The sequence below is a fragment of the Triturus cristatus genome, chromosome 2_1 (assembly GCF_964204655.1).
Source record: "Triturus cristatus chromosome 2_1, aTriCri1.1, whole genome shotgun sequence".
Classification (NCBI taxonomy): domain Eukaryota; kingdom Metazoa; phylum Chordata; class Amphibia; order Caudata; family Salamandridae; genus Triturus; species Triturus cristatus.
In genome coordinates, this window is record NC_140581.1 from 27,668,072 (window position 1) to 27,812,250 (window position 144,179).

The window sequence follows — 144,179 nt, forward strand, 5'->3', positions numbered from 1 at the left end:
GTCCTTACAAAGTGGGGTTTGAGGCGGTTCACGTGGAGAACCCGGAGGGGGTTCCGCGGGGACTGCACATCGACGAGATAGGTGACTTGGCTCTTCCGCTCGACCACCTTGAATGGTCCAGTCCATTTATCTTGGAGGGCGCAGGGTTTCACCGGGGCCATGACCCAGACTTGTTGGCCCGGCTGAAACTCGACCAGCGTAGCATTCTGGTCATACCAGCGCTTCATCTCTTCTTGGCTAGCCTCGAGGTTCGCCTCTGCGAGTTCTCGGAATTTCCGGGTCTGGTTGCGGAGCGCCAAGATGTATCGGAACACATCCGGAGGGGTCCCCCGGGGAGTCGTTTCCCAACCCTCCTTGACCAGGCTCAGGGGTCCCCGGACGGGGTGTCCATATAGCAGTTCGAATGGGCTGAACCCCAGGGATTTTTGTGGAACCTCCCGGTAGGCGAACAGGAGGCATGGGAGGAGGACGTCCCACCTCCGGCGTAGGGGTTCCTCGAGGCCCATGATCATTCCCTTCAGTGTTTTGTTAAAGCGCTCGACTAGGCCGTTCCCTTGGGGGTGGTACGGGGTGGTGAACTTGTACGATACTCCGCACTGCTGCCAGAGGGACCTCATGTATCTGGAGATAAAGTTCGTACCCCGGTCACTCACGACTTCGCGGGGGAACCCCACGCGGGAGAAAATCCCCATTAAGGCCCGGCCTACCACGGGGGCCGTCACGGTGCGGAGAGGGATGGCTTCGGGGTAACGGGTGGCATGATCCACCAGGACGAGGATGAACCGATGGCCCTGGGCAGTCTTGGGGTCCAGTGGTCCCACGATGTCGATTCCTACCCGCTCAAAAGGGGTACTGACGACTGGGAAGGGTTGTAGCGGAGCCTTGCGCTTCCCCCCACTCTTTCCGCTGGCCTGGCACGTGGGGCAAGACTTGCAGTGGGCCTCCACATTTGCTCGCATCTTGGGCCAATAGAAGTGGGTGACGAGTCGTTGGTAGGTCTTATCTTGGCCTAAGTGTCCGGCCAGGGGTACATCATGGGCCAGGCCCAGGAGGAGACTTCGGAAGCGCAGGGGTACCACTAGTACTCGGGCCGATCCCAACTCGGCCGACTTCTGTTCGCTGTACAGGAGGCCGTTTTCCCAGTATACCCAGTGGGTGCCGGTCTGGTCGCCTGCTGCTTGGGCCTCGGCCTGTTGTCGGGGTCCAATGAGGGACGGGCAGGTGGATTGTTCTTGGCAGAATTCTTCAAGGGAGGGGCCTCCTTCGCAGTGCCACTGGGCCATTTCTGGCAGGTCCCCGAGTTCGGTCAGGGGTTCGGGGTCGGAAGGCACGGACCCCTCGTCGGGAATGGTCGTTTCGTCCGGAAGGTTGTCGTTGGCCCCTGGTGGCGCATTCTGGACCTCGGGGATGGTGGCGGTGTTTAGCGGCATGGCTTCTCCACCCTCGGAGGAAGGCGCTCTGAGAGTCATCGAGCGTGTGGTGGCGCATACCCATTCGGGTAGGCCCATCATCTCGAGATGGGCTCTTCGTTCCACTTGTCCCCACGGGGAATTCTCAAGGTCGTTGCCCAGGAGGCAGTCCACGGGCTGGGAGGTTCGGACCGCCACCTTTAACTTGCCGGTGACTCCCCCCCATTCGAAGGGGACTAGGGCCATCCGGCAGAGGCTCTCGGAATTGTCTGATGATATGACGGGACAAAAGGCGCCGGGCAGGATCTGATCTTCGGAGACCAGGTGACAATGAACCGTCGTGACACTCGCCCCCGTGTCCCGGAGGCCCTCGACGTGTCGTACTTTGATATTCGGAACCGCGTAGGGGACAGGGCCCTACCTCTGTCTATCTTGGTATTAGCGAACCGCAAATGGTAAATGCGGCACGTACGAGTGCTTTATGTGCCGTTCTAGCTATGAATGCACTGTGTACACGTATTCTGCTCAACTACGCGGGTTCCATTTTGGAAGCAGTGGCCATCTTGTCATTGCCCTCACATAGGCTATGATGGAGTTAATACGGGCCTCACAGTACATGGGTTTTCCCTCTGACTTCTCTGTGACCTGGGCAGCTGGCTCTGCTGCCCCGGGTCAAACCGGTCTCACGAGCTCCCCTTCCTCTGTCCACCTGTGATTCGTATCAGGGCTTGACCCGTCATAAAACCCTTTCATTCTACACAATCCCCCGGCTAATCTCTTCCACACCTGCTTGTTCTTGCTTTATGACTTGTTTCCCAAAACAGGAGATGCTCATGTTTATTGGGGGGTCTATTTACTTCAAACATGGGATCTGAACCTTCCTGTGTAAATCATTGTGGGCTGGCCGAACTGGAATGTGGGATGGTCATCATGACTCTGCTTTTTCGTTTGTAATGTATGCCTTTATATGACCATATCGTAAACCAAGGAATGTGTGCCTGGAGCATGATATTTTGTACTTAAGGAGAAGTCCGTTCCTATGATTTTCAGCAGTCTCCTGAGAACATACACGCTGTTGTACTTCTAGGATACCTGTCATTGGTCTGCAGCCAATAAACGATTCTTTGACTTCACCCAGAAGACTCTGTGTTTCTGTAGGTCCGGAACAGGGTGAAACCCAGAAGTCATAGGGTGTGTGCCCCTGCACCGCTGGGTCTAAAATACCCAGTACTTCAGTTTGGCGCCCAACTCGGGCCGATTTCAGCGGTACCAGTCCAAGCCAGAGGTTCGTGAGGAGCTTCGTGTGGAAATTCCGGAGGAAGGCCGCCACTTCATCGACCCCTGCATGTCGACGTGGTCCGAAAGTCTTTTCTGCGAGGTTCTCCGCGTCCCGACGGCTACGAAGGACTGCTGCCCTGATTAATCGACCTGTTTTGGACCCTTGACGAGTTTGAGAGAGCGAAACAATCGAGAGAGTCTTCTGGTGACGTCATCGATCAGCAATATTCAGTTAAGTATAAGTGGAGCGTCTCCCATTTGTTTTGGTATCCCTCGGGATCGTTTGGTTTGATTTGGTAATTGGTGATTTGGTGTTTGCAAACCCCAATGCCAGAGGACTCGTGTATTCACGAGAATATCGTAATCGATAATCCTTTGACGTTTGGATCTAGACTAGTGAGCAAAGATGCCTGGTTCTGGACTATTTGGTAGATTATTCTGTTTGGGTTGTGGAAAAGATTTCCAGCTAGAGGAATCATGTCCGGTTCCTCCGGTTGGAACTCCAACTTATGAGCTCTATGTGAAACATGGCGTAGGCCCCATTGCATATAACGAAGTGTGGATCCACTACACCAGGAAAGACGGTGTTTTAAAATGGCCCCAAAATGGTAGTTTTGATACCGATATTTTAGATAATCTGGAAATTAAATTGTTTAAGAAGAAAGCCCGGCCGGCGATGTTTGACTCTTTCCGCTTATGGCGAAAGGAAGCCAAACAGAAGGAAATTAAGCTAGCGAAAAAGAATAAGAGAGAGAGAGGTATGTCAGTAATGCAAGCAGCTGTACAATTTAAAGACAATGAAGAGGAGCAAATGAATGAGCAATTGCACAGGCAGCGTAAGTTAGGGATTGATAAATGTTACCCAGCTTTGCCATATTCTAAGCAGGATGAGTCAGAAGAAAAGGAGAAAGATCCCCTGATGTCACATTTGTTGAGTTCGCCACCCCCGTATGCTCAAACTGCCACGGCGCCTCCCCAGCTTGTAAATATGCCACCTCCAGTGCATATACTGCAAGCCTTGCCGCAACCGCCAGTTGCTTTGCAACCAGTTCCTATTCCTGTAGCGCAGTCTTCTCAAGCGCCTCCAGTAGTGCTTCCAACTACCCCCGCACTTCCTGCGACTTTGCTTAATCCAGTAACTGCCTCCCCTAACACTCTTCCTTCCACCACTCCAGTACCTGTCTCTACATCCTCTTTTCTTCCCTCTGTTTTTCCCCCTGTTCTCGCCTCAGCTTCTCCTTCAGCGCGACAGCGTTTAGCTAATGTGGTTACTACATTAATGTCGCCTCTCTTTGGGTCATCTGGTGCAACTCCTGGTGTACAGCGTAAGCAGTTGCGCAGCCAATTGCCTAACCCCGATGAGAAAAAGGTAATAGATCACATGGCGCGTAGATGGATCGTTTTTCCTTCACTGTATGATGTGGAATCGGTTGTTAACACTTTCCATCAATGGGATGCCCCGAAACAGAGATATGTATTTGAGAAAATGTGCGAAATTCTCTGTGAAGAATTGGAGGATAGTGGTAGAAATCCGAACCCGCAGGAATTGTGTAAAGTGAGGTTCGATTTTGGAACTGGTATAATTGTGGACCGCGAAGTAGATAAAGCAGTTGCGGTTGTATTGTCCTTAAGGAATGACGATTGCCAACAGTCATTGTTTGAACAAGAGGTCCTTGTGGGGAAAAAGGCAAAAGCGCGACAATACCCTATGAGAGAAGTTCCCCCGGTATGGAAGGAAGCAGTTGCAGCTGTCGGCAATAACCCCGCTGTGCCAGCGCATTTCCAACGTGTTTGGGTGCATGTTCCATGGAAGCGCTCTGAGGTGTTAGCACTTAAGCAGACATTGCCTGATCCCCGTAAAAACCCAGCAGGTTATTATAAAGAGTTGTCGCAGACGGCAGGGTCATGCATTATGAATCTGGCCGACATAGACATGTTGTTTGGTAATGTTGTTCCACAGCCTCTATGGGGATCAATTCGTAATGTAGATCACAATGCAGAACTAGGGGATACATGGGTTAACATTGTCGCTGCTGATGCTAGACAAACGGGTGGTGCGAAACCAGAACCTTTAGTAGCTGAATTGCCTGGTAGAATCATCACGTATATGAAGACAATAATGCCTGCGATGCGCGTAAATTGGGACAAGTTATCCGCATGCAAGCAGAAGAAAGATGAGACAGTGTCAGACTTCTTTACTAGGTTTGAGGAAACGTTTATTGACCACAGTGGGCAAGATATGAGTACTGAGGGTGGCCAACGGTTGTTTGTGGATAAGTTTGTGCAGAATTTACTTCCTGACCTGTGTAAAAAGTTGAAAGATTCAGAGAGTTCTTGGGCCGTTTCCTCTTCAGCGCAAATACTGGCTACTGCACAGTATTATGAAAACAGAGATAAAGACGAGAAAGATAGAACGGAGAAGAAAACGAAGGAACTAAAGACAAAGGTCCTTTTACAGCAGGCCTATCCACCACGTGGAGGTGGTAATAATTATAGACAACCCCAAGGTGTCTATCACCAACCCCAACAATTTCAGACCAATCAGCAAATGAATGGGTATTATCAACCACGTGTCCCTGTAGGTCCCAACCAATGTTCATACTGCAAAGAGGAAGGTCATTTTAAATATAGTTGCCCTAAATTAATGCAACGGAACGGTAATACGTATGGCGCCAGAGGTAGAGGTGGTCAGCAAGCTCCTAGAGGCAGAGGGCGTGGAAGTGTTCCCCAAAACGCGCGTCCTCTTCCGCCCCAAAGCGCAATTAATAGCTTTGATCAGCAAGCTAACGCGACTGGTGATACGGCACAGTATTACAATAATGATTATTATGCAGAGGATGGCGATGCAGAAAATAATGGTTATTAGGACAGCCATAGACAGAGAGAGGGAGTTGTTTCAGTGCCAGTGGATCAGAGTGGACCGTATGTTGAGGTGACTACAGCAAATGTAACGGAGCCTTTTCTGCTAGACACTGGTGCTGCAAAGAGTTCAATCATGCATTCAAAACTCCCTGGCGCACCTTTGTCTGGCGATATAAATGTTTCAGTAGGTTTTTCTGGCGCCCCAGTTAGGAACCCGATTTCCAGTCCCATGTCACTTTCTGTTGGACCTTGCGAGCTGAAAGCGCCCCTGATCCTGACAACAGGTTGTGGTGAGAATTTGCTGGGATTAGATTTGTTGAAAAGATTGCACGCTACGCTGTATTGTTCTCCTTCAGGAGTACAACTTACATTAGGCAAGAAAGTGGTTTCCCCAATGTATTTGTCTAAAAACACGATGCCACCTGAATTGTCATCCCTTCCGGATGCCCTTTGGGCTACTGGTCCCAATGATGTGGGCCTCTTGGAGATACCACCATATGTGGTGACTCTAAAGGCTAATGTCAGACTGCCACGTGTTCCCCAGTACAAGATCTCTAATGAAGGGCAGAAAGCATTGTTAGACATTGTCAGCGACTTGATTAATAAGGGTGTGATCGAAGAGACAAGAGGCAACGTTTGCAATAGCCCGATTTTACCTGTTTTAAAACGAACGGACCCTTCACAGCCACCTGTTTACAGATTTGTGATTGATCTTAGAGAGGTTAATAAGATTGTTGTGCCTCAGTTTCCGGTTGTCCCCGATATAACTGCCTTGTTAACGATGATTCCAGCCTCTGCTGCATGGTTTTCAGTGATCGATTTAAAGAATGCTTTCTTTAGTATCCCAATTGCAGAAGAGAGCAGAGACATTTTTGGTTTTAGTCTGGGAGGCCGAAGCTTCCGCTTCAAACGCGCTCCCCAAGGCTACTGCGAGAGTCCATCCATATACAGTCAAGCTTTGAAAGCGCAGCTTGATGCACTTGTTTTACCTAGTGGCGCTATCCTGATTCAATATGTGGACGATTTACTGATCGCCGCGGATACTGAGAAGATCTGTAAAGAAGCCACATTGTCATTGTTGCGACATTTATCCGCTTACCATCACAAAGTGTCTCTCTCTAAGCTGCAATATTGTCGACAAGAAGTGACCTACTTAGGTCATCTCTTATCGAAGGAGGGAAGGAGACTGACCCCAGAAAGAATTCAAGCCATTGCACAGTTGAGTGTGCCAAAGACACAGAGAGAAGTGCGTGCTTTCTTGGGCATTACCTCATACTGTAGGCATTGGATCCCAAGTTTTTCTTTGTTGGCAAAACCTTTATTAGCATTAACATGCAAAGACACACCGAATCCTATCCCATGGTCTGAAGAGTGCCAGAAAAGTTTTGTGGAATTGCGTAATGCGTTGTGTTCAGCTCCTGTGTTGGGCACTCCTGACTATAGCAAGCCTTTTACATTGTATGTTCACAAGAAAGATGGATGTGCGTTGTCAGTGTTAACACAGCCTTTTGGCGACAGACCGCGCCCATGCGCATATTTTTCATCCACCTTGGACCCTGTAGCGAGGGCATTGCCAAGCTGTCTGAGAGCGACAGCTGCTGCAGCGATGTCTATCCGACAATCTGCTGGTCTGGTAATGGACAACACATTGATTGTCATGGTTCCACACGCTATAGACACATTATTAAATAGAACCAAGACACAACACTTGACTAGTGCGCGATTATCAGGGTATGAACTCACACTGTTAGCGAATCACATACACATAAAAAGATGCAATACGCTGAATCCAGCCACATTATTGCCGATTCCAGCAGACTCAGATGAGATTGAGCAACATGACTGTCTGTTCAGAACAGAAGAAGAGACGAAAGGGAGAGTGGATCTGAAAGATACTCCCCTGACTGAGTGTGATGGCACTTTATGGGTAGATGGGTCATGTTTCAAGCTCCCTAATGGTGACACGACTGCTGCATATGCTATCACGACTTTACACACGGTCGTGGAAACTGCACGAGTGCCACATAATTCGGCCCAAGCAGCAGAATTAATCGCCCTCACGAGAGCATGTGTGTTGTCTGAAGGAATGAGAGTGAACATATACACAGATAGCCAGTACGCCTTTGGCGTGGCTCATAATTTTGGGCGACTGTGGAAAGAGCGTGGGTTCCTGACGTCGCATGGAGATAAAATTCAGAATGGCAAGTTGGTGAATGATCTCCTTGAGTCACTGACCCTACCTTTGCAAGTTGCGATCATGAAATGCAGTGCGCACAGGAAAGTCACAGATGATGTTGGACGTGGGAATGCGTTTGCTGATGAGACCGCGAAAGAAACCGCACAGAATGTGAAGACTAGAATGTATGTTGCAGGTCCCGCAAGATGGGTTAATGATGTGGGAATGTGCGAGAACACAATAGAGAGTGTGAAGTCGCTTCAGGCTGAAGCTACAGAAGAAGAGTTAAGCAAGTGGAGAGAGAGTATGGGTAAGTTGGATGAGAATGGTTGTTGGATTGACCTGACAGAACATAGGCGATGGTTGTTGCCTGATGCATATGTGCTTCCAGTGGTTACTATGGCGCATGGAATGGCACATATCAGTACGAAAGGTATCTGTAAGTTGTTGGCTCCAGTATGGCAGAATGTTGGGATTCCCAAGTGTGCAGAGAATGTGGTCAAGAATTGTATAGTATGCTTGAAGTACAACCCTGGTAGGGGAACCCCAACTCCGGCCGGTCACTTTGCACCCCCATCATGTCCATTTGAAGTTTTGCAGCTGGACTTTATTCACATGGAAAGATGCAACAACCTAAAATATGTATTGGTGGTTGTTTGTGCTTTTTCCAAATGGGTAGAGGCTTATCCTCTGAAAGATAACACTGCCCTATCCACAGCCAAAGCCCTTGTGAAGGAATTTTTCCCCAGGTTTGGAATGCCGAGAATGGTGTGGTGTGATAATGGAAGTGAGTTTGTGGGTAAAGTGATGAAGAATGTATGTGAAGGTTTAGGCATAAGGCAGAAATTCCACGCTGCAAATCACCCCCAATCAGCTGGACTAGTTGAACGCTACAATGGAGCCTTAAAACTCAAGTTGGCCAAAATCCAGGCGAGCACTGGTCTTAAATGGCCTGACGCTCTGCCTTTAGCACTCTTGTCCACCAGAATGACGATACACTCACGAGTGGGACTTAGTCCTTATGAAGTAGTCTTTGGCCGCCCGGCCAACGTATGGGGCGTGCCAAGGCCTACGAAGTTCAGCGAAATAGAGCATCCAGTACTGCTCGATTACCTGTATGATTTGACTGTTAAACTGCGTGTTTTGCACCAACAGGTACATGATACTCTTCCCCAAGCCTCTGAACCTCCTGGACACCCCATCAACCCTGGCTCGTGGGTCCTGGTCCGGAATTTCCAGCGTAAGAGCAACGACGAGCCTCGCTGGATCGGCCCTCATCTTGTTCTTCTTTCGACAAGATCAGCAGTGCGAGTGAAAGGGAAGAAACACTGGATTCATGGTACTCACTGCAAGGTAGTTCCCTTGCCTCTGCCATATGACCAGTGGGCCAAAGAGGGTATCGCCGACTCAGAGACAGACATTGTACCTCGCTTTGTACCATTCAGTGACGCCCGCTTAAGAGACACAGCTTCAGTCCAAGAGAGTGACAATATTCTGCAGGAAGCTGTGCCGCCATCAAATCGACTGGACACCCCTGAGCCTGAACTTTTGTTTCGAGACCAAACAGCACCTGGCCGTCTCCGCTATAACTTGAGACCTAGGCCCATGGACAAATAAAGATTTCCTCATTATTTACATTTTTTGCTCTCCCATCTGAAGGACTTTCTTGATTTTTGTTTTTCGAACCACCATCCGGGTTCTGCCGCAGGGTCGCGGTGCCAAGACTTTGGGGTACAGGCCGAAGACGCTAGGTCAACGGTTCTGGTTGGTCTAGGGCGTTTCCCTGGACTGACAGGCGTACTCCTTAGCAGAAGAAACTCATCCTCCGCGAGCGGCCCGAGTAGAGGATGGAGTTTTGTAGGATGGAGGGACCGATTGAGGAAATGAACTTTCAAACAAGGATGTGTAGAATTGTAAAAAGTAAATGTTTTGTCTTTTTGTGCTTTTTTGCACTGTGTAGTATCATGATGTTTATTGTAGGATGTGTGTTTTTCTCTGCTCAAAAACCCATTGCACCCACTCAACAGCCTATATCTCTTTCTACTGCCTCCTCTCACTCTTTTCACCCTTTGCCTGAGCACGAACAGACCAGACGATCAGAGTTCGTAAATAACTCGTTTATCCAACTCTTGCACCAGCACCAACTGGTAATGAATACGACCAATTGCTGGGTCTGTGGGTTAATGCCACATACCATTAACAAGGGTATTCCCTACCTGGTGCTACCGTACAGTTACAATGGATCGTCATGGGCATTCCAAACCATGTTTCTCTACGCTCTAGATACATACTCCCCTCGCCCACCGCGTTCCATCAGACCCATCACCAATAATAAGGCTTTGATGAAAGGAGTTGCCGATATGAGTAGGGATATTAATGCATACTCATCCATTCCCAAAGAAGAGCTGAGACCTTATGTAGGATGGAACGCGACGGGGTATAGTATTAGTCTGGGTGAAAGACAGCGAAAAATCTCATCTCCAATCTGGGTCGTACCCCACATGGGTCGGTTCTGCTTACAGGGTAATGGTCAAAACCCTAGGGCTCAACTGGGAAGAAGTGACTGTACTGAAACGTACACTTTCCCGTCACAGTTTTCCCCTGCGTTTTTGGCTGCTAAGGGCACATATTTCATCTGTCATGACCGAGCATATACATGGTTGCCCCCTGATTTCTCGGGCACATGTTATATTGCGAACTTGCTACCGCCGACATTTACTGCCGCCTCTGACTATCACAAGACCAGAGTTGTGAGAGGTGTGATTAGTAAGGAGGACACTGCCGGTCAGGAAGCGGGAGACTTCTTCTTGGGTTTCCTGCCGTTCTGGGGACCTATGGTCAATAGTAGGAACCTGAGACAGCTGACTCGTGTGGTTGAATCCACCGTCAATGTAACGGCTGGTGCCCTTAGTAATTTGACAGCTGAGCTCCAAGCGGATCGCCTTATGACTCTGCAGAACCGCATGGTTCTAGACGTTATTCTTGCAGACCGCGGTGGGGTATGCAGGGTCATCCAATCCAGTTGCTGCATTTTCATACCAGATAATGCTCCAACAGTGTATCAAGCCATCTCCAAACTCCATAAAATATCTGAAGCCATACACGTGGATAAGGGAGATTGGTCACTGATGGGATGGTTCTGGGAATTGATATCTGCCTGGGGTTGGAAAGTTCTGATGGTCATTGGAATGATCTTAGCCATTCTTTTCCTGTTCTGTCTATGCATACAGTGTGCTCCTGCGATATGTGGCCTCTGTGCTACCTTATGTGTAAGGAAACCTGTATCGAGGGACGAGCTAAGTAATAGGATGATGCTACAGCAACATCTCCATGACTTCGTGAACATTGACCTAGACTCAGATTAAGATGAGTATAGTGATTGCCTATGTAAGGGCAAAAGGAGGGTCTGTCGTACTTTGATATTCGGAACCGCGTAGGGGACAGGGCCCTACCTCTGTCTATCTTGGTATTAGCGAACCGCAAATGGTAAATGCGGCACGTACGAGTGCTTTATGTGCCGTTCTAGCTATGAATGCACTGTGTACACGTATTCTGCTCAACTACGCGGGTTCCATTTTGGAAGCAGTGGCCATCTTGTCATTGCCCTCACATAGGCTATGATGGAGTTAATACGGGCCTCACAGTACATGGGTTTTCCCTCTGACTTCTCTGTGACCTGGGCAGCTGGCTCTGCTGCCCCGGGTCAAACCGGTCTCACGAGCTCCCCTTCCTCTGTCCACCTGTGATTCGTATCAGGGCTTGACCCGTCATAAAACCCTTTCATTCTACACAATCCCCCGGCTAATCTCTTCCACACCTGCTTGTTCTTGCTTTATGACTTGTTTCCCAAAACAGGAGATGCTCATGTTTATTGGGGGGTCTATTTACTTCAAACATGGGATCTGAACCTTCCTGTGTAAATCATTGTGGGCTGGCCGAACTGGAATGTGGGATGGTCATCATGACTCTGCTTTTTCGTTTGTAATGTATGCCTTTATATGACCATATCGTAAACCAAGGAATGTGTGCCTGGAGCATGATATTTTGTACTTAAGGAGAAGTCCGTTCCTATGATTTTCAGCAGTCTCCTGAGAACATACACGCTGTTGTACTTCTAGGATACCTGTCATTGGTCTGCAGCCAATAAACGATTCTTTGACTTCACCCAGAAGACTCTGTGTTTCTGTAGGTCCGGAACAGGGTGAAACCCAGAAGTCATAGGGTGTGTGCCCCTGCACCGCTGGGTCTAAAATACCCAGTACTTCAGACGCGGTGACCGCTGACCGTTACCTGCTGTCGGTACTTCTTCGTGTTGGCGGGCAGGGACGTTCCGGGGACCATCTCCCGGTCCCCTAGGGAGACCAAGGCCATGGCGGCTGGTTCCCATTCTTCAGAGTCTTCCATCTCTTCCCCCAGGGCTACGGAGGCCATTTGTCGAGCCGGCGGGGTTGTTGTGGCGGTTCGCTGGTACATGGGACATTGAGGGTCGCTGGCATAGTGTCCGGTCTGCTGGCAGCGGAAACAGGTGATCCTCACTCGGGGCCCCGGCCTCCCCTGTGGCCCGGTGCTGGCCGGAGGTGGAGCTGGAAAGGGCGGAGGTTGTCCTCTGGGGGGGCTGAGCGGGGATCCCCCCGGGAGTTCCCTTGGCCGGCCTTGATTCCCTCCGCCCCTCTGGCGGGGGGGTCCCTGACTGTGGCGACCGTAGTCCCCCACGGGGCCCCGGGAGGCCCGGGTGTTCACCCACCGGTCAGCCTCGATGGCCAGTTTTCGAGGGTCTGTGAGTTTGCTGTCCAGGAGGTGCTGGCGCAGCTCTACAAAGCAATTAGCGGACAAGTGTTCCCATGCGATTAGGTCGAACAGCTCCTCAAAGGTGGAGACCTTGCTGCCCTTGATCCACCCGTCCAAGGCCCGGCTGTAAAAGTTCACGTACTCCACCCAGGTGGTACCGGGTATCTTCTTGCAGTCTCTAAACCGTTGCCGGTACATTTCAGGGGTGAGCCCATATCTGGCTACTAGGGCCTCTTTCATGTGACTGTAGGAGTTCATCACCGTGGAGGGCAGGTCCAGGAGGGTATCTCTCCCCTCGCTCAGGAACTGGCCCCACAGCCCAGCCCCCCAGTCTTTCTGCAGGACTCGGTCGGAGGTCATGGCGACTTCGTATGCTTTGAACCATTGCTGGATATCGTCGTTCTTATAGTATTCTTTCACCACATCTTTGGGGATTTGGACCTTTGGTTCCACGGTGGAGGAGAGGGGTTGGGTTTCCGAGGGTCTGGCCTCCGCATTCTTAGCCTTGAGCTCGATTTCTTTCAGGCTACGTTCGTGCTCCAGTTGGAGTTTTCTTTCTTCGTGTTCTCTTTGTCGTTTCTTTTCATCGAGTTCTCCTTGTAGGCGTAACTGTTCCACCGCCAGCTTTTTTTCGGCCAGCTTTAGCTCTCCTTCGATTTTTAATTTTGCTAGTTCTAGTTCGTGGTTGCGACCTCTTTCTCGGTCCGCTAGTTCCTCTGGGGATAGACCCCCCTCGGGGGCGCCGTTCCTCCCCGGGGTGCTTCGTGGTTCGTTAGGGAGCTCTCCTTCTGTTTGTGTCCGGGAAGTTCCCGCCTCGACCCAGGTTTTTAATGCTCCCTGGAAGTCATCTTTCGTGCTTAGTCCGGTGGTAGCGATTCCAAGGTCTTTGCAAAATTGTTTCAGTTCTCGGTGCGTATAAGATTCTAACTGGTCCTCTTGGAATGTCGTGCTCGGGTTGGTGCCTGCGGCACCTAGGGAAGTTTCTCCTTCCATTTCTTCTTGGTAGTGCGTCAGCCGTCTACTGCACGATCTCTAGGTGTTGGCTCGGATCCCGTCGCCTGCCACCAAATGTTGGAAGGCGTTCCCCGGGGAGGCTACGGAATGCGTTCCGGACCACCCGGAGGCCCACCTTTCCCAGAGTTAGGCCGAGCAAGAGCGGGGAGGCCCTTCCTGGAAGGGTCTCGTACCTAGGATCGCACACGCTGCGCTTACTCTCTCCGGATAGAGGGACACCACACAGTAATTCGTTGCAAGACAATAGGCTTTTATCGTTAGTTGTCAGGGATCTTTATGATCCGGAAGGCAGGTGCAGAATTGATGCCACAAGCGGCAGCGATCTCGTGATGAGGGAAAAGGGGTAGCGGGACAGTCTTTGAATCAGTGTCTCTGCGAAGTATCCGGCGCACAGCTCTCAATCCTCGAGTTGAGGGGATGTCACTTCTCTCGGCAATCTCTGCCGTTTCTCTTGGAGGAGCGGGCCGCGAGTCACTCAGCAGGCACCGGAGGTTCGTAGTTCGGGGAGCCGCGACAGCGTCAGCAGGGCTCAGATGGTTCAGAGGTCGGGGAGCCGCGACAGCGTCAGCAGGGCTCAGATGGTTCAGAGTTTGGGGAGCCGCGACAGCGTCAGCAGGGCTCAGATGGTTCAGAGTTCTTCGGTTCGGGGAGCGATCGAGCCGCGACCAAGTCAGCAGGCTCTCGTCAGTCCAGGTCTTCTTTTTTTTCGTCCCTTCAGCCCCCCTTGTTATACTCCCCCTCCTCTTTGAAGTCCGGAGTCCTCGCGGAGAGGGGTCCGGTGCCTGGGGGGCGGTGTGTCGGGGTTTCCTGTCGCTCGGCCCTTTGATCTGTTCAGGTGGGTCCGGGAGGGACTCCAGACACCCAGCGGGCGAGGCGCCTGCTCCCGGGAGCCTGGTGGTCGATCGAAACCTTCCTCGGGGAAGAGACCAGAGGTGTGACAGGATCGGCGCCTCTCGGTCTGGTTTGGGGGGGTTTCGCTCTCTCTCTCGGCCGGGCATGCGTGTTGGGGATCTGGCCGGCCCTCGGGATGTTGGCCCACAGGAGCCGGGAGGCTGTATCATCGAGGTTCCACGTGGTTGCAGGGTAGCTTGCTGGTCGGGAGGGCTCACACCACGAGGCCGGTCTCACAGCAACCATCAGCTGCCCATCAACAAGATGCACCTGCATGCAAGACAAGCCTATCTGCAACCATCACCTGCCCATCGCCAAGACGCACCTGCTTGTGAGACTATCTGCAACTATCAGCTGCCCATCAACAAGACGCCCCTGCGTGCGAGACTAGACTATCTCCAGCCATCAGCTGCCCATCAACAAGACGCCCCTGCATGCAAGACTAGACTATCTGCAACCATCAGCTGCCCATCAACAAGACACACCTGCGTGCAAGACTAGCCTATCTGAAACCATCAGCTTCCCATTAACAAGACACACCTGCGTGTGAGACTATCTACAACCATCAGCTTCCCATCAACAAGACGCACCTGCGTGCGAGACTAGACTATCTGCAACCATCAGCTGCCCATTAACAAGACGCACCTGCGTACGAGACTAGACTATATGCAACCATCAGCTGCCCATCAACAAGACGCACCTTGGTGTGAGACTAGACTATCTGCAACCATCAGCTGCCCATCAACAAGACGCACATGCGTGCGAGGCTAGACTATCTGCAACCATCAGCTGCCCATCAACAAGATGCACCTTGGTGTGAGACTAGACTATCTGCAACCATCAGCTGCCCATCAACAAGATGCACCTGCGTGTGAGACTATCTGCAACCATCAGCTGCCCATCAACAAGACACACCTGCGTGCGAGACTAGACTATCTGCAACCATCAGCTGTCCATCAAGATGACGCACCTGCGTGCGAGACTAGACTATCTGCAAACATCAGCTGCCCATCAACAAGATGCCCTGCGTGCGAGACTAGACTATCTGCAAACATCAGCTGCCCATCAACAAGACGCCCCTGCGTGCGAGACTAGACTATCTCCAGCCATCAGCTGCCCATCAACAAGACGCCCCTGCATTCAAGACTAGACTATCTGCAACCATCAGCTGCCCATCAACAATACGCACCTGCGTGCGAGAATAGACTATCTGCAACCATCAGCTGCCCGTCAACAAGACGCACCTTGGTGTGAGACTAAACTATTTGCAACCATCAGTTGCCCATCAACAAGATTCACCTGCGTGCGAGGCTAGCCTATCTGCAACCATCACCTGCCCATCAACAAGATGCACCTGCGTGTGAGACTATCTGCAACCATCAGCTGCCCATCAACAAGACACACCTGCGTGCGAGACTAGGCTATCTGCAACCATCAGCTGCCCATTAAGAAGACGCACCTGCGTGCGAGACTAGACTATCTGCAAACATCAGCTGCCCATCAACAAGACGCCCTGCGTGCGAGACTAGACTATCTGCAACTATCAGCTGCCCATCAACAAGACGCACCTGTGTGCGAGACCATCGGCAACCATCAGCTGCCCAGCAACAAGAAGAACCTGCGTGTGAGACTAGACTATCTGCAACCATCAGCTGCCCATCAACAAGGCGCACCTGCGTGCGAGACTAGACTATTTGCAATCATCGGCTGCCCATCAACAAGACGCATCTGAGTGTGAGACTAGACTATCTGCAACTATCAGCTGCCCATCAACAAGACGCCCCTGCGTGCAAGGCTAGACTATCTGCAACCATGGGCGGCCCATCAACAAGACGCACCTGCGTGTGAGACTAGACTATCTGCAACCATCAGCTGCCCATCAACAAGATGCACCTGCGTGCAAGACTAGCCTATCTGAAACCATCAGCTTCCCATCAACAAGACGCACCTACTTGTGAGACTCTCTGCAACCATCAGCTGCCCATCAACAAGACGCCCCTGCGTGCGAGACTAGACTATCTCCAGCCATCAGCTGCCCATCAACAAGACGCCCCTGCATGCAAGACTAGACTATCTGCAACCATCAGCTGCCCATCAACAAGACACACCTGCGTGCAAGACTAGCCTATCTGAAACCATCAGCTTCCCATCAACAAGACGCACCTACTTGTGAGACTCTCTGCAACCATCAGCTGCCCATCAACAAGACGCACCTGCGTGTGAGACTAGACTATCTGCAACCATCAGCTGCCCATCAACAAGACGTACCTGCGTGTGAGACTAGACTATCTGCAACCATTGGCTGCCCATCAACAAGACGCACCTGCGTGCGCGACTACACTATCTGCAAACATCAGCTGCCCATCAACAAGACGCCCTGCGTGCGAGACTAAACTATCTGCAACTATCAGCTGCCCATCAACAAGACGCACCTGTGTGCGAGATTATCGGCAGCCATCAGCTGCCCATCAACAAGACACACCTGCGTGCACGACTAGCCTATCTGAAACCATCGGCTTCCCATCGACAAGACGCACCTGCTTGTGAGACTATCTGCAACCATCAGCTGCCCATCAACAAGACGCACCTGCGTGCGAGACTAGACTATCTGCAACCATCAGCTGCCCATCAACAAGACGCACCTTGGTGTGAGACTAAACTATCTGCAACCATCAGTTGCCCATCAACAAGATTCACCTGCGTGCGAGGCTAGCCTATCTGCAACCATCACCTGCCCATCAACAAGATGCACCTGCGTGTGAGACTATCTGCAACCATCAGCTGCCCATCAACAAGACGCACCTGCGTGCGAGACAAGACTATCTACAACCATCAGCTGCCCGTCAACAAGACGCACCTTGGTGTGAGACTAAACTATTCGCAACCATCAGTTGCCCATCAACAAGATTCACCTGCGTGCGAGGCTAGCCTATCTGCAACCATCACCTGCCCATCAACAAGATGCACCTGCGTGTGAGACTATCTGCAACCATCAGCTGCCCATCAACAAGACACACCTGCGTGCGAGACTAGGCTATCTGCAACCATCAGCTGCCCATTAAGAAGACGCACCTGCGTGCGAGACTAGACTATCTGCAAACATCAGCTGCCCATCAACAAGACGCCCTGCATGCGATACTAGACTATCTGCAACTATCAGCTGCCCATCAACAAGACGCACCTGTGTGCGAGACCATCGGCAACCATCAGCTGCCCAGCAACAAGAAGCACCTGCGTGTGAGACTAGACTATCAGCAACCATCAGCTGCCCATCAACAAGGCGCACCTGCGTGCGAGACTAGACTATTTGTAATCATCGGCTGCCCATCAACAAGACGCATCTGAGTGTGAGACTAGACTATCTGCAACTATCAGCTGCCCATCAACAAGACGCCCCTGCGTGCAAGGCTAGACTATCTGCAACCATGGGCGGCCCATCAACAAGACGCACCTTCGTGTGAGACTAGACTATCTGCTACCATCAGCTGCCCATCAACAAGATGCACCTGCATGCAAGACAAGCCTATCTGCAACCATCACCTGCCCATCGCCAAGACGCACCTGCTTGGAGACTATCTGCAACTATCAGCTGCCCATCAACAAAACGCCCCTGCGTGCGAGACTAGACTATCTCCAGCCATCAGCTGCCCATCAACAAGACGCCCCTGCATGCAAGACTAGACTATCTGCAACCATCAGCTGCCCATCAACAAGACACACCTGCGTGCAAGACTAGCCTATCTGAAACCATCAGCTTCCCATCAACAAGACTCACCTGCGTGTGAGACTATCTGCAACCATCAGCTTCCCATCAACAAGACGCACCTGCGTGAGAGACTAGACTATCTGCAACCATCAGCTGCCCATTAACAAGACACACCTGCGTACGAGACTAGACTATATGCAACCATCAGCTGCCCATCAACAAGACGCACCTTGGTGTGAGACTAGACTATCTGCAACCATCAGCTGCCCATCAACAAGACGCACATGCGTGCGAGGCTAGACTATCTGCAACCATCAGCTGCCCAACAACAAGATGCACCTTGGTGTGAGACTAGACTATCTGCAACCATCAGCTGCCCATCAACAAGATGCACCTGCGTGTGAGACTATCTGCAACCATCAGCTGCCCATCAACAAGACACACCTGCGTGCGAGACTAGACTATCTGCAACCATCAGCTGTCCATCAAGATGACGCACCTGCGTGCGAGACTAGACTATCTGCAAACATCAGCTGCCCATCAACAAGATGCCCTGCGTGCGAGACTAAACTATCTGCAAACATCAGCTGGCCATCAACAAGACGCACCTGTGTGCAAGACTACCTGCAACCATCAGCTGCCCAGCAACAAGAAGCACCTGCGTGTGAGACTAGACTATCTGCAACCATCAGCTGCCCATCAACAAGACGCACCTGCGTGCGAGACTAGACTATTTGCAATCGTCGCCTGCCCATCAAAAGGCGCAGCTGAGTGTGAGACCAGACTATCTGCAACCATCAGCTGCCCATCAACAAGACGCCCCTGCATGCGAGGCTAGACTATCTGCAACCATGGGCTGCCCATCAACAAGACGCACCTGCGTGTGAGACTAGACTATCTGCAACCATCAGCTGCCCATCAACAAGATGCACCTGCGTGCGAGACTAGCCTATCTGCAACCATCACCTGCCCATCGACAATACGCACCTGCTTGTGAGACTATCTGCATCTATCAGCTGCCCATCAACAAGACGCCCCTGCGTGCGAGACTAGACTATCTGCAGCCATCAGCTGCCCATCAACAAGACGCCCCTGCGTGCGAGACTAGACTATCTGCAACCATCAGCTGCCCATCAACAAGACACACCTGCGTGCCCGACTAGCCTATCTGAAACCATCGGCTTCCCATCGACAAGACGCACCTGCTTGTGAGACTATCTGCAACCATCAGCTGCCCATCAACAAGACGCACCTGCGTGCGAGACTAGACTATCTGCAACCATCAGCTGCCCGTCAACAAGACGCACCTTGGTGTGAGACTAAACTATCTGCAACCATCAGTTGCCCATCAACAAGATTCACCTGCGTGCGAGGCTAGCCTACCTGCAACCATCACCTGCCCATCAACAAGATGCACCTGCGTGTGAGACTATCTGCAACCATCAGCTGCCCATCAACAAGACGCACCTGCGTGCGAGACTAGACTATCTGCAACCATCAGCTGCCCGTCAACAAGACGCACCTTGGTGTGAGACTAAACTATCTGCAACCATCAGTTGCCCATCAACAACATTCACCTGCGTGCGAGGCTAGCCTATCTGCAACCATCACCTGCCCATCAACAAGATGCACCTGCGTGTGAGACTGTTAGACCTGGCACCTTGGCGTGAGTCTCCCTTCCTCTTTTTGTCGCTGTGCCTCATGTGTTTTTATGGTGTTCGCCGCTCAGCGCGCTGTGCCACTGCCAACCAGTGTCACGGCGCGAGTGCTCCCTATGTAAATTGTATATGTTGGTTGGATTCCATGATTGGATTGTTTGATTTACTGTCAGACCCCAGTAAAGTGCGCCAGTAGCGCCAGGTCATGTAAAGGCAAACACCGCTGGTGGGCTTGCAGCACTGGTTGTGCCACCCACAGAAGCAGCCGGTAAAATACGTCTAAGGTCTGCCATCGCAGAACCTGCGTGCAGTCTGGTACTGACATGCTGACTGGCAAGTGCCCACACTTGCCGGTCCCTAAAACCTTCCCTTAGCTGCATGTTAGTCACCCCTCTGGTAGGCCCACGGGCAGGGTGCGTTGTGAGCCTAAGGTAGGACAAGCCTAGATGCGTGGCATGTCCTAGTAGTGAATTACCGCCATCTTGTTGTTCACTACTGCAAGGCTACCCTGTTCTCATAGGCCAGTATGGGCGGCCTGGATTGTTACACCCTATGATCCTAACCGACCCAGGGAACATGGTAAAGATCGAGTTTAGTATGCCTGAACTCGGAATAATAAGGTACATCTTTTCGCAAGGTTTATTTTAATATTCCGGGTTTGCAAATGCCGCTTTTAGAAAGCTGGCCTTTGTTTGCCTAAACATTTCAGCCCGCCTCTGCGTGATGTGTATCTGATGTCTGGCTGGTGTGAGTGACAGGGCTGGGGGAACCCAGATGGGCAGGGCTAGGTAGCCTGGTGGTGAATAGGACGATCGACAGGTAGATGGGTGGGAGGAGTGCTCCTAGGCTCTGAATAGGACAGTGCTCTGCCACCTCAATGCCGGCTCCGCCCCCTGTGGAGCGTCTGAGGACTCTGCCCTGCACTCTGAAAGAAGAAGCCTGCATCACGTAAACAAAGTGCTCAGAAACCGGACTGGACTAGGCAAGGGCCCCCCTGGCCTGGGAGAACAAAAGATTTGCTGTATAAATGTAGGAGCCCTGCTCCTAAGAAACTAGATCCGCTTTTGACCAAGAAGAATCTCTGCCTGAGGAGGAGGCACCGGGAAAGCTGTAGGAGGAAGACTGTCCCTATCCTGGGGGATGGGCCTACAGTGGTGACCTTGCTGCCAAAGGGGAGAAGAGAAACTGTCGCTGAAGACTTTGCTTTATTTTTACTTTCAAGACATGTGCTTTTCCAAAACGATCTCCAAGGGCTTGGAACTGAGCTTGCCCCCTGAACTGAGCCCCAGGACCATTGGGCTCTACCTGATCTTCACTCGCCTGCCGCTGGACTGTGGTGTCCTTTCCCTCGCCGGAGCTGTGACCCTCGTGCCCCAGTCCCTCCCTGAGCCGTGACCCGGACTGCTTAGCCGCCCCGCCTTGGGAAGAGCCTCGCTCAATCGGAGCCGCTCCCCCTACGCTGTGCTGGGCTGCCCCTGTCACCTCGCTCGCCGGAGGCTCGCTGCGCACCTTCACCCTCCCGCCGGAATTGGCGTTGTGAGCATCTCCAAGCCTCGGACGGCCCGGACGTAACCTGCGTGCCCGGCTGCCCCGCTTTGTTCACCCGCCACCTGCAAACACCCCGCTCTTGTCGTGAGCCTGAAGATCAGACCCCTATCGTGAAGTGTGGGAGCCTCGGACGCCGCCTCGCCCTTCTGTCGAAGAGCCGCTGAAATCCCGCACCCGCCTTTGCGTCAAGAAACAAGGTACTGTACTTACGAACTCGACCGCGAGCTCGCATCGGATCCAGGGTCCGCAACGTTCTGATTTCCCTGTCATCTGCCGTGTGCTTCCCGGTCGCCGCCTCAGCACGAAGTGCGCTGAGGCCTACAGTTACCTTGTGCCCGCCTAAAGAACTTTCCGTAACAAAGAGAACTTTACCGTATTCCTGAGAATTGTGGCCCCATCAGTTCAACGTTACTGGGCCTTGTATTTGAATCTGCTGAATCTACATAAAAGCTTATTTTTATATACTACCTGATTGGTGTCCATTTGTGGTGCATGCAAGGGGTTTACTGTATGTGTAATTGCATTTGCTTAACCGTGTACGCCTGAGACTTAGCCTAGACTGCTCGCGCCACGCACCTAGAGGGTGAGCAGGGGTTATTCTGGGGAGTCATCCTTCGCCTTGACAAGAAGTAAAGGGTCCCTGCTTGTTGTGGGTTCACACCTGCATCAACCAGAGCCCCCTCATTTCTAACATTGGTGGCAGCGGTGAGGATTTACGGATTTTCATTTGTGGTTTGCGTATAGTGAATCACTGATCACCACGTAGTGAGAGCAGACCAGTAACACAGCCACAAGACTAGAAATTGTTTTTGTTTTGCCAAGAATCTCCGTTGTTTAAACCATGCCTGGTTCACTTCCCGCCGGAAGGGCAGCTTCTATAATCTCTGGATTTGAGGACATAGATTGGGAAGAAAGCGCACTTCAGAATCATACCAATGAAGAGTTGAAAGGTTTTTGCTCCAAGTTCAGGATTGCCCAAACTGGATTGAAAAACAAGGCCCAACTCGTGAAGGCGCTGAGGGCCTGGTATGAGTCAAAGGCACCAGAGAATCAGGTGGAAATGGTTCCACCAGAAAGTGTCCATGAGTTTGGCAGAGGCCTGTCGCCAGAAGAGTTGGCAGACAGGGCAGCAACCCGGGCACGCGAGGTGGAGATGGCAAAACTTCATGGGCAAATGGATATGGAAAAACAAAGATTAGCCATGGAAGAAAAGAAACTACAATTAGAGCATGACATGAAGCTGAGGGAGCTGGAGCTGAAAGCAAAAAGTTTGGAGCTTAATCCCTCTGGTGGCAGCACACCGCCAGTACCGGCGGAACCAAGAGTTTATATTCCCAAGGATGTAGTGAAGGAGTTCTTCAAGAATGACGACATCGGGCAGTGGTTCAGAGCCTACGAGGTAGCCATGTCTTCCCACCGGGTCCCTGAGAGAGATTGGGGAGCGGGGTTGTGGGGACGGTTCCTGAGTGAAGGGCGGGAGACAGTGTTAGATTTACCTGCTGATGTTCATAATTCTTACGCCCATATGAAGGAAGCCTTGATGACTAGGTATGGGTTGACCCCTGAGTTATATAGACAGAGGTTCAGGGGTTGCACTAAGATTCCCAATAGTACGTATGTGGAGTATGTGACTTTCTTTTGCAGAGCGCTGGATGGTTGGGTAAAGGGTAGTAAGGTAAATGATTATCAAGGGCTTCTTGATTTAATGGCATGGGAGCACTTGTCCAGTAATTGTTTTCCTGAGCTACGCCAGCACCTGATAGATAGTAGGCTGACTAACCCGAGGAAGCTTGCTGAGGAGGCGGATCGCTGGGTCAGTACCAGGGTCCACAAGGGTACCGTGGGAGATTCCGCCAAAGGTGGGCAGGGTCCCCAGCAGAAGAGTGGGGGGGACAGGGGTAAACAGAAGCAGTTCCAAAAAGGGCCCCAAAGTAGTCCCCAAGGGAACCAAGGGAAGGGTTCTCAGCCTCCCCCACCCCAGAAACCGACCGGGGCCCCGGCAGGTCCTCCTGTTCAGAAGGGGCCCGTCAGATGTTACAGGTGTAACAATTTGGGGCATTTTGCCTCTGATGTAAAGTGTCCATTGTTTGGTAAACCAGCACCCACTGGTGCTCCACCCTGGCAGGTGACTAGTGTAGGCTTGGGGGAGGAGAGGGATGTCCAAGGTGGGTGGGGTCCCGCAGAGATGTCCCTGGTCTCGCTAGGAGACCGTGAAGTGGTCCCTCCAACCCAGCTGCCTGAGGACACTAAGAAGTACAGGCAGTGGGTGACCATAAATGGCCATAGGGTGGAAGCTCTTAGAGATACAGGAGCAAGTGTGACAGCTGTCAGGTGTCACCTGGTGTCTCAGGAGCAGGTGGTCCCCAATGCATTCTATCCCGTTGTTGCCGCTGACAACACAGAGAGGCACTGCAAGGTGGCTCAGGTTCCCATCCAGTGGGGGGGGGTCTCTGGTACTCTTCAGGTAGCTGTGAGGCCCGCCATGCCTGTAGACTGTTTGTTAGGGAACGATTTGGAGAGCTCACCTTGGGCTAAGGTGGAGCGGAGTGCTCACCTGGAGATGTTGGGTATGCCGGATTGGGCGTGTGTCACCACACGGTCCATGGCAGCCAGTAGAGGTACTCAATTTTGTAGCTCACAGGAGAGCACTGACAGTCCGAGGCACACGGGAGAGAAAGAACTACAAATCCCGGTGCGCATTGCGTGATGACGCTCCAACGTCATCACGCACGTAGCGAAGAAGCAGTAAAGGGAACTTCCGGCATCGAGCGGGTGCCGGTTATTTTGGTTCCAGTTCCAGAGAGGACGTGTTCGAGAGAGGACGATTGGCGAGCTGGTAGGGGTGCTCGGCACCACTTTGCTTTTGCGCTGATTGTGTTACCTATTACCGAACAGTATTGTTTCCGGTCCTTGCGAGTGCAAGTTGAGACTTTACCGCTATGGTTCCGTTGGACGCCTGCCTTGGCATTGCGGAACCGCTGTGGAGTTGTAAACCTTGATCATGGTCATGTTCTGTTGTACGTAGTGACTCGCAGGATCCGAGTCGCTTATTGCTCAAGCAACAGCGAGAACCTTTCCAGGGGAAACGTGCAAAGCACGCCCGCTGGATTTTCGGAGGAAGTGCCTCCCCGAGAAAGCTGAAGGGATTTTGTCTTTGGCTAGCGCCTCCCAGGAGTATGGGACTAGCGCTCTGAGTGCGTGCAGAAAAGGTGGAAATAGCAACAGGCAGCATTATGGTCTGACGCTTAGCTGCACCTCAATTGTTTCTTTATCTTATAAACAGGGGCGGAGAGGAGACTTCTGGCATACGTCCATCCCCTCCCCCTGTGATACCCGAGGTTCCAGATTTGTGGTTCTGAACAGTCTGATCCTCGGCTCTTCGGGTCCGCCAGGCAAGAGTGCCCTCTTTAATTTACAGGTACATCAGGGGAGAATAGGGATCACCTGGAGTAGTGGGGGATTTGGGGTTGTCCTAACCAAAACGCTTGTGCTTTCTCTTTCAGATCTCCCTTCCCGCAGTTCCCTTCCTTTCCTTCCCTCGCCTGATCACCCTTCTGTGTCTGTGATATATATACATCAGACCAAGGGGCTATCGGGAGGTGGACCCCTTACAGCATCGTGCGACCCTGAGGACGTTGGACTGCGACAAAATAACCGGCCCACGAATAGTAGTCCTCCCAGTCGCACGGTGGGATGGCCACCTTAGAGGACGTGTTGGCTGCTTTGGCCCTAGTACAGGCCGAGGTAGTCGCCTCAAGAACAGAAACTGCCTCACTACAGGCGCAGGTTAACCGCTTGGAGCGTAATCCTTTTGACGCGGGCCCCCCCCGCTCATCTCCAGCCGCCCCTGTGGTAGTTGAAATCCCCACGCCTGTTCCACTAGCCACCCCCGAAAGGTATAGTGGGGACAGCGGGAAATTACCGGTCTTTCTCACTCAGGTGATGCTGCATTTCACTTGCAAGGCCCGAGCCTTTAACACTAACCATTCGAAAGTCGCCTTCTTGTTGTCCTATTTGTCCGGAGACGCTGCACAATGGGCTGTTCCATTGGTGAGAAGAGACGACCAGCTTTTGTATGACTGGAATGCCTTCTTGTTTGAATTCGAGAAAACCTTTAATCGGCGAGCGGCCACGCTCTCGGCCGATAGAGATCTCCTGGAGCTGCGACAGGGCAATAGGGATGTCATCTCCTATCTCAACGACTTTCGGAGACTGATCACAGAAACTGAGTGGCCTGAAGAGAAACATGCAGTCATCTTTCACCAGGGTTTGAGTGAGAACATGAAGGATGTGTTGGCGCAGATCGACCCACAACCCACCTCCTGTGAAGCCCTCATTAATTTAGTCCTAAGATTGGATCATCGCATGAGCGAAAGAAAAGGGGAAAACAGAAGGAGGGAGAAACCCGTGCAGATTGCAGAATCCTCCAGATCAACAAACTCTGCGATGCCGAACAAAACAGAGCCCATGGAAATAGGCGCGGTGCGATCCCCACTCTCAGCGGAAGAAAGAGACTACCGGAGGAAGAGAGGGCTGTGCCTGTACTGTGGGCGAAAAGGACACTTCATACGGGAGTGTGGCCTAAGGCCTAAGGTCTCCCGACCAGAACAAAAGGCCGCTGTAACCCGATCACAAGGCTTCCCTGCGGGAAACGACTTGGCTTAAAGGTAGAAGAAGGGAGTCCTTTGAGCGTCATGCATATCCCTTCTTTGGACGGCGAACAATCACACAACAAACACCATCTCTTCGTCCAAGTGCACCTCTTGGTGGACGACGAGTGGATCCCGGTTAAGGCGCTGGTGGATTCAGGGGCCACGGGGTGTTTTATGGACCAAGCCCAGGTAGGAAGGCTTGGAATCACTTTGCAGGAGAAAGACACGCCTGAGATGGTTTTCGCAGTGGACGGGAAGATGTTGGATTCCGGTCCAGTAAGATACCATACGGGACCTTTATCGATGAGACAGGGGACTGCGCATCAGGAACTTCTTTCCTTCAACGTCATACCCGCACCCCATTACGGATTAATTCTAGGATTGCCGTGGCTATGTCTTCACAACCCGATCATCAACTGGCAGGAGAAGACCTTGTTATATTCCTCAGCCTATTGCTTATCCAATTGCTACGTCTCGTCGTCGAATCCAGCCGCCTCCTTGGCTATCGGTTATCAAGTGGCCACTGCAGTGGAACATGCTGTTACCTTGCCACAGGTATACAAGGAATACGAGGACGTCTTTAATGAAGACAAGGCCGAGGTCTTACCGCCGCATCGATCATACGATTGTCAAATCGATTTACTTCCCGGAGCAGTGATTCCCGCTGGACGGGTATATGCCCTGACGGAGCCCGAACATAAACATCTCAAGGAGTACCTGGAAAAATACTTGGGCTTGGGCTTTATACGTGTGTCAAAATCTCCCGCGGCGTCACCTCTTTTCTTTATCCCTAAGGCAAACGGCGAACTGCGCGCGTGCGTGGACTACCGGGCGTTAAACGCCGTAACTGTGAAGAACCGGTACCCTCTTCCCTTGATCAATGTCCTGCTGGAGCAGGTAAAGGAGGCGGTGATATACACGCGCCTTGACCTAAAAGGGGCTTATCATCTGGTCCGTATGAGGAGAGGAGACGAGTGGAAGACCGCATTTAAAACACGCTTCGGTCTCTATGAATACTTAGTGATGCCGTTTGGGCTGTGCAACGCCCCCGCGGCCTTTCAGTTCTTCTTGAACGATGTTCTACGGGAATACCTGGACCATTTCGTCATCTGTTACATAGACGATATATTGATTTACTCTACGAACACGCAAGATCATACACAACACGTCAAGACCATTCTCCAGGCCCTGAGACGACATCACCTATTCTGCAAAATCAGCAAGTGCGAATTTGGGGTAACAACGGTGGAGTTCCTAGGTGTAAATCTCACCCCCTGGGGTCAGGAAATGTCGGAAAGGAAGGTGCTGGCGGTAAGAGAATGGCCAATCCCCCGGAACCTTAGGGATGTGCAATGTTTCCTGGGGTTTGCTAACTTTTATCGCCGGTTTATTGATCACTTCTCGGACTTGGCAACCCCTCTTACCTTGCTCCTGCGTAAACAGGCGACGTTTCAGTGGACTGCCAAGGCTCAAAAGGGGTTTGAAGAGCTAAAGGAAGCCTTTGCAACAGCCCCTGTGTTGGCTCATGCTCATCCAGAATACCCATTCATAGTGGAGGCAGACGCATCCGATACAGCGGTGGGAGCCGTCTTGTCACAAAGACATTGCGAAACAGGACGATTACATCCGGTGGCTTACATGTCCCGCAAATTGAACCCCGCTGAATGCAACTACAACATTGCTGAAAAGGAGTTGCTAGCCATAAAAAACGCCTTCAGTGAATGGAGGCATCACTTGATGGGGGCCAGACATGTGGTTACAGTTTACACCGACCACAGGAATTTACAGTTTATGACGGCTGCCAGACATCTCACCCCCCGTCAACTGAGATGGACCCTCTTTTTTGCAGGGTACAATTTTGTTGTCACTTACAGACCCGGAAAGGATAACAGGAAGGCAGACGCGTTAACCCGACAAGCATCCCAGGACAGCACCGTAGCGGGTACCACAGGGCCCATCATTAGCCCCGATCATGTAATAGGGGCTACGTGCACGGATCCGTTCTTACGGAGTGTAGCCTTGAACTGTAGAACAACTGAATGGAAGAACTGGCTGCACGCCAATCCGGAGTGGAAACGGGTACAGGGACTCCCGCTACGAGGAAAACAATTGCTCCTTCCCATCAGATCATTAAGACTGCAAGCGTTCAAATGGTGCCATCACCTGCCCTGCGCGGGACACAATGGCCGGGACAAAACCCTTGACAGGATCCTACGACAGTTCTGGTGGCCGTCGGTAAGGAAAGACGTGTCCACATGGGTCCAGGAATGTGGAGTATGCAATCAAATGAAGGCAACCCATACCAAACAAGCTGGCTTGCTGCAACCACTCCCCACGCCTGACCTCCCTTGGGAGAACATCTCAGTAGACTTTATAGTGGGCATGCCTCGAGATAAAGGATACACCGTGATCACGGTGGTGGTGGATTACTTAACTAAAATGGCGCACTTCGTCGCTTGTAAGACGCTGCCCACGTCAGGTCAGTTGGCACACTTGCTCCTGGAGAACGTGGTTCGCTTACATGGATTGCCAAGGAAGATTGTCTCAGATAGAGGCGGGCAGTTCACGGCCCATTTCTGGAAGGCCTGGTGTTCAGCCTTGGGAATCGAATCCAACGTATCCACCAGCTTCCACCCGCAGACGGATGGACAAACAGAGCGGGTTAACCAAACCCTCAAGCAGTACCTGAGGTGTTACTCCAACGCTTCGGATAACAAGTGGGTGGATTTCCTATGGTTAGCGGAGGTGGCATATAACAGCGCTACGCACACGTCCACCAAACTTACGCCTTATTTTTGCTCTTATGGGTTTCATCCTTGGTTTTCCCCCTTCCTGAACCCAGCACACGTTGCAAAGATACCTGAGGCGCAGAGTAGGATAGACCGCATACAGACAAATCTCCGAATAGCAAAGAGCAATCTAAGAGCCGCAAAACACAGCTACAAGTCATTCACAGACAAGCACAGAAGGTCAGGGCCTAGGTATAAGGTGGGGGACTACGTGTGGCTGTCCACAAAGTACATACGTTTCAAACGTTTCAGCATTTTCAATCCCAAGTTCATAGGTCCCTATCGAGTGCTTAAACTGGTGAACCCGGTGGTGGTGAAGCTATCTTTACCCTCTACGCTACGCATACATCCTGCATTCCATGTCTCCCTAGTGAAACCTGCTCTGGTGGGGCCCACTCGTAAACCAGCCCCAGAGGTAGTGCAGGGCGAAGCAGAGTATGAAGTGCGAAAGGTGCTTGACTCCAAGATAAACCGCAACAGGCTATGGTATCTTCTGGCTTGGGAGGGATACGGTGAGGAAGAAAACTCTTGGGAACCTGCATCCCAGATCCACGCACCTAGGCTTGTTGCCCTGTTCCACAAAAAACATCCCAAAAAGCCTTGTTTGTGTCAGTGCTCTTCGGGGGAGGGATGTACTGTTGTAGCTCACAGGAGAGCACTGACAGTCCGAGGCACACGGGAGAGAAAGAACTACAAATCCCGGTGCGCATTGCGTGATGACGCTCCAACGTCATCACGCACGTAGCGAAGAAGCAGTAAAGGGAACTTCCGGCATCGAGCGGGTGCCGGTTATTTTGGTTCCAGTTCCAGAGAGGACGTGTTCGAGAGAGGACGATTGGCGAGCTGGTAGGGGTGCTCGGCACCACTTTGCTTTTGCGCTGATTGTGTTACCTATTACCGAACAGTATTGTTTCCGGTCCTTGCGAGTGCAAGTTGAGACTTTACCGCTATGGTTCCGTTGGACGCCTGCCTTGGCATTGCGGAACCGCTGTGGAGTTGTAAACCTTGATCATGGTCATGTTCTGTTGTACGTAGTGACTCGCAGGATCCGAGTCGCTTATTGCTCAAGCAACAGCGAGAACCTTTCCAGGGGAAACGTGCAAAGCACGCCCGCTGGATTTTCGGAGGAAGTGCCTCCCCGAGAAAGCTGAAGGGATTTTGTCTTTGGCTAGCGCCTCCCAGGAGTATGGGACTAGCGCTCTGAGTGCGTGCAGAAAAGGTGGGAATAGCAACAGGCAGCATTATGGTCTGACGCTTAGCTGCACCTCAATTGTTTCTTTATCTTATAAACAGGGGCGGAGAGGAGACTTCTGGCATACGTCCATCCCCTCCCCCTGTGATACCCGAGGTTCCAGATTTGTGGTTCTGAACAGTCTGATCCTCGGCTCTTCGGGTCCGCCAGGCAAGAGTGCCCTCTTTAATTTACAGGTACATCAGGGGAGAATAGGGATCACCTGGAGTAGTGGGGGATTTGGGGTTGTCCTAACCAAAACGCTTGTGCTTTCTCTTTCAGATCTCCCTCCCCGCAGTTCCCTTCCTTTCCTTCCCTCGCCTGATCACCCTTCTGTGTCTGTGATATATATACATCAGACCAAGGGGCTATCGGGAGGTGGACCCCTTACAGCATCGTGCGACCCTGAGGACGTTGGACTGCGACACTCAAGAGGTCCTGGAGCCTGAGAGGGAGGCCCAGGAACCGGCCTCAGAGAGAAGGAGCAAGGGGCGTGGGAAGCCGGCCCCTGAAGTTCCCATGGTCCAGGAGGAAGCAGACCTTGAGGGGGATGCCCTGGAGCCTACAGGGGAACAGATAGCTGAACTGGGAGACCTGCCGGAGCTGACCCATTGGCAGCAGGAAAGGGGTCCCACCAGGGAGGACTTTTGTAAGGCGCAGAAGGAGTGCCCTTCTCTCGTGGGCATGCGGCAGCAGGCTGCAGACCAGGCCGCAGGTGATCAGTCAGGATCACATTTCGTTTACTGGGAGAACGACCTCCTATATACAGAGCCTAAGGTTGCTGAGCCTGGGTCAGCCCGTGCGCTGGTGGTACCCCAGGACTTCAGAGCCTTCCTACTGGGGCTGGCTCACGATGTGCCATTGGCAGGGCATTTGGGGCAGGACAAGACCTTTGAAAGGCTTGTCACCCACTTTTATTGGCCTCAAATGCGCAGGAGTTTGGATACTCACTGCAGGACATGCCAGACTTGCCAGGCAAGTGGAAAGAGTGGAAGGAAGCAGAAGGCTCCACTCCAGCCATTCCCTGTGGTCGGTACCCCATTCCAGCGAGTGGGGATTGACATTGTAGGGCCACTGGACCCCAGGACAGCGATGGGCAATAGGTTCATCCTGGTCCTGGTGGACCATGCCACCCGGTACCCGGAAGCCATTCCTCTGAGGACAGTGACGGCCCCCGTGGTGGGACGTGCACTGATGGGAATTTTCTCCCGAGTGGGATTCCCTCTAGAGGTGGTGTCTGACCGAGGTACCAATTTCATGTCCAAGTACATGAAATCTCTCTGGCAAGAGTGTGGTGTAACCTACAAGTTCACCACACCTTACCACCCCCAAGGAAACGGGTTGGTTGAGAGATTCAACCGAACCCTCAAAGGCATTAAAATGGGCCTAGAAGGACCCATGAGGCGTAAGTGGGACGTCCTCTTACCATGCCTTCTCTTCGCTTACCGTGAGGTGCCACAGAAGTCTCTGGGGTTCAGTCCCTTTGAGCTTCTGTATGGTCACCCAGTCAGAGGACCTCTAAGTCTGGTCAAGGAAGGCTGGGAGCAATCTCCCAGGAAACCTCCCCAGAATGTATATAGTTACATGCTGGCCTTCAGGAATCAGACTAGGCGTTTCAGGCAACTTGCTGAGGCAAATCTGGAAGCCAGCCAGGAGGAGATGAAGCGGTGGTACGACCAGAATGCCACTCTGGTAGAGCTTCAGCCTGGACAGAAGGTATGGGTCTTGGCCCCTATGGAGCCGTGTGCGCTCCAGGATAAGTGGACCGGTCCCTTCGAGGTGGTGGAGCGCAAGAGTCCTGTTACCTACGTGGTGGATCTGAAGTCTCCTAGGAACCCCTTAAGGGTCCTACATGTCAACCGCCTCAAGCCCCACTTGGAGAGGTCCCAAGTGGGCATGCTCTTGGCAACAGATGCTGGAATGGAAGAGGAGACCGAACCTCTTCCTGACCTCCTGTCAGCCAAGGAGCAAGATGGGTCAGTGGATGGTGTCATCCTCTCTTCCACCCTGACCCCTGAGCAACAGAATGATTGTCGCCAGTTGCTGGGACAATTTTCTGACCTGTTTTCCCTGGTCCCTGGTGTCACTGATTGGTGCGTCCATGATGTGGACACTGGGGATAGTCCACCTGTGCGGCACAAGGCCTACAGGGTGACTGACAGGGTGAGGACATGCATCAAGGAGGAGGTCTCCAAGATGTTTGCACTCGGGGTAATTGAGTCTTCTAGCAGTCCTTGGGCCAGCCCCGTGGTCTTGGTCCCAAAGGCTGCCGCGCCGGGAGCCACACCCGAACTCCGGTTCTGTGTGGACTACAGAGGACTCAATTCAGTCACTAGGACTGACGCACACCCCATCCCCCGAGCTGATGAGCTCATCGATCGGCTAGGGGCTGCCAACTACCTCAGCACGTTTGATTTAACGTCTGGGTATTGGCAGATCGCCTTGACCGAGGGGGCCAAAGAGAGGTCAGCATTTTCCACCCCAGATGGGCACTACCAGTTCCGGGTTATACCCTTTGGGATGAAGAATGCCCCTGCCACCTTCCAGAGACTGGTCAACTAGGTGTTGGCTGGGCTGGATTCGTTCAGTGCAGCCTACCTGGATGACATTGCGGTGTTCAGCTCCACTTGGGAAGAACACCTGCGACACCTCTGGGAAGTGTTGATGGCGCTGCGCAAGGCAGGCCTCACGATCAAGGCGAGTAAGTGCCAGATCGGGCAGGGTTCCGTGGTGTACTTGGGACACCAAGTTGGGAGTGGCCAGGTGGCACCCCTTCAGCCCAAGATAGAAACCATCCTGAACTGGGAGGCGGCCAAAACCCAGACAGAGGTGAGAGCCTTCCTAGGTCTCACTGGGTACTACAGGAGGTTTGTCAAGGGGTATGGCAACATGGTTGCCCCCTTGACAGCGCTGACTTCGAAGAAGCAGCCCAGGAAAGTGATTTGGACTGACACCTGTCAGAAAGCTTTTGAGGCCTTGAAAACTGCTATGCTCCCAACTTCTCCAAAGAGTTTATCGTTCAGACAGACGCTTCAGAGCATGGTGTGGGGGCTGTTCTTTCACAGATTAATGAGGAGGGCCTAGATCAACCCGTAGCCTTTCTTAGCAGGAGGTTACTTCCACGGGAACAGAGGTGGAGTGCTATTGAGCGTGAGGCATTTGCTGTGGTCTGGGCGCTGAAGAAGCTAAGACCCTACTTGTTTGGGTCTCACTTCCGGGTTCAGACGGACCACAGGCCCCTCAGATGGTTGATGAATATGAGGGGTGAGAATCCAAAGCTGTTGAGGTGGTCCATTTCCCTACAGGGTATGGATTTCACGGTGGAACATCGCCCTGGTACAGATCACGCCAATGCTGACGGTCTGTCCAGATTTTTCCGCCTTAGTGATGAGGAACTCCCTGGGGTAGGGTAGTTCTCCCCACTTTTCAGCTGGAGGGGACACGTGTTAGACCTGGCACCTTGGCGTGAGTCTCCCTTCCTCTTTTTGTCGCTGTGCCTCATGTGTTTTTATGGTGTTGGCCGCTCAGCGCGCTGTGCCACTGCCAACCAGTGTCGCGGCGCGAGTGCACCCTATGTAAATTGTATATGTTGGTTGGATTCCATGATTGGATTGTTTGATTTACTATCAGACCCCAGTAAAGTGCGCCAGGAGCGCCAGGGCATGTAAAGGCAAACACCGCTGGTGGGCTTGCAGCACTGGTTGTGCCACCCACAGAAGCGGCCGGTAAAATACGTCTAAGGTCTGCCAGAACCTGCGTGCAGTCTGGTACTGACATGCTGACTGGCAAGTGCCCACACTTGCCGGTCCCTAAAACCTTCCCTTAGCTGCATGTTAGTCACCCCTCTGGTAGGCCCACGAGCAGTGTGCGTTGTGAGCCTAAGGTAGGACAAGCCTAGATGCGTGGTGTTGGACCCGGCCTCGTGGCGTGGTCCTTAACCCCGTGGATTGTGCCCATTCCCCGCCCCGGCCTTCACGGGCCACCCTTCTGAACTGCACCGAGGCCCTTCATCCCGAGCTGCACGAAGTCGCATACCCCTCGTGGCTCCGCCATCTTGTTGGCATCCACGTGACTCTGTGCACCAGCCAGTGCGACCCCGCTCAACCCGGCCTCGACCCCAGCGAAGCCCCGACATCGAGGCACCACGAACTGGCCAGGGGGTGCCGCAGGAACCATTCATCGCCCCCGGCGGAGGACAGTATCGATGGGACCCCCAACTGTCCTCCCCTCTCGAGGTGTGATCGCCCTGCAACTCCCTTGGGCCTGACGCCTCTCCTGCTGGGCGTCTGGCCACCTCCACCCGGCCTCTCCGCCCCCCCCGGGCGCCTGGGTCCGGACATCAAAGGGCTCCAGACCTATATCTGGGGCGACCCCGCCACAGATCGGCAGTTGTATCCCGGAGTCGAGAGCCCTGCTGATTGAATCGCGGCTGACCCTACGGAGAAGAACTCTTGTCGGAACCATCACGAGCCCTGCTGACTGCGTCGCGGCTCCTTCTTGTGAACACTTTGAACCACCTGGAACATCGGAGCCCTGCTGACGCTGTCGCGGCCCAACCTCGCTGAAACCTCCCTCGGAGCCCTGCTGACGACGTCGCGGCTCGAGCTGAGCAGAAACCATCTTGAGAGCCCTGCTGATTGGATCGCGGCTCTCCACGAACTGTACGCCGGAGCCCTGCTGACGCCGTCGCGGCTCGACCCCTCCGAGATCCGGAGGTCCTCCAGCTTGAGGATAAGAACTGGGCCCCAGGTACCCTCGTACCGCACTCCTGCCAAAGACTGCCCCGCTACCCCTACCCTTCCAAAGAGACACTGAGACTTTTGGTGGATCCCTCGATCCCTTCGTGTAAATATTGACCTCGTAACCTTTTTATTACTGATAAAGAATTGCTTGTCTTGAGACAACCTCCTTGAGTCCTGTGTGGTGGTGTTACTGTGCTAGTACGAGATAGGAGAAGGATCTCTCAGGAGACTTCTCGGCAGCGCTCGGCTACTTCGTACAGTGTGAGGGCCCCCCTTGGTGGTCTCGCCGACTCCTCGGGGTCCGCCTTCCAACATTTGGTGGCCAGCGACGGGATCCGAGCCGAACGCAGTACGTACCAGCCAGTACCCACTAGCTACCCATCCAAACGAACAGTATCATGAGCAGCCAGGAAAACAACGCGACAATGGAGTTCCAGCCCGAACGGCTGGAGGAATATACGCACAAATAGTTAAAACAGTTCTGCAAAGACAAAGGCATTGCAACCACCGGCCTAGGTACCAAAGAGGAGATGCAGAAAGCTCTGAGGTCATGGCTGGAGGCCGGGGCAGGCCCCTCCCAGGAAGAAGGTCCCTTGCTCCTGACTGAGACCACATCAACCGCACTGACTCCGGCAACCGGAGGAAGAAAGAGCCTAGAAACCGGCCTCTCCGAAGAAGAAATACGAGAGCGGGAGAAGGTCCGGAACCACGAGCTAGAGCTCGCACGACTGCGGCTGGACGGCGAACTCCAGCTGGCAGAAAAGAAACTGGCCCTAGAGCAGCTACGGCTTCAAGAGGAGATAGAGGAGAAGAGACGACACCGGGAGTTGGAGGAAAAGAAACTGACCCTTGAGCACGAGCGCAGTCTCAAGGAGCTCGTAATCAAGGCCATGAACGGAGGGACCAACACCCCCAGTACTAGAGACACTCTACCACCTTCCGAGACCAAGGTACATATCCCGAAAGAGGTCGTCAAGGAGTATTACAAGAATGACGACATCCAACAATGGTTCAAGGCCTACGAGGTGGCCATGACCTCTCATCGGGTGCCCCGAAAAGACTGGGGCGCGGGCCTGTGGGGGCGGTTCCTGAGTGAGGGTCGAGACACGCTGCTCCAGCTGCCGGAGGAGGTGATGACCTCCTACGATCACATGAAGGAGGCCCTGCTCACCCGCTACGGGCTAACCGCGGAAATGTACCGCCAGCGGTTCAGAGACTGCAAGAAAATCCCGGGTACCACATGGGTGGAATATGTGGACTTTTTCAGTCGGGCCCTAGAAGGGTGGATCAAAGGGAGCAAAGTAACCACCTACGGGCAGCTGGTCGACCTCATCGTGTGGGAACATCTCTCCAACAATTGCTTCGTGGAACTGAGACAGCACCTCCTCGACAGCAAAATGACCGACCCACGAAAACTCGCCGTCGAGGCCGATCGATGGGTCAACTCCCGGGTCCCCCGGAACTCTATGGGGGAGTACCAGAGGAACCCCACCGGACCCCCCCGCCAGCGCGGTGGAGGGGGAGGGCCGAACAGGAACCGAGCCCCTCCCGCCGGGGCCCCCAGGAGCCCCCCTCGAGGGCCACCGCAGCAACAACTCTCCCCGAGCCTAGCCCGAAGGGGGGCGCCCCCGGCCAGACCCGGACCACGGCCACCAGTAACGTGCTACGGCTGCCAACAAACCGGACACTATGCCAGCGATCCGGTCTGCCCCCTGAACCGAAGAAACGGGGCCGGCAGGCCCCCGCCCCGACAGCTGGCGGCCGCCGCCCTGGGAGAAGGAGAAGAGGAAGAGGAGACCCTCGACCGAGGGACCACTGAATGGGAGCCGGCAGCCATGTCCCTGGTCTGCCTGGGTAGCCGAGAAATGGTACCCTGCACCCCCATCCCAAGCAACCCCCAGAAGTACCGGCAGCAGGTCACGGTCAATGGACAACGGGCCGAAGCCCTTCGTGACACCGGCGCCAGTGTCACCGCTGTCCGCTGCCACCTGGTGACCCCTGAACAGATTCTACCGAATGTGCTGTGCCCCGTCCGGACGGCCGACAACAGTGAAAGCCTGTGCCAGATGGCCCTGGTCCCCTTCGAGTGGGGAGGGGTGACGGGCCTGCTGAAGGTGACGGTACGCGACGACGCCCCTGTCGACTGCCTCCTGGGGAACGACTTGGAGAGTTCCCCCTGGGCTCAAGTAGAGCGACGAGAGCACCTCCGAATGCTGGGACTGGCTGACTGGGCCTGCGCCATCACCCGGTCCATGACCGCCCGGGCCCCCCGCTCATCCTCGGCCTCCGGGGCCGCCCAGCCCGAGGGGCTCACACCCCCTCCCGCCAGAAGCGAGGAGGAGGCGGACACCGACCCTGGACCTAGTGAATCCTCCCCCGACGAGATGGTTTCCCCGTGCGCCCTACCAGAGCTGACACAATGGCGACACGAAGGGGGCCCCACCCGGGAGCAGTTCCAACAAGAGCAGCAGTCCTGCCCCACTCTCGAAGGGGTCCGCCAACAAGCGTCCGCCCAAACCAACGGGGACCAGACTGGCACCCACTGGGTCTACTGGGCCGAGGGCCTGCTATACAGTGAGCAAAAAGTGGCAGAACTCGGGGCAAGCCGAGTGTTGGTGGTCCCCCTCCGCTTCCGGGAGTTCCTGCTTAACCTGGCACATGATGTGCCCCTCGCCGGACACTTGGGGCAAGACAAAACGTACAGCCGTCTGGTGACCCACTTCTACTGGCCCCGGATGCGGAGAGACGTGGACAACCACTGCCGGTCCTGCCAGACCTGCCAAGCCAGCGGGAATACGGGGGGTCGGGTCAAGGCCCCCCTCCAGCCCTTTCCAGCCGTCAGCACCCCGTTCGAACGGGTCGGAATCGATATTGTGGGGCCCCTGGACCCCCAGACCGCCCTGGGCCACCGCTTCATCCTGGTCCTCGTGGACCACGCCACCAGGTACCCGGAGGCGGTCCCGCTAAGAACTATAACGGCCCCCGTGGTAGGCCGGGCCTTAATGGGGATCTTCTCCCGAGTGGGATTTCCCCGCGAAGGGGTGAGCGACCGAGGCACGAACTTTATTTCCAGATACATGCGGTCCCTGTGGCAGCAGTGCGGGGTCACATACAAGTTCACGACCCCCTATCACCCTCAGGGGAACGGACTGGTTGAGCGGTTCAACAGAACATTAAAGGGAATGATCCAGGGCCTGGAAGAGCCCCTCAGGCGGAGATGGGATGTCCTGCTGCCGTGCCTCCTGTTTGCCTATCGGGAGGTCCCGCAGAAGTCCCTGGGGTTCAGCCCGTTTGAACTATTGTATGGACACCCGGTCCGCGGACCGCTCAGCCTGGTCAAGGAGGGCTGGGAGATGAAGCCCCAAGGCGCCCCTCCTGACGTCTACCGATACCTCCTGACCCTCCGAAACCAGACCCGCAAGTTCCGAGCCATGGCCGAAGCCAACCTCGAGGCCAGCCAGGAGGACATGAAGCGGTGGTACGATCGGAACTCCTCTACCATAGAATTCGAGCCAGGTCAGAAGGTATGGGTCATGGCCCCGGTTGAACCCGGCGCCCTCCAGGACAAGTGGACCGGGCCCTTCAAGGTAGTGGAGAAGAAAAGTCCCGTCACCTACCTGGTCGACCTGGAGTCCCCCCGGAACCCCCTCCGGGTCCTACATGCTAACAGGCTAAAACCCCACTTTGCCCGGACCGAACTGAGCCTGCTACTGGCGACCGACGAGGGGGGCGAGGACGACTCCGAGCCCCTGCCCGACCTCTTGCAGTCCAACGTCCATGATGGATCGATCGAAGGTGTCCAACTCGCCTCTTCCCTGACTCCGGAACAGCGCAACGACTGCCAGCAACTGCTGCGGGACTACGCCGCCCTCTTCTCCCTCACCCCGGGGGTGACCCACTGGTGCGTCCACGACGTCGACACCGGGGAGAGCCCCCCCGTGCGACACAGAGCCTACCGGGTACCCGACCGAGTGCGGGCCTGCATCCAGGCCGAAGTAACGAAGATGCTGGCCCTGGGGGTCATCGAACCCTCCAACAGCCCGTGGGCCAGCCCTGTCGTCCTGGTGCCCAAGGCCGCAGCTCCCGGCCACCCCCCAGAGTTGCGATTCTGCGTGGACTACCGAGCCCTGAATGCAGTGACCAAGACGGACGCCCACCCTATACCCCAGGCCGACGAACTCATCGACCGCCTAGGGGCCGCTCGCTACTTGAGCACGCTGGACCTCACCGCCGGGTACTGGCAAATCCAGCTCACCCCCGGCGCCCAAGAAAGATCCGCCTTTTCGACCCCGGATGGGCATTACCACTTTCGGGTGATGCCCTTCGGAATGAAGAACGCCCCGGCCACCTTCCAAAGACTGGTGAACAAGGTTTTGGCCGGGCTTGAGGCCTTCAGCGCGGCCTACCTAGATGACATTGCCGTGTACAGCAACCACTGGGCAGAGCACCTCCTTCACATTAAAGCCGTCCTGGCCGCCCTCCAGCGGGCCGGGCTCACAATCAAGGCCAGCAAATGCCAGATCGGCCACGGTTACGTGACCTACCTGGGCCATCAAGTGGGGAGCGGGCAGGTGGCCCCTCTCCAACCGTAGATACATGCCATCCAGGCCTGGGAACCCCCCACTACCCAGACCGCTGTCCGGGCCTTCCTGGGTCTCACCGGATACTACCGGCGGTTTATCCGGGACTATGGAAGCATTGTTGGCCCTCTCACAGAGCTAACGTCCAAAAAGCAGCCCAAGAAGGTGCACTGGACACCCAGCTGCCAAGCAGCCTTCGACACCCTAGAGACAGCAATGTGTACTGCCCCGGTGCTGCAGGCCCCTGACTACAATAAGGAGTTTGTGGTGCAGACGGACGCCTCCGAGTATGGGATCGGGGCCGTCCTGTCCCAAGCCGATGAAAAGGGGCTCGACCGACCAGTGGCCTTCATCAGCCGACGGCTACTGCCCCGAGAGCAACGATGGAGCACCATTGAGCGTGAGGCCTTCGCTGTAGTGTGGGCCCTCAAGAAGCTCCGGCCCTACCTCTCTGGTACCCACTTCCGGGTCCAGACCGACCACCGGCCCCTGCGGTGGTTAATGCAAATGCGGGGCGAGAACCCCAAGCTGCTGCGGTGGTCCATCTCGCTACAAGGGATGGACTGTGACGTTGAACACCGGCCCGGCAATGACCACGCCAACGCCGACGGCCTGTCCAGCTTCTTCCGCCTTGACGAGGAGAATCCCCAAGGAGATGGGTGACTCTCCATGCCTTCGGCTGGGGGGGACGCCTGTTGGACCCGGCCTCGTGGCGTGGTCCTTAACCCCGTGGATTGTGCCCATTCCCCGCCCCGGCCTTCACGGGCCACCCTTCTGAACTGCACCGAGGCCCTTCATCCCGAGCTGCACGAAGTCGCATACCCCTCGTGGCTCCGCCATCTTGTTGGCATCCACGTGACTCTGTGCACCAGCCAGTGCGACCCCGCTCAACCCGGCCTCGACCCCAGCGAAGCCCCGACATCGAGGCACCACGAACTGGCCAGGGGGTGCCGCAGGAACCATTCATCGCCCCCGGCGGAGGACAGTATCGATGGGACCCCCAACTGTCCTCCCCTCTCGAGGTGTGATCGCCCCGCCCTGCAACTCCCTTGGGCCTGGCGCCTCTCCTGCTGGGCGTCTGGCCACCTCCACCCGGCCTCTCCGCCCCCCCCGGGCGCCTGGGTCCGGACATCAAAGGGCTCCAGACCTATATCTGGGGCGACCCCGCCACAGATCGGCAGTTGTATCCCGGAGTCGAGAGCCCTGCTGATTGAATCGCGGCTGACCCTACGGAGAAGAACTCTTGTCGGAACCATCACGAGCCCTGCTGACTGCGTCGCGGCTCCTTCTAGTGAACACTTTGAACCACCTGGAACATCGGAGCCCTGCTGACGCTGTCGCGGCCCAACCTCGCTGAAACCTCCCTCGGAGCCCTGCTGACGACGTCGCGGCTCGAGCTGAGCAGAAACCATCTTGAGAGCCCTGCTGATTGGATCGCGGCTCTCCACGAACTGTACGCCGGAGCCCTGCTGACGCCGTCGCGGCTCGACCCCTCCGAGATCCGGAGGTCCTCCAGCTTGAGGATAAGAACTGGGCCCCAGGTACCCTCGTACCGCACTCCTGCCAAAGACTGCCCCGCTACCCCTACCCTTCCAAAGAGACACTGAGACTTTTGGTGGATCCCTCGATCCCTTCGTGTAAATATTGACCTCGTAACCTTTTTATTACTGATAAAGAATTGCTTGTCTTGAGACAACCTCCTTGAGTCCTGTGTGGTGGTGTTACTGTGCTAGTACGAGATAGGAGAAGGATCTCTCAGGAGACTTCTCGGCAGCGCTCGGCTACTTCGTACAGTGTGAGGGCCCCCCTTGGTGGTCTCGCCGACTCCTCGGGGTCCGCCTTCCAACACGTGGCATGTCCTAGTAGTGAATTACCGCCATCTTGTTGTTCACTACTGCAAGGCTACCCTGTTCTCATAGGCCAGTATGGGCGGCCTGGATTGTTACACCCTATGATCCTAACCGACCCAGGGAACATGGTAGAAGATCGAGTTTAGTATGCCTGAACTCGGAATATTAAGGTACATCTTTTCGCAAGGTTTATTTTAATATTCCGGGTTTGCAAATGCCGCTTTTAGAAAGCTGGCCTTTGCTTGCCTAAACATTTCAGCCCGCCTCTGCGTGATGTGTATCTGATGTCTGGCTGGTGTGAGTGACAGGGCTGGGGGAACCCAGATGGGCAGGGCTAGGTAGCCTGGTGGTGAATAGGACGATCGACAGGTAGATGGGTGGGAGGAGTGCTCCTAGGCTCTGAATAGGACAGTGCTCTGCCACCTCAATGCCGGCTCCGCCCCCTGTGGAGCGTCTGAGGACTCTGCCCTGCACTCTGAAAGAAGAAGCCTGCATCACGTAAACAAAGTGCTCAGAAACCGGACTGGACGAGGCAAGGGCCCCCCTGGCCTGGGAGAACAAAAGATTTGCTGTATAAATGTAGGAGCTCTGCTCCTAAGAAACTAGAACCGCTTTTGACCAAGAAGAATCTCTGCCTGAGGAGGAGGCACCGGGAAAGCTGTAGGAGGAAGACTGTCCCTATCCTCGGGGATTGGCCTACAGTGGTGACCTTGCTGCCAAAGGGGAGAAGAGAAACTGTCGCTGAAGACTTTGCTTTATTTTTACTTTCAAGACTTGTGCTTTTCCAAAACGATCTCCAAGGGCTTGGAACTGAGCTTGCCCCCTGAACTGAGCCCCAGGACCATTGGGCTCTACCTGATCTTCACTCGCCTGCCGCTGGACTGTGGTGTCCTTTCCCTCGCCGGAGCTGTGACCCTCGTGCCCCAGTCCCTCCCTGAGCCGTGACCCGGACTGCTTAGCCGCCCCGCCTTGGGAAGAGCCTCGCTCGATCGGAGCCGCTCCCCCTACGCTGTGCTGGGCTGCCCCTGTCACCTCGCTCGCCGGAGGCTCGCTGCGCACCTTCACCCTCCCGCCAGAATTGGCGTTGTGAGCATCTCCAAGCCTCGGACGGCCCGGATGTAACCTGCGTGCCCGGCTGCCCCGCTTTGTTCACCCGCCACCTGCAAACACCCCGCTCTTGTCGTGAGCCTGAAGATCAGACCCGTATCGTGAAGTGTGGGAGCCTTGGACGCCGCCTCGCCCTTCTGTCGAAGAGCCGCTGAAATCCCGCACCCGCCTTTGCGTCAAGAAACAAGGTACTGTACTTACGAACTCGAACGCGAGCTCGCATCGGATCCAGGGTCCGCAACGTTCTGATTTCCCTGTCATCTGCCGTGTGCTTCCCGGTCGCCGCCTCAGCACGAAGTGCGCTGAGGCCTATAGTTACCTTGTGCCCGCCTAAAGAACTTTCCGTAACAAAGAGAACTTTACCGTATTCCTGAGAATTGTGACCCCATCAGTTCAACGTTACTGGGCCTTGTATTTGAATCTGCTGAATCTACATAAAAGCTTATTTTTATATACTACCTGATTGGTGTCCATTTGTGGTGCATGCAAGGGGTTTACTGTATGTGTAATTGCATTTGCTTAACCGTGTACGCCTGAGACTTAGCCTAGACTGCTCGCGCCACGCACCTAGAGGGTGAGCAGGGGTTATTCTGGGGAGTCATCCTTCGCCCTGACAAGAAGTAAAGGGTCCCTGCTTGTTGTGGGTTCACACCTGCATCAACCAGAGCCCCCTCATTTCTAACAGAGACTATCTGCAACCATCAGCTGCACATCGACAAGACACACCTGCGTGCGAGACTAGGCTATCTGCAACCATCAGCTGCCCATTAAGAAGACGCACCTGCGTGTGAGACTAGACTATCTGCAGCCATCAGCTGGCCATCAACAAGGCGCACCTGCGTGCAAGACTAGACTATTTGCAATCATCGGCTGCCCATCAACAAGACGCATCTGAGTGTGAGACTAAACTATCTGCAACCATCAGCTGCCCATCAACAAGACGCCCCTGCGTGCGAGGCTAGACTATCTGCAACCATGGGCGGCCCATCAATAAGACGCACCTGCGTGTGAGACTGACTATCTGCAACCATCAGCTGCCCATGAACAAGATGCACCTGCATGCGAGACTAGCCTATCTGCAACCATCACCTGCCCATCGCCAAGACGCACCTGCTTGTGAGACTATCTGCAACCATCAGCTGCCCATCAACAAGACGCCCCTGCGTGCGAAACTAGACTATCTGCAGCCATCAGCTGCCCATCAACAAGACGCCCCTGCGTGCGAGACTAGACTATCTGCAACCATCAGCTGCCCATCAACAAGACACACCTGCGTGCAAGACTAGCCTATCTGAAACCATCAGCTTCCCATCGACAAGACGCACCTACTTGTGAGACTCTCTGCAACCATCAGCTGCCCATCAACAAGACGCACCTGCGTGTGAGACTAGACTATCTGCAACCATCAGCTGCCCATCAACAAGCCGCACTTGCGTGCAAGACTAGACTATCTGCAACCATCGGCTGCCCATCAACAAGTCGTACCTGCGTGTGAGACTAGACTATCTACAACTGTTGGAAGGAGCGGCCTCAGGGAGGCTATGGAATACGTTCCTGACCAACCAGGGGACCCACCTCTCCCAGAACTTAGGCCGAGCACCGGCGAGGAGGCCCTTCAGGAAGGGTCTCGTACCTAGGATCACACATGCTGAACTTACACTACTCGACAAAGGGACACCACACAGTAGTTTTCAATAGTATAGAGTTCTTTATCTAGAAGCTCAGAGGGATCTTTATGATCCGTGGTGCAGTTCTTGAATCAATACAACAAAGGTCGTTAGTTTCGTGAAAAGGGGGGTTCGGGTAGCGGGACAGTCTTTTAGTTCAGTGTCTCTGTGGAATAGCCTTCGCACAGCTCTCAATCCTCGAGCTGGAGGATGTCGGTTACCATCGGCAGACTCCGCCAGTCTTTTAGGGTGGGGGCGCCGCGAGTCTCTCAGCAGGCGCAGATGTTCTCAGGTCCTCGGGAGCCGCGACGACGTCAGCAGGGCTGAGATGGTCTCAGAGTTCAGGGAGCCATGACGAAGTCAGCAGGGCTCAGATGGTTCAGAGTTCGGGGAGCCGCGACAAAGTCAGCAGGGCTCAGGGTTCCGCGGGTCAGGTAGCGTTCTTGGTTTCCGGGTCGTCGAGCCGTGACCAGGTCAGCAGGACTCTCTTGGGTCCAGGTCTTCTCTGCCGCCTGTCCCCTCAGCACCCCTTCTTATTCTCTTTCCTGTCTTTGAAGTCCGGAGTCCTCGCAGAGGGGAGTCTTGGTGCCTGGGGGCGGTGTGTTGGGATTTCCTGCCGCTCGGCTCTTTGATCTGTTCAGGTTGGTCTGGGAGGGTCTCCAGACACCCAGCATGCGAGGCGCCCGCTCACCGGGGGCCTGGTGGGCGATCAAAACCCTCCTGGGAGAGGAGGTGAGAGGTGCGACAGAGCTGCCCCTCCTTGTCTTGCTTGGGGAGTTTCTCTCTCCCTTGGCCGGGCATGCGCGGTGTGTCTAGGTTTGGCTGTGGGCCCGGCCGGCCATCGGGGATATCGACCCAGGGTAGCTGGGAGTCTGTGATACCGGGGGGATCAAGGGTGGTTGCAGGGATGGGTTACTGTTCGGGGAGGGCCACGCCACGAGGCCGGTCTCACACGTGCCCCCCCCCCCCAGCTGAAAGCTGAGGTGGAAGAATCGGGACAGGCCGTCAGCGTTGGCGTGGTCAGTCCCTGGGCGATGCTCTACCGTGAAGTCCATCCCTTGGAGGGAGATTGACCATCGCAGCAGCTTGGGGTTCTCTCCTCGCATTTGCATCAGCCACCGTAAGGGTCGATGATCCGTTTGAACTCGGAAGTGGGTCCCGCACAAGTAGGGCCGTAGCTTCTTTAGGGCCCAGACTCCTGCAAAGGTCTCTCTTTCAATGGTGCTCCACCGTTGTTCCTGGGGTAGTAACCTTCGGCTGATGAAGGCTACGGGCTGGTCTATGCCCTTGTCGTTGAACTGCGAGAGGACTGCCCCAATGCCGTGCTCCGAAGCGTCCGTCTGGACTACAAATTCCTGGGAGTAGTTGGGGGCTTTGAGCACCGGGGCGGTACACACAGCGGTTTTCAAGGCGTCAAACGCTTCTTGGCACGGGGGGGTCCAATGTACTTTCTTGGGTTGTTTCTTGGAGGTTAGCTCTGGAGGGGCCCCACAATGCTGCCATAGTTTTTAATAAACCTCCAGTAGTAGCCGGTGAGGCCTAGGAAGGCCCAGACTTCTGTTTGGGTTGTGGGGGGTTCCCAGGACAAGATGGCGTCGATTTTCGGCTGGAGGGGGGCGACCTGCCCGCTTCCAACCCGGTGTCCCAGATAGATCACTGAGACTTGTCCAATTTGACACTTGCTGGCTTTAATGGTTAGGCCTGCTTGGCGCAGGGCCATCAGTACTTGTCGGAGGTGCTGGAGGTGTTCGGTCCATTGGGAGCTGAATACCGCAATGTCGTCTTGGTATGCTGCGCTGAACCCTTCTAGCCCGGCCAGGACCCTGTTCACCAGCCGCTGGAAGGTGGCCGGGGCATTTTTCATCCCAAAAGGCATGACTCGGAAGCGGTAGTGCCCATCGGGGATGGAGAAGGCGGACCACTCCTTGGCTCCCTCGGTGAGTGCGATTTGCCAGTATCCGCAGGTCAAGTCGAAGGTGCTGAGGTAGCGAGCAGCCCCGAAGCGGTCGATGAGCTCGTCTGCGTGGGGGATAGGGTGAGCGTCAGCTCGGGTGACCGCATTGAGCCCCCGGTAGTCTACACAGAATCTCAGTTCGGGGGCGACACCAGGGGCCGCCGCTTTCGGGACCAGCACTACAGGGCTGGCCCATGGACTGTCGGAGGGCTCAACCACCCCCAGGGCTAACATCTTAGCTACTTCGGTCTGGATGCAGGTCCGGACCCGGTCAGGGACGCGGTAGGCTCTGTGTCTTACCGGCGGGCTATCTCCGGTGTCTACGTCGTGGACACACCAGTCGGTGACCCTAGGGGTGAGGGAGAAGAGGTCTGCAAATTGTCCCAATAGTTGGCGGCAGTCGTTGGACTGTTGGAGGGTGAGGGAGGACGAAAGTCTCACCCCCTCTATGGAGCCATCTTTCTCCTTAGCACACAGGGGGTCCGGGAGGGGCTCTGTGTCCTCCTCGGTCCCGTCGTCGGTGGCCAGGAGCAAACTCAACTCCGTCCTCACGAAGTGAGGTTTGAGGCGGTTTACGTGGAGGACCCGGAGGGGGTTCCGAGGGGACTGGACGTCAACGAGATACGTGACTGGGCTTTTTCGCTCTACCACCTTGAAGGGCCCCGTCCATTTGTCTTGGAGGGTGCAGGGTTTCACCGGAGCCATCACCCAGACCTGTGGGCCCGGCTGAAACTCGACCAGAGTGGCATTCTGGTCATACCAGCGCTTCATCTCTTCCTGGCTGGCCTTGAGATTCGCCTCGGCGAGCTCCCGGAACTTCTGAGTCTGGTTGCGGAGCACCAGGATATAGCGGAATACGTTGGGGGGTGTCCCTCGGGGGGTGGTCTCCCAGCCCTCTTTGACCAAGCTTAGGGGTCCCCGGACAGGGTGCCCGTAGAGCAATTTGAATGGAATGAACCCCAGGGATTTTTGGGGAACTTCCCGGTAGGCGAACAGAAGGCAGGAGAGGAGGACTTCCCATTTGCGACGGAGGGGCTCCTCGAGACCCATGATCATTCCCTTCAGGGTCCGGTTAAACCGTTCTACTAGGCCATTGCCCTGTGGGTGGTACGGGGTGGTGAACTTGTACGATACCCCGCATTGTTGCCATAAGGACCTCATGTATTTGGAGATAAAGTTCGTGTCGCGATCACTCACGACTTCGCGAGGGAACCCCACGCGGGAGAAGATCCCCATCAAAGCTCGGCCTACCACGGGGGCCGTCACGGTTCGGAGGGGAATGGCCTCGGGGTAGCGGGTGGCATGGTCCACGAGTACGAGGATGAACCGGTGGCCCTGGGCGGTTCTGGGGTCTAGGGGTCCCACGATATCTATCCCCACCCGCTCAAAGGGAGTACTAACAATGGGGAAGGGTTGTAGGGGAGCCTTGCGCTTCCCGCCACTTTTTCCGCTGGCCTGGCACGTCGGACATGACTTACAGTGGGCCTCTACATTAGCTCGCATTTTGGGCCATTAGAAGTGGGTGACTAAGCGTTGGTAGGTTTTGTCTTGGCCGAGATGTCCTGCCAAGGGTACATCATGGGCTAAGCCTAGGAGGAAATCTCGGAAGCGCAAGGGTACCACCAGTACCCGGGCCGACCCTAGTTCGGCGGACTTCTGCTCACTGTATAGGAGGCCGTTCTCCCAATATATCCAATGGGTTCCTGACGAGTCGGCCGCCGCCTGGGCTTCGCCCTGTTGCCGGGGTCCGACGAGGGAAGGGCAGGCGGCTTGCTTTTGGCAGAACTCCGCACGGGAGGGGCCCCCTTCGAAGTGCCATTGGGCCAACTCGGGCAGGTCTCCCAGTTGGGTCATGTGCTCGGGGCCCGGAGGTACGGATCCGTTGTCAGGTATGGGTCCTTCTTCGGGGAGAAGGTTGTCGGGCTCGGGTAGCTCGTCCTGAACCTGGGCGACGATGATTGGGTTCAGGGGTAAGGGCTCGACTCCCTCGGAGGAAGGCGATCGGCCAGACATGGAGCGCGTGGTGGCGCAGACCCATTCGGGTAGGCCCATCATCCCTAGGTGGGCCCTTCGTTCTACCTGCCCCCACAGGGAGCTCTCGAGATCGTTTCCCAGGAGGCAGTCTACTGGTTGGGAGGTTCGGACGGCCACGCTCAATTTACCGGTAACTCCCCCCCCATTCGAAGGGTACCAGGGCCATCCTGCAGAGGCTCTCGGAATTGTCTGAGGATATAACCGGACAGTAGGCGTCGGGTAGGATCTGGTCTTCGGAGACCAGGTGGCAGTGGACCGCCGTGACCCTCGCCCCGGTGTCGCGGAGGGCCTCGACTCGGTGGCCATTGACCGTCACTTGCTGTCGGTACTTCTTGGTGTTTGCGGGTAGGGGGGTTCCGGGAACCATCTCTCAGTCTCCTAGAGAGACCAGGGCCATGGCTGCTGGTTCCCACTCCTCGGTGTCCTCCATCTCCTCCCCTAGGGCCACGGAGGCCATCTGTCGGGCTGGGGGAGCGGTCGTTGCGGGCCGTTGGTACATGGGCCATTGGGGGTCACTGGCGTAGTGACCGGTCTGTTGGCATCGGTAACAGGTGATCTTGACTCAGGGTCCCTGCCTCCCCAGGGGCCCTGTGCAGGCTGGAGGTGGGGCTGGAAAGTGCGGGGGTTGGCTCCTGGGGGGGTGTTAGACGGCGACCTCAGAGGAGCCCGGGAGGGAGTCCTGACTACCCTGAGACCCACCCTCGTAGTATCGTAGCCGGGCACTGGCGGGAGACTCCCCAGGAGGAGGAATCTCACAACTAGGATCGTACTGGTAGTACCACACAACACAGAGTGACCACACTGGGTTTTCTCAGAAAGTAAGCTTTATCAAGTAGGTTATCGCTGCAAATATGTACAAGGTGAGCACGGGCTCGAGAGTCTCGGGAAGGTAGGGGGTAGCGGGACAGTCTTTGCAAGGTTCAAAGCAGGGAGGTATCCGGCGCACAGCTCACAATCCTCGAGCTGGGGAAATGCGCGGTCGTAGTCGGGGTCCGGCGGGACCGTGAGAGTCCGGGGGAGCCGCGAGTCACTCAGCAGGCTCCGGTACAGGTTCGGAGGTCTTACGATCTTCAAGGAGCCGCGAGTCACTCAGCAGGCTCAGACACAGGTTCGGAGGTCTTACGATCTTCAAGGAGCCGCGAGTCACTCAGCAGGCTCAGGCACAGGTTCGGAGGTCTTACGATCTTCAAGGAGCCGCGAGTCACTCAGCAGGCTCAGGCACAGGTTCGGAGGTTTTACGATCTTCAAGGAGCCGCGAGTCACTCAGCAGGCTTCCGTCGGTTCAGTTCCAGGAGCCGCGACCACGTCAGCAGGCTCTCGTTGTTCCAGCGTCGAATCTCCGGACAGACCCAGAGCACCCCTTGTTATAGGTCGACCCCTCTTTGATGTCCGGAGTCTGTGCAGGCAGGGGTCTTGTCACCTGGGGGTCGCTTGTCGGGATTTCCTGCTATAGTCTTTTGATCCTTTCAGGGCCGGGTCGGGAGGAATCCCAGACACCCAGCAGGCACGGAGCCAGCCCTCAGGGAGGCCGGAGGGCCGATCGAAACCCATCGTCCCAGGGGGGTTCAGAGGTGCGATAGAAACTGCTCCTCCCTCTCTCATCCCCTGGAAGCGGGATGTCCTCCAGCCGGAGTGGCGCCTCTGGGCCCGGGTCGCGCCGGGGCCGGGCGGCCATTTTGGTGCATGAAGGGGGCACGCGGGCCCGGGGTGGCCGAAAGGAGAGAGGCCATGGACGGGGACGTCCGGGTCGGTGCGTGTGTCTTGGTGGGGAGGTTCGGCGGGGCCGTGTGCTGGGGCTGCAGGTACCAGGTTTCGGTGGTGCGGGGGCACGGAGGGCCATTCTACGAGGCCGGGTCCAACACGCGTCCCCCCCAGCTGAAAGCCGGAGAGAACTGCCCGTCATCTTGGGGGGTTCTCTTCGCTGAAGCGGAAGAACCTGGAGAGGCCGTCAGCGTTGGCGTGGTCCGTACCTGGGCGGTGTTCGACGGTGAAATCCATTCCTTGGAGGGAGATTGACCACCGCAGTAGCTTGGGGTTTTCTCCTCGCATCTGCATGAGCCATCGCAAGGGCCGATGGTCAGTTTGGACTCTGAAATGGGTGCCGAACAGGTAGGGTCGTAGTTTTTTGAGTGCCCAGACCACGGCAAAGGCTTCCCGCTCTATGGTGCTCCACCTCTGTTCTCGGGGCAGCAGCCGCCGACTGAGGAAGGCGACGGGCTGGTCTAGGCCTTGGTCATTCACTTGGGACAGGACGGCCCCAATGCCATGCTCGGAGGCATCGGTCTGGACTACGAACTCCTTGGCGTAGTCGGGAGCCTGGCGGACGGGGGCAGTGCACATGGCCTTTTTTAGAGCATCGAAAGCTTCCTGGCAGGCGGCCGTCCACTGCACCTTCTTTGGCTGTTTTTTAGACGTGAGTTCCGTGGGGGGGCCGACAAGGCTGCCATACCCCCGAATGAATCTGCGGTAGTAGCCCGTGAGTCCCAGAAAGGCTCGGACCTCCGTTTGGGTGATGGGGGGTTCCCAGGCCAGGATGGCGTCGATCTTTGGTTGTAGAGGGGCGACCTGGCCACTCCCGACCTGGTGCCCCAGGTAGACTACGGATCCTTGCCCTATCTGGCACTTGCTGGCTTTTACTGTGAGGCCTGCCTGGCGCAGGGCGGTTAGCACTCTCCGGAGGTGCTGGAGGTGCCCACTCCACTCTGAACTGAAGACAGCGATGTCGTCCAGATATGCAGCGCTGAACTGTTCTAGCCCGGCCAGGACCCTATTCACCAGTCGCTGGAAAGTGGCCGGGGCATTTTTCATCCCGAAGGGCATCACGCGGAAGCGGTAGTGCCCATCGGGGGTGGAGAAAGCGGACCGCTCCTTGGCCCCTTCGGTGAGCGCAATCTGCCAGTATCCGCAGGTGAGGTCGAAAGTGCTGAGGAACCGGGCTGCCCCTAGTCGGTCAATGAGTTCGTCGGCTCGGGGAATGGGGTGGGCATCGGCTCGGGTAATGTCATTGAGCCCCCGGTAATCCACGCAGAATCGGAGCTCGGGGGCGACACCGGGGGCCGCTGCCTTCGGGACCAGGACCACGGGGCTGGCCCAGGGACTGTCAGAGGGCTCGATCACCCCCAGGGCCAACATCTTCGAGACCTCCTCTTGAATGCAGGACCGGACCCGGTCAGGAACCCGGTAGGCCCGGTGTCTCACCGGCGGGCTGTCCCCGGTGTCCACATCATGAACGCACCAGTTGGTGACCCGGGGGGTCAGAGAGAAGAGATCGGCAAATTGTCTTAGGAGCTGGCGGCAGTCCGCTTGTTGCTGGTCAGTGAGGGCTGGGGAGAGGTTCACCCCCTCCACGGAGCCATCCTGCTCCTTGACACACAGGAGGTCCGGGAGGGGATCCGACTCATCTTCGGCCCCGTCATCGGTGGCCAGCAGGAGGCTCAGTTCTGTCCGCACAAAGTGAGGCTTGAGGCGGTTCACGTGCAGGACCCGGAGGGGGTCCCGAGGCGACTGGACGTCCACCAAGTATGTGACTTGACTCTTTCGCTCAACCACCTTGTAAGGCCCAGTCCATCGGTCCTGGAGGGCGCCAGGTTTCACGGGGGCCATGACCCACACCTGCTGGCCCGGCTGGAACTCGACCAGAGTGGCATTCTGGTCGTACCAGCGCTTCATTTCTTCTTGACTTGCCTCCAGGTTGGCCTCGGCCATTTCCCTGAACTTCCTGGTCTGGTTCCGGAGGGCCAGGACGTATTGGAACACATCTCGGGGGGTGGTGTGGGGCGCTGCCTCCCACTCTTCCTTAATCAAACTGAGGGGACCTCGGACGGGGTGCCCATAGAGCAATTCAAACGGGCTGAACCCTAGGGACTTCTGGGGGACCTCCCGGTAAGCGAACAAGAGGCAGGGGAGTAGGACGTCCCACTTACGCCGGAGGGGCTCTTCTAGGCCCGCGATCATCCCTTTCAAAGTCCTATTAAACCTTTCTACTAGGCCGTTCCCTTGGGGATGGTACGGGGTGGTGAACTTATAGGACACTCCACATTGTTGCCACAGGGACGTCATATACTTTGATATAAAATTAGTGCCGCGATCGCTCACGACCTCGCGGGGAAAACCCACCCTGGAAAAGATCCCCATCAGGGCCCGGCCCACCACGGGGGCCGTAATGGTGCGTAGGGGAATAGCCTCCGGATAGCGGGTGGCGTGGTCCACTAGGACCAATATGAAACGGTGACCTTGGGAGGTGGGGGGGTCCAGTGGTCCCACGATGTCGATTCCGACTCTTTCGAAGGGGGTGCTGACGACCGGGAAGGGCTGGAGGGGAGCCTTGCGCTTCCCCCCACTCTTCCCACTGGCCTGGCACGTGGGGCAGGACTTGCAGTGGGCCTCTACTGCTGCTCTCATCTTGGGCCAATAAAAATGGGTTACGAGACGGCTGTAGGTCTTGTCCTGACCCAGGTGGCCAGCGAGGGGAACGTCGTGGGCTAAGCCCAGGAGGAGATCTCGGAAGCGGAGGGGTACCACCAGCACCCGTCCGGATCCCAGCTCCACCGTCTTCTGCTCACTACACAGGATGTTATTCTCCCAATAGATTCGGTGTGTCCCGGTCTGGTCACCTGCGGCTTGGCCCTCGGCCTGGCGCCGCAGCCCGACCAGGGAAGGACAAGTGGCTTGCTCCCGGCAAAATTCTTCCCGGGTGGGCCCATCTTTGTGGCGCCACTGGGCTAACTCAGGTAGATCCCCCAACCCGGGGACCGGGGCGGGGTCGGATAGGGCGGGTTCGTCGCGGGCGACGGACCCTTCGGCTGGGGGGACGGGAGGACCCTCGGTGGGGACTGTACTGGTTTCTTCGTCCGGGGTGCTCTCGGCTTCTCTCCGGGGAGTGAGTCGGGCTGACATAGATCGGGTGGTGGCGCACACCCACTCGGGGAGTCCCATCATGCCTAGGTGGGCCTTGCGCTCTACGTGCTTCCAGGGAGAACTCTCCAGGTCGTTCCCTAGGAGGCAGTCGACCGGCTGGGAGGTTCTTACGGCCACCCTGAGTTTACCTATCACCCCTCCCCATTCAAATGGCACCAGGGCTACCTGACACATACTTTCTCTATTGTCGGCGGATATCACGGGGCAAAAGACGTTGGGGAGGATCTGCTCCTCGGGGACTAGGTGCCGGAGGACACCGGTGATACTGGCCCCGGTGTCCCGCAGGGCCTCTACCTGGTGGCCATTGATCTTGACGAGCTGCCCATATTTCTGTGTGTTGGAGGGTAGGAGGCTACCAGGGATCCTCTCCCTATCTCCCAGGGATACTAGGGCCATTGCTGCGGGTTCCCATTCCTCGGCTTCCTCAACCTCCTCCCCCAGGGCCACGTTGGCTATCTGTCTTGCGGGGGGGGATCGTGGTCATGGGGCACTCGGGGTCATTGGCGTAGTGCCCGGGTTTCTGGCAACGGAAACAGGTGACGGTCACCCGGTGTCCCCGTCTCCCAGGGGGCCCGGTCACTGGAGGGGGGGGCGCCGGGAACGGTGGAGGTTGTGTCTTCGGGGGGCTAGGCTGGGACTCTCTCGGCCCTCCCTGGTTCCCTCCCCCCCTCTGGCGGGGTGGTCCCTGACTGTTTCGGGGGTACTCTCCTACCATGCCCCGGGAGACCCGGGTGTTGGTCCAGCGGTCGGCCTCTACAGCCAGCTTCCGGGGATCTGTGAGCTTGCTATCCAGTAGATGCTGACGTAGCTCTATGAAGCAGTTCGCAGCCAGATGTTCCCACAACATGAGATCAGTGAGTTCGGCAAGGGTGGTGACTTGGCTGCCCTTGATCCATCCATCGAAGGCCCGACTGAAAAAGTTTACATACTCCACCCAGGTGGTGCCCGGGATCTTCCTGCAGTCCCGGAACCGTTGGCGGTACATTTCTGGGGTGAGGCCATATCTTGTGAGGAGAGCCTCTTTCATGTGGCTGTAGGAGGTCTGCAGGGCGAGGGGTAGGTCGAGCAGGGTGTCCCTTCCTTCGCTCAAAAACCGCCCCCACAACCCCGCCCCCCAGTCCTTCTGCGGTATCCGATGGGAGGTCATGGCGACCTCGTAGGCCCGAAACCATTGCTGAATGTCATCGTTTTTATAATATTCCTTGACCACATCCTTGGGGATGTGGACTTTCTGTTCCGCTGGGGAGGCCGTCGCTGGGTTTCCCGTGGGCCTCCCTTCCTCGTTTCGGGCCTTGAGCTCGAGTTCCTTTAAGCTGCGTTCGTGCTCCAGTTGGAGCTTCCTTCCTTCGTGCTCCCGTTGGAGCTTCTTTTCTTCCAGTTCGCCTTGTACGCGCATTTGCTCTACCGCTAGTTTTTTCTCCGCTAACTTCAATTCGCCCTCGATTTTGAGTTTGGCTAACGAGTTCATGATTGCGGCTTCTCTCTCTGTCTGCGAGTTCTTCCGGGGATAGGCCCCCGTCTGGTACGATGCCTCGCACCCGATTGCTGCTGCTTTCACCTGAGGGGGGTTCGTCTTCGTCGGGGTGTTCCCCCGTGCCTTCCGAGCGGGAGGCCTCGGTTTCCACCCAAGTTTTCAGTGCTTTCTGCAAATCTTCCTTAGTGTTGAGACCAGTGGTAGCGATTTTAAGCTCTTTGCAAAATTGCTTTAGCTCTTTGTGTGTATATTCTTCTAGATGCTCCACCTGGAACACTCTGTTGGCGTTGGTTTCTGCGGGGCTCATGGCGCTTCCTTCTGCCATCTTTGTCGGTCGTGCGTCCGTTGTTCACTGTACGATCTCTAGGTGATGGGCCCGAATCCCGTCGCTTGCCACCAATGTTAGACGGCGACCTCAGAGGAGCCCGGGAGGGAGTCCTGACTACCCTGAGACCCACCCTCGTAGTATCGTAGCCGGGCACTGGCGGGAGACTCCCCAGGAGGAGGAATCTCACAACTAGGATCGTACTGGTAGTACCACACAACACAGAGTGACCACACTGGGTTTTCTCAGAAAGTAAGCTTTATCAAGTAGGTTATCGCTGCAAATATGTACAAGGTGAGCACGGGCTCGAGAGTCTCGGGAAGGTAGGGGGTAGCGGGACAGTCTTTGCAAGGTTCAAAGCAGGGAGGTATCCGGCGCACAGCTCACAATCCTCGAGCTTGGGAAATGCGCAGTCGTAGTCGGGGTCCGGCGGGACCGTGAGAGTCCGGGGGAGCCGCGAGTCACTCAGCAGGCTCCGGTACAGGTTCGGAGGTCTTACGATCTTCAAGGAGCCGCGAGTCACTCAGCAGGCTCAGGCACAGGTTCGGAGGTCTTACGATCTTCAAGGAGCCGCGAGTCACTCAGCAGGCTCAGGCACAGGTTCGGAGGTCTTACGATCTTCAAGGAGCCGCGAGTCACTCAGCAGGCTCAGGCACAGGTTCGGAGGTTTTACGATCTTCAAGGAGCCGCGAGTCACTCAGCAGGCTTCCGTCGGTTCAGTTCCAGGAGCCGCGACCACGTCAGCAGGCTCTCGTTGTTCCAGCGTCGAATCTCCGGACAGACCCAGAGCACCCCTTGTTATAGGTCGACCCCTCTTTGATGTCCGGAGTCTGTGCAGGCAGGGGTCTTGTCACCTGGGGGTCGCTTGTCGGGATTTCCTGCTATAGTCTTTTGATCCTTTCAGGGCCGGGTCGGGAGGAGTCCCAGACACCCAGCAGGCACGGAGCCAGCCCTCAGGGAGGCCGGAGGGCCGATCGAAACCCATCGTCCCAGGGGGGTTCAGAGGTGCGATAGAAACTGCTCCTCCCTCTCTCATCCCCTGGAAGCGGGATGTCCTCCAGCCGGAGTGGCGCCTCTGGGCCCGGGTCGCGCCGGGGCCGGGCGGCCATTTTGGTGCATGAAGGGGGCACGCGGGCCCGGGGTGGCCGAAAGGAGAGAGGCCATGGACGGGGACGTCCGGGTCGGTGCGTGTGTCTTGGTGGGGAGGTTCGGCGGGGCCGTGTGCTGGGGCTGCAGGTACCAGGTTTCGGTGGTGCGGGGGCACGGAGGGCCATTCTACGAGACCGGGTCCAACAGGGGGCTATGCTGGGGGCCTGTCTGGGATTCCCTCTGTCTTCCCTGGTTCCCCCCACCCCTCTGGCGGGGAGGTCCCTGACTGTAGCGGCCATAGTCTCCCACGGGTCCCTGGGGTGCCAGGTTGTTCACCCAGCGGTCAGCCTCGACAGCCAGTTTCCGAGGATCTGTGAGTTTGCTGTCGAGGAGATGCTGTCAGAGTTCTAATTTTCAAAGCAATTGGCGGACAAGTGTTCCCATGCGATCAGGTCGAACAGTTCCTCGAAGGTAGAGACCTTACTGCCCTTGATCCACCCGTCCAAGGCCCTGCTGTAAAAGTTCACGTACTCCACCCAAGTAGTACCGGGTATCTTTTTGCAGTCTCGGAACCGTTGCCGGTACATCTCGGGGGTGAGCCCATATCTGGCTAATAGGGCCTCTTTCATGTGGCTGTAGGAGTTGAGCACGGTGGAGGGCAGGTCCAGTAGGGTATCTCTCCCCTCGCTCAGGAACCGGCCCCACAAGCCAGCCCCCCAATCCTTCTGTGGGACTCAGTGGGAGGTCATGGCGACTTCGTAGGCCTTGAACCATTGCTGGATGTCGTCGTTCTTATAATACTCTTTCACCACGTCCTTGGGGATGTGGACTTTTGGCTCCACTGGGGGGGAGGTCTGTTGGTTCCCCAGGGGTCTGGATTCCTCACTCCTGGCCTTGAGCTCGATCTCTTTTAGGCTGCGCTCATGCTCTAGTTGGAGTTTCCTTTCTTCGTGTTCTCGCTGGCGTTTCTTTTCCTCGAGCTCTCCTTGTAGGCGTAACTGTTGTACCGCCAACTTTTCTCTGCCAATTTGAGTTCTCCCTCTATTTTTAGCTTGGCTAGTTCTAGTTCGTGGCTGCGGCCCCTCTCTCGGTCCGCTAGCTCTTCCAGGGATAGGCCTCCCTCTGGGGCGTTGCTCTTTGCCGGGTTGCTTCGGGGTTCGTTTGGCTGCTCGACTTCTCGAGCGTCTCCTTCGGTTTGGGGCAGGGAAGCTCCTGCCTCGATCCAGGTCTTCAATGCTTCCTGGAAGTCTTCTTTGGTGCTTAATCGGGTGGTAGCGATTCCAAGGTCTTTGCAAAACTGTTTTAGTTCTCGATGCGTATAATCTTCCAACCGATCCTCTCGGAACGTAGGATTTGTGTTGGTTCCTGCGGTACTCATGGCGGTTCCTCCTTCCATCTCTGTTCGGTAGTGCATCAGCCGTTTACTGTGCGATCTCTAGGTGTCGGCTCGGATCCCGTCGTCTGTCATTAAATGTTGGAAGGAGCGGTCTCAGGGAGGCTACGGAATACGTTCCTGACCAACCCTGGGACCCACCTCTCCCAGAACTTAGGCCGAGCACCGGCGAGGAGGCCCTTCAGGAAGGGTCTCGTACCTAGGATCACACACGCTGAACTTACACTACTCGACAAAGGGACACCACACAGTAGTTTTCAATAGTATAGAGTTCTTTATCTAGAAGCTCGGAGGTATCTTTATGATCCGTGGTGCAGTTCTTGAATCAATACAACGAAGGTCGTTAGTTTCGTGAAAAGGGGGGTTCGGGTAGCGGGACAGTCTTTTAGTTCAGTGTCTCTGCGGAATAGCCTTCGCACAGCTCTCAATCCTCGAGCTGGAGGATGTCGGGTACCATCGGCAGACTCCGCCGGTCTTTCAGGGTGGGGGCACCGCGAGTCTCTCAGCAGGTGCAGATGCTCTCAGGTTCTCGGGAGCCGCGACGACGTCAGCAGGGCTCAGATGGTCTCAGAGTTCAGGGAGCCGCGAAAAAGTCAGCAGGGCTCAGGGTTCCGCGGGTCAGGTAGCGTTCTTGGTTTCCGGGTCGTTGAACCATGACCAGGTCAGCAGGGCTCTCTTGGGTCCAGGTCTTCTCTGCCGCCTGTCCCCTCAGCACCCCTTGTTATACTCCTTCCTCTCTTTGAAGTCCGGAGTCCTCGCAGAGGGGAGTCTTGGTGCCTGGGAGCGGTGTGTTGGGATTTCCTGCCGCTCGGCTCTTTGATCTGTTCAGGTTGGTCTGGGAGGGTCTCCAGACACCCAGCATGTGAGGCGCCCACTCACCGGGGGCCTGGTGGGCGATCGAAACCCTCCTGGGAGAGGAAGTGAGAGGTGCGACAGAGCTGCCCCTCCTTGTCTTGCTTGGGGGGTTTCTCTCTCCCTTGGCCGGGCGTGCGCGGTGTGACTAGGTGTGGCTGTGGGCCCGGCCGGCCATCGGGGATATCGACCCAGGGTAGCTGGGAGTCTGTGGTACCGGGGGGATCAAGGGTGGTTGCAGGAGTGGTTTACTGTTCGGGGAGGGCCACGCCACGAGGCCGGACCTCACAGCAACCATCGGCTGCCCATCAACAAGACGCATCTGCGTGTGAGACTAGACTATCTGCAACCATCAGCTGCCCATCAACAAGACGCACCTGCGTGCGAGACTAGACTATCTGCAACTATCAGCTGCCCATCAACAACACGCACCTGCGTGTCAGACTAGACTCTCAGCAACCATCAGCTGCCCATCAACAAGACGCACCTGCATGCGAGACAAGACTATCTGCAGCCATCAGCTGTCCATCAACAAGACACACCTGCGTGCGAGGCTAGACTATCTGCAAACATCAGCTGCCCAGCAACAAGACACACCTGCGTGCGAGACTAGACTATCTGCAACCATCAGCTGCCCATCAACAAGACGCACCTGCGTGCGAGCCTAGACTATCTGCAACCATCAGCTGCCCATCAACAAGAGGCACTTGCGTGTGAGAATAGACTATCTGCAGCCATCAACTGCCCAACAACAAGACACACTTGCTTGCGAGACTAGACTATCTGCAACCATCAGCTGCCCATCAACAATACGCACCTTGGTGTGAGACTAGACTATCTGCAACATCAGCTGCCCATCAACAAGACGCACCTGCGTGTCAGACTAGACAATCTGCAACCATCAGCTACCCATCAACAAGACGCACCTGTTTGCGAGACTATCTGCAGCCATCAGCTGTCCATCAACAAGACGCACCTTCGTGTGAGAGTAGACTATCTGCAATCATCGGCTGCCCATCAACAAGACACACCTGAGTGCGAGACTAGACTATCTGCAACCATCAGCTGCCGATCAACAAGACGCACCTGCGTGTGAGACTAGACTATCTGCAACCATCAGCTGCCCATCAACAAGACGCCCCTTCGTGCGAGACTAGACTATGTGCTACCATCGGCTGCCCATCAACAAGACGCACCTGCATGTGAGACTGGACTATCTGCAACCATCAGCTGTCCATCAACAAGACACACCTACGTGCGAGACTAGACTATCTGCAACATCAGCTGCCCATCAACAAGACGCGCCTGCTTGTGAGACTAGCCTATCTGCAACCATCAGCTGCCCATCAACAAGATGCACCTGCGTGCGAGACTAGACTATCTGCAACCGTCAGCTGCCCATCAACAAGACGCACCTGCGTGTCAGACTAGACTGTCAGCAACCATCGGCTGCCCATCAACAAGACGCACCTGCGTGTGAGACTAGACTATCTGCAACCATCAGCTGCCCATCAACAAGACGCACCTGCGTGTGAGACTAGACTATCTGCAACCATCAGCTCGCCATCAACAAGACGCACCTGCGTGCGAGACTAGACTATCTGCAACCACCAGCTGCTCATCAACAAGACGCACCTGTGTGCGAGTCTAGACTATCTGCAAACATCAGCTGCCCATCAACAAGACGCACCTGCGTGTGAGACTAGTCTATCTGCAACATCAGCTGCCTATCAAAAAGACGCACCTGCGTGCGAGACTAGACTATCTGCAATCATCAGCTGCCCATCAACAAGACGCATCTGCGTGTGAGACTATCTGCAACCATCAGCTGCACATCAACAAGCCACACCTGCGTGCAAGACTAGACTATCTGCAACCATCAGCTGCCCATAAACAAGACGCACCTGCGTGTGAGACTAGACTATCTGCAACCATCAGCTGGCCATCAACAAGACGCACCTGCGTGCGAGGCTAGTCAATCTGCAACCATCAGCTGCCCATCAACAAGACGCACCTTGGTGTGAGACTAGACTATTTGCAACCATCAGCTACCCATCAACAAGATGCACCTGCGTTCGAGACTAGCCTATCTGCAACCATCACTTGCCCATCAACAAGATGCACCTGCGTGTGAGACTATCTACAACCATCAGCTGCCCATCAACAAGACACACCTGCGTGCGAGACTAGACTATCTGCAACCATCAGCTGCCCATCAAGAAGACGCACCTGCGTGTGAGACTAGACTATCTGCAACCATCAGCTGCCCATCAACAAGACGCACCTTGGTGTGAGACGAGACTATCTGCAACATCAGCTGCCCATCAACAAGACGCACCTGCGTGTCAGACTAGACTATCTGCAACCATCAGCTGCCCATCAACAAGACGCACCTGTTTGCGAGACTATCTGCAGCCATCAGCTGCCCATCAACAAGACGCACCTGCGTGTGATACTGGACTATCTGCAACCATCAGCTGCCCATCAACAAGATGCACCTGCATGTCAGACTATCAGCAACCATCAGCTGCCCATCAGCAAGACACACCTACGTGCGAAACTAGACTATCTGCAACATCAGATGCCCATCAACAAGACGCCTCTGCTTGTGAGACTAGCCTATCTGCAACCATCAGCTGCCCATCAAGAAGACGCACGTGCGTGCGAAACTAGACTATCTGCAACCGTCAGCTGCCCATCAACAAGACGCACCTGCGTGTCAGATTAGACTGTCAGCAACCATCGGCTGCCCATCAACAAGACGCACCTGCGTGTGAGACTAGACTATCTGCAACCATCAGCTGCCCATCAACAAGACGCACCTGTTTGCGAGACTATCTGCAGCCATCAGCTGCCCATCAACAAGACGCACCTGCGTGTGAGACTGGACTATCTGCAACCATCAGCTGCCCATCAACAAGATGCACCTGCATGTGAGACTATCGGCAACCATCGGCTGCCCATCAGCAAGACACACCTACGTGCGAAACTAGACTATCTGCAACATCAGATGCCCATCAACAAGACGCCCCTGCTTGTGAGACTAGCCTATCTGCAACCATTAGCTGCCCATCAACAAGACGCATGTTAGACGGCGACCTCAGAGGAGCCCGGAAAGGGGGTCCTGACTTCCCTGAGTCCCACCCGCGTAGTATTGTAGCCGGGCACTGGCGAGAGATTCCCCAGGGGGAGGAATCTCGGAACTAGGATCGTACTTCTGGCGCCACACGACACAGGGAGACCACACTGGGTATTCTCAGAAACAAGCTTTATCAAATAAGCATCACTGCAAATATGTACAAGGTGAGCACGGGCTCAAGAGTCTCGGAAAGGTAGGGGGTAGCGGGACTGTCTCTGGTAACGGTTCCAAGCAGGGACGTGTCTGGCGCACAGCTCACAATCCTCGAGCTGGGGGATACGTGGTCGGAGTCGGGGTCCGGCGGGACCGGGAGAGTCTGGGGGAGCCGCGAGTCACTCAGCAGGGCTCAGGTACAAGTTCGGAGGTCTTACGATCTTCAGGGAGCCGCGAGTCGCTCAGCAGGGCTCAGGTACAAGTTCGGAGGTCTTACGATCTTCAGGGAGCCGCGAGTCACTCAGCAGGGCTCAGGTACAAGTTCGGAGGTCTTACGATCTTCAGGGAGCCGCGAGTCACTCAGCAGGGCTCAGGTACAAGTTCGGAGGTCTTACGATCTTCAGGGAGCCGCGACCACGTCAGCAGGCTCTCGTTGTTCCAGCGTCGAATCTGCCGGACAGTCTCAGAGCACCCCTTGTTATAGGTCGACCCCGCTTTGATGTCCGGAGTCTGCGCAGGCAGGGGTCTTGTCACCTGGGGGCCGTTTGTCGGGGTTTCCTGCTATTGTCTTTTGATCCTTTCAGGGCCGGGTCGGGAGGAGTCTCAGACACCCAGCAGGCACGGAGCCAGCCCGCAGGGAGGCCGGAGGGCCGATCGAAACCCATCGTCCCAGGGGAGTTCAGAGGTGCGATAGAAACTGCTCCTCCCTCTCTCATCCCCTGGAAGCGTGATGTCCTCCAGCCAGAGTGGCGCCTCGAGGCCCGGGTCGCGCTGGAGCCGGGCGGCCATCTTGTTGCAGGGAGTGGGCACGCGGGCCCGGGGTGGCCGAAAGGAGAGAGGCCATGGACGGGGATGTCCGGGGTTGGTGCAGGTGTCCTGGTGGGAAAGGTCGGCTGGGCCGCGTGCTTGGGCTGCAGGCACCCGGTTTCGGGGGTGCGGGGGCACGGAGGGCCATTCTACGAGGCCGGGTCCAACACGCGTCCCTCCCAGCTGAAAGCCGGAGAGAACTGCCCATCACCTTGGGGGGTTCTCTTCGCTGAGGCGGAAGAACCGGGAGAGGCCGTCAGCGTTGGCGTGGTCCGTCCCAGGGCGGTGTTCTACGGTGAAGTCCATTCCCTGGAGGGAGATTGACCACCGCAGTAGCTTGGGGTTTTCTCCTCGCATCTGCATGAGCCATCGCAAGGGCCGATGGTCAGTTTGGACCCTGAAATGAGTGCCGAACAGGTAGGGTCGTAGTTTTTTGAGTGCCCAGACCACGGCAAAGGCTTCGCGCTCTATGGTGCTCCACTTCTGTTCTCGGGGTAGCAGCCGCCGACTGAGGAAGGCGACGGGCTGGTCTAGGCCTTGATCATTCACTTGGGACAGGACGGCCCCAATGCCATGCTCGGAGGCATCGGTCTGGACTATGAACTCCTTGGTGTAGTCGGGAGCCTGGAGGACGGGGGCCGTGCACATGGCCTTTTTTAGAGCATCGAAAGCTTCCTGGCAGGCAGCCGTCCATTTCACCTTCTTTGGCTGTTTTTTAGACGTGAGTTCAGTGAGAGGGCCGACCAGGCTGCCATACCCCCGAATGAATCGGCGGTAGTAGCCCGTGAGTCCCAGAAAGGCTCGGACTTCCGTTTGGGTGATGGGTGGGTCCCAGGCCAGGATGGCGTCGATCTTTGGCTGTAGAGGAGCGACCTGGCCACTCCCGACTTGGTGCCCCAGGTAGACTACTGATCCTTGCCCGATCTGGCACTTGCTGGCTTTTACGGTGAGGCCCGCCTGGCGCAGGGCGGTTAGCACTCTCCGGAGGTGCTGGAGGTGCTCGCTCCACTCTGAACTGAAGACAGCGATGTCGTCCAGATAGGCCGCGCTGAACTGTTCTAGCCCGGCCAGGACCCTATTTACCAGTCTCTGGAAAGTGGCCGGGGCATTTTTCATCCCGAAGGGCATCACGCGGAAGCGGTAGTGCCCATCAGGGGTGGAGAAAGCAGACCTCTCCTTGGCCCCTTCGGTGAGCGCAATCTGCCAGTAGCCGCAGGTGAGGTCGAAAGTGCTGAGGAACCGGGCGGCCCCTAGTCGGTCAATGAGCTCGTCGACTCGTGGAATGGGGTGGGCATCGGCTCGGGTAACGTCATTGAGCCCCCGGTAATCCACGCAGAACCGGAGCTCGGGGGCGACACCGGGGGCCGCTGCCTTCGGGACCAGGACCACGGGGCTGGCCCAGGGACTGTCAGAGGGCTCGATCACCCCCAGGGTCAACATCTTTGAGACTTCGGCTTGAATACAGGACCGGACCCGGTCAGGAACCCGGTAGGCTCGGTGTCTCACCGGAGGGCTGTCCCCGGTGTCCACATCGTGAACACACCAGTTGGTGACCCGGGGGGTCAGGGAGAAGAGGTCAGAAAATTGTCTGAGGAGCTGGCGGCAGTCCGCTTGTTGCTGGGCAGTGAGGGCTGGGGAGAGGTTCACTCCCTCCACGGAGCCATCCTGCTCCTTGACACACAGGAGGTCCGGGAGGGGATCCGACTCATCTTCGGCCCCGTCATCGGTGGCCAGCAGGAGGCTCAGTTCTGTCCGCACGAAGTGAGGCTTGAGGCGGTTCACGTGCAGGACCCGGAGGGGATCCCGAGGCGACTGGACGTCCACCAAGTAGGTGACTTGGCTCTTCCTCTCAACCACTTTGTAGGGCCCAGTCCATCGGTCCTGGAGAGCGCCAGGCTTCACGGGGGCCATGACCCACACCTGCTGGCCCGGCTGGAACTCGACCAGAGTAGCATTCTGGTCGTACCAGCGCTTCATCTCTTCTTGACTCGCCTCCAGGTTGGCCTCGGCCAGTTCTCGGAACCTCCTGGTCTGGTTCCGGAGGGCCAGGACATATTGGAACACATCTCGGGGGGTGGTCTGGGGTGCTGCCTCCCACCCTTCCTTAACCAAGCTGAGGGGACCTCGGACGGGGTGCCCATAGAGTAATTCAAACGGGCTGAACCCTAAGGACTTCTGGGGGACCTCCCGGTAAGCGAACAAGAGGCAGGGGAGCAGGACGTCCCACTTACGCCGGAGGGGCTCTTCTAGGCCAGCGATCATCCCTTTCAAAGTCCTATTAAACCTCTCTACTAGGCCGTTCCCTTGGGGATGGTACGGGGTGGTGAACTTATAGGACACCCCACATTGTTGCCACAGGGACGTCATATACCTTGATATAAAATTAGTGCCGCGATCGCTCACGACCTCGCGGGGGAAACCCACCCTGGAAAAGATCCCCATCAGGGCTCGGCCCACCACGGGGGCCGTAATGGTGCGCAGGGGAATAGCCTCTGGATAGCGGGTGGCGTGGTCTACTAGGACCAAGATGAAGCGGTGACCTTGGGAGGTGGGGGGGTCCAGTGGCCCCACGATGTCGATTCCGACTCGTTCGAAGGGGGTACTGATGACCGGGAAGGGTTGGAGGGGAGCCTTGCGCTTCCCCCCACTCTTCCCACTGGCTTGGCACGTGGGGCAGGACTTGCAGTGTGCCTCTACCGCTGCTTTCATCTTAGGCCAATAAAAATGGGTCACGAGACGGCTGTAGGTCTTGTCCTGACCCAGGTGACCGGCAAGGGGGACATCGTGGGCTAAGCCCAGGAGGAAATCCCGGAAGCGGAGGGGTACCACCAGTACCCGTCCGGATCCCAGCTCCACTGATTTCTGCTCACTATACAGGATGTTATTCTCCCAATAGATTCGGTGCGTTCCGGTCTGGTCACCTGCGGCTTGGCCCTCGGCCTGGCGCCGCAGCCCGACCAGGGAAGGACAGGTGGCTTGCTCCCGGCAAAATTCTTCCCGGGTGGGCCCGCCCTCGTGGCGCCAATGGGCCAACTCGGGTAGATCCCCCAACTCGGGGACCGGGGCGGGGTCGGATGGTGCGGGTTCGTCGCTGGCGACGGACCCTTCCGATGGGGGAACGGGAGGACCCTCGGCGGGGACGGTACGGGTTTCTTCGACCGGGGTGCTCTCGACTTCTCTCCGGGGAGTGAGTCGGGCTGTCATAGATCGGGTGGTGGCACACACCCACTCGGGGAGTCCCATCATTCCTAGGTGGGCCTTGCGCTCTACGTGCTTCCAGGGAGAACTCTCCAGGTCGTTCCCTAAAAGGCAGTCGACCGGCTGGGAGGTTCTTACGGCCACCTTGAGCTTCCCTATCACCCCTCCCCACTCAAATGGCACCAGGGCTACCTGACACATACTTTACCTATTGTCTGCAGAGATTACGGGGCAAAAGACATTGGGGAGGATCTGCTCCTCGGGAACTAGGTGCCTGAGGACACCGGTGATACTGGCCCCGGTGTCCCGCAGGGCCTCTACCTGGTGGCCGTTGATCTTAACGAGCTGCCCATATTTCTGTGTGTTGGACGGTAGGAGGCTACCAGGGATCATTTCCCTATCTCCCAGGGATACTAGGGCCATAGCGGCGGGTTCCCACTCCTCGGCTTCCTCAACCTCCTCCCCTAGGGCTACGTTGGCTATCTGTCTCGCAGGGGTGACTTGGGTGGCCATGGGGCACTCTGGGTCATTGGCGTAGTGCCCGGGTTTCTGGCAACGAAAACATGTGACGGTCACCCGGTGTCCTCGTCTCCCAGGGGGCCCTGTTACTGGTGGGGGGGCGCCGGGAAAGGTGGAGGTGGTGTCTTCGGGGGGCTAGGCTGGGACTCTCTCGGCCCTCCCTGGTTCCCTCCCCCTCTCTGGCGGGGTGGTCCCTGACTGGTTCGGGGGTACTCTCCTACCATGCCCCGGGAGACCCGGGTGTTGGTCCAGCGGTCGGCCTCCACAGCCAGCTTCCGGGGATCTGTGAGCTTGCTATCCAGCAGATGTTGACGCAGCTCTACGAAGCAGTTCGCAGCCAGATGTTCCCATAACATGAGGTCAGTGAGTTCGGCAAGGGTGGTGACCTTGCTGCCCTTGACCCACCCATCGAAGGCCCGACTAAAAAAGTTTACATACTCCACCCAGGTGGTGCCCGGGATCTTCCTGCAGTCCCGGAACCGTTGGCGATACATTTCTGGGGTGAGGCCGTATCTTGTGAGGAGAGCCTCTTTCATGTGGCTGTAGGAGGTCTGCAGGGAGAGGGGTAGGTCGAGCAGGGTGTCCCTTCCTTCGCTCAGAAACCGCCCCCACAACCCCGCCCCCCAGTCCTGCTGTGGAATCCGATGGGAGGTCATGGCGACCTCGTAGGCCCGAAACCATTGCTGAATGTCATCGTTTTTATAATATTCTTTGACCACATCCTTGGGGATGTGGACCTTCTGTTCCGCTGGGGGGGCCGTCTCTCGGTTCCCCGAGGGCCTACCGTCCTCATTTCGGGCCTTGAGCTCGAGTTCCTTTAAGCTGCGTTCGTGCTCTAGTTGGAGCTTTCTTCCTTCGTGCTCCCGTTGGAGCTTCTTTTCTTCTAGTTCGCCTTGTACGCGCATTTGCTCTACCGCTAGCTTTTTCTCCGCTAACTTCAATTCGCCCTCGATCTTGAGTTTGGCTAACTCGAGTTCATGACTGCGGCGTCTCTCTCTGTCCGCGAGTTCTCCCGGGGATAGGCCCCCGTCTGGTACGATGCCTTGCACCTGATTGTCGCTGCTTTCACTTGGAGGGGGTTCGGTTTCGTCGGGGCGCTCCCCCGTGCCTTCCGGGCGGGATGCCCCGGTCTCCACCCAAGTTTTCAGTGCTTTCTGCAAGTCTTCCTTAGTGTTGAGGCCAGTGGTAGCTATTTTAAGTTCTTTGCAAAATTGTTTTAGCTCTTTGTGTGTGTATTCTTCCAGATGCTCCACCTGGAACATTCTGTTGGTGTTGGTTTCTGCGGAGCTCATGGCGCTTCCTTCTGCCATCTTTGTTGGTCGTGCGTCCGTTGTTCACTGTACGATCTCTAGGTGATGGGCCCGAATCCCGTCGCTTGCCACCAATGTTAGACGGCGACCTCAGAGGAGCCCGGAAAGGGGGTCCTGACTTCCCTGAGTCCCACCCGCGTAGTATTGTAGCCGGGCACTGGCGAGAGATTCCCCAGGGGGAGGAATCTCGGAACTAGGATCGTACTTCTGGCGCCACACGACACAGGGAGACCACACTGGGTATTCTCAGAAACAAGCTTTATCAAATAAGCATCACTGCAAATATGTACAAGGTGAGCACGGGCTCAAGAGTCTCGGAAAGGTAGGGGGTAGCGGGACTGTCTCTGGTAACGGTTCCAAGCAGGGACGTGTCTGGCGCACAGCTCACAATCCTCGAGCTGGGGGATACGTGGTCGGAGTCGGGGTCCGGCGGGACCGGGAGAGTCTGGGGGAGCCGCGAGTCACTCAGCAGGGCTCAGGTACAAGTTCGGAGGTCTTACGATCTTCAGGGAGCCGCGAGTCGCTCAGCAGGGCTCAGGTACAAGTTCGGAGGTCTTACGATCTTCAGGGAGCCGCGAGTCACTCAGCAGGGCTCAGGTACAAGTTCGGAGGTCTTACGATCTTCAGGGAGCCGCGAGTCATTCAGCAGGGCTCAGGTACAAGTTCGGAGGTCTTACGATCTTCAGGGAGCCGCGACCACGTCAGCAGGCTCTCGTTGTTCCAGCGTCGAATCTGCCGGACAGTCTCAGAGCACCCCTTGTTATAGGTCGACCCCGCTTTGATGTCCGGAGTCTGCGCAGGCAGGGGTCTTGTCACCTGGGGGCCGTTTGTCGGGGTTTCCTGCTATTGTCTTTTGATCCTTTCAGGGCCGGGTCGGGAGGAGTCTCAGACACCCAGCAGGCACGGAGCCAGCCCGCAGGGAGGCCGGAGGGCCGATCGAAACCCATCGTCCCAGGGGAGTTCAGAGGTGCGATAGAAACTGCTCCTCCCTCTCTCATCCCCTGGAAGCGTGATGTCCTCCAGCCAGAGTGGCGCCTCGAGGCCCGGGTCGCGCTGGAGCCGGGCGGCCATCTTGTTGCAGGGAGTGGGCACGCGGGCCCGGGGTGGCCGAAAGGAGAGAGGCCATGGACGGGGATGTCCGGGGTTGGTGCAGGTGTCCTGGTGGGAAAGGTCGGCTGGGCCGCGTGCTTGGGCTGCAGGCACCCGGTTTCGGGGGTGCGGGGGCACGGAGGGCCATTCTACGAGGCCGGGTCCAACAACGCACCTGCGTGCGAAACTAGACTATCTGCAACCGTCAGCTGCCCATCAACAAGACGCACCTGCGTGTCAGATTAGACTGTCAGTAACCATCGGCTGCCCATCAACAAGACGCACCTGCGTGTGAGACTAGACTATCTGCAACCATCAGCTGCCCATCAACAAGCCGCACCTGCGTGCAAGACTAGACTATCTGCAACCATCAGCTGCCCATTAACAAGACGCACCTGCGTGTGAGACTAGACTATCTGCAACCATCAGCTGGCCATCAACAAGACGCACCTGCGTGCGAGGCTAGTCAATCTGCAACCATCAGCTACCCATCAACAAGACGCACCTTGGTGTGAGACTAGACTATTTGCAACCATCAGCTACCCATCAACAAGATGCACCTGCGTTCGAGACTAGCCTATCTGCAACCATCACCTGCCCATCAACAAGATGCACCTGCGTGTGAGACTATCTACAACCATCAGCTGCCCATCAACAAGACACACCTGCGTGCGAGACTAGACTATCTGCAACCATCAGCTGCCCATCAAGAAGACGCACCTGCGTGTGAGACTAGACTATCTGCAACCATCAGCTGCCCATCAACAAGACGCACCTTGGTGTGAGACGAGACTATCTGCAACATCAGCTGCCCATCAACAAGACGCACCTGCGTGTCAGACTAGACTATCTGCAACCATCAGCTGCCCATCAACAAGACGCACCTGTTTGCGAGACTATCTGCAGCCATCAGCTGCCCATCAACAAGACGCACCTGCGTGTGATACTGGACTATCTGCAACCATCAGCTTCCCATCAACAAGATGCACCTGCATGTCAGACTATCGGCAACCATCAGCTGCCCATCAGCAAGACACACCTACGTGCGAAACTAGACTATCTGCAACATCAGATGCCCATCAACAAGACGCCTCTGCTTGTGAGACTAGCCTATCTGCAACCATCAGCTGCCCATCAACAAGACGCACCTGCGTGTCAGATTAGACTGTCAGCAACCATCGGCTGCCCATCAACAAGACGCACCTGCGTGTGAGACTAGACTATCTGCAACCATCAGCTGCCCATCAACAAGACGCACCTGTTTGCGAGACTATCTGCAGCCATCAGCTGCCCATCAACAAGATGCACCTGCGTGTGAGACTGGACTATCTGCAACCATCAGCTGCCCATCAACAAGATGCACCTGCATGTGAGACTATCGGCAACCATCAGCTGCCCATCAGCAAGACACACCTACGTGCAAAACTAGACTATCTGCAACATCAGATGCCCATCAACAAGACGCCCCTGCTTGTGAGACTAGCCTATCTGCAACCATCAGCTGCCCATCAACAAGACGCACCAGCGTGCGAAACTAGACTATCTGCAACCGTCAGCTGCCCATCAACAAGACGCACCTGTGTGTCAGATTAGACTGTCAGCAACCATCGGCTGCCCATCAACAAGACGCACCTGCGTGTGAGACTAGACTATCTGCAACCATCAGCTGCCCATCAACAAGACGCACCTGCGTGTGAGACTAGACTATCTGCAACCATCAGCTGCCCATCAACAAGACGCACCTGCGTGCAAGACTGGACTATCTGCAACCATCAGCTGCCCATCAACAAGACGCACCTGCGTGCGAGTCTAGACTATCTGCAAACATCAGCTTCCCATCAACAAGACGCACCTGCGTGTGAGACTAGTCTATCTGCAACATCAGCTGCCTATCAAAAAGACGCACCTGCGTGCGAGACTAGACTATCTGCAATCATCAGCTGGCCATCAACAAGACGCATCTGCGTGTGAGACTATCTGCAACCATCAGCTGCCCATCAACAAGACGCACCTGCGTGCGAGACTAGACTATCTGCAACCATAAGCTGCCCATTACCAAAACGCACCTGCGTGTGAGACTAGACTATCTGCAACCATCAGCTGCCCATCAACAAGACGCACCTGCGTGCGAGGCTAGACAATCTGCAACCATCAGCTGCCCATCAACAAGACTCACCTTGGTGTGAGACTAGACTATCTGCAACCATGAGCTGCCCATCAACAAGATGCACCTGCGTGCGAGAGTAGCCTATCTGCAACCATCACCTGCCCATCAACAAGATGCACCTGCGTGTGAGACTATCTGCAACCATCAGCTGCCCATCAACAAGACACACCTGCGTGCGAGACTAGACTATCTGCAACCATCAGCTGCCCATCAAGAAGACGCATCTGCGTGTGAGACTACACTATCTGCAACCATCAGCTGCCCATCAACAAGACGCACCTTGGTGTGAGACGACACTATCTGCAACCATCAGCTGCCCATCAACAAGACGCCCCTGCGTGCGAAACTAGACTATCTGCAACATCAGCTGCCCATCAACACGATGCACCTGCATGTCAGACTAGACTATCTGCAACCATCAGCTGCCCATCAACAAGACGCACCTGTTTGCGAGACTATCTGCAGCCATCAGCTGCCCATCAACAAGACGCACCTTCGTGTGAGACTAGACTATCTGCAACCATCACCTGCCCATCAACAAGACGCCCCTGCGTGCGAGACTAGACTATTTGCAACAATTGGCTGCCCATCAACAAGATGCACCTGCGTGCAAGACTAGCCTATCAGCAACCATCACCTGCCCATCGACAAGACGCACCTGCTTGTGAGACTATCTGCAACCATCAGCTGCCCATCAACAAGACGCCCCTGCGTGCGAGACTAGACTATCTGCAGCCATCAGCTGCCCATCAACAAGACGCCCCTGCGTGCGAGACTAGACTATCTGCAACCATCAGCTGCCTATCAACAAGACACACCTGCGTGCAAGACTAGCCTATCTGAAACCATCAGCTTCCCATCGACAAGACGCACCTGCTTGTGAGACTATCTGCAACCATCAGCTGCCCATCAACAAGACGCACCTGCGTGTGAGACTAGACTATCTGCAACCATCTGCTGCCCATCAACAAGACGCACCTGCGTGCAAGACTAGACTATCTGCAACCATCAGCTGCCCATCAACAAGACGCACCTTGGTGTGAGACTAGACTATCTGCAACCATCAGCTGCCCATCTACAAGATGCACCTGCGTGCGAGGCTAGCCAATCTGCAACCATCACCTGCCCATCAACAAGATGCACCTGCGTGTGAGACTATCTGCAACCATCAGCTGCCCATCAACAAGACACACATGCGTGCGAGACTAGACTATCTGCAACCATCAGCTGCCCATTAAGAAGACGCACCTGCGTGCGAGACTAGACTATCTGCAAAATCAGCTGCCCATCAACAAGACGCCCTGCGTGTGAGACTAGACTATCTGCAACCATCAGCTGCCCATCAACAAGACGCACCTGTGTGCGAGACTATCTGCAACCATCAACTGCCCAGCAACAAGAAGCACCTGCGTGTGAGACTAGACTATCTGCAACATCAGCTGCCAATCAACAAGACGCACCTGCATGTCAGACTAGACAATCTGCAACCATCAGCTGCCCATCAACAAGATGCACCTGTTTGCGAGACTATCTGCAGCCATCAGCTGCCCATCAACAAGACGCACCTTCGTGTGAGACTAGACTATCTGCTACCATCGGCTGCCCATCAACAAGACCACCTGCGTGTGAGACTGGACTATCTGCAACCATCAGCTGCCCATCAACAAGACGCCCCTGCGTGTGAGACTAGACTATCTGCTACCATCGGCTGCCCATCAACAAGACGCACCTGCGTGTGAGACTGGACTATCAGCAACCATCAGCTGCCCATCAACAAGACGCACCTACGTGTCAGACTAGACAATCTGCAACCATCAGCTGCCCATCAACAAGACGCACCTGTTTGCGAGACTATCTGCAGCCATCGGCTGCCCATCAACAAGACACACCTGAGTGCGAGACTAGACTATCTGCAACCATCAGCTGCCTATCAACAAGACACACCTGCATGTGAGACTAGACTATCAGCAACCATCAGCTGCCCATCAACAAGACACACCTACGTGCGAGACTAGACTATCTGCAACATCAGCTGCCCATCAACAAGACGCCCCTGCGTGTGAGACTAGACTATCTGCAACATCAGCTGCCCATCAACAAGACGCACCTGCGTGTCAGACTAGACAATCTGCAACCATCAGCTGCCCATCAACAAGACGCACCTGTTTGCGAGACTATCTGCAGCCATCGGCTGCCCATCAACAAGACACACCTGAGTGCGAGACTAGACTATCCGCAACCATCAGCTGCCTATCAACAAGACACACCTGCATGTGAGACTAGACTATCTGCTACCATCGGCTGCCCATCAACAAGACGCACCTGCGTGTGAGACTGGACTATCTGCAACCATCAGCTGCCCATCAACAAGACGCCCCTGCGTGTGAGACTAGACTATCTGCTACCATCGGCTGCCCATCAACAAGATGCACCTGCGTGTGAGACTGGGCTATCAGCAACCATCAGCTGCCCATCAACAAGACACACCTACGTGCGAGACTAGACTATCTGCAACATCAGCTGCCCATCAACAAGACGCCCCTGCTTGTGAGACTAGCCTATCTGCAACCGTCAGCTGCCCATCAACAAGACGCACCTGCGTGTCAGACTAGACTGTTGTTAGAAGGCGACCTCAGAGGAGCCTGGAGGGGGCCCTGACTATCCTGAGACCAACCCTCGAGGTATCGTAGCCGGGCACTGGCGGGAGACTCCTCAGGGGAGGAATCTCGTATCTAGGATCGTACACTCGGCACCACACGACAAAGAGACAGCACACCGGGAGTTCTTAAGAAGAAATCTTTATCAGATCGGAGTTGTAGGATCTTTATGATCAGCAAGGCAAATATATACAAGTGGAGCGCGGGCTCACAGAGTCTTGGAGGGGGTAGGAGGTAGCGGGACAGTCTTTGGGGATATGGATCAAATGCAGGAGCGTACCCGGCGCACAGCTCACAATCCTCGAGCTGCGGGATACGCTTGTCGTCGTTGGGGTCCGGCGGGACCAAGAGAGTCTGTGGGAGCCGCGAGTCACTCAGCAGGGCTCAAGTACACGTTCGGAGGTCTTACGATCTTCAGGGAGCCGCGAGTCACTCAGCAGGGCTCAAGCACGAGTTCGGAGGTCTTACGATCTTCAGGGAGCCGCGAGTCACTCAGCAGGCTCAAGCACAAGTTCGGAGGTCTTACGATCTTCAGGGAGCCGCGAGTCACTCAGCAGGGCTCAGGTGTTCCAAAGGCGAATCTGCCGGACAGTCCCAGAGCACCCCTTGTTATAGGACGACTCCTCTTTGATGTCCGGAGTCTGTGCAGGCAGGGGTCTTGTCACCTGGGGGCCGCTTCTCGGGGTTTCCTGCCATTGTCTTTTGATCCTTTCAGGGCCGGGTCGGGAGGAGTCCCAGACACCCAGCAGGCATGGAGCCAGCCCTCGGGGAGGCCGGTGGGCCGATCGAAACCCACCTTCCCAGGGGAGCTCAGAGGTGCGATGGAAACTGCTCCTCCCTCTCTCATCCCAATGGGAGCGCGATGTCCCCCAGCCGGAGTGGCGCCTCTGGGCCAGGGTCGCGCTGGGGCCGGGCGGCCATCTTGGTGCATGAAGTGGGCACGCGGGCCCGGTGTGGCCGATAGGAGGAAGGCCACGGACGGGGGAGTCTGGGTCGGGTGTGTGAGTGTTCTGGTGGGAAGGATCGGCTAGGCCGTGGGCTCGGGGGCTGCGTGAGGTGCAGGGGTCAGGTTGTGTGGTGCGGGGACAGGGATGGCTATGTTCCGAGGGCCGGGTCTAACACGCGTCCCCCCCAGCTAAAAGCCGGAGAGAACTACCCATCCTCGTGGGGGTTCTCTTCGCTGAGGCGGAAGAACCGGGAGAGGCCATCGGCGTTGGCGTGGTCAGTACCAGGGCGATGCTCCACGGTGAAATCCATCCCCTGGAGGGAGATTGACCACCGCAGTAGCTTGGGGTTTTCTCCTCGCATCTGCATGAGCCATCACAAGGGGCGATGGTCGGTTTGGACCTTGAAATGGGTGCCGAACAGGTAAGGGTGTAACTTCTTAAGGGCCCAGACTACGGCAAACGCCTCGTGCTCGATGGTGCTCCATCTCTGTTCTCTGGGCAACAGCCTTCGGCTGAGGAAGGCTACGGGCTGGTCTAGGCCTTGGTCATTCACCTGGGACAGGACCGCCCCAATTCCATGCTCGGAGGCGTCCGTTTGGACCACAAACTCCTTGGAGTAGTCGGGGGCCTGGAGGACGGGGGCAGTGCACATGGCCGCTTTCAGGGCCTCGAACACCTCTTGGCAGGCAGGGGTCCACTGCACTTTCTTGGGCTGTTTCTTGGACGTGAGTCCCGTGAGGGGACCGACGAGGCTGCCGTACCCCCGGATGAATCTCCGGTAGTAGCCCGTGAGGCCCAGAAAGGCTCGGACCTCCGTTTGGGTGGTGGGGGGTTCCCAGGCTAGGATGGCGTTTATTTTGGGCTGTAGAGGGGCAACCTGGCCGCTTCCGACCTGGTGCCCCAGGTAGGTTACTGAACCTTGCCCAATCTGGCACTTGCTGGCTTTCACGGTGAGGCCTGCCTGGGGCAGGGCGGTTAGCACCCTCCGGAGGTGCTGGAGGTGCTCACTCCATTCGGAACTAAAAACTGCGATATCGTCTAGATAGGCAGCGCTGAATTTTTCCAGCCCGGCCAGGACTCTATTTACCCGTCGCTGGAAGGTGGCCGGGGCATTTTTCATCCCGAAGGGCATCACGCGAAAGCGATAGTGCCCATCTGGGGTGGAGAAGGCGGATCGCTCCTTGGCTCCTTCTGTGAGCGCAATTTGCCAGTAGCCGCAGGTGAGATCGAAGGTGCTGAGGAACCGAGCAGCCCCGAGTCGGTCAATGAGCTCGTCGGCTCGGGGAATGGGGTGGGCATCGGCTCGGGTGACTTCATTGAGTCCTCGGTAGTCCACGCAGAAGCGGAGTTCTGGGGCGACACCGGGGGCAGCTGCTTTCGGGACCAGGACCACGGGGCTGGCCCAGGGGCTGTCTGAGGGTTCGATCACTCCTAAGGTCAACATCTTCGAGACCTCGGCTTGAATGCAGGACCGGACCCGATCAGGGACTCGGTAGGCTCGGTGTCTCACCGGCGGGTTGTCTCCAGTATCCACGTCATGGACACACCAGTCGGTGACTTTGGGGACCAGGGAGAAGAGGTCGGAAAACTGTCCTAGGAGCTGGCGGCAATCCTCACGCTGCTGGTAAGTGAGGGATGGGGAGAGGTTCACTCCTTCTACGGAGCCGTCCGTCTCCTTTGTGCACAGGAGATCAGGGAGGGGATCCGACTCCTCCTCGGACCCGTCATCAGTGGCCAGCAGGAGGCTCAGCTCCGTCCGCACAAAGTGGGGCTTGAGGCGGTTCACGTGGAGGACCCGGAGGGGGTCCCGTGGTGACTGGACGTCCACCAAGTACGTGACCTGGCTCTTCCGCTCAACTACTTTGAAGGGCCCGGTCCATTTATCCTGGAGGGCGCAGGGTTTCACGGGGGCCATGACCCATACCTGCTGGCCCGGCTGAAACTCGACCAGAGTGGCATTCTGGTCGTACCAGCGCTTCATCTCTTCCTGGCTCGCCTCCAGGTTGGCCTCGGCCATCTCTCGGAACTTCCTAGTCTGGTTTCGGAGGGTCAGGACGTATCGGAACACATCTCGGGGGTGGCCTCGGGGCGCCACCTCCCATCCTTCCTTGACCAGGCTGAGGGGTCCCCGGACGGGGTGCCCGTAGAGTAACTCAAAGGGGCTGAACCCCAAGGATTTCTCGGGGACTTCTCGGTAGGCGAACAGGAGGCAGGGGAGCAGGACGTCCCACTTACGCCGGAGGGGCTCTTCCAGGCCCGCGATCATCCCCTTCAGAGTCCGGTTAAACCGCTCTACCAGGCCGTTTCCTTGGGGGTGGTATGGGGTGGTGAATTTATAGGACACTCCGCATTGTTGCCACAAGGACGTCATGTATCTGGAGATGAAGTTCGTACCGCGATCGCTCACGACCTCACGGGGAAAACCCATACGGGAGAAGATCCCCATCAACGCCCGGCCCACCACAGGGGCTGTGACGGTGCACAGGGGTATGGCTTCAGGGTATCGGGTGGCATGATCCACCAGGACGAGGATAAAGCGGTGCCCTTGGGAGGTTGGGGGGTCCAGAGGCCCCATGATGTCGATCCCGACCCGCTCAAAAGGGGTACTGACGACAGGGAAGGGTTGGAGGGGAGCCTTGCGCTTTCCTCCGCTCTTCCCACTGGCCTGGCATGTGGGACAGGACTTGCAGTAGGCTTCTACATCTGCTTTCATTCTGGGCCAGTAGAAGTGAGTCACGAGGCGACTGTAGGTTTTGTCCTGGCCCAAGTGGCCTGCGAGGGGAACGTCGTGGGCCAAGCCCAGCAGGAGGTCTCGGAAGCGTAGGGGTACCACCAGCACCCGGGCGGATCCTAGTTCCACCGACTTCTGTTCGCTGTACAAAAGGTCATTCTCCCAATACACCCGGTGCGTTCCAGTTTGGTCGCCCGCGGCCTGGGCCTCTGCCTGTTGCTGGGGCCCGACCAGGGAAGGACAGGTAGCCTGCTCTCGGCAGAACTCCTCTTGGGAGGGGCCCCCCTCGTGGCGCCACTGGGCCAATTTGAGGAGAGCGCCTAACTCGGTAACCTGTGCGGAATCGGAAGGTGGGGGTTCGTCACTGGCGACCGACCCTTCTTGCGGGGGGATGTGGGGACCCTCGGCGGGGACCATCCTATCTTCAGTGGTCGGGGCGTCGTCGACTTCTCCCAGGGGGGTCAGTCGGACCGCCATGGATCGGGTGGTGGCGCACACCCACTCAGGGAGACCCATCATCCCTAGGTGGGTCTTGCGCTCGACTTGTCTCCAGGGGGAACTTTCCAGGTCGTTCCCCAGGAGACAGTCGACTGGCTGGGAGGTTCTCACTGCGACTTTCAGTTTACCGACCACACCTCCCCATTCGAAAGGCACCAGGGCTACTTTACACAGACTTTCCGTGTTGTCAGCGGAAATGACCGGGCAAAAGACGTTGGGGAGGACCTGGTCTTCGTTGACCAAATGACTGACGACACCGGTGATGCTGGCCCCGGTGTCACGGAGGGCTTCTACTTGGTGGCCATTGATCGTTACGAGCTGCCCATATTTCTTCGTGTTGGAGGGCAGGAGGCTTCCAGGGACCATTTCTCTATCTCCTAAGGATACTAGGGCCATGGCTGCGGGTTCCCATTCTACGGTCTCCTCAACCTCCTCCCCCAGGGCTACATTGGCTATCTGTCTAGCGGGGGGTGCTGCCTGGGTGGTGTGTGGGGCCATTGGGCATTCAGGGTCGTTGGCGTAATGCCCGGGCTTCTGACAACAGAAACAAGTGATGGTCACCCGGTGCCCCCGTCTCAGGGGGGGGCCGGATACAGCTGGTGGGGGTGCTGGGAAAGGCGGAGGTTGGGTCTTCGGGGGACTGGACTGGGACTCTCTCTGCCCTCCCTGGTTCCCCCCTCCTCTCTGGCGGGGTGGTCCCTGACTGGCTCGGGGGTACTCTCCTACAGGGCCCCGGGAGACCCGGGTGTTGGTCCAGCGATCCGCCTCGACAGCCAGCTTCCTCGGATCCGTGAGCTTGCTGTCGAGCAGATGCTGGCGCAGTTCTACAAAGCAGTTCGGAGCCAGGTGTTCCCACAACATAAGGTCTGTTAGTTCTTCTAGGGTGGTTACCTTGCTGCCCTTGATCCACCCATCGAATGCGCGGCTGAAGAAGTTCACATACTCCACCCAGGTGGTGCCCGGGATCTTCCTGCAGTCCCGGAACCGCTGGCGGTACATCTCCGGGGTGAGGCCGTACCTTGTGAGGAGGGCCTCTTTCATGTGGTCGTAGGAGGTCTGCATGGAGGTTGGTAGATCGAGCAGGGTGTCTCTCCCTTCGCTCAGGAATCGTACCCACAACCCGGCCCCCCAATCCTTCTGCGGGACCCGATGGGAGGTCATGGCGACCTCGTAGGCCCTGAACCACTGTTGAATGTCATCGTGTTTGTAATATTCTTTGACCACATCCTTGGGGATGTGGACCTTCTGTTCCGCCGGGGAGGCAGCCTCTCGGTTCCCCAGGGGGCCGCGCTTCTTCGCTTTTTGCTTTTAGCTCCATTTCCTTCAAGCTGCGTTCGTGCTCCAGTTGAAGTCTCCTTCCTTCGTGTTCCCGTTGGAGTTTCTTCTCTTCTAGTTCTCCTTGCACCCGCATCTGTTCCACTGCTAGCTTTTTCTCGGCTAATTTCAACTCGCCCTCAATTTTGAGTTTGGCTAATTCGAGTTCGTGATGGCGACTTCTTTCTCTGTCTGCGAGTTCCTCCGGGGATAGGCCCCCGTCTGGTACGAAGTTTCGCACCTGGTTGCTGCTGCGTTCTCCTTGGGAGGGTCCAGCTTCGTCGTGGGGCTCCACCGCTCCTTCTGGGCGGGGGGCTCCTGAATCCACCCAAGCTTTCAGTGCCTTCTGCATATCTTCTTTGGTGTTGAGACCAGTGGTAGCGATTTTGAGTTCTTTGCAGAATTGCTTCAGTTCTCTGTGTGTGTACTCCTCCAGTTGTTCCGCCTGGAACACGGTACTGGTGTTGTTTTCTGTGAGAACCACGGCGTTTCCTTCTGCCATCTTTGTCGGTAGTGCGTCAGCCGTTCACAGTACGATCTCTAGATTATGGGCCCGAATCCCGTCGCTTGCCACCAATGTTAGAAGGCGACCTCAGAGGAGCCCGGAGGGGGCCCTGACTATCCTGAGACCAACCCTCGAGGTATCGTAGCCGGGCACTGGCGGGAGACTCCTCAGGGGAGGAATCTCGTATCTAGGATCGTACACTCGGCACCACACGACAAAGAGACACCACACCGGGAGTTCTTAAGAAGAAATCTTTATCAGATCGGAGTTGTAGGATCTTTATGATCAGCAAGGCAAATATATACAAGTGGAGCGAGGGCTCACAGAGTCTTGGAGGGGGTAGGAGGTAGCGGAACAGTCTTTGGGGATATGGATCAAATGCAGGAGCGTACCCGGCGCACAGCTCACAATCCTCGAGCTGGGGGATACGCTTGTCGTCGTTGGGGTCCGGCGGGACCAAGAGAGTCTGTGGGAACCGCGAGTCACTCAGCAGGGCTCAAGTACACGTTCGGAGGTCTTACGATCTTCAGGGAGCCGCGAGTCACTCAGCAGGGCTCAAGCACGAGTTCGGAGGTCTTACGATCTTCAGGGAGCCCCGAGTCACGCAGCAGGCTCAAGCACAAGTTCGGAGGTCTTACGATCTTCAGGGAGCCGCGAGTCACTCAGCAGGGCTCAGGTGTTCCAAAGGCGAATCTGCCAGACAGTCCCAGAGCACCCCTTGTTATAGGACGACTCCTCTTTGATGTCCGGAGTCTGTGCAGGCAGGGGTCTTGTCACCTGGGGGCCGCTTGTCGGGGTTTCCTGCCATTGTCTTTTGATCCTTTCAGGGCCGGGTCGGGAGGAGTCCCAGACACCCAGCAGGCATGGAGCCAGCCCTCGGGGAGGCCGGCGGGCCGATCGAAACCCACCTTCCCAGGGGAGCTCAGAGGTGCGATGGAAACTGCTCCTCCCTCTCTCATCCCAATGGGAGCGCGATGTCCCCCAGCCGGAGTGGCGCCTCTGGGCCAGGGTCGCGCTGGGGCCGGGCGGCCATCTTGGTGCATGAAGTGGGCACGCGGGCCCGGTGTGGCCGATAGGAGGAAGGCCACGGACGGGGGAGTCTGGGTCGGGTGTGTGTGTGTTCTGGTGGGAAGGATCGGCTAGGCCGTGGGCTCGGGGGCTGCGTGAGGTGCAGGGGTCAGGTTGTGTGGTGCGGGGACAGGGATGGCTATGTTCCGAGGGCCGGGTCTAACAACTGTCAGCAACTGTTAGACCTGGCACCTTGGCGTGAGTCTCCCTCCCTCTTTTTGTCGCTGTGCCTCATGTGTTTTATGGTGTTGGCCGCTCAGCGCGCTGTGCCACTGCCAACCAGTGTCGCGGTGCGAGTGCTCCCTATGTAAATTATATATGTTGGTTGGATTCCATGATTGGATTGTTTGGTTTACTGTCAGACCCCAGTAAAGTGCGCCAGGAGCCCCAGGGCATGTAAATGCAAACACCGCTGGTGGGCTTGCAGCACGGGTTGTGCCACCAACAGAAGAGGCCGGTAAAATATGTCTAAGGTCTGCCATCGCAGAACCTGCGTGCAGTCTGGTACTGACATGCTGACTGGCAAGTGCCCACACTTGCCGGTCCCTAAAACCTTCCCTTAGCTGCATGTTAGTCACCCCTCTGGTAGGGCCACGGGCAGGGTGCGTTGTAAGCATAAGGTAGGACAAGCCTAGATGCGTGGCATGTCCTAGTAGTGAATTACCGCCATCTTGTTGTTCACTACTGCAAGGCTACCCTGTTCTCATAGGCCAGTATGGGCGGCTGGGATTGTTACATCCTATGATCCTAGCCGACCCAGGAAACATGGTAGAAGATCGAGTTTAGTATGCCTGAACTCGGAATAATAAGGTACATCTTTTCCCAAGGTTTATTTTAATATTCCGCGTTTGCAAATGACGCTTTTAGAAAGCTGGCCTTTGCTTGCCTAAACATTTCAGCCCGCCTCTGCGTGATGTGTATCTGATGTCTGGCTGGTGGGAGTGACAGGGCTGGGGGAACCCAGATGGGCAGGGCTAGGTAGCCTGGTGGTGAATAGGACGATCGACAGGTAGATGGGTGGGAGGAGTACTCCTAGGCTCTGAATAGGACAGTGCTCTGCCACCACAATGCCGGCTCCGCCCCCTGTGGAGCGTCTGATGACTCTGCCCTGCACTCTGAAAGAAGAAGCCTGCATCACGTAAACAAAGTGCTTAGAAACCGGACTGGACTAGGCAAGGGCCCCCCTGGCCTGGGAGAACAAAAGATTTGCTGTATAAATGAGAGAAAAGGAACCTTTTGCTGAAGACTTTGCTTTATTTTTACTTTCAAGACTTGTGCTTTCCAAAACGATCTCCAAGGGCTTGGAACTGAGCTTGCCCCCTGAACAGAGCCCCAGGACCATTGGGCTCTACCTGATCTTGACCCGCCTGCCGCTGGACTGTGGTGTCCTTTCCTTCGCCGGAGCTGTGACCCTCGTGCCCCAGTCCCTCCTTGAGTCGTGACCAGGACTGCTTAGCCGCCCCCGCCTTGGGAAGAGCCTCGCTCGATCTGAGCCGCTCCCCCTATGCTGTGCTGGGCTGCCCCTGTCACCTCGCTCGCCGGAGGCTCGCTGTGCACCTTCACCCCTCCCGCCGGAATCGGCGTTGTGAGCATCTCCAAGCCTCGGACGGCCCGGACGTAACCTGCGTGCCCGGCTGCCCCGCTTTGTTCACCCGCCACCTGCAACACCCCGCTCTTGTCGTGAGCCTGAAGATCAGACCCTCATCGTGAAGTGTGGGAGCCCCGGACGCCGCCTCGCCCTTCTGTCGAAGAGCCGCTGAAATCCCGCACCCGCCTTTGCGTCAAGAAACAAGGTACTGTACTTACGAACTCGACCGTGAGCTCGCATCGGATCCAGGGTCCGCAACGTTCTGATTTCCCTGTCATCTGCCGTGTGCTTCCCGGTCGCCGCCTCAGCACAAAGTGCGCTGAGGCCCACAGTTACCTTGTGCCCGCCTAAGAACTTTCCGTAACAAAGAGAACTTTACCGTATTTCTAAGAGTTGTGGCCTCATCAGTTTAACGTTACTGGGCCTTGTATTTGAATCTGCTGAATCTACATAAAAGCTTATTTTTATATACTTCCTGATTGGTGTCCGTTTGTGGTGCATGCAAGGGGTTTACTGTATGTGTAATTGCATTTGCTTAACCGTGTACGCCTGAGACTTAGCCTAGACTGCTCGCGCCACGCACCTAGAGGGTGAGCAGGGGTTATTCTGGGGAGTCATCCTTCGCCCTGACAAGAAGTAAAGGGTCCCTGCTTGTTGTGGGTACACACCTGCATCAACCAGAGCCCCCTCATTTCTAACATTGGTGGCAGCGGTGAGGATTTACGGATTTGCATTTGTGGTTTGCGTATAGTGAACCACTGATCACCACGTAGTGAGAGCAGACCAGTAACACAGCCACAAGACTAGCAGTTGTTTTTGTTTTACCAAGAATCTCCGTTGTTAGAGCCATGCCTGGTTCACTTCCCGCCGGAAGGGCAGCTTCCATAATCTCTGGATTTGAGGATATAGATTGGGAAGAAGGCGCACTTCAGAATCATACTAATGAAGAATTGAAAGGTTTTTGCTCCAAGTTCAGAATTGTCCAAACTGGATTGAAAAACAAGGCCCAACTCGTGAAGGCGCTGAGGGCCTGGTATGAGTCGAAGGCACCAGAGAATCAGGTGAAAATGGTTCCACCAGAAAGTGTCCATGAGTTTGGCAGAGGTCTGTCGCCAGAAGAGTTGGCAGACAGGGAGCAATTCGGGCACACGAAGTGGAGATGGCAAAACTTAATGGGCAGATGGATATGGAAAAACAAAGATTAGCCATGGAAGAAAAGAAACTAGAGTTAAAGCATGAAATGAAGCTGAGGGAGCTGGAGCTGAAAGCAAAAAGTTTGGAGCTTAATCCCTCTGGTGGCAGCACACCGCCAGTACCGGCGGAACCAAGAGTTTATATTCCCAAGGATGTAGTGAAGGAGTTCTTTAAGAATGACGACATTGGACAGTGGTTCAGAGCCTACGAGGTAGCCATGTCTTCCCACCGGGTCCCTGAGAGAGATTGGGGAGCGGGATTGTGGGGACGGTTCCTGAGTGAAGGGCGGGACACACTGTTAGATTTACCTGCTGATGTTCATAATTCTTACGCCCATATGAAGGAAGCATTGATGACTAGGTATGGGTTGACCCCTGAGTTATATAGACAGAGGTTCAGGGGTTGCACTAAGATTCCCAATAGTACGTATGTGGAGTATGTGACTTTCTTTTGCAGAGCGCTGGATGGTTGGGTAAAAGGTAGTAAGGTAAATGATTATCAAGGGCTTCTTGATTTAATGGCATGGGAGCACTTGTCCAGTAATTGTTTTCCTGAGCTGCACCAGCACCTGATAGATAGTAGGCTGACTAACCCTAGGAAGTTTGCTGAGGAGGCGGACCGCTGGGTCAGTACCAGGAGCCACAAGGGTCCCGTGGGGGATTCCGCCAAAGGTGGGCAGGGTCCCCAGCAGAAGAGTGGGGGGGACAGGGGTAAACAGAAGCAGTTCCCAAAAGGGCCCCAAAGTAGTCCCAAAGGGAACCAAGGGAAGGGTTCTCAGCCTCCCCCACCCCAGAAACCGACCGGGGCCCCGACAGGTCCTCCTGTTCAGAAGGGGCCCGTAAGATGTTACAGGTGTAACAATTTGGGGCATTTTGCCTCTGATGTAAAGTGTCCATTGTTTGGTAAACCTGCACCCACTGGTGCTCCACCCTGGCAGGTGACTAGTGTAGCCTTGGTGGAGGAGAGGGATATCCAAGGTGGGTGGGGTCCCGCAGAGATGTCCCTTGTCTCGCTAGGAGACCGTGAAGTGGTCCCTCCAACCCAGCTGCCTGAGAACGCTAAGAAGTACAGGCAGTGGGTGACCATAAATGGCCATAGAGTGGAAGCTCTTAGAGATACAGGAGCCAGTGTGACAGCTGTCAGGTGTCACCTGGTGTCTCAGGAACAGGTGGTCCCCAATGCATTCTATCCCGTTGTTGCCGCTGACAACACAGAGAGGCACTGCAAGGTGGCTCAGGTTCCCTTTGAGTGGGGGGGGGGGTCTCTGGTACTCTTCAGGTAGCTGTGAGGCCCGCCATGCCTGTAGACTGTTTGTTAGGGAACGATTTGGAGAGCTCACCTTGGGCTAAGGTGGAGCGGAGTGCTCACCTGGAGATGTTGGGTATGCCGGATTGGGCGTGTGTCACCACACGGTCCATGGCAGCCAGTAGAGGTACTCAAGAGGTTCTGGAGCCTGAGAGGGAGGCCCAGGAACCGGCCTCAGAGAGAAGGAGCAAGGGGCGCGGGAAGCCGGCCCCTGAAGTTCCCACGGTCCAGGAGGAAGCAGACCTTGAGGGGGATGCCCTGGAGCCTACAGGGGAGCAGCTAGCTGAACTGGGAGACCTGCCGGAGCTGACCCATTGGCAGCAGGAAGGAGGTCCCACCAGGGAGGACTTTTGTAAGGCGCAGAAGGAGTGCCCTTCTCTCGTGGGTATGCGGCAGCAGGCTGCAGACCAGGCCGCAGGTGATCAGTCAGGATCACATTTCGTTTACTGGGAGAACGACCTCCTATATACAGAGCCTAAGGTTGCTGAGCCTGGGTCAGCCCGTGCGCTGGTGGTACCCCAGGACTTCAGAGCCTTCCTACTGGGGCTGGCTCACGATGTGCCATTGGCAGGGCATTTGGAGCAGGACAAGACCTTGGAAAGGCTTGTCACCCACTTTTATTGGCCTCAAATGCGCAGGAGTTCAGATACTCACTGCAGGACATGCCAGACTTGCCAGGCAAGTGGAAAGAGTGGAAGGAAGCAGAAGGCTCCACTCCAGCCATTCCCTGTGGTCGGTACCCCATTCCAGCGAGTGGGGATTGACATTGTAGGGCCCCTGGACCCCAGGACAGCGATGGGCAATAGGTTCATCCTGGTCCTGGTGGACCATGCCACCCGGTACCCGGAAGCCATTCCTCTGAGGACAGTGACGGCCCCCGTGGTGGGACGTGCACTGATGGGAATTTTCTCCCGAGTGGGATTCCCTCTAGAGGTGGTGTCTGACCAAGGTACCAATTTCATGTCCAAATACATGAAATCCCTTTGGCAAGAGTGTGGTGTAACCTACAAGTTCACCACACCTTACCACCCCCAAGGAAACGGGTTGGATGAGAGATTCAACCAAACCCTCAAAGGCATGATAATGGGCCTGGAAAGACACATGAGGCGTAAGTGGGACGTCCTCTTACCATGCCTTCTCTTCGCTTGCCGTGAGGTGCCACCGAAGTCTCTGGGGTTCAGTCCCTTTGAGCTTCTGTATGGTCACCCAGTCAGAGGACCTCTAAGTCTGGTCAAGGAAGGCTGGGAGCAATCTCCCAGGAAACCTCCCCAGAATGTATATAGCTACATGCTGGCCTTCAGGAATCAGACTAGGCGATTCAGGCAACTTGCTGAGGCAAATCTGGAAGCCAGCCAGGAGGAGATGAAGCGGTTGTACGACCAGAATGCCACTCTGGTAGAGCTTCAGCCTGGACAGAAGGTATGGGTCTTGGCCCCCGTGGAGCCGTGTGCGCTCCAGGATAAGTGGACCGGTCCCTTTGAGGTGGTGGAGCGCAAGAGTCCTGTTACCTACGTGGTGGATCTGAAGTCTCCTAGGAACCCCTTACGGTTCCTACATGTGAACCGCCTCAAGCCCCACTTGGAGAGGTCCCAAGTGGGCATGCTCTTGGCAACAGATGCTGGGATGGAAGAGGAGACAGAACCTCTTCCTGACCTCCTGTCAGCCAAGGAGCAAGATGGGTCAGTGGATGGTGTCATCCTCTCTTCCACCCTGACCCCTGAGCAACAGAATGATTGTCGCCAGTTGCTGGGATAATTTTCTGACCTGTTTTCCCTGGTTCCCGGTGTCACAGATTGGTGCGTCCATGATGTGGACACTGGGGATAGTACACCTGTGCGGCACAAGGCCTACAGGGTGACTGACAGGGTGAGGACATGCATCAAGGAGGAGGTCTCCAAGATGTTTGCACTCGGGGTAATTGAGTCTTCCAGCAGTCCTTGGGCCAGCCCAGTGGTCTTGGTCCCAAAGGCTGCAGCGCCGGGAGCCACACCCGAACTCCGGTTCTGTGTGGACTACAGGGGACTCAATTCAGTCACTAGGACTGACGCACACCCCATCCCCAGAGCTGATGAGCTCATAGATCGGCTAGGGGCTGCCCATTACCTCAGCACGTTTGATTTAACGTCTGGGTATTGGCAGATCGCCTTGACCGAGGGGGCCAAAGAGAGGTCAGCATTTTCCACCCCAGATGGGCACTACCAGTTCCGGGTTATGCCCTTTGGGGTGAAGAATGCCCCTGCCACCTTTCAGAGATTGGTCAACCAGGTGTTGGCTGGGCTGGATTCGTTCAGTGCAGCCTACCTGGATGACATCGCGGTGTTCAGCTCCACGTGGGAAGAACACCTGCGGCACCTCTGGGAAGTGTTGATGGCGCTGCGCAAGGCAGGCCTCACGATCAAGGCGAGTAAATGCCAGATCGGGCAGGGTTCCGTGGTGTACTTGGGGAACCAAGTTGGGAGTGGCCAGGTGGCACCCCTTCAGCCCAAGATAGAAACCATCCTTAATTGGGAGGCGCCCAAAACCCAGACAGAGGTGAGAGCCTTCCTAGGTCTGCCATCGCAGAACCTGCGTGCAGTCTGGTACTGACATGCTGACTGGCAAGTGCCCACACTTGCCGGTCCCTAAAACCTTCCCTTAGCTGCATGTTAGTCACCCCTCTGGTAGGCCCACGGGCAGGGGGCGTTTTAAGCATAAGGTAGGACAAGCCTAGATGCATGGCATGTCCTAGTAGTGAATTACCGCCATCTTGTTGTTCACTACTGCAAGGCTACCCTGTTCTCATAGGCCAGTATGGACGGCTGGGATTGTTACATCCTATGATCCTAGTCGACCCAGGGAACATGGTAGAAGATCGAGTTTAGTATGCCTGAACTCGGAATAATAAGGTACATCTTTTCCCAAGGTTTATTTTAATATTCCGCGTTTGCAAATGACGCTTTTAGAAAGCTGGCCTTTGCTTGCCTAAACATTTCAGCCCGCCTCTGCGTGATGTGTATCTGATGTCTGGCTAGTGGGAGTGACAGGGCTGGGGGAACCCAGATGGGCAGGGCTAGGTAGCCTGGTGGTGAATAGGACGATCGACATGTAGATGGGTGGGAGGAGTACTCCTAGGCTCTGAATAGGACAGTTCTCTGCCACCACAATGCCGGCTCCGCCCCCTGTGGAGCGTCTGATGACTCTGCCCTGCACTCTGAAAGAAGAAGCCTGCATCACGTAAACAAAGTGCTCAGAAACCGGACTGGACTAGGCAAGGGCCCCCCTGGCCTGGGAGAACAAAAGATTTGCTGTATAAATGTAGGAGCCCTGCTCCTAAGAAACTAGATCCGCTTTTGACCAAGAAGAATCTCTGCCTGAGGAGGAGGCACCGGGAAAGCTGTAAGGAGGAAGACTGTCCCTATCCTGGGGGACTGGCCTGCAGTGGTGACCTTGCTGCCAAAGGAGAGAAAAGGAACCTTTTGCTGAAGACTTTGCTTTATTTTTACTTTCAAGACTTGTGCTTTCCAAAACGATCTCCAAGGGCTTGGAACTGAGCTTGCCCCCTGAACAGAGCCCCAGGACCATTGGGCTCTACCTGATCTTCACCCGCCTGCCGCTGGACTGTGGTGTCCTTTCCCTCGCCGGAGCTGTGACCCTCGTGCCCCAGTCCCTCCTTGAGTCGTGACCAGGACTGCTTAGCCGCCCCCGCCTTGGGAAGAGCCTCGCTCGATCTGAGCCGCTCCCCCTACGCTGTGCTGGGCTGCCCCTGTCACCTCGCTCGCCGGAGGCTCGCTGTGCACCTTCACCCCTCCCGCCGGAATCGGCGTTGTGAGCATCTCCAAGCCTCGGACGGCCCGGACGTAACCTGCGTGCCCGGCTGCCCCGCTTTGTTCACCCGCCACCTGCAACACCCCGCTCTTGTCGTGAGCCTGAAGATCAGACCCTCATCGTGAAGTGTGGGAGCCCCGGACGCCGCCTCGCCCTTCTGTCGAAGAGCCGCTGAAATCCCGCACCCGCCTTTGCGTCAAGAAACAAGGTACTGTACTTACGAACTCGACCGCGAGCTCGCATCGGATCCAGGGTCCGCAACGTTCTGATTTCCCTGTCATCTGCCGTGTGCTTCCCGGTCGCCGCCTTAGCACAAAGTGCGCTGAGGCCCACAGTTACCTTGTGCCCGCCCAAGAACTTTCCGTAACAAAGAGAACTTTACCGTATTTCTAAGAGTTGTGGCCCCATCAGTTTAACGTTACTGGGCCTTGTATTTGAATCTGCTGAATCTACATAAAAGCTTATTTTTATATACTTCCTGATTGGTGTCCGTTTGTGGTGCATGCAAGGGGTTTACTGTATGTGCAATTGCATTTGCTTAACCGTGTACGCCTGAGACTTAGCCTAGACTGCTCGCGCCACGCACCTAGAGGGTGAGCAGGGTTTATTCTGGGGAGTCATCCTTCTCCCTGACAAGAAGTAAAGGGTCCCTGCTTGTCGTGGGTACACACCTGCATCAACCAGAGCCCCCTCATTTCTAACAGCAACCATCGGCTGCCCATCAACAAGACGCACCTGCGTGTGAGACTAGACTATCTGCAACCATCAGCTGCCCATCAACAAGACGCACCTGCGTGTGGGACTAGACTATCTGCAACCATCAGCTGGCCATCAACAAGACGCACCTGCGTGCGAGACTAGACTATCTGCAACCATCAGCTGCCCATCAACAAGACGCACCTGCGTGCGAGTCTAGACTATCTGCAAACATCAGCTGCCCATCAACAAGACGCACCTGCGTGTGAGACTAGTCTATCTGCAACATCAGCTGCCTATCAAAAAGACGCACCTGCGTGCGAGAAGAGACTATCTGCAATCATCAGCTGCCCATCAACAAGACGCATCTGCGTGTGAGACTATCTGCAACCATCAGCTGCCCATCAACAAGACGCACCAGCGTGCGTGACTAGACTATCTGCAACCATCAGCTGCCCATTAACAAGACGCACCTGCGTGTAAGACTAGACTATCTGCAACCATCAGCTGGCCATCAACAAGACGCACCTGCGTGCGAGGCTAGTCAATCTGCAACCATCAGCTGCCCATCAAGAAGACGCACCTGCGTGTGAGACTAGACTATCTGCAACCATCAGCTGCCCATCAACAAGACGCACCTTGGTGTGAGACTAGACTATTTGCAACCATCAGCTGCCCATCAACAAGATGCACCTGCGTGCGAGACTAGCCTATCTGCAACCATCACCTGCCCATCAACAAGATGCACCTGCGTGTGAGACTATCAATCAATCAATCAATCAAGGAATTTATATCGCGCACTACTCACCCGGAAGGGTCTCAAGGCGCTTGGGGGAGGGGGTCTGCTACTGCTCGAACAGCCAGGTCTTGAGCTGTTTCTTGAAGGCGAGGTGGTCCTGGGTCAGCCGCAGGTGGACGGGCAGGGAGTTCCATGTCTTAGCCGCCAGGTAGGAGAAGGATCTTCCTCCAGCGGTGGCTCTCTGGATGCGAGGGACGACGGCGAGGGCGAGGTACGCGGATCGTAGCTGTCGGGTGGGCGTGTAGAAGGTCAGGCGGTCGTTGAGGTACCTTGGGCCCAGGTCGTGGAGGGATTTGTGTGCGTGGGTGAGGAGCCTGAACGTGATCCTCTTGTTGACAGGGAGCCAGTGCAGGTCTCTTAGGTGGCTCGAGATGTGGCTGCGTCGGGGGGCGTCCAGGATGAGACGGGCGGAGGCGTTCTGGATACGCTGAAGTCTTTTCTGAAGCTTGGCTGTTGTACCGGCGTAGAGGGTGTTTCCGTAGTCTAGTCTGCTGGTGACGAGGGCCTGGGTGACAGTCTTCCTGGTCTCAGTCGGGATCCATCTGAAGATCTTGCGGAGGTTGTGGAAGCAAGATGAGGAGACGGCGTTGACTTGTCTGGTCATCGATAGGGAGGAGTCCAGGATGACGCCCAAGTTGCGTGCGTGGTCCGTTGGCTTGGGTGCGGTGCCCAGGGCTGGGGGCCACCAGGAGTCGTCCCATGCAGAGGGCGATGGTCCCAGGATGAGGACTTCTGTCTTGTCCGTGTTCAACTTCAGGCGGCTGATGTTCATCCATTCGGCGACATCTTTCATCCCTTCGTGTAGGTCGGCTTTGGCGGTGTCGGGGTCTCTGGTCAGGGAGAGAATCAGCTGGGTGTCATCGGCGTAGGAGATGATGTTGAGGTTGTGTTGGCGTGCGATGGCAGCGAGGGGTTTCATGTAGATGTTGAAGAGAGTGGGGCTGAGCGATGATCCTTGCGGGACGCCGCAGATGACTTCGGTGGCCTCAGAGCGGAACGGAGGGAGGCGTACTCTCTGTGTTCTGCCGGAGAGGTATGAGATGATCCATTCCAGAGCAATCCCCTGGATGCCGGTGTCGTTGAGGCGTTGGACTAGGGTGCGGTGGCAGACAGTGTCAAATGCTGCGGAGAGGTCAAGGAGGATGAGTGCCGCTGTTTCACCTTTGTCGAGCAGGGCTCGGATGTCGTCGGTGGCTGCGATGAGGGCGGTCTCTGTGCTGTGGTTGGCTCTGAATCCGGATTGCGATGGGTCGAGGGATCCGTTCGTCTCGAGGAAGGCAGCCAGCTGCTTGTTGACGACCTTCTCGATGACTTTGGCAGGGAAAGGAAGGAGCGAGATAGGGCGGAAGTTCTTGAGGTCGGTCGGGTCCGCAGTTGGTTTCTTCAGTAGTGCGCTGAGCTCGGCGTGCTTCCAGCTCTCTGGGAAGGTGGCTGTGTCGAAGGAGGCGTTGATGATGTCTCGGAGGTGGGGTGCGATGGTAGAGGCGGCCTTGTTGAAGACATGGTGGGGGCATGGGTCGGTCGGAGATCCGGAGTGGATGGTGTTCATCATGCGTGTCGTGTCTTCGAGGGTCACTTTGGTCCATGTCTGGAGGATAGCGGCGGGGTGCGTAGGTTCGGTCGATGGGTGCGGGGGTGGAGCGCCAAAACTGTTGTGGATGTCGGCGATCTTGCGGTGGAAGTACGAGGCGAGGGAGTCGCAGAGGTCCTGCGAGGGAGTGATGTCGTTGTTGCTGGTGCTGGGGTTGGAGAACTCCTTGACGATGTTGAAGAGCTCCTTGCTGTCATGGGCGTTCTTGTCCAGTCGTTCCTTCAAAGATTTCTTCTTGGTGGTGCGGATGAGCTGGTGATGTCTGCGGGTGGCGAGTTTGAGGGCGGTCATGTTGTCGGTGGTCTTGTCGAGGAGCCAGGCCTTCTCGAGGGTGCGGCAGGCCTTCTTGGAGTCCTTGAGTTCGTCGGTGAACCAGGGGGCCTTCTTGCTTCTGGGCCTGGTGAGTGGGTTCTTCAGTGGGGCGAGGTCGTTGGCACAGGAGGTCAGCCATTGCGTGAGGTCGAGGGCTGCTGTGTTAGGGTCCGTTGTCCTGACCGGTGGGTTCTGGCTGAGGGAGGTGGTGAGCTGGTCGACGGTGATCTTGCTCCAGTTTCTGTGGGGAACCTGCTTCGGGTGGTGGTGGACCGTGTTCTTCTTGAAGCTGAAGTGGACGCAGCTGTGGTCAGTCCAGTGGAGTCCGGTGCAGTGGCTGAAGGTGATGTGCTTGCTGGATGAGAAGAGGGGGTCGAGCGTGTGGCTGGCGTAGTGGGTGGGGGTGTTGACCAGTTGCTGGAGTCCGAGGTTGGCGAGGTTGTCCAGCAGGGTGGTCGTGTTGCGGTCGTTGTTGTTCTCCAGGTGGAAGTTGAGGTCTCCGAGGAGGATGTAGTCGGTGGAGGGGAGGGCGTGAGGGCTGATGAAGTCCGTGATGTCTTCGCAGAACTGTGCGCGTGGTCCCGGGGGTCTGTAGATGAGGGTGCCTCTGAGGGTAGTCTTGGGGTCGGTGTGGATCTGGAAGTGCAGGTATTCGGCGGTGTTGAATGCGTCGGTGGAGTCAGTCGAGATGCGAATGGTGCTTTTGTGAATGATGGCGATGCCCCCTCCGGTCTGGTTGTTGCGATCCCTCCTGATGATCTTGTAGCCGTCCGGGATGGCTATGGCGATGTCGGGGGCTGAGGAGTCGTTCATCCAGGTTTCCGTGAGGAAGGCGACGTCTGGAGATGCGGTGTCGAGGAGGTTCCAGAGTTCCACGGCGTGTCTGTGGATGGAGCGGGTGTTGATCAGGATGCACTTGAGGTGGTTGCTGTTGTCCGTCTTGGTGGGCGTGGTGCTTGTTCGGAGGCAGGAGAAGTTGCAGGATCGGCAGGCGAAGGGTCCATGGGTGCGTCGCGGGGACGCTCGGTGGCATCCGGGGGCTCGGGCGGGTTTGAGTGCGATGAGCGTAGCGAAGTCGTAGGTCCTGCGGGGGGGCTGGCGGGCGCGGGGGCCAGGGGGTCTGGCGCTGGGCGCGGTCCAGGCGCGGACGGGCGCAGACGGGCTTACCTTTGGCGCACCTTCGGCGCTCAGTCGGCGCTCCCGCTGCGCGCGTCCGCTGCGCGGTCGCTGGGGGGGCGTCATAAGTAAGGAGCCGGGAGGGAGGGTCCGCTGGGAGGCGGGAGGCTGGGTGGCCAATGGGCAGGGAGGAGAGGCGGGACTGCGGGGTCAGCGGCGGGAAACCAGGAAGGCGAGTGACCGGGGCAGCGGCGGCGGCGAGGAGGCGAGGAGAGTGGCCAGCAGCAGCAGGAGGAGAGCGGCGTGAAGCGGAGGTCAGCGCAGGTGAGGAGGGAGCGGCGTGAGCGGGGTCGGTACCAGCAGGTAGGCGACAGGCAACAGACAGCAGCAGGCGACAGGCAGCAGCAGGCGACAGGCAGCAGCAGTGAGAGGTGAGCGACCGTCTGTGTGGGGCACAGGGGTCACACTGACCAGCCCGCCGCGGTCACCTTAAGTAAGGAGCCGGGAGGGAGGGTCCGCTGGGAGGCGGGAGGCTGGGTGGCCAATGGGCAGGGAGGAGAGGCGGGACTGCGGGGTCAGCGGCGGGAAACCAGGAAGGCGAGTGACCGGGGCAGCGGCGGCGGCGAGGAGGCGAGGAGAGTGGCCAGCAGCAGCAGGAGGAGAGCGGCGTGAAGCGGAGGTCAGCGCAGGTGAGGAGGGAGCGGCGTGAGCGGGGTCGGTACCAGCAGGTAGGCGACAGGCAACAGGCAGCAGCAGGCGACAGGCAGCAGCAGGCGACAGGCAGCAGCAGTGAGAGGTGAGCGACCGTCTGTGTGGGGCACAGGGGTCACACTGACCCCTGCAACCATCAGCAGCCCATCAACAAGACACACCTGCGTGTGAGACTAGACTATCTGCAACCATCAGCTGCCCATCAAGAAGACGCACCTGCGTGAGAGACTAGACTATCTGCAACCATCAGCTGCCCATCAACAAGACGCACCTTGGTGTGAGACGAGACTATCTGCAACATCAGCTGCCCATCAACAAGACGCACCTGCGTGTCAGACTAGACTATCTGCAACCATCAGCTGCCCATCAACAAGACGCACCTGTTTGCGAGACTATCTGCAGCCATCAGCTGCCCATCAACAAGACACACCTGCGTGTGAGACTGGACTATCTGCAACCATAAGCTGCCCATCAACAAGATGCACCTGCATGTGAGACTATCGGCAACCATCAGCTGCCCATCAGCAAGACACACCTACGTGCGAGACTAGACTATCTGCAACATCAGCTGCCCATCAACAAGAAGCCCCTACTTGTGAGACTAGCCTATCTGCAACCATCAGCTGCCCATCAACAGGACGCACCTGCGTGTCAGACTAGACTGTCAGCAACCATCGGCTGCCCATCAACAAGACGCACCTGCGTGCGAAACTAGACTATCTGCAACCGTCAGCTGCCCATCAACAAGACGCACCTGCGTGTCAGACTAGACTGTCAGCAACCATCGGCTGCCCATCAACAAGACGCACCTGCGTGTGAGACTAGACTATCTGCAACCATCAGCTGCCCATCAACAAGACGCACCTGCGGGTGAGACTAGACTATCTGCAACCATCAGCTGCCCATCAACAAGACGCACCTGCGTGCGAGACTGGACTATTTGCAACCATCAGCTGCCCATCAACAAGACGCACCTGCGTGCGAGTCTAGACTATCTGCAAACATCAGCTGCCCATCAACAAGACGCACCTGCGTGTGAGACTAGTCTATCTGCAACATCAGCTGCCTATCAAAAAGACGCACCTGCGTGCGAGACTAGACTATCTGCAATCATCAGCTGCCCATCAACAAGACGCATCTGCGTGTGAGACTATCTGCAACCATCAGCTGCCCATCAACAAGACGCACCTGCGTGCGAGACTAGACTATCTGCAACCATCAGCTGCCCATTAACAAGACGCACCTGCGTGTGAGACTAGACTATCTGCAACCATCAGCTACCCATCAACAAGACGCACCTGCATGCGAGGCTAGACAATCTGCAACCATCAGCTGCCCATCAACAAGACTCACCTTGGTGTGAGACTAGACTATCTGCAACCATGAGCTGCCCATCAACAAGATGCACCTGCGTGCGAGACTAGCCTATCTGCAAACATCAGCTGCCCATCAACAAGACGCACCTGCGTGTGAGACTAGTCTATCTGCAACATCAGCTGCCTATCAAAAAGACGCACCTGCGTGCGAGACTAGACTATCTGCAATCATCAGCTGCCCATCAACAAGACGCATCTGCGTGTGAGACTATCTGCAACCATCAGCTGCCCATCAACAAGACGCACCTGCGTGCGAGACTAGACTATTTGCAACCATCAGCTGCCCATTAACAAGACGCACCTGCGTGTGAGACTAGACTATCTGCAACCATCAGCTGCCCATCAACAAGACTCACCTTGGTGTGAGACTAGACTATCTGCAACCATGAGCTGCCCATCAACAAGATGCACCTGCGTGCGAGACTAGCCTATCTGCAACCATCACCTGCCCATCAACAAGATGCACCTGCGTGTGAGACTATCTGCAACCATCAGCTGCACAGCAACAAGAAGCACCTGCGTGTGAGACTAGACTATCAGCAACCATCAGCTGCCCATAGAGAAGACGCACCTGCGTGTGAGACTACACTATATGCAACCATCAGCTGCCCATCAACAAGACGCACCTTGGTGTGAGACGAGACTATCTGCAACCATCAGCTGCCCATCAACAAGATGCCCCTGCGTGCAAGACTAGACTATCTGCAACATCAGCTGCCCATCAACAAGACGCACCTGCGTGTCAGACTAGACTATCTGCAACCATCAGCTGCCCATCAACAAGACGCACCTGTTTGCAAGACTATCTGCAGCCATCAGCTGCCCATCAACAAGACGCACCTTCGTGTGAGACTAGGCTATCTGCAACCATCAGCTGCCCATCAACAAGAGGCACTTGCGTGTGAGAATAGACTATCTGCAACCATCAGCTGCCCATCAACAAGACGCCCCTGCGTGCGAGACTAGACTATCTGCAACCATTGGCTGCCCATCAACAAGATGCACCTGTGTGCGAGACTAGCCTATCAGCAACCATCACCTGCCCATCGACAAGACGCACCTGCTTGTGAGACTATCTGCAACCATCAGCTTCCCATCAACAAGACACACCTGCGTGCGAGACTAGACTATCAGCAACCATCAGCTGCCCATCAAGAAGACGCACCTGCGTGTGAGACTAAACTATCTGCAACCATCAGCTGCCCATCAACAAGACGCCCTGCGTGCGAGACTAGACTATCTGCAACATCAGCTGCCCATCAACAAGACGCACCTGCGTGTCAGACTAGACTATCTGCAACCTTCAGCTGCCCATCAACAAGACGCCCCTGCGTGCGAGACTAGACTATCTGCAACCATTTGCTGCCCATCAACAAGATGCACCTGTGTGCGAGACTAGCCTATCAGCAACCATCACCTGCCCATCAACAAGACGCACCTGCTTGTGAGACTATCTGCAACCATCAGCTGCCCATCAACAAGACGCCCCTGCGTGTGAGACTAGACTATCTGCAACCATCTGCTGCCCATCAACAAGACGCACCTGCGTGCAAGACTAGACTATCTGCAACCATCAGCTGCCCATCTACAAGATGCACCTGCGTGCGAGGCTAGCCAATCTGCAACCATCACCTGCCCATCAACAAGATGCACCTGCGTGTGAGACTATCTGCAACCATCAGCTGCCCATCAACAAGACACACCTGCATGCGAGACTATACTATCTGCAACCATCAGCTGCCCATTAAGAAGACGGACCTGCGTGCGAGACTAGACTATCTGCAAAATCAGCTGCCCATCAACAAGACGCCCTGCGTGCGAGACTAGACTATCTGCAGCCATCAGCTGCCCATCAACAAGACGCACCTGTGTGCGAGACTATCTGCAACCATCAGCTGCCCAGCAACAAGAAGCACCTGCGTGTGAGACTAGACTATCAGCAACCATCAGCTGCCCATCAAGAAGACGCACCTGCGTGTGAGACTACACTATCTGCAACCATCAGCTGCCCATCAACAAGACGCACCTTGGTGTGAGACGAGACTATCTGCAACCATCAGCTGCCCATCAACAAGACGCCCCTGCGTGCGAGACTAGACTATCTGCAGCCATCAGCTGCCCATCAACAAGACGACCCTGCGTGCGAGACTAGACTATCTGCAATCATAGGCTGCCCATCAACAAGACACACCTGCGTGCGAGACTAGACTATCTGCAACCATCAGCTGCCCATCAACAAGACGCACCTGTGTGTGAGACTAGGCTATCTCCAACCATCAGCTGCCCATCAACAAGACGCCCCTGCGTGCGAGACTAGACTATCTGCAACCATTGGCTGCCCATCAACAAGATGCACCTGCGTGCAAGACTAGCCTATCAGCAACCATCACCTGCCCATCGACAAGACGCACCTGCTTGTGATATCTGCAACCATCAGCTGCCCATCAACAAGATGACCCTGCGTGCGAGACTAGACTATCTGCAGCCATCAGCTGCCCATCAACAAGACGCCCCTGTGTGCGAGACTAGACTATCTGCAACCATCAGCTGCCCATCAACAAGACACACCTGCGTGCAAGACTAGCCTATCTGAAACCATCAGCTTCCCATCGACAAGACGCACCTGCTTGTGAGACTATCTGCAACCATCAGCTGCCCATCAACAAGACGCACCTGCGTGTGAGACTAGACTATCTGCAACCATCTGCTATCCATCAACAAGATGCACCTGCGTGCAAGACTAGACTATCTGCAACCATCAGCTGCCCATCAACAAGACGCACCTTGGTGTGAGACTAGACTATCTGCAACCATCAGCTGCCCATCTACAAGATGCACCTGCGTGCGAGGCTAGCCAATCTGCAACCATCTCCTGCCCATCAACAAGATGCACCTGCGTGTGAGACTATCTGCAACCATCAGCTGCCCATCAACAAGACACAACTGCGTGCCAGACTAGACTATCTGCAACCATCAGCTGCCCCTTAAGAAGACGCACCTGCGTGCGAGACTAGACTATCTGCAAAATCAGCTGCCCATCAACAAGACGCCCTGCGTGCGAGACTAGACTATCTGCAACCATCAGCTGCCCATTAACAAGACGCACTTGTGTGCAAGACTATCTGCAGCCATCAGCTGCCCAGCAACAAGAAGCACCTGCGTGTGAGACTAGACTATCTGCAACATCAGCTGCCCATCAACAAGACGCACCTGCGTGTCAGACTAGACAATCTGCAACCATCAGCTGCCCATCAACAAGACGCACCTGTTTGCGAGACTATCTGCAGCCATCAGCTGCCCATCAACAAGACGCACCTTCGTGTGAGAGTAGATGTTAGAAAAGGTAGACGGACCGGGAGGGTCGGCCGGGGTCAGGAGGAGAGGTCTCCGGGGAGAACCGTCCCCAGCGATCGTACAGACAAGTAACTTCCCCCCCACAGACAGATGCCACACACGGATAAGGTTCAGTGTTCTTTATAAGCACTTCTTAAGGTACGGTTGAATGGTACAAGGAGGTCTGGACTCAGGGGTCCCCTCGATTCGAGTCTCGCAAGGTAGGAAAGGGGGTAGCGGGACAGTCTGTTTACCAGTCAGGTAGTTCGGATGAAACAATGAGCTCACAATCCTCGAGCTTGGTGGTTAGGTGGTACGGGCCGCGGCAGCGCCAGCAGGTCCCAGGAAGACGGTCGATGTACGGTCCGCGGCAGCGCCAGCAGGTCCCGGTGAAGATGGTTGTTACAACGGGCCGCGGCAGCGCCAGCAGGTCCCAGGAAGATGGTCGATGTACGGTCCGCGGCAGCGCCAGCAGGTCCCGGTGAAGATGGTAGTTACAACGGGCCGCGGCAGCGCCAGCAGGTCCCAGGAAGATGGACGATGTACGGTCTGCGGCAGCGCCAGCAGGTAGAACGATGGGTCACAAGAGCGGGCTACGGCAGCGCCAGTAGGCCGTCAAGGCTGAGTTCACTCGGTGTCTCTCGACTCCAGGATACAACTGCCTTCCTGCTCCGGAGCTCCCCAGTTATAGGGCTGGTGCCCTTTGATGTCCGGACCCTCGCACTTGGAGGTCGGAGGGTCCGGGATGAAGGTGTCCAGACACCCAGCAGGGGGTGGAGCCAGTGCCTGGGGGAGCTGGAGGCGATCGGCACCTGGCGGGGGAAGAGCTCTTGACGCTTCGTTCTCCCATTGACCTGCCAAGTGGTCCGCTCACCTCCTGGGTGGATGGTGGTGCCGGAATGTCGGGGCCGGCCAGGCCCGGGGTTGGGGTCGGGGTGAGGCCACGCGGCCGCGTGGTGCAGGGCCCAAGATGGAGGCTTGACCCGGCCGGGGAAGCCGGTGGGCTGGACCCCGTGATGAGTAGTGGTCCGAGGGCAGAAGATCCGTCGGGAGACGGGGTACAGGTGCTTGTAGCGGGGGTATGCCTGGTGGGCCGGAGCTCGGGCCCTGTCGTGCGGGGAGGGAGCAAGCCCTCTGTGTGGCCTGTCCAACATGCGTCCCCCCCAGCTGAAGGCGGGGAGAGTCACCCATCTCCTTGGGGACTCTCTTCGTCGAGGCGGAAAAAGCGGGACAGGCCATCCGCGTTGGCGTGGTCTTGGCCTGGTCGGTGCTCCACGGTGAAGTCCATTCCCTGCAGGGAAATGGACCAGCGCAAGAGTTTTGGGTTCTCCCCCCGCATCTGCATCAGCCATTGCAGGGGTCGATGGTCGGTTTGTACCCGGAAGTGGGTACCGAAGAGATAGGGTTGGAGCTTTTTGAGGGCCCACACTACTGCAAATGCCTCCCTCTCGATGGTGCTCCAACGCTGTTCTCGGGCCAGGAGACGTCGACTGATGAAGGCCACCGGCTGGTCATGACCTTCGGGGTTCAACTGAGAGAGGACGGCCCCGATGCCGTGGTCGGAGGCGTCGGTCTGCACCACAAATTCCCGACTGTAATCGGGGGCCTGGAGCACAGGGGCGGTGCACAGGGCGGCCTTCAGCTTCTCGAAGGCCGCTTGACAATCAGGAGTCCAGTTAATCCGCTTCGGTTGGTTCTTGGACGTGAGACCCGTGAGGGGCCCCACGATGCTGCCGTAGTCCTTCACGAACCGCCGGTAGTAGCCGGTGAGCCCCAAGAAGGCTCGGACCTCGGTCTGGGTGACGGGGGGCTGCCAGGACTGGATGGCCGCAATCTTAAGTTGTAGGGGGGCCACCAGCCCGCTCCCCACTTGGTGCCCAAGGTAGGTCACAGACCCCTGGCCAATTTGGCACTTGCCGGCCTTAATGGTGAGGCCGGCCCGCTGGAGGGCTTGTAGGACCTCGTGGAGGTGACGGAGGTGGTCGGACCAGTGGCGGCTGTATACAGCGATATCGTCCAGGTAGGCAGCGCTGAACTCTTCGAGCCCCGCCAAGACCTGGTTCACAAGGCGTTGAAATGTGGCGGGGGCATTCTTCATGCCAAAGGGCATGACCTTGAATTGATAGTGGCCATCGGGGGTAGAGAAGGCTGACCGTTCCTGAGCCCTGGGTGTGAGGCCGATCTGCCAGTAGCCCGCTGTCAGGTCGAAGATACTAAGGTAGCGGGCGGCCCCCAGCCGGTCGATCAGCTCGTCTGCTCGGGGGATGGGATGAGCGTCGGTCCGGGTGACAGCGTTCAAGCCCCGGTAGTCGACGCAGAATCTTAGTTCAGGTGCGGTGCCGGGGGCAGCGGCTTTGGGAACCAATACAACCGGACTGGCCCAGGGACTGTCCGAGGGCTCGATGACCCCGATCGTGAGCATCTTGGCCACTTCCTCTTGTATGCAGGCCCGTACCCGATCTGGTACGCGGTAGGCCCGATGTCGGACAGGGGGGCTGTCCCCGGTGTCTACGTCATGCAAACACCAAGGGGTGACCCCGGGGGTGAGGGAGAACAGGGCAGCGAACTGCAGCAGGAGGTTCCGGCAGTCCTGGCGTTGCTCCGAAGTGAGGGCGTCAGAGAGCCGGACCCCGTCCACGGAGCCGTCCTTCTCCTGAGTCTTCAGAAGATCCGGGAGGGGTTCGGAGTCTTCCTCCGCCCCACTGTCCGTAGCCATCAGAAGGCTGAGTTCTGAGCGCACAAAGTGTGGTTTGAGTCGGTTGGTGTGGAGGACCCGAAGGGGGTTCCGGGAGGTCCCCATGTCGATGAGGTAAGTGACGGGGCTTTTGCGCTCGACCACTCTGAAGGGCCCCGTCCACTTATCTTGCAAGGCACATGGTTCGGTGGGGGACATCACCCATACCTGCTGACCAGGCTCGAATTCAACGGAGGAGGCATTGTGATCATACCACCTCTTCATGTCCTCCTGGCTGGCCTCGAGGTTCGCCTTGGCCATCACCCTGAAGCGCCGGGTCTGGTTTCGTAGGGCCAGGATGTATTTGAAGACGTCTGGAGGGGTTGTTAGGGGGGCCATCTCCCAACATTCCTTGACTAGGCTGAGGGGCCCTCGCACAGGGTGCCCGTACAGGAGTTCGAAAGGGCTAAAACCGAGGGACTTCTGGGGAACTTCCCGGTAGGCGAAGAGGAGGCACGGGAGTAGTACATCCCACTGGCGACGGAGGGGCTCTTCCAATCCCCCAATCATCCCCTTGAGAGTGCGGTTAAAACGCTCCACTAGTCCGTTCCCTTGGGGGTGATAGGGGGATCGTGAATCTGTAGGTGACCCCGCATTGTTGCCAGAGGGACTTCATGTATTTGGATAGGAAATTTGTGCCTCGGTCGCTGACGACTTCTCGGGGGAAGCCTACCCGGGAGAAGATCCCCATTAGGGCCCGGCCAACCACCGGAGCTGTCACGGTCCGTAGGGGCACCGCCTCGGGGTAGCGGGTGGCATGGTCCACTAACACTAATATGAACCTGTGTCCTTGGGCCGTGCGGGGGTCCAGAGGCCCCACAATGTCTATCCCCACTCTCTCGAACGGGGTGGTGACCACAGGGAAGGGTTGCAGAGGGGCTTTCAGCTTCCGACCACTCTTCCCGCTGGCTTGGCATGTGGGGCAAGATCGGCAGTGGTTCAGGACGTCATTCCTCATTTTTGGCCAGAAAAAATGGGTCACTAGGCGACTGTACGTTTTGTCCTGGCCCAGGTGTCCAGCCAGGGGGACATCGTGGGCTAAGTTGAGCAGAAAGTCTCTGAAGCGGAGAGGTACCACCAGAACTCGACCGGCCCCCAGCTCGGCGATTCTTTGCTCGCTGTAGAGCAGGTCGTTATCCCAGTAGACCCAGTGAGTTCCGGTGGCGTCCCCTGCGCTTTGGGCGCTGGCTTGTTGGCGGAGTCCCTCGAGGGAGGGACAGGTCTGTTGTTCTTGGCGGAACTGTTCTTGGGTGGGCCCCCCTTCTTGACGCCACTGAGCCAGATCCGGAAGGTCCTGGGGTTGCGCGTCCTCTTCGGTCGTCGGGTCCGGGAGGCCGGCCTCGCCGTTGCCCTCTACTGGGGCGACCGGGGGCGGAGGTGCTTGCCATTCGGGTTCTTCTGATCGGGGGGCGGCACGGGCAGCCATGGACCGGGTGGTTATGCAGGCCCAGTCTGGGAGGCCCAGCATCCCCAGGTGCTCTCTTCTCTCGACGGTGGCCCACGGGGAACTCTCGAGATCATTCCCCAGGAGGCAGTCCACGGGGGCATCGTCCCGGACCGTCACTTTCAGCAGGCCGGAGACCCCTCCCCATTCGAATGGGACGCAGGCCATCTTGCACATACTCTCAGAGTTATCTGCCGAGCGGACGGGGCAGAGAATGTTCGGCAGGATCTGCTCGGGCTTCACCAGGTGACAGCGGACGGCCGTCACACTGGCGCCGGTGTCACGCAGGGCCTCGGCCCTCTGTCCATTAATGGTCACCCACTGACCGTATTTCCTGGTGTTGGCGGGTAGGGGAGCCCGCGGGACCATGTCTCTTCCCCCTAAGCACGCCAGGACCATGGCGGCCGGTTCCCACCCTTGCTGGGCCGGCTCATACTCTTCGGGTTCCTCCGATAATCGCTCTTCCCCCAGGGCGGCGGCAGCTACCTGGCGGGGCTTGGGTGTTTGGTTTAGCGGGCAGCTCGGGTCATTGGCGTAGTGGCCTAGTCGCTGGCACCGGTGGCACGTGACGTTGGCTCGGAACCCGGGCCGCAACGGGGGGTTGCCCCGGCCGGCCGGAGGCGGGGTGCTGGCCACGGGTGTTGCTGGCAAGGCGTCTCTCCCTCGACCCTGGCCCCCTCCTCCTCCCCGAGGACGGTGCTGGCCTTGGCTGCTTCTGTTCTGGTCGTGTGGCCCCTTCCGGCCCACTCGGGTACTTTCCCATCGGTCAGCTTCGGCGGCGAGCTGCCGGGGGTCAGTCAGCTTACTGTCGAGGAGGTGCTGCCTGAGCTCGACAAAACAGTTGTTTGACAGGTGCTCCCATACCATAAGGTTGAAGAGTTGTTCGTAGGTGGTGACCTGACTCCCCTTGATCCAACCCTCGAAGGCACGGCTGAAATAGTTCACGTATTCTACCCAAGTTGTACCTGGGATCCGGGTGCAATCTCTGAACCTCTGGCGGTACATCTCGGGTGTGAGGCCGTAGCGGGTGAGGAGAGCAGCCTTCATGTGGTCGTATGACGACATTTGGTGATCTGGGAGCTGCAGCAGGGCATCGCGACCCTCGTTGATAAACCTCCCCCAAAGTCCGGCTCCCCAATCACTCCGGTCGATCCGGTGGGAGGTCATGGCGATCTCATAGGCTTTAAACCATTGCTGTATGTCGTCTTCTCGGACATACTCGCGGACAACATCCTTGGGGATATGGACTTTTTTCTCAATTGGCCCCGGGGTGTGGGGTCGCTCAGGCACCCCCAGTTCCTTATTCTGTTTTCGCAGTTCTATCTCCGCTAGTCGGCGCTCGTGCTCGAGCGTTATTTTTTTCTCCTCCAGCTCTCTCTGTCTCTGCTTCTCTTCTCGTTCATCTCGGAGCCGCATGTGCTCGAGGTTGAGTTTCTGTTCAGCTAACTTGAGTTCCCCATCCATCTTGAGTCGTGCCATCTCTAACTCGTGTAATCTGATTCTGTCTCTTTCTCGGATCTCCTCCTGTGAGAGGCCCGTTCCACGCTCCACGGGAGTCGTGTCGTTCCCCTCTGGTGTGACGCTGTTTTGGTCTGGTGTGACGCTGCTTTGGTCGGAGGGTCCTGCGACCCCAGTTTCTGTCCATGACTCAAGGGCGCGCTTTAGATCATCCTTGGTACTTAGGCCGGTGGTAGCAATGCCAAGTTCTATGCAAAATTGTCTCAGTTCGCGGTGGTTGTATTCTTCCAATTTCTCCATTTGGAATTTCTCGGTGGGGCTGCTATCTTTGGTCGACATCGTGTTTTTGTCGTGGGGTGAGCTACTCTCTGTACGATTACGCGTTGATTCGGATCGCGCCGCTGGCCACCAATGTTAGAAAAGGTAGACGGACCGGGAGGGTCGGCCGGGGTCAGGAGGAGAGGTCTCCGGGGAGAACCGTCCCCAGCGATCGTACAGACAAGTAACTTCCCCCCCACAGACAGATGCCACACACGGATAAGGTTCAGTGTTCTTTATAAGCACTTCTTAAGGTACGGTTGAATGGTACAAGGAGGTCTGGACTCAGGGGTCCCCTCGATTCGAGTCTCGCAAGGTAGGAAAGGGGGTAGCGGGACAGTCTGTTTACCAGTCAGGTAGTTCGGATGAAACAATGAGCTCACAATCCTCGAGCTTGGTGGTTAGGTGGTACGGGCCGCGGCAGCGCCAGCAGGTCCCAGGAAGACGGTCGATGTACGGTCCGCGGCAGCGCCAGCAGGTCCCGGTGAAGATGGTTGTTACAACGGGCCGCGGCAGCGCCAGCAGGTCCCAGGAAGATGGTCGATGTACGGTCCGCGGCAGCGCCAGCAGGTCCCGGTGAAGATGGTAGTTACAACGGGCCGCGGCAGCGCCAGCAGGTCCCAGGAAGATGGACGATGTACGGTCTGCGGCAGCGCCAGCAGGTAGAACGATGGGTCACAAGAGCGGGCTACGGCAGCGCCAGTAGGCCGTCAAGGCTGAGTTCACTCGGTGTCTCTCGACTCCAGGATACAACTGCCTTCCTGCTCCGGAGCTGCCCCAGTTATAGGGCTGGTGCCCTTTGATGTCCGGACCCTCGCACTTGGAGGTCGGAGGGTCCGGGATGAAGGTGTCCAGACACCCAGCAGGGGGTGGAGCCAGTGCCTGGGGGAGCTGGAGGCGATCGGCACCTGGCGGGGGAAGAGCTCTTGACGCTTCGTTCTCCCATTGACCTGCCAAGTGGTCCGCTCACCTCCTGGGTGGATGGTGGTGCCGGAATGTCGGGGCCGGCCAGGCCCGGGGTTGGGGTCGGGGTGAGGCCACGCGGCCGCGTGGTGCAGGGCCCAAGATGGAGGCTTGACCCGGCCGGGGAAGCCGGTGGGCTGGACCCCGTGATGAGTAGTGGTCCGAGGGCAGAAGATCCGTCGGGAGACGGGGTACAGGTGCTTGTAGCGGGGGTATGCCTGGTGGGCCGGAGCTCGGGCCCTGTCGTGCGGGGAGGGAGCAAGCCCTCTGTGTGGCCTGTCCAACAGTAGACTATCTGCAATCATCGGCTGCCCATCAACAAGACACACCTGAGTGCGAGACTAGACTATCTGCAACCATCAGCTGCCTATCAACAAGACGCACCTGCGTGTGAGACTAGACTATCTGCTACCATCGGCTGCCCATCAACAAGACGCACCTGCGTGCGAGACTAGACTATCTGCAACCGTCAGCTGCCCATCAACAAGACGCACCTGCGTGTCAGACTAGACTGTCAGCAACCATCGGCTGCCCATCAACAAGACGCACCTGCGTGTGAGACTAGACTATCTGCAATCATCAGCTGCCCATCAACAAGACGCATCTGCGTGTGAGACTATCTGCAACTATCAGCTGCCCATTGTTGGAAAGCGTTCCCCGGAGAGGCTGCAGAATACTTTCCTGACCACCTGGAGGCCCACCTTTCCCAGAGTTAGACCGAGCAAGAGCGGGGAGGCCCTTCCTGGAAGGGTCTCGTACCTAGGATCGCCCGTGCTGCACGTAATCTTTTCGGACAGAGGGACACCACACAGGAATTCTTTGTGAGACAATAGACTTTATCATTAATTGTCAGGGATCTTTATGATCCGGAAGGCAGGTGCAGAATTAGGGCCACAAGCGGCAGCGATTTCGTGATGAGGGGTAAGGGGTAGCGGGACAGTCTTTGAATCAGTGTCTCTACGGAGTATCCGGCGCACAGCTCTCAATCCTCGAGCTGAGGGGATGTTGCTTCTCTCGGCAATCTCTGCCCATTCTCTTGGAGGAGCGGGCCGCGAGTCACTCAGCAGGCACCGGAGGTTCGTGGTTCGGGGAGCCGCGACAGCGTCAGCAGGGCTCAGATGGTTCAGAGTTCGGGAGCCGCGACAGCGTCAGCAGGGCTCAGAAGGTTCAGAGTTCAGGGAGCCGCGACAGCGTCAGCAGGGCTCAGATGGTTCAGGGTTCCTTGGTTCGGGGAGCGATCGAGCCGCGACCAGGTCAGCAGGCTCTCGTCAGTCCAGGTCTTCTCTGCCTCCCGTCCCTCCAGCACCCCTTGTTATACTCCCCCTCCTCTTTGAAGTCCGGAGTCCTCGTGGAGAGGGGTCTGGTGCCTGGGGGCGGTGTGTCGGGGTTTCCTGTCGCTCGGCCCTTTGATCTGTTCAGGTGGGTCCGGGAGGGACTCCAGACACCCAGCAGGCGAGGCGCCTGCTCCCCGGGAGCCTGGTGGTCGATCGAAACCTCCCTCGGGGAAGAGAACAGAGGTGTGACAGGATCGGCGCCTCTCGGTCTGGTTTGGGGGGTTTCGCTCTCCCTCGGCATGCGTGTTGGGGGATCTGGCCGGCCCTCGGGATGTTGGGCCACGGGGGCCGGAGTCTGTGACATCGAGGTTCGGCGGGGTTGCAGGGTAGCTTGCTGGTCGGGAGGGCCCACGCCACGAGGCCGGTCTCACACGTGCCCCTCCCAGCTGAAAGGCGGGGAGAATCGGGACAGACCGTCCGCGTTGGCGTGGTCCGTCCCGGGGCGATGTTCCACAGTAAAATCCATCCCTTGGAGGGAGATGGACCAGCGTAGTAACTTGGGGTTTTCCCCTCTCATCTGCATCAACCACCGCAGGGGTCGGTCGTCCGTTTGTACTCGGAAATGTGTTCCGAACAGGTAGGGCCGTAGCTTTTTGAGGGCCCAGACTACTGCGAAGGTCTCTCTTTCAATTGTGCTCCATCGTTGTTCTCGGGGCAGCAACCTTCGGCTGATGAAGGCTATGGGCTGATCTATGCCCTTGTCATCGAACTGTGAGAGGACTGCCCCGATGCCGTGTTCCGAGGCGTCCGTCTGGACCACAAACTCGTGGGCGTAGTCAGGGGCTTTAAGCACCGGAGCCGTACACATAGCTGCTTTTAGGGCATCGAACGCTTTCTGGCAGGGGGGAGTCCATTGTACTTTCTTGGGGTGTCTTTTGGAGGTTAGCTCTGTGAGGGGGCCTGCGATGCTGCCATAGTTTTTAATAAACCTCCGGTAGTAACCGGTGAGGCCCAGGAAGGCCCGGACTTCTGTTTGGGTCGTGGGGGGTTCCCAGGACAAGATGGCGTTGATCTTTGGCTGGAGGGGGGCGACCTGTCCACTTCCCACCTGGTGCCCCAGATAGGTTACGGAGCCGTGCCCAATTTGACATTTGCTGGCTTTGAGGGTGAGGCCGGCCCGGCGCAGAGCCAGCAGGACTTGTCGGAGGTGCTGGAGGTGCTCGGTCCATTGGGAGCTGAATACCGCTATATCGTCGAGGTATGCTGCGCTGAACCCCTCTAGTCCGGACAGGACCCTGTTCACCAGCCGCTGAAAGGTGGCCGGGGCATTTTTCATTCCAAACGGCATCACCCTAAAGCGGTAGTGCCCCTCCGGGGTGGAGAAGGCGGAGCGCTCCTTGGCTCCCTCAGTGAGGGCAATCTGCCAGTATCCACAAGTTAGGTCGAAGGTGCTGAGGTAGCGAACGGCCCGAGGCGGTCAATGAGCTCATCTGCGCGGGGGATAGGGTGAGCGTCCGCTCGGGTGACCGCATTGAGTCCTCGGTAGTCCACACAGAATCTCAGCTCGGGGGCGACACCAGGGGCCGCTGCTTTCGGGACCAGGACTACCGGGCTGGCCCAGGGGCTGTCAGAGGGTTCAATCACCCCAAGAGCCAACATCTTCGCTACCTCGGTCTGGATGCAGGTTCGGACCCGGTCAGGGACCCGGTAGGCCCGGTGTCTCACTGGCGGGCTGTCGCCAGTGTTCACATCATGGACACACCAGTTGGTGACCCCAGGGGTCAGGGAGAAGAGGTCTGCGAATTGCCTTAGTAGCTGGCGGCAGTCGTCGGCCTGTGGGGCTGTGAGGGCGGTTGATAGTCTCACCCCCTCCACGGAACCATCGGTCTCTTTCGCCCCCAGGGGGTCGGGAAGGGGCTCGGTGTCTTCTTCGGCCCCATCGTCGGTGGCCAGGAGTAAACTCAACTCTGTCCTTACAAAGTGGGGTTTGAGGCGGTTCACGTGGAGGACCCGGAGGGGGTTCCGCGGAGACTGCACATCGACAAGATAGGTGACTTGGCTCTTCCGCTCGATCACCTCGAAGGGTCCAGTCCATTTATCTTGGAGGGCGCAGGGTTTCACCGGGGCCATGACCCAGACTTGTTGGCCCGGCTGAAACTCGACCAGCGTAGCATTCTGGTCATACCAGCGCTTCATCTCTTCTTGGCTAGCTTCAAGGTTCGCCTCTGCGAGTTCTCGGAATTTCCGGGTCTGGTTGCGGAGGGCCAAGATGTATCGTAACACATCCGGGGGGGTCCCCTGGGGAGTCGTTTCCCAACCCTCCTTGACCAGGCTCAAGGGTCCCCGGACGGGGTGTCCATATAGCAGTTCGAATGGGCTGAACCCCAGGGATTTTTGTGGAACCTCCCGGTAGGCGAACAGGAGGCAGGGGAGGAGGACGTCCCACCTCCGGCGTAGGGGTTCTTCGAGGCCCATGATCATTCCTTTCAGTGTCCTGTTAAAGCGCTCGACTAGGCCATTCCCCTGGGGGTGGTACGGGGTGGTGAACTTGTACGATACTCCGCACTGCTTCCAGAGGGACCTCATGTATCGGGAGATAAAGTTCGTACCCCGATCACTCACGACTTCGCGGGGGAACCCCATGCGGGAGAAGATCCCCATCAAGGCCCGGCCACCACGGGGGCCGTCACGGTGCGGAGGGGGATGGCTTCGGGGTAGCGGGTGGCATGGTCCACTAGGACGAGGATGAACCGGTGGCCCTGGGCGGTCTAGGGGTCCAGCGGTCCCACGATGTCGATGCCTACCCGCTCAAAAGGAGTACTGACGACGGGGAAGGGCTGTAGTGGAGCCTTGCGCTTCCCCCCACTCTTCCCGCTGGCCTGGCACGTGAGGCAGGACTTGCAGTGGGCCTCCACATTCGCTCGCATCTTGGGCCAATAGAAGTGGGTGACGAGTCGCTGGTAGGTCTTATCTTGGCCTAAGTGTCCGGCCAGGGGTACATCATGGGCCAGGCCCAGGAGGAGACTTCGGAAGCGCAGGGGTACCACCAGTACTCGGGCCGATCCCAATTCGGCCGACTTCTGTTCGCTGTACAGGAGGCCGTTTTCCCAGTATACCCAGTGGGTGCCGGTCCGGTCGCCTGCTGCTTGGGCCTCGGCCTGTTGCCGGGGTCCGATGAGGAAAGGGCAGGTGGATTGTTCTTGACAGAATTCTTCTCGGGAGGGACCTCCTTCGCTGCGCCACTGGGCCAATTCCGGCAGGTCCCCGAGCTCGGTCAGGGGTTCGGGGTCGGAAGGCACGGACCCCTCGTCGGGAACGGTCGCTTCGTCCGGAAGGGGGTCGTTGGCCTCGGGTGGCGCATCCGGGACCTCGGGGATGGTGGCGGTGCTCCGTGGCAGGGCCTCCCCCCCCTCGGAGGAAGGTACTCTGACAGTCATCGAGCGCGTGGTGGCGCATACCCATTCGGGTAGGCCCATCATCTCGAGATGGGCTCTTCGTTCCACTTGTCCCCTGTGGAAATATGGATTTTTCCGATCAGTTATGTCCCCTATCTTGGACCCCAACGGTTTCATGTATGGATCACAAGTACATGTATGTTCCCTCCAGTTCCAGTTATGAAGACGCAAACTCATGTGCGTCCACCGTCAACATGTCCTCTTTCAGATCCGCCATGAATAGGCCGGATATTCCATTCCTAAGTATGAAAGGCCACCGGCTTTATATGGTTCACTTATGCCATTTTACAGTCCAGGCAAGTAGGCCCTGATTCTGTCATCAAGCTTTTCTTGCTTTCTGCCTCTGAAGCTCCAGTCTGAGCCTGCATCTGTGACCATGAACTTTGTCTCATTCCCTGCGCGGCTCACGATGCCTGACATCAGCCTGTTGCCTGCCAAGAAACTGTATTTCACCTTCGAAATTATCTGCTCCGCTCCCTGCCCAATGCATTCCTGTCTAGTAGTTTAAGTAAACATTCTTCCAGCTACCGAGCAAAGGCCCGGCTTCTCTGTCTTTATGCAAGTAATTCATAGCCTTATTATTATGGAAGACTTCCGCCCTCACATCTAGTGTAGACACTTAGACGCTTGTACACGCACTAACAGTCAGTATAGTCAGTATAGAATAAGATTCTACTCTAAGAAGACCTCTCTTTTGGATAACATAGTTCTTTAAACATAGGATGTTAGATATGATTTGGGATTAGGTTGACTTGACCCTCCAGACTTCTGTCGCCACATGTAGAGCTAAATGTCAAGTCCCCTTCACCCCCTAGTTGCACGTCAATTACACGTCATGCTGCTGCGCGCGCATTTCTGCCAAGTATTTCTGCTGACATTGCGAAATTCTTTCATGGAACCACCCTATTATGACATCACACCTGATGACATTCTTTAGTTACACCCAGTTACACCTACTTTTGCTACGTATGTATGTTTTATCTACACTATCAATTGTTACGCCTCTTGCATTTGCTTCACTGTAATGCCTATTGTATAAAAGTGATTAATTATCAATAAAGTAAGTACTTCACTTCCTGAACCTTCGTGGTGATGGAACTTGGAGCAACCGATTCGAATCGTCCATTGGAATAAAGCCCATTCCGAACCTCTAATACCACGGATTCTGCCTCTTATTTACTGAGCTATTTTTATTATGTTTCTGTATCAAATTAAGTCCCGGTAATTAAATTATTTACCACATGAATGGCGCCCGAATAGGGACACTTTCTCATCTCACGCGCCGGCGGTGCGTTGCAGGCCCGGTCTCCTGCCACAGCTGGACGGACAACAACGCGTACCAGCAGGATTTCCTGTATCTCCCTCCGGTCAAGCGGGGGCGACTGAGGCTGCGATCAACACCCAGACGAGGCGGTGAGAAGTGCGAAGTATCCCGACCAGAGCCTAGCTGAGAGAGCAAGATCCGAGGTATACAGAGGCCCACCAGGTTTCCGATGTCCCGAAGTGTCCGAAGTTTTCGAGTCGAGTCCAGTCCGGTCCAGTTCAGTTCAGTTCCGTTCCGAGGCCTTCCGTTCCGAGCTACCCGGTGAGTACCATTACTGGGGAGGCGTTCTGACGTGCACATAGGTTGTGCCGGTCAAGACGGGTTTGGGTACACAAATCCGGTCTGCACTGTTTTAGCAGTGTATCTGTACTGTTTAGCAGTATATCTAGTATATCAAGTATATAAATTCAGAATAATTCAGTTAATGCCGAGTATTATGTTTAGTGATTAAGTTTCCTTAGAATCGTCATCATCATTGTTGCTCATTTAAAATGTTAAATGTTAAATGTGTTAATACGTCCTGCATATGGTGGTGTGAATGACTGTTCATTATTGTGTTTATTTGTATTAAGTTTGTTCAAGATCAAGTATCAGATCAGTTCTCAATATGCCGCTCTTTTCGAAATTAAGACAGATCACAACTAGAAAAGGGGTACTCGAAGAAGCCGTTCCTATTCCTCCTAGGGACACTCCAGGGTACTTCATGTATCACAAACACGGCTTAGACGCTATATTATTTCTTGATTTATGGGTAGACTACACCAAGGAATTACCAGAAAGTCAGAGGTGGCCCGCAGCTGGGACCTGGGATGCAGAGTGCATCATGAAAGTAGAGGAAGAGTTATGGAAAAGGAAAGTCAGACAGTCACAGAAAGACGCCGTTGAGTTATGGCGTAAAGAATCTCATAGACGTACAGAAAAAGCACTCCGACAGGAAGAGAAAAATAAAGAGAATTCAAATAAAGTCCGAGAAAATCTATTAATTGAAGAAGGTACACGAGTGAAATCAGAACAAGTAGACAGACAAAGAAATGCCCTTATGAATGGTATGTATCCCCTCCTGGCCGAGGGATTACCTAAGGCTACTCCGGAGATACCAAAAGACTTGCCACCCCCATTATTCCCAATAAAAATGCATCCTAAGGGGCATCCTAGAACAGCAGAAGATGTTTTTCTTTCCTCATACTTAGATGACGCAGCTCCCGAGTATGCTAACCCCGCCCCACATAGACCGCCTGCCAGGGAGGTTCAACGCCAAGATCCTGTATCTGTATCTCTACAGCAACAAATCCTGACACAAGTTCCGGCAAGCACATCTGTCTCCACATCTGTTCCTACAGCTACTTCTATAGCTGTGTCCACACCTATAGTTGCTGTATCGCGTTCTACGAATCCTTTCACGCCCGATACCCCAGATGGGGCTACCGGAGGTGCTACCAACATTTTTTCTACGCCACCCAGAGTAAATAAACTTACCTTTCAAGAATCAGCACATCCACGTACCCCCAAACTCATAAATGCCCGCACGCTTAAGGAACTTCTTATAGATTGTAGATATGACCCTGTGCCCGGCAAAGAGGACGAAATGATCATGGCATCATTACGTATCAGACGAGCCGCGGTGTATTTAGGGAAGTTACCAGGAATGACTGTGCATCTAGATAATATATATCACTTTGTCCAAACAGGGCGAGATTCTGAATGTATTAACAGAGCTATGGAATACCAGAAAGTGGAGATACAGGGGGAACTGTTACGTTTCCTCATAAATTGTGTGATCAGAAATCAAGACCGACCGGGGGTAGACCCGGAAGCAATGCAAACTCTTACCAGATGGAGCCAGAATATATCAGAAGGGAGACATGATAAGCAAAATTGTATAATAGCCATGTGCCGAAAGATCCGTAAAGAAATAGAACGCCTACACGAAGAGAGATTAGCGGTAGACCAGTTCGAACAAAGCGAGGAGGAAGGATCAGGACTGCCCACAGGACAGTCAGACACCATAGCCTATGTAGGTAGAGGAAGATCTTGTAATAGTACTAGATGTTTTATTGACCCGATACGTCCGATATGTCCAGATAATAACAGGAATTTCCAAACACCTATAATAAATATAAGGTCCCCCGAGCATTCGTTCCAAGCCGCTGACAAATTACTGCGAGAACGAAGGGGTTATCATTTACTCGATTCTATGGATGAACAAGAATTAGCCAGGTCAGCCGTTCATTGGGTTGACAGTCCCGGAAAGTATGGTGATGATACAGTAGCACACACATTTTTGAACCTCACCCCAGATGAACAGCGTTTAGCTGGGATTTATATGATTCAACAACTCCTTATACTATATAAAAGTCAGCATTCAGATCCTGGTCCCTTACCTGATATATTGACTGAATTACTCACGAATAGATGGAGAGGTTCAGGTACTAAGCTAATTAAAGAAATACTAGAATCAAGAAAGCAGTACATCCTTTTTGTATGCCCAGAACATGTCTCACTGCCCATCAAGGAAAGACCGATGTATTACATGGACAGACGAATCCCTTACGAGAAGTACACCCAATAAAGGGCGAGGACAATCAGTTTAAACGTGTATTTGTATATACGCCCATATCGAAAATAGAATTGTTAGAAATGAAGAAAGTGGTACCCAGTCATGACAAAGACCCCGCGGGTTTCCACCGAGAAATTAAAGACATGTTACTCATGGGAGAGTATACCTATCCCGACATTATGACAATATTAAAGGTATTAATGCCTGCTGGCATTTATGAAAAACTCAAGGAAAAAGAGTGGGAGGTGGGAGACCAAAAGATAGACTGGACAGCATTAGAAAATGAAGAAAAGGCCCGAGGTCCAGGTTCGGGGCTTGGGGACAAAACTAAAGCACTACCAGGTTTACTAGTACAGGTACTGCCGCGTTTATTAACTACGAAAAAGGAAGACTGGGGTGCAATCTCAGCTTGTAAACAAAAGCAAGATGAAGACACTAGTGATTTCTATGCCCGATTTGAAAAATGTTTTGGTATAAATAGTGGCATAAAAGCAAGTAGCGAATCATACCCACATCTGTTTGTGACAAAATTAGTTGAAAACTCCTTACCCCAAGTGAAGAATAGAGTATTAAAATTCGAGAGTACCTGGCAAGGTAATACCCCATCACAAATGTTACAAATGTTACAGTACCATTACAATAGAATTAGAGAGGAACAAGAACATGAACAAAGACGCATGAAAGACACGAAAATGAAAATGCTAGTCTCTCAGACAGTTCCAGCTGAAGGACATAAAAAGGGTACGACACATTCCGGTGAGTCAGCAGGACCTGTAAAAGGGACATGCAACTATTGTAAACAGCCAGGACATTACATACACGATTGCCCAGTCCTGAAGCGTAATATCGCCACAGGTAAAACACAGGAAAGACCACGGCCACCTAGACAGGATCAGAATGAACAAGGAGCCCCGCAGCATGCACAGTCCATGCCAGCTCCACAACAGTCTATACAGTTTGTGCCAGCTGCACCAGCGCTGCCTGTTGCTGCCACACAAACCACGACACGACAGCTGTACCAGACCGCACAGTACGACTATCCTGATTATCAACGATACGCATGAACTAGCCTAGAGAGGGAAGTTGACTTACCCCTTATCGAGGTCCCTGTAGACCAAGAAGGACCTTATGTACATAGTGAATTATTAGGCCAAGATAGAAAATTTTTACTTGATACAGGGGCAAGTCGAACAACAATAAAACGTAGTGAAGTTCCAGGGGCCCCCCTCTCAGGCTCACAGAATATTTCCCTTGGTTTTTCAGGAAAGCCTATTGTTAATGAAGTATCACAGCCTCTTCCACTTACGATAGGACCTTTGACCCGAACTACAGATTTATTGCTTACTAAATCATGTCCAGAAAACTTGTTAGGTATAAAAACACTGAAAGCTCTAGGAGCTATAATATGTTGTTCTCCGGAAGGAGTAAGATTGTTTTTACGTGATTTCAAAGGTCACTATGTGTCTCGAGACATGGATCCCCGACTGCAGACTTTACCTACACATTTATGGGCACAAGGCCCTACTGATGTTGGTTGCATGAATATTACACCATATCGAGTTACACTAAAGGCAGGAGTGGTATTACCACGAATGCGACAATACAAGTTACCACCAGATGCTGTAGTGGCTTTACTACAAATCATTGACGAGCTCATTGCCCAAGGAGTGGTTGTGGAAACAGACTCCAATGTATGTAATTCCCCGATAATTCCGATTCTTAAACGAACAGATCCGAAGGCCCCGCCAGTATATCGATTGGTTATTGATCTGCGCGAATTGAACAAATGCATTGTGCCACAATTCCCTGTGGTCCCAGATATCTCGTCATTACTGACAGCTATTGATTCCGAAGCAACATTTTTTACTGTAATTGATCTCAAGAATGCCTTTTTCAGCGTCCCAATAGATCCGGAAAGCCAATACTTGTTCGGATTTAGTTTAAATGGACGTAGCTTTAAATTCACACGCGCACCTCAAGGATTTACAGAAAGCCCCAGCATCTATAGCCAAGCACTGAAACGAGAACTCGACAGTATCCACATGCCAGTAAACACTGCCCTGCTTCAATATGTTGATGATCTGCTGATCACCGCTAGAAGCGAACCCCGAATGTGAGAAAGCATCACTGACAGTTTTACAATTTCTAGCCGAAAAGGGGCACAAGGTGTCCCCTTCTAAGCTGCAATTCTGTGTCCAGCGAGTTGTTTATCTTGGACACTCGCTGTCCAAGGAGGGAAGGCAGCTTACACCCGACCGCATTCAGTTAATAGCTAACATGCCAATACCCAAGACACAAAAGGAGGTGCGGGCTTTTATAGGCCTCACTTCATATTGTAGGCAGTGGATCCCTCAGTATGCATTTCTAGCAAAACCACTCATTCAATTGACAACACAGGAGGCAGCCACATCGACTGTTCTCCCTTGGACTCAGGAACATACACAAGCTTTTGAAAGCCTAAAGAAAGCCTTATGCCAAGCACCGGTTTTAGCAACACCATGTTACAATAAACAGTTTACACTCTTTGTTACAGAACGCGAAGGTACTGCCTTGTCAGTACTCACACAGGAACAAGCAGGATCACACAAACCATGTGCTTATTTTTCTAGTACATTAGATCCCGTAGCTCAGGCTTTGCCTGCATGCCTGAAATCAGTGGCAGCAACAGCTTTAGCAATCAGACAAAGCGATGCCATAGTGTTAGGACATCCATTGACAGTTCAAGTACCACATGCAGTAGAGGTTCTTGTGAATCGAATGCAAACACAACATTTGACTATAGCGCGACTTACAGGGTATGAATTAACATTGTTTCAGCCACATATAGAAATCAGACGTTGTAACACATTGAATCCTGCCACACTTTTACCTGTAATCGGAACAGACCCACTAGCTCATGACTGTATTGAAGTTATTACAATCACGACGAAACCCAGACAAGACTTGACAGATGTCCCATTGTCAGACCCAGACCTGACGTTGTATGTAGATGGTTCATGTATGAGAACAAGTACAGGAGAGTTAGTGGCCGCTTACGCAGTCACAACAGACACTGAAATCATTGAAACAAATTGCATAAATACCTTGTCCGCTCAAGCCGCAGAGCTCATCGCTCTGACACAAGCCTGTATTCAAGCCACAAATAAAAAAGTCAACATATATACTGATTCACGTTATGCATTCGGAGTTGTACATGACTTCGGCGTGCTGTGGCGAGAGAGAGGTTATTTAACTTCTCACGGTGCCCGCATTCAGCACGGACCCCTCATTCATGCCTTATTAGATGCAATACATCTACCCACTGCAATATCAATTATGAAATGTAAAGCTCATACGAAAGTTACTGATATCATTTCTCAAGGCAATGATCTAGCTGACAGAACAGCTAAACAGACTGCTCAAACTCAAACATCCGACATGACAAAGACAATAGTCCCGACGCCAACACATTGTATGGCGATTAAAGATCCTACTCTTGATGTAATTGACATACAGACACATGCTACTCCAGACGAAATAAAGAAATGGACTGAATTAGGAGGGATCCAAACGGATCAAGGATGGATGACGAAGGAAAAATCTGTGTGGTTCCTTCCTGATTCAATGGTCCAAGTCATTATTAACACTGTACATAGTCCAGCGCATCTAGGAGAAAAAGCTATGCTAAACAGCATTCAACACATTTGGTTCAACAAACATTTACGAGCAGCAGCCAAACAAAAAGTTCGTACCTGTATGATCTGTTGTCAGTTCAACCCAGGAAAAAGCATTCCCGTAGAACAGGGTGGATTTCAGCCTCCTGATCACCCTTTTGAAGTCCTCCAGATGGATTATATCCAGATGGAACGATGTCGAGGATTCAAATATGTTCTCGTAGTTGTCTGTGCTCTTTCCCGTTGGACAGAGGCATACCCGGTTTCAGATTACACTGCCCCGACTACTGCCAAACAGTTGGTTCGAGAATTCTTCCCACGATACGGTTTACCACGTGTTGTCTACTCAGATAACGGCCAGCCGTTCTCATCCGAACTAATGAAACACGTTTCACTTTTGTTAGGTTATCAGTGGAAGTTTCACTGTGTCCGACACCCCGAGGCAGCAGGTCTCGTGGAAAGACATAATCAGACCCTGAAAATTAGATTGTCCAAAATATGCAGAGAGAAAGGTGTCGACTGGGTAGTAGCGTTACCGGTTGCACTCTTTTACATGAGAATGGTAGCACACTCTCAAACAGGGCTATCCCCTTATGAGGTGATCTTCGGTAGACCACCAAATATGTGGGGGACGCCTATACCACGTAAAATAACTGATATTGACTGTAATATGCTGACAGATTACTTGGCTTCCTTGATGTCTGCACTACAATCTTGTCGTTCACAGGTAGCTGCAGCTTTTCCTGACAACACTGAGGTGAAACCCCATGACGTAGTTCCGGGGGACCTGGTCTTGGTGAGGAACTTTGATCAAAAGACTCAGCTGGATCCTAGGTGGAGGTCGCCGCAACTGGTCTTGCTCACCACAAGGACAGCCGTGAAGATCGAAGGCAGGAAAGGCTGGGTACATTCAAGTCATATCAAGAAATTTCATGGACTACCATCGGATGTAAATACCACACCTCGTGTGTCTTCACCCATTGACTCAAAGCTTCCTTTGGTTGAATCAAGTAATCATGAACAATATAAACTAAAACTCAGGTCTAACCAGTCAAGCAATTTGATTGTTTAAGTCCTCTCCAAGGTGAAGCGGTTGAATTTGTCTCTGACATGTATCCCTTAGACCTGAATAGAGAAAAAACCCGAAAAATGTTGAAACGACATGCGTACTGTAAATCACTGCGTAGTCATTGCACAGTGACGTTATTAATTTTGTTTTTCTTAAGTCTTTTAATAATTACTGCAAGTATATTGTTGCACATATATTATCCTATTTCTAGACATGTTTATAATGTTACTGCTGAACATTCTTTTAGTGAATTACCTCCGCATGAGTTGTCTTATAGATTTGCGCTGCGCAATAATACGTTTATTAGTATGTTACATCATTCCCATCAGGTTAGCAATGCTACAAATTGTTGGATATGTGGCCGACTCCCTCCCTATCAGAATTATAAAGGAATTCTACCTCTTTTTCCATACCCATTCACACACAACGGCTCCTGTGGAGCATGGTTTAGTTTAATTAATTCCCTAGATTCAAATTCTGCAGTTTATCAAGACAACTGGGTATGGGGAAATTTAAACTTAGTTTTACTTAAGGTCTGCTACCCTAACAAGGAGGGACTTCCCAAGAGAACAGGAACTGATCTAGAAAATGAAGTGTATGGATTAGGTAATTTTACGCTTAATCTTATGATCCTAAATGTCGAATCCGAAGCTACTCCAATTTTGCCCGCTATGTCAATATTCCCAGTAAAAGGTGAATTATGTGTAAGAAAGAATGGTTCCATACATATGGGCCATAGTAGATGCACCACTGTAATAGAATTTAGTGATCAAGGCAAGTCTACATTTAAAGCTTCCCGCCATTCCTATTTCATATGTGGTCAGACGGCATATGTACGTTTGCCTCTAGATTGGGATGGTACCTGCTACATTGGATTCCTTTTGCCACCTGTTTTCCTAGCTCCTCCTGATTATCACAGAAATACTCATTTAGTACACAATAGAGAAAGGAGAGATCTCCCAATAGTCGATTACACTGAAACAGCATGGGAAAAATACACAGATTTCAATAAAGGTCTCTTTCCCTATATAGGTACCGTTACTAATAGTAAGTTGATACGTAGATTAACTAGAACCCTTGAAGCAGTAGTGAACGAAACTATTTCCGCCTTAGGCAATTTAACAGAAGAGCAGTCTGCTATGCGGATTGTTGTGCTTCAAAATCGTCTTGTCCTTGACGTCATCCTGGCCGATAGGGGCGGAGCTTGTAGGGTCATCGGATCAAGTTGTTGCATTTTCATACCAGAAAATTCGCCATCTGTATATAAAGCCATAACTCGCCTTCATAAGATTGTAAGCCAGATACACCAGAATCCAGGCACCTGGACTTGGTCCGGTTGGTTTTGGAGTGTATTATCTACCTTTGGATGGAAGGTCCTATCCTTCCTAGGTATTGGCTTTCTCATACTATTCAGTTGCTGTCTATGCCTACAATGTGGACCAGCGATTTGTGGTCTGTGTGCCACATCGTGTATTCCATCACCAAGATTTCATTCGTCCCAGAAGAAAAAAGAAGAACAAATGATGCTATATGAACAGATCAATGGATTGATGAAGATTGATATCTCTTGACGGGCAAGTAGGGGACAAGGAGGGAATGTGGAAATATGGATTTTTCCGATCAGTTATGTCCCCTATCTTGGACCCCAACGGTTTCATGTATGGATCACAAGTACATGTATGTTCCCTCCAGTTCCAGTTATGAAGACGCAAACTCATGTGCGTCCACCGTCAACATGTCCTCTTTCAGATCCGCCATGAATAGGCCGGATATTCCATTCCTAAGTATGAAAGGCCACCGGCTTTATATGGTTCACTTATGCCATTTTACAGTCCAGGCAAGTAGGCCCTGATTCTGTCATCAAGCTTTTCTTGCTTTCTGCCTCTGAAGCTCCAGTCTGAGCCTGCATCTGTGACCATGAACTTTGTCTCATTCCCTGCGCGGCTCACGATGCCTGACATCAGCCTGTTGCCTGCCAAGAAACTGTATTTCACCTTCGAAATTATCTGCTCCGCTCCCTGCCCAATGCATTCCTCTCTAGTAGTTTAAGTAAACATTCTTCCAGCTACCGAGCAAAGGCCCGGCTTCTCTGTCTTTATGCAAGTAATTCATAGCCTTATTATTATGGAAGACTTCTGCCCTCACATCTAGTGTAGACACTTAGACGCTTGTACACGCACTAACAGTCAGTATAGTCAGTATAGAATAAGATTCTACTCTAAGAAGACCTCTCTTTTGGATAACATAGTTCTTTAAACATAGGATGTTAGATATGATTTGGGATTAGGTTGACTTGACCCTCCAGACTTCTGTCGCCACATGTAGAGCTAAATGTCAAGTCCCCTTCACCCCCTAGTTGCACGTCAATTACACGTCATGCTGCTGCGCGCGCATTTCTGCCAAGTATTTCTGCTGACATTGCGAAATTCTTTCATGGAACCACCCTATTATGACATCACACCTGATGACGTTCTTTAGTTACACCCAGTTACACCTACTTTTGCTACGTATGTATGTTTTATCTACACTATCAATTGTTACGCCTCTTGCATTTGCTTCACTGTAATGCCTATTGTATAAAAGTGATTAATTATCAATAAAGTAAGTACTTCACTTCCTGAACCTTCGTGGTGATGGAACTTGGAGCAACCGATTCGAATCGTCCATTGGAATAAAGCCCATTCCGAACCTCTAATACCACGGATTCTGCCTCTTATTTACTGAGCTATTTTTATTATGTTTCTGTATCAAATTAAGTCCCGGTAATTAAATTATTTACCACACCCCACAGGGAATTCTCAAGGTCGTTGCCCAGGAGGCAGTCAGCGGGCTGGGATGTTCGGACCGCCACTTTTAACTTGCCAGTGACTCCCCCCATTCGAAGGGAACTAGGGCCATCCGGCAGAGGCTCTCGGAATTGTCTGATGATATGACGGGACAAAAGGCGCCGGGCAGGATCTGGTCTTCGGAGACCAGGTGACAATGGACCGCCGTGACACTTGCCCCTGTGTCCCGGAGGCCCTCGACGCGGTGACCGTTGACCGTCACCTGCTGTCGGTACTTCTTCGTGTTGGCTGGTAGGGACGTTCTGGGGACCATCTCCCGGTCCCCGAGGGAGACCAAGGCCATGGCGGCGGGTTCCCATTCTTCGGAGTCTTCCATCTCTTCCCCCAGGGCTACAGAGGCCATTTGCCGAGCCGGCGGGGTGGTTGTGGCGGTTCTTTGGTACATGGGACATTGAGGGTCGCTGGCGTAGTGTCCGGTCTGTTGGCAGCGGAAACAGGTGATCCTCACTCGGGGCCCCGGCCTCCCCGGTGGCCCGGTGCTGGCCGGAGGGGGAGCTGGAAAGGGCGGAGGTTGTCCTCTGGGGGGGCTGAGCGGGGATCCCCCCGGGTGTTCCCTTGGCCGGCCTTGATTCCCTCCGCCCCTCTGGCGGGGGGGTCCCTGACTGTGGCGACCGTAGTCTCCCACGGGACCCCGGGAGGCCCGGGTGTTTACCCACCGGTCTGCTTCGACTGCCAGTTTTCGAGGGTCTGTGAGTTTGCTGTCCAGGAGGTGCTGGCGCAGTTCTACAAAACAATTAGCGGAAAAGTGTTCCCAGGCTATTAGGTCGAACAGCTCCTCAAAGGTGGAGACCTTGCTGCCCTTGATCCACCCGTCGAAGGTCCGGCTGTAAAAGTTCACGTACTCCACCCAGGTGGTACCGGGTATCTTCTTGCAGTCTCTAAACCGTTGTCGGTACATTTCAGGGGTGAGCCCATATCTGGCTACTAGGGCCTCTTTCATGTGACTGTAGGAGTTCATCACCGTGGAGGGCAGGTCCAGCAGGGTATCTGTTAGACCAGGCACCTTGGCGTGAGTCTCCCTTCCTCTTTTTGTCGCTGTGCCTCATGTGCTTTTATGCTGTTGGCCGCTCAGCGCGCTGTGCCACTGCCAACCAGTGTCGCGGTGCGAGTGCTCCCTTGTAAATTATATATGTTGGTTGGATTCCATGATTGGATTGTTTGATTTACTGTCAGACCCCAGTAAAGTGCGCCAGGAGCGCCAGGGCATGTAAAGGCAAACACCGCTGGTGGGCTTGCAGCACTGGTTGTGCCACCCACAGAAGCGGCCGGTAAACTATGTCTAAGGTCTGCCATCGCAGAACCTGCATGCAGTCTGGTACTGACATGCTGACTGGCAAGTGCCCACACTTGCCGGTCCCTAAACCTTCCCTTAACTTCATGTTAGTCACCCCTCTGGTAGGCCCACGGCAGGGTGCGTTGCAAGCGTAAGGTAGGACAAGCCTGGATGCGTGGCATGTCCTAGTAGTGAATGACCGCCATCTTGTTGTTCACTACTGTAAGGCTACCGTGTTCTCATAGGCCAGTATGGGCGGCCTGGATTGTTACACCCTATGATCCTAACCGACACCGGTAACATGGTAGAAGATCGAGTTTAGTATGCCTGAACTCGGAATAATAAGGTACATCTTTTCGCAAGGTTTATTTTAATATTCCGGGTTTGCAAATGCCGCTTTTAGAAAGCTGGCCTTTGCTTGCCTAAACATTTCAGCCCGCCTCTGCGTGATGTGTATCTGATGTCTGGCTGGTGTGAGTGACAGGGCTGGGGGAACCCAGATGGGCAGGGCTAGGTAGCCTGGTGGTGAATAGGACGATCGACAGGTAGATGGGTGGGAGGAGTGCGCCTAGGCTCTGAATAGGACAGTGCTCTGCCACCTCAATGCCGGCTCCGCCCCCTGTGGAGCGTCTGAGGACTCTGCCCTGCACTCTGAAAGAAGAAGCCTGCATCGCGTAAACAAAGTACTCAGAAACCGGACTGGACTAGGCAAAGGACCCCCTGGCCTGGGAGAACAAAAGATTTGCTGCATAAATGTAGGAGCCCTGCTCCTAAGAAACTAGATCCGCTTTTGACCAAGAAGAATCTCTGCCTGAGGAGGAGGCACCGGGAAAGCTGTAGGAGGAAGACTGTCCCTGTCCTGGGGGATTGGCCTGCAGTGGTGACCTTGCTGCCAAAGGGGAGAAGAGAAACCTTTGCTGAAAACTTTGCTTTATTATTACCTTCAAGACTTGTGCTTTTCCAAAACGATCTCCAAGGGCTTGGAACTGAGCTTGCCCCCTGAACTGAGCCCCAGGACCATTGGGCTCTACCTGATCTTCACTCGCCTGCCGCTGGACTGTGGTGTCCTTTCCCTCGCCGGAGCTGTGACCCTCGTGCCCCAGTCCCTCCCTGAGCCGTGACCAGGACTGCTTAGCCGCCCCCGCCTTGGGAAGAGCCTCGCTCGATCGGAGCCGCTCCCCCTACGCTGTGCTGGGCTGCCCCTGTCACCTCGCTCGCCAGAGGCTCGCTGTGCACCTTCACCCTCCCGCCGGAATCAGCGTTGTGAGCATCTCCAAGCCTCGGACGGCCCGGACGTAACCTGCGTGCCCGGCTGCCCCGCTTCGTTCACCCGCCACCTGCAACACCCCGCTCTTGTCGTGAGCCTGAAGATCAGACCCCCATCGTGAAGTGTGGGAGCCTCGGACGCTGCCTCGCCCTTCTGTCGAAGAGCCGCTGAAATCCCGCACCCGCCTTTGCGTCAAGAAACAAGGTACTGTACTTACGAACTCGACCGCGAGCTCGCATCGGATCCAGGGTCCGCAACGTTCTGATTTCCCTGTCATCTGCTGTGTGCTTCCCGGGCGCCGCCTCAGCACGAAGTGCGCTGAGGCCTACAGTTACCTTGTGCCCGCCTAAAGAACTTTCCGTAACAAAGAAACTTTACCGTATTTCCAAGAATTGTGGCCCCATTAGTTCAACGTTACTGGGTCTTGTATTTGAATCTGCTGAATCTACATAAAAGCTTATTTTTATATACTTCCTGATTGGTGTCCGTTTGTGGTGCATGCAAGGGGTTTACTGTATGTGTAATTGCATTTGCTTAACCGTGTACGCCTGAGACTTAGCCTAGACTGCTCGCGCCACGCACCTAGAGGGTGAGCAGGGGTTATTCTGGGGAGTCATCCTTCGCCCTGACAAGAAGTAAAGGGTCCCTGCTTGTTGTGGGTTCACACCTGCGTCAACCAGAGCCCCCTCATTTCTAACATTGGTGGCAGCGGTGAGGATTTACGGATTTGCAGTTGTGGTTTGCGTATAGTGAACCACTGATCACCACGTAGTGAGAGCAGACCAGTAACACAGCCACAAGACTAGCAATTGTTTTTGTTTTGCCAAGAATGGTTCACGGACGATCTCAAAGCCTTGAAGCTGAGCCTCAGGCAGGCTGAGCGTCTCTGGCGACGAGACTATGCCCCCGACAAGAAACTGCACTTTGCCACCCTGCTCAAAAACTACAAACAAGCAGTCTTGCAAACCAAATCCATGTATTTTTCAAACAAGATTGTCAGCCCTGCCACTAAAACCAAGGACATCTTCCTTATTGTTGAGGAGTTGTCAAACCCAGATAGGATTACCCCTAAACCCCTCCCTTCCCAGGCACTCTGTGACTCTCTTAACCTTTTCTTTATTGAAAAGATAGCCAACATCAAGAAGAGTATCCTATCCTCAGCCCCCTCTCACCATCATGGGCTAGAGCCCGCTCTGCCTCTTCTCAACTCCAAGCAGCTGACCCAGATCCCTCCAATCTCTGAGACGGAATTCCTAGCTCTTCTTAAAAAAGTCGCGTCAGGATCCCCCACTGACTGCTGCCCTCCCTCAGTTCTCCGTGAGGCCTTTACAACTTGCCCCTCTCCCCCCATGGCACTACTGAATAAATCTCTCTCCTCTGGCATTGTCCCTGGGTCATTCAAACGAGCTGAGGTCACACCTATCCTTAAAAAACCCACAGCAGACCCCACAGCCCTGAGCAACTTTCGACCCATTTCCCTTCTCCCATACCTTAGCAAGGTCCTTGAGGCTCATGTGACCAACACTCTGAGCACTTTTATCGAGGACTCTCAGTTCCTCGACCATCAACAGGCTGGATTTAGGCCCAACCATTCCACAGAATCTGTCATACTTTCAGTGATGGAGGAACTACGGAGAGGGGCGGACTCCAACATCAGTCAGGCCCTGGTGCTCCTGGATCTGTCGGCCGCCTTCGATACGGTCGACCACGATATCTTGATCGGCCGTGTCGGGGAGGCCGGCATACAGGGCCTCGCGAGGGCCTGGATCCGCTCCTTTCTGAGCGGCCGCCACCAGGCGGTCCGGCTCTCTCAGTTCTCTGCAGACAAGGTTAAACTTACCTGTGGTGTCCCGCAGGGATCCTCCTTATCTCCTCTCCTTTTTAATTTATATCTCACCCCCCTCATCCGCTCGTTACAAGGCTGTGGTGTCACGGCGTTCAACTACGCGGACGACATCCAGCTGGTTTTTAATATTAATTCCACGGCCCAGTCCGTTGACAATTTTCAATCCACCCTTTGTCATATCAGTGACTGGATGGGGGCGAACCATCTCAAGCTTAACCCCGACAAGACTGAACTTCTGCTTGTCGGGGGCCTAGCCAACCCCTGGAATTCCACCTTTTGGCCCCTTAGGCTGGGCACCCCCCCTACTCCCGTCAGCTCAGCAAAGAGCCTAGGGATCATTATCAGCAATGATCTCTCAATGAAACCACAGGTTAGTGCAGTTGTGTCCTCTAGTTTTTTTCAACTGAGAAAAATTCGTAAGATCGCCCGCTTCCTGACCACCGAGGCCCTCACCCTGGTATTACTGGCACTTGTCATCTCCAGGCTGGATTATGCCAACTCTCTCTATGTCGGTTTACCCCTCTACCAACTTAAGAGGCTCCAACTGGTACAGAACCAGGCAGCACGGCTCATTTACCATCAACCCAAACACCAGCACGTACGTCCCTTTCTGAAATCCCTCCACTGGCTCCCAATCTCTGAGCGGTGCAAATTTAAACTGGGCTGTATTATCTTTAAATCCCTTGCCGGCACAGGTCCTCTGTTTATTTCCTCACTTCTGCACCCATATGTCCCTTCCCGTACCCTTCGCTCTTCCTCCCTGGCTTTTCTCCAAATCCCTAAGTACAATCGTAAAAAACATGGTGGACTAAGGTTCTCATTTCTTGCCCCCTCTTTTTGGAACGCCCTTCCGTTAAGTTTGAGACTGGCCTCCTCTTCAGCCCATTTTAGGTCTCTTCTGAAAACCTATCTATTCCGTATAGCTTACAATTAGAATCTTCTTAGCCTCTCGGACTGTTTTGTTTTCTGTCTCCCTGTCCTCAGCGCCAAGAAACCGTCTGGTGTTAGCCGCGCTTTATAAGTTCTTTTTACATTACATTACATTACATTACATTACATTACATTACATTACAAGAATCTCCGTTGTTAGAGCCATGCCTGGTTCACTTCCCGCCGGAAGGGCAGCTTCTATAATCTCTGGATTTGAGGACATAGATTGGGAAGAAAGCGCACTTCAGAATCATACCAATGAAGAATTGAAAGGTTTTTGCTCCAAGTTCAGGATTGCCCAAACTGGATTAAAAAACAAGGCCCAACTCGTGAAGGCGCTGAGGGCCTGGTATGAGTCAAAGGCACCAGAGAATCAGGTGGAAATGGTTCCACCAGAAAGTGTCCATGAGTTTGGCAGAGGCCTGTCACCAGAAGAGTTGGCAGACAGGGCAGCAACCCGGGCACACGAAGTAGAGATGGCAAAACTTCATGGGCATATGGATATGGAAAAACAAAGATTAGCCATGGAAGAAAAGAAACTACAATTAGAGCATGACATGAAGCTGAGGGAGCTGGAGCTGAAAGCAAAAAGTTTGGAGCTTAATCCCTCTGGTGGCAGCACACCGCCAGTACCGGCGGAACCAAGAGTTTATATTCCCAAGGATGTAGTGAAGGAGTTCTTCAAGAATGACGACATTGGGCAGTGGTTCAGAGCCTACGAGGTAGCCATGTCTTCCCACCGGGTCCCTGAGAGAGATTGGGGAGCGGGGTTGTGGGGACGGTTCCTGAGTGAAGGGCGGGACACACTGTTAGATTTACCTGCTGATGTTCATAATTCTTACGCCCATATGAAGGAAGCATTGATGACTAGGTATGGGTTGACCCCTGAGTTATATAGATAGAGGTTCAGGGGTTGCACTAAGATTCCCAATAGTACGTATGTGGAGTATGTGACTTTCTTTTGCAGAGCGCTGGATGGTTGGGTAAAGGGTAGTAAGGTAAATGATTATCAAGGGCTTCTTGATTTAATGGCATGGGAGCACTTGTCCAGTAATTGTTTTCCTGAGCTACGCCAGCACCTGATAGATAGTAGGCTGACTAACCCTAGGAAGCTTGCTGAGGAGGCGGACCGCTGGGTCAGTACCAAGGTCCACAAGGGTCCCGTGGGAGATTCCGCCAAAGGTGGGCAGGGTCCCCAGCAGAAGAGTGGGGGGGACAGGGGTAAACAGAAGCAGTTCCAAAAAGGGCCCCAAAGTAGTCCCCAAGGGAACCAAGGGAAGGGTTCTCAGCCTCCCCCACCCCATAAACCGACTGGGGCCCCGACAGGTCCTCCTGTTCCGAAGGGGCCCGTAAGATGTTACAGGTGTAGCAATTTGGGGCATTTTGCCTCTGATGTAAAGTGTCCATTGTTTGGTAAACCAGCACCCACTGGTGCTCCACCCCGGCAGGTGACTAGTGTAGCCTTGGGGGAGGAGAGGGATATCCAAGGTGGGTGGGGTCCCGCAGAGATGTCCCTTGTCTCGCTAGGAGACCGTGAAGTGGTCCCTCCAACCCAGCTGCCTGAGAACACTAAGAAGTACAGGCAGTGGGTGACCATAAATGGCCATAGGGTGGAAGCTCTTAGAGATACAGGAGCCAGTGTGACAGCTGTCAGGTGTCACCTGGTGTCTCAGGAGCAGGTGGTCCCCAATGCATTCTATCCCATTGTTGCCGCTGACAACACAGAGAGGCACTGCAAGGTGGCTCAGGTTCCCTTTGAGGGGGGGGGGGGGTCTCTGGTACTCTTCAGGTAGCTGTGAGGCCCTCCATTCCTGTAGACTGTTTGTTAGGGAACGATTTGGAGAGCTCACCTTGGGCTAAGGTGGAGCGGAGTGCTCACCTGGAGATGTTGGGTATGCCGGATTGGGCGTGTGTCACCACACGGTCCATGGCAGCCAGTAGAGGGACTCAAGAGGTCCTGGAGCCTGAGAGGGAGGCCCAGACCCCGGCCTCAGAGAGAAGGAGCAAGGGGCGCGGGAAGCCGGCCCCTGAAGTTCCCACGGTCCAGGAGGAAGCAGACCTTGAGGGGGATGCCCTGGAGCTTACAGCGGAACAGATAGCTGAACTGGGAGACCTGCCGGAGCTGACCCATTGGCAGCAGGAAGGAGGTCCCACCAGGGAGGACTTTTGTAAGGCGCAGAAGGAGTGCCCTTCTCTCGTGGGTATGCGGCAGCAGGCTGCAGACCAGGCCGCAGGTGATCAGTCAGGATCACATTTCGTTTACTGGGAGAACGACCTCCTATATACAGAGCCTAAGGTTGCTGAGCCTGGGTCAGCCCATGCGCTGGTGGTACCCCAGGACTTCAGAGCCTTCCTACTGGGGCTGGCTCACGATGTGCCATTGGCAGGGCATTTGGGGCAGGACAAGACCTTTGAAAGGCTTGTCACCCACTTTTATTGGCCTCAAATGCGCAGGAGTTCAGATACTCACTGCAGGACATGCCAGACTTGCCAGGCAAGTGGAAAGAGTGGAAGGAAGCAGAAGGCTCCACTCCAGCCATTCCCTGTGGTCGGTACCCCATTCCAGCGAGTGGGGATTGACATTGTAGGGCCACTGGACCCCAGGACAGCGATGGGCAATAGGTTCATCCTGGTCCTGGTGGACCATGCCACCCGGTACCCGGAAGCCATTCCTCTGAGGACAGTGACGGCCACCGTGGTGGGACGTGCACTGATGGGAATTTTCTCCCGAGTGGGATTCCCTCTAGAGGTGGTGTCTGACCGAGGTACCAATTTCATGTCCAAATACATGAAATCCCTGTGGCAAGAGTGTGGTGTAACCTACAAGTTCACCACACCTTACCACCCCCAAGGAAACGGGTTGGTTGAGAGATTCAACCGAACCCTCAAAGGCATGATAATGGGCCTGGAAGGACCCATGAGGCGTAAGTGGGACGTCCTCTTACCATGCCTTCTCTTCGCTTACCGTGAGGTGCCGCAGAAGTCTCTGGGGTTCAGTCCCTTTGAGCTTCTGTATGGTCACCCAGTCAGAGGACCTCTAAGTCTGGTCAAGGAAGGCTGGGAGCAATCTCCCAGGAAACCTCCCCAGAATGTATATAGTTACATGCTGGCCTTCTGGAATCAGACTAGGCGTTTCAGGCAACTTGCTGAGGCAAATCTGGAAGCCAGCCAGGAGGAGATGAAGCGGTGGTACGACCAGAATGCCACTCTGGCAGAGCTTCAGCCTGGACAGAAGGTATGGGTCTTGGCCCCCGTGGAGCCGTGTGCGCTCCAGGATAAGTGGACCGGTCCCTTTGAGGTGGTGGAGCGCAAGAGTCCTGTTACCTACGTGCTGGACCTGAAGTCTCCTAGGAATCCCTTACGGGTCCTACATGTGAAACGCCTCAAGCCCACTTGGAGAGGTCCCAAGTGGGCATGCTCTTGGCAACAGATGCTGGGATGGAAGAGGAGACAGAACCTCTTCCTGACCTCCTGTCAGCCAAGGAGCAAGATGGGTCAGTGGATGGTGTCATCCTCTCTTCCACCCTGACCCCTGAGCAACAGAATGATTGTCGCCAGTTGCTGGGACAATTTTCTGATCTGTTTTCCCCGGTCCCTGGTGTCACTGATTGGTGCGTCCATGATGTGGACACTGGGGATAGTCCACCTGTGCGGCACAAGGCCTACAGGGTGACTGACAGGGTGAGGACATGCATCAAGGAGGAGGTCTCCAAGATGTTTGCACTCGGGGTAATTGAGTCTTCCAGCAGTCCTTGGGCCAGCCCAGTGGTCTTGGTCCCAAAGGCTGCAGCGCCGGGAGCCACACCCGAACTCCGGTTCTGTGTGGACTACAGAGGACTCAATTCAGTCACAAGGACTGACGCACACCCATCCCCAGAGCTGATGAGCTCATCGATCGGCTAGGGGCTGCCAACTACCTCAGCACGTTTGATTTAACGTCTGGGTATTGGCAGATCGCCTTGACCGAGGGGGCCAAAGAGAGGTCAGCATTTTCCACCCCAGATGGGCACTACCAGTTCCGGGTTATGCCATTTGGGATGAAGAATGCCCCTGCCACCTTCCAGAGATTGGTTAACCAGGTGCTGGCTGGGCTGGATTCGTTCAGTGCCTACCTGGATGACATCGCGGTGTTCAGCTCCACTTGGGAAGAACACCTGGGACACCTCTGGGAAGTGTTGATGGCGCTGCGCAAGGCAGGCCTCACGATCAAGGCGAGTAAGTGCCAGATCGGGCAGGGTTCCGTGGTGTACTTGGGACACCAAGTGGGGAGTGGCCAGGTGGCACCCCTTCAGCCCAAGATAGAAACCATCCTGAATTGGGAGGCGCCCAAAACCCAGACAGAGGTGAGAGCCTTCCTAGGTCTCACCGGGTACTACAGGAGGTTTGTCAAGGGGTATGGCAACATGGTTGCCCCCTTGACAGCGCTGACTTCGAAGAAGCAGCCCAGGAAAGTGATTTGGACTGACACCTGTCAGAAAGCTTTTGAGGCCCTGAACACTGCTATGTGCACGGTGCCCGTGCTCTTGGCTCCCAACTTCTCCAAAGAATTTATCGTTCAGACAGACGCGTCAGAGCATGGTGTGGGGGCTGTTCTTTCACAGATTAATGAGGAGGGCCTAGATCAACCCGTAGCCTTTCTTAGCAGGAGGTTACTTCCACGGGAACAGAGGTGGAGTGCTATTGAGCGTGAGGCATTTGCTGTGGTCTGGGCGCTGAAGAAGCTAAGACCCTACCTGTTTGGGTCTCACTTCCAGGTTCAGACGGACCACAGGCCCCTCAGATGGTTGATGCATATGAGGGGTGAGAATCCGAAGCTGTTGAGGTGGTCCATTTCCCTACAGGGTATGGATTTCACGGTGGAACATCGCCCTGGTACCGATCACGCCAATGCTGACGGTCTGTCCAGATTTTTCCGCCTTAGTGATGAGGAACTCCCTGGGGTAGGGTAGTTCTCCCCACATTTCAGCTGGAGGGGACACGTGTTAGACCTGGCACCTTGGCGTGAGTCTCCCTTCCTCTTTTTGTTGCTGTGCCTCATGTGCTTTTATGGTGTTGGCCGCTCAGCGCGCTGTGCCACTGCCAACCAGTGTCGCGGTGCGAGTGCTCCCTTGTAAATTATATATGTTGGTTGGATTCCATGATTGGATTGTTTGATTTACTGTCAGACCCCAGTAAAGTGCGCCAGGAGCGCCAGGGCATGTAAAGGCAAACACCGCTGGTGGGCTTGCAGCACTGGTTGTGCCACCCACAGAAGCGGCCGGTAAAATATGTCTAAGGTCTGCCATCGCAGAACCTGCGTGCAGTCTGGTACTGACATGCTGACTGGCAAGTGCCCACACTTGCCGGTCCCTAAACCTTCTCTTAACTTCATGTTAGTCACCCCTCTGGTAGGCCCACGGGCAGGGTGCGTTGCAAGCGTAAGGTAGGACAAGCCTGGATGCGTGGCATGTCCTAGTAGTGAATGACTTCCATCTTGTTGTTCACTACTGTAAGGCTACCCTGTTCTCATAGGCCAGAATGGGCGGCCTGGATTGTTACACCCTATGATCCTAACCGACCCCGGGAACATGGTAGAAGATCGAGTTTAGTATGCCTGAACTCGGAATAATAAGGTACATCTTTTCGCAAGGTTTATTTTAATATTCCGGGTTTGCAAATGCCGCTTTTAGAAAGCTGGCCTTTGCTTGCCTAAACATTTCAGCCCGCCTCCGCGTGATGTGTATCTGATGTCTGGCTGGTGTGAGTGACAGGGCTGGGGGAACCCAGATGGGCAGGGCTAGGTAGCCTGGTGGTGAATAGGACGATCGACAGGTAGATGGGTGGGAGGAGTGCTCCTAGGCTCTGAATAGGACAGTGCTCTGCCACCTCAATGCCGGCTCCGCCCCCTGTGGAGCGTCTGAGGACTCTGCCCTGCACTCTGAAAGAAGAAGCCTGCATCGCGTAAACAAAGTACTCAGAAACCGGACTGGACTAGGCAAAGGACCCCCTGGCCTGGGAGAACAAAAGATTTGCTGTATAAATGTAGGAGCCCTGCTCCTAAGAAACTAGATCCGCTTTTGACCAAGAAGAATCTCTGCCTGAGGAGGAGGCACCGGGAAAGCTGTAGGAGGAAGACTGTCCCTGTCCTGGGGGATTGGCCTGCAGTGGTGACCTTGCTGCCAAAGGGGAGAAGAGAAACCTTTGCTGAAAACTTTGCTTTATTATTACCTTCAAGACTTGTGCTTTTCCAAAACGATCTCCAAGGGCTTGGAACTGAGCTTGCCCCCTGAACTGAGCCCCAGGACCATTGGGCTCTACCTGATCTTCACTCGCCTGCCGCTGGACTGTGGTGTCCTTTCCCTCGCCGGAGCTGTGACCCTCGTGCCCCAGTCCCTCCCTGAGCCGTGACCAGGACTGCTTAGCCGCCCCCGCCTTGGGAAGAGCCTCGCTCGATCGGAGCCGCTCCCCCTACGCTGTGCTGGGCTGCCCCTGTCACCTCGCTCGCCGGAGGCTCGCTGTGCACCTTCACCCTCCCGCCGGAATCAGCGTTGTGAGCATCTCCAAGCCTCGGACGGCCCGGACGTAACCTGCGTGCCCGGCTGCCCCGCTTTGTTCACCCGCCACCTGCAACACCCCGCTCTTGTCGTGAGCCTGAAGATCAGACCCCCATCGTGAAGTGTGGGAGCCTCGGACGCCGCCTCGCCCTTCTGTCGAAGAGCCGCTGAAATCCCGCACCCGCCTTTGCGTCAAGAAACAAGGTACTGTACTTACGAACTCGACCGCGAGCTCGCATCGGATCCAGGGCCCGCAACGTTCTGATTTCCCTGTCATCTGCCGTGTGCTTCCCGGGCGCCGCCTCAGCACGAAGTGCGCTGAGGCCTACAGTTACCTTGTGCCCGCCTAAAGAACTTTCCGTAACAAAGAGACTTTACCGTATTTCCAAGAATTGTGGCCCCATCAGTTCAACGTTACTGGGCCTTGTATTTGAATCTGCTGAATCTACATAAAAGCTTATTTTTATATACTTCCTGATTGGTGTCCGTTTGTGGTGCATGCAAGGGGTTTACTGTATGTGTAATTGCATTTGCTTAACCGTGTACGCCTGAGACTTAGCCTAGACTGCTCGCGCCACGCACCTAGAGGGTGAGCAGGGGTTATTCTGGGGAGTCATCCTTCGCCCTGACAAGAAGTAAAGGGTCCCTGCTTGTTGTGGGTTCACACCTGCGTCAACCAGAGCCCCCTCATTTCTAACAGTATCTCTCCCCTCGCTCAGGAACCGGCCCCACAGCCCAGCCCCCCAGTCTTTCTGCGGGACTCGGTGGGAGGTCATGGCGACTTCGTAGGCTTTGAACCACTGCTGGATGTCGTCGTTCTTATAGTATTCCTTCACCACATCTTTGGGGATGTGGACCTTTGGTTCCACGGTGGAGGAGAGGGGTTGGGTTTCCGAGGGTCTGGCCTCCGCATTCTTAGCCTTGAGCTCGATCTCTTTTAGGCCACGTTCATGCTCCAGTTGGAGTTTTCTTTCTTCGTGTTCTCTTTGTCGTTTCTTTTCTTCAAGTTCTCCTTGTAGGCGTAACTGTTCTACCGCCAGCTTCTTTTCGGCCAGTTTTAGTTCTCCTTCGATTTTTAATTTTGCTAGTTCAGGTTCGTGGATGCGACCTCTTTCTCGGTCCGCTAGTTCCTCGGGGGATAGGCCCCCCTCGGGGCGCCGTTCCTCCCCGGGATGCTTCGTGGTTCATTAGGCAGCTCTCCTTCTGTTTGTGCCTGGGGAGTTCCCACCTCGACCCAGGTTTTTAATGCTCCCTGGAAGTCTTCTTTCGTGCTCAGTCCGGTGGTAGCGATTCCAAGGTCTTTGCAAAATTGTTTCAGTTCTCGGTGCGTATAAGATTCCAGCTGGTCCTCTCGGAATGTCGTGCTCGGGTTGGTGCCTGCGGCACCTAGGGAGGTTTCTCCTTCCATTTCTTCCTGGTGGTGCGTTAGCCGTCCACTGCACGATCTCTAGGTGTTGGCTCGGATCCCACCGCTGCCACCAAATGTTGGAAAGCGTTCCCCAGAGGGGCTGCAGAATACTTTCCTGACCACCCGGAGGCCCACCTTTCCCAGAGTTAGGCCGAGCAAGAGCGGGGAGGCCCTTCCTGGAAGGGTCTCGTACCTAGGATCGCCCGTGCTGCACGTACTCTTTTCGGACAGAGAGACACCACACAGGAATTCTTTGTGAGACAATAGACTTTATCATTAATTGTCAGGGATCTTTATGATCCGGAAGGCAGGTGCAGAATTAGGGCCACAAGCGGCAGCGATTTCGTGATGAGGGGTAAGGGGTAGCGGGACAGTCTTTGAATCAGTGTCTCTGCGGAGTATCGGGCGCACAGCTCTCAATCCTCGAGCTGAGGGGATGTTGCTTCTCTCGGCAATCTCTGCCGATTCTCTTGGAGGAGCGGGCCGCGAGTCACTCAGCAGGCACCGGAGGTTCGTGGTTCGGGGAGCCGCGACAGCGTCAGCAGGGCTCAGATGGTTCAGAGTTCGGGAGCCGCGACAGCGTCAGCAGGGCTCAGATGGTTCAGAGTTCGGGGAGCCGCGACAGCGTCAGCAGGGCTCAGATGGTTCAGGGTTCCTTGGTTCGGGGAGCGATCGAGCCGCGACCAGGTCAGCAGGCTCTCGTCAGTCCAGGTCTTCTCTGCCTCCCGTCCATCTAGCACCCCTTGTTATACTCCCCCCTCCTCTTTGAAGTCCGGAGTCCTCGCGGAGAGGGGTCTGGTGCCTGGGGGTGGTGTGTCGGGGTTTCCTGTCTCTCGGCCCTTTGATCTGTTCAGGTGGGTCCGGGAGGGACTCCAGACACCCAGCAGGCGAGGCACCTGCTCCCCGGGAGCCTGGTGGTCGATCGAAACCTCCCTCGGGGAAGAGACCAGAGGTGTGACAGGATCGGCGCCTCTCGGTCTGGTTTGGGGGGTTTCGCTCTCCCTCGGCCGGGCATGCGTGTTGGGGGATCTGGCCGGCCCTCGGGATGTTGGGCCACGGGGGCCGGAGTCTGTGACATCGAGGTTCAGCGGGGTTGCAGGGTAGCTTGCTGGTCGGGAGGGCCCACGCCACGAGGCCGGTCTCACACCCATCAACAAGACGCACCTGCGTGCGAGACTAGACTATCTGCAACCATCAGCTGCCCATTAACAAGATGCACCTGCGTGTGAGACTAGACTATCCGCAACCACCAGCTGGCCATCAACAAGAGGCACCTGCGTGTGAGGCTAGTCAATCTGCAACCATCAGCTGCCCATCAACAAGACGCACCTTGGTTTGAGACTAGACTATTTGCAACCATCAGCTGCCCATCAGCAAGACACACCTACGTGCGAGACTAGACTATCTGCAACATCAGCTGCCCATCAACAAGACGCCCCTGCTTGTGAGACTAGCCTATCTGCAACCATCAGCTGCCCATCAACTAGATGCACCTGCGTGCGAAACTAGACTATCTGCAACCGACAGCTGCCCATGAACAAGACGCACCTGCGTGTCAGACTAGACTGTCAGCAACCATCGGCTGCCCATCAACAAGATGCACCTGCGTGTGAGACTAGACTATCTGCAACCATCAGCTGCCCATCAACAAGACGCACCTGCGTGTGAGACCCGACTATCTGCAACCATCAGCTGCCCATCAACAAGACGCCACTGCGTGCGAGACTGGACTATCTGCAAGCATCCGCTGCCCATCAACAAGACGCACCTGCGTGCGAGTCTAGACTATCTGCAAACATCAGCTGTCCATCAACAAGACGCACCTGCGTGTGAGACTAGTCTATCTGCAACATCAGCTGCCTATCAAAAAGACACACCTGCGTGCGAGACTAGACTATCTGCAATCATCAGCTGCCCATCAACAAGACACATCTGCGTGTGAGACTATCTGCAACCATCAGCTGCCCATCAACAAGACGCACCTGTGTGCGAGACTAGACTATCTGCAACCATCAGCTGCCCATTAACAAGACACACCTGCGTGCGAGACTAGACTATCTGCAACCATCAGCTGCCCATTAACAAGACGCACCTGCGTGCGAGGCTAGACAATCTGCAACCATCAGCTGCCCATCAACAAGACGCACCTTGGTGTGAGACTAGACTATCTGCAACCATGAGCTGCCCATCAACAAGATGCACCTGCGTCCGAGACTAGCCTATCTGCAACCATCACCTGCCCATCAACAAGATGCACCTGCGTGTGAGACTATCTGCAACCATCAGCTGCCCATCAACAAGACACACTTGCGTGCGAGACTAGACTATCCGCAACCATCAGCTGCCCATCAACAAGACACACCTGCGTGTGAGACTACACTATCTGCAACCATCAGCTGCCCATCAACAAGACGCACCTTGGTGTGAGACGAGACTATCTGCAACCATCAGCTGCCCATCAAGAAGACGCCCCTGCGTGCAAGACTAGACTATCTGCAACATCAGCTGCCCATCAACAAGATGCACCTGCGTGTCAGACTAGACTATCTGCAACCATCAGCTGCCCATCAACAAGACGCACCTGTTTGCGAGACTATCTGCAGCCATCAGCTGCCCATCAACAAGACGCACCTTCGTGTGAGACTAGACTATCTGCAATCATCGGCTGCCCATCAACAAGACACACCTGCGTGTGAGACTAGACTCTCTGCAACCATCAGCTGCCCATCAACAAGACGCACCTGTGTGTGAGACTAGGCTATCTGCAACCATCAGCTGCCCATCAACAAGACGCCCCTGTGTGCGAGACTACACTATCTGCAACCATTGGCTGCCCATCAACAAGATGCACCTGTGTGCGAAACTAGCCTATCAGCAACCATCACCTGCCCATCGACAACACGCACCTGCTTGTGAGACTATCTGCAACCGTCAGCTGCCCATCAACAAGACGCCCCTGCGAGCGAGACTAGACTATCTGCAGCCATCAGCTGCCCATCAACAAGACGCCCCTGCATGCGAGACTAGACTATCTGCAACCATCAGCTGCCCATCAACAAGACACACCTGCGTGCAAGACTAGCCTATCTGAAACCATCAGCTTTCCATCGACAAGACGCACCTGCTTGTGAGACTATCTGCAACCATCAGCTGCCCATCAACAAGACTGTTAGAAAGGGTAGACGGACCGGGAGGGTCGGCCGGGGTCAGGAGGAGAGGTCTCCGGGGAGAGCCGTCTCCAGCGATCGTACAGACAAGTAACTTCCCCCCCCCACAGACAGATACCACACACGGATAAGGTTCAGTGTTCTTTATAAGCACTTCTTAAGGTACGGTTGAATGGTACAAGGAGGTCTGGACTCAGGGGTCCCCTCGATTCAAGTCTCTCAATGCAGGGTAAGGGGGAGCGGGACAGTCTGTTTACCAGTCAGGTAGTTCGGATGAGATGATGACTAGCTCACAATCCTCGAGCTTGGTGGTTTAGTTGGTACGGGCCGCGGCAGCGCCAGCAGGTCCCGGTCGAGATAGTCGGGACACGGTCCGCGGCAGCGCCAGCAGGTCCCGGAAAGATGGTCGGTACACGGTCCGCGGCAGCGCCAGCAGGTCCCGGAAAGATGGTCGATGTACGGTCCGCGGCAGCGCCAGCAGGTCCCGGTGAGGATGGTCGTTACAACGGGCCGCGGCAGCGCCAGCAGGTCCCGACGAGGATGGATGTTGCAGAAGGCCGCGGCAGCGCCAGCAGGCAGGACGATGGTTCACAAGAGCGGGCTACGGCAGCGCCAGTAGTCCGTCAAGGCTGAGTTCTCTCGGTGTCTCTCGACTCCAGGATACAACTGCCTTCCTGCTCCGGAGTTGCCCCAGTTATAGGGCAGGCGCCCTTTGATGTCCGGACCCTCGCACTTGGAGGTCGGAGGGCCCGGGATGAAGGTGTCCAGACACCCAGCAGGGGGTGGAGCCAGCGCCTGGGGGAGCTGGAGGCGATCGGCACCTGGCGGGGGAAGAGCTCTTGACACTTCGTCCTCCCATTGACCTGCCAAGTGGTCCGCTCACCTCCTGGGTGGATGGTGGTGCCGGGATGTCGGGGCCGGCCAGGCCCGGGGTTAGGGTCGGGGCGAGGCCACGCGGCCTCGTGGTGCAGGGCCCAAGATGGCGGCTTGAACCGGCCGGGGGAGCCGGTGGGGCTGGGACCCGTGATGAGTAGAGGTCCGAGGGCAGAAGATCCGTCGGGAGACGGGGTACAGGTGCTTTTCGTGGGTTATGCCTGGTGGGCCGGAGCTCGGGCCCTGTCGTGCGGGGAGGGAGCAAGCCCTTCGTGTGGCCTGTCCAACATGCGTCCCCCCCAGCTGAAGGCGGGGAGAGTCACCCATCTCCCTGGGGACTCTCTTCGTCGAGGTGGAAAAAGCGGGACAGGCCATCCGCGTTGGCGTGGTCTTGGCCTGGTCGGTGCTCCACAGTGAAGTCCATTCCCTGCAGGGAAATGGACCAGCGCAAGAGTTTTGGGTTCTCCCCCCGCATCTGCATCAGCCACTGCAGGGGTCGATGGTCGGTTTGTACCCGGAAGTGGGTACCGAAGAGATAGGGCCGGAGCTTTTTGAGGGCCCACACCACTGCGAAGGCCTCCCTCTCGATGGTGCTCCAGCGCTGTTCTCGGGCCAGGAGACGTCGACTGATGAAGGCCACCGGCTGGTCATGACCTTCGGGGTTTAACTGAGAAAGGACGGCTCCGATGCCGTGGTCGGAGGCGTCGGTCTGTACCACGAATTCCCGACTGTAATCGGGGGCCTGGAGCACAGGGGCGGTGCACAGGGCGGCCTTCAGCTTCTCGAAGGCCGCTTGACAATCGGGGGTCCAGTTAATCCGCTTCGGTTGGTTCTTGGACGTGAGACCCGTGAGGGGCCCCACGATGCTGCCGTAGTCCTTCACGAACCGCCGGTAGTAGCCGGTGAGCCCCAAGAAGGCTCGGGCCTCGGTCTGGGTGACGGGGGGCTGCCAGGACTGGATGGCAGCAATCTTAAGTTGTAGCGGGGCCACCAGCCCGCTTCCCACTTGGTGCCCAAGGTAGGTCACAGACCCTTGGCCAATTTGGCACTTGCCGGCCTTAATTGTGAGGCCGGCCCGCTGGAGGGCCTGTAGGACCTCTTGGAGGTGACGGAGGTGGTCGGGCCAGTGGCGGCTGTATACAGCGATATCGTCCAGGTAGGCAGCGCTGAACTCTTCGAGCCCCGCCAAGACCTGGTTCACGAGGCGTTGAAACGTGGCGGGGGCATTCTTCATGCCGAAGGGCATGACCTTGAATTGGTAGTGGCCATCGGGGGTAGAGAAGGCTGACCGTTCCTGAGCCCTGGGTGTGAGGCCGATCTGCCAGTAGCCCGCTGTTAGGTCGAAGATACTGAGGTAGCGGGCGGCCCCCAGCCGGTCGATCAGCTCGTCTGCTCGGGGGATCGGATGAGCGTCGGTCCGGGTGACAGCGTTCAAGCCCCGGTAGTCGACGCTGAATCTCAGTTCAGGTGCGGTGCCGGGGGCAGCGGCTTTGGGAACCAATACAACCGGACTGGCCCAGGGACTGTCCGAGGGCTCGATGACCCCGATTGTGAGCATCTTGGCCACTTCCTCCTGTATGCAGGCCCGTACCCGATCTGGTACGCGGTAGGCCCGGTGTCGGACAGGGGGACTGTCCCCGGTGTCCACGTCGTGCAAACACCAAGGGGTGACCCCGGGGGTGAGGGAGAACAGGGTAGCGAACTGCAGCAGGAGGTTCCGGCAGCCCTGGCGTTGCTCCGAAGTGAGGGCGTCAGAGAGCCGGACCCCGTCCACGGAGCCGTCATTCTCCTGAGTCTTCAGAAGATCCGGGAGGGGTTCGGAGTCTTCCTCTGCCCCACTGTCCGTAGCCATCAGGAGGCTGAGTTCTGAGCGCACAAAGTGTGGTTTGAGTCGGTTGGTGTGGAGGACCCGAAGGGGGTTCCGGGAGGTCCCCAGGTCGATGAGGTAAGTGACGGGGCTTTTGCGCTCGACCACTTTGAAGGGCCCCGTCCACTTATCTTGCAAGGCACATGGTTCGGTGGGGGACATCACCCATACTTGTTGTCCAGGCTCGAACTCAACGGAGGAGGCATTGTGATCATACCACCTCTTCATGTCCTCCTGGCTGGCCTCGAGGTTCGCCTTGGCCATCTCTCTGCAGCGCCGGGTCTAATTGCGTAGGGCCAGGAGGTATTTGAAGACGTCTGGAGGGGTCTTTAGGGGGGCCATCTCCCAACCTTCTTTTACTAGGCTGAGGGGCCCTCGCACAGGGTGCCCGTACAGGAGTTCGAAAGGGCTAAAACCGAGGGACTTCTGGGGAACTTCTCGGTAGGCGAAGAGGAGGCACGGGAGTAGTACATCCCACTGGCGACGGAGGGGCTCTTCCAATCCCCCAATCATCCCCTTGAGAGTGCGGTTAAAACGCTCCACTAGTCCGTTCCCTTGGGGGTGATAGGGGGTCGTGAATCTGTAGGTGACCCCGCATTGTTGCCAGAGGGACTTCATGTATTTGGATATAAAGTTCGTGCCTCGGTCGCTGACGACTTCTCGGGGGAAGCCTACCCGGGAGAAGATCCCCATTAGGGCCCGGCCAACCACCGGAGCTGTCACGGTCCGTAGGGGCACCGCCTCGGGGTAGCGGGTGGCATGGTCCACCAGTACTAAGATGAACCTGTGTCCTTGTGCCGTGCGGGGGTCCAGAGGCCCCACAATGTCTATCCCCACCCTCTCGAACGGGGTGGTGACCACAGGGAAGGGTTGCAGAGGGGCTTTCAGCTTCCGACCACTCTTCCCGCTGGCTTGGCATGTGGGGCAAGATCGGCAGTGGTTCAGGACGTCGTTCCTCATTTTCGGCCAGAAAAAGTGGGTCACTAGGCGGCTGTACGTTTTGTCCTGGCCCAGGTGTCCAGCCAGGGGGACATCGTGGGCCAGGTTGAGCAGAAAGTCTCTGAAGCGGAGAGGTACCACCAGTACTCGACCGGCCCCCAGCTCGGCGATTCTTTGCTCGCTGTATAGCAGGTCGTTATCCCAGTAGACCCAGTGAGTTCCGGTGGAGTCCCCTGCGTTCTGGGCGCTGGCTTGTTGGCGGAGTCCCTCGAGGGAGGGACAGGTCTTTTGTTCCTGGCGGAACTGTTCTTGGGTGGGCCCCCCTTCTTGACGCCACTGAGCCAGGTCAGGAAGGTCCTGGGGTTGCGCGTCCCCTTCGGTCGTCGGGTCTGGGAGGCTGGCCTCGTCGTTGTCTTCTACTGGGGCGACCGGGGGCGGAGGTGCTGGCCATTACGGTTCTTCTGATCGGGGGACGGCACGGGCGGCCATGGACCGGGTGGTTATGCAGGCCCAGTCCGGGAGGCCCAGCATCCCCAGGTGCTCTCTTCTCTCAACGGTGGCCCACGGGGAACTCTCGAGGTCATTCCCCAGGAGGCAGTCCACGGGGGCATCGTCCCGGACCGTCACCTTCAACAGGCCGGAGACCCCTCCCCATTCGAATGGGACGCAGGCCATTTGACACATACTCTCAGAGTTGTCTGCCGAGCGGACGGGGCAGAGAATGTTCGGCAGGATCTGCTCGGGCTTCACCAGGTGACAGCGGACGGCCGTCACACTGGCGCCTGTGTCACGCAAGGCCTCGGCTCGCTGTCCATTAATGGTCACCCACTGACCGTATTTCCTGGTGTTAGCGGGTAGGGGAGCCCGTGGGACCATGTCTCTTCCCCCTAAGCACGCCAGGACCATGGCGGCCGGTTCCCACTCTTGCTGGGCCGGCTCATACTCTTCTGGTTCCTCCGATAATCGCTCTTCCCCCAGGGCGGCGGCAGCTACCTGGCGGGGCTTGGGTGTTTGGTTCTGCGGGCAGCTCGGGTCATTGGCGTAGTGGCCGACTCGCTGGCATCGGTGGCACGTGACGTTGGCTCGGAACCCAGGACGCCACGGGGGGTTGCCCCGGCCGGCCGGAGGCGGGGTGCTGGCCACGGGTGTTGCTGGCAAGGCATCTCTCCCTCGCCCCTGGCCCCCTCCTCCTCCCCGAGGACGGTGCTGGCCTTGGTTGCTTCTGTTCTGTTCGTGTGGCCCCCTCCGGCCCACTCGGGTGCTTTCCCATCGGTCAGCTTCGGCGGCGAGCTGCCGGGGGTCAGTCAGCTTACTGTCGAGGAGGTGCTGCCTGAGCTCGACGAAACAGTTGTTCGACAGGTGCTCCCATACCATAAGGTTAAAGAGTTGTTCGTAGGTGGTGACATGGCTCCCCTTGATCCAACCCTCGAAGGCACGGCTGAAATAGTTCACGTATTCTACCCAAGTTGTACCTGGGATCCGGGTGCAATCTCTGAACCTCTGGCGGTACATCTCGGGTGTGAGGCCGTAGCGGGTGAGGAGGGCAGCCTTCATGTGGTCGTAGGACGACATTTGGTGATCTGGGAGCTGCAGTAGGGCATCGCGACCCTCGTTGACAAACCTCCCCCAAAGTCCGGCTCCCCAATCACTCCGGTCGATCCGGTGGGAGGTCATGGCGATCTCGTAGGCTTTAAACCACTGTTGTATGTCGTCTTCTCGGACATACTCGCGGACAACATCCTTGGGGATGTGGACTTTTTTCTCGATTGGCCCCGGGGTGTGTGGTCGCTCAGGCACCCCCAGTTCTTTATTCTGTTTCCGAAGTTCTATCTCCGCTAGTTGGCGCTCGTGCTCGAGCGTTATTTTTTTCTCCTCCAGCTCTCTCTGTCTCTGCTTCTCTTCTCGTTCTTCTCGGAGACGCATATGCTCGAGGTTGAGTTTCTGTTCAGCTAACTTGAGTTCCCCATCCATCTTGAGTCGTGCCATTTCCAACTCGTGCAATCTGGTTCTTTCTCTTTCTCGGATCTCCTCCTGCGAGAGGCCCGTTCCCCGCTCCTCGGGAGCCGTGGCGTTCCCCTCTGGTGTGATGCTGCTTTGGTCGGAGGGTCCGGCGACCCCAGTTTCTGTCCACGACTCTAGGGCGTGCTTTAGATCATCCTTGGTACTCAGGCCGGTGGTAGCAATGCCAAGTTCTATGCAGAATTGTCTCAGTTCGCGGTGGTTGTATTCTTCTAACTTATCCATTTGGAATTTCTCGGTGGAGCTGCTATCTTTGGCTGACATCGTGTTTTTGTCGTGGGGTGAGCTACTCTCTGTACGATTACGCGTTGATTCGGATCGCGCCGCTGGCCACCAATGTTAGAAAGGGTAGACGGACCGGGAGGGTCGGCCGGGGTCAGGAGGAGAGGTCTCCGGGGAGAGCCGTCTCCAGCGATCGTACAGACAAGTAACTTCCCCCCCCCACAGACAGATACCACACACGGATAAGGTTCAGTGTTCTTTATAAGCACTTCTTAAGGTACGGTTGAATGGTACAAGGAGGTCTGGACTCAGGGGTCCCCTCGATTCAAGTCTCTCAATGCAGGGTAAGGGGGAGTGGGACAGTCTGTTTACCAGTCAGGTAGTTCGGATGAGATGATGACTAGCTCACAATCCTCGAGCTTGGTGGTTTAGTTGGTACGGGCCGCGGCAGCGCCAGCAGGTCCCGGTCGAGATAGTCGGGACACGGTCCGCGGCAGCGCCAGCAGGTCCCGGAAAGATGGTCGGTACACGGTCCGCGGCAGCGCCAGCAGGTCCCGGAAAGATGGTCGATGTACGGTCCGCGGCAGCGCCAGCAGGTCCCGGTGAGGATGGTCGTTACAACGGGCCGCGGCAGCGCCAGCAGGTCCCGACGAGGATGGATGTTGCAGAAGGCCGCGGCAGCGCCAGCAGGCAGGACGATGGTTCACAAGAGCGGGCTACGGCAGCGCCAGTAGTCCGTCAAGGCTGAGTTCTCTCGGTGTCTCTCGACTCCAGGATACAACTGCCTTCCTGCTCCGGAGTTGCCCCAGTTATAGGGCAGGCGCCCT